We start from the raw sequence: 141,964 nt of genomic DNA on the forward strand, positions 1-141,964 counted from the left end.
GTCCCGGGTCACACAGCAAGCAACTGAGCGTCAGACATGAACCAGACTCCATATCCAGATGTCTTACCCACTAGGCCACACTGCTGTCACGCTTCAAGTCACCTATAAATGGCCAAGCCTTGAGGGGCTGACCTTGTGAACCTCCCCTCTCCAAAAGGGGCCTCAGGGGCTGGGCTCCATCTCATACACTCACAGCTAAAGAGGTGGAGGCCTCGGGCTCAGGAAAGGGCTCATCTTCTTAATGGCAGAACTGTGGTCCGTCCGTGCTTCTGGGTCAGAGCCACACTGGGCCTAGAAACTTCTGCGCTCACCCCAGTCAGGCCAACTCGAAGCCCCCCAAGTCTTCCCATTGCTTGGTGGTCCCCACAGAGAGATCAGAATCCCCTTCAGCAGGGTGATTCTTGTTCCTCCAGGTCACGCTTCCATTTGGCAAGGGGGTGTGCTTTGGGGGAGCCACGTGGCTTTGATTTAAATCTCACCCTGGAAAAACAATGGTTTGGATTAAGGGAAGAAACAGTTGGTGAAAAGTCATGAAAAGAAAGGAGGGCAGAAGCGGGACCTTGTAGCAAAAATGATCCCCAAACTTTTAAACCCTCATTCCAGAGGTTTCTCAAAGCCTGCCATCCAGCCATGACCTCCCACGCCAGCACACTCCTGCCCCTTCAGTAGCTGGGCGGGTGACGCTGTGTGTGGGGTGTCCCCCAGGCCTCTGTCTCTCCTCTTACAGAGGAGTAAACTGAGGCTCGGAGAGGGTGACTATGGATTCTGGTGGCTTCCATGCAGTGAAGAATAAAGGTGGGGGGAACTGGGGGCTCTGGTGCTCCCATTTTGTTGGCAGGGAGCTTGCCCTCTTTAGGCCTTCTTCCCCCCTGAGAAAGGGAAGAAAAGGGGATTACCGTAACTTATCACCACTGGAGCTGAGTAAAGCCCAGGAAGCCCACACAAAGGCAGCCTGTTCAGCTCTGACCTGCTGACCTTTCCACTTGCCAGACTCTGCACCAAAAGCTTCTCATACATCTCCTGCACGAGTCTTCCCAGGACCTCAAAGTCCCCATTTCACAGATGAGCAGACTGAGGCTCTGATAGGCTAGGAAATTGGCTGAGGTTCCCCCCCACCCCGCCCCCCAGCTAGGATGTGGTGATTGTGTCTTGAGGCCAGGTCTTTGCGGCCCTGAGGGCTGTTTCTAGCCACTGGGCTGTGAGACTGAGGCCAGGAAGTTAAGAGTGGAGGGGAGTCAGACTAGGGAAGTGAGAGCTGGGAAAAGTCTGGAAGCAGGCCCACAAGAGCATTTTGTGTCTCCTGAATCACCAACCTTTAGAGCTGAGAAGGCCTCAAAGATTATCTATGCCTCCCTGGGGAATAGTAGGGCAGAGCAGAAATTGAGGCCAAGGAAGGTGGGACACGTCCAGGGTCACACAGGGGTTGGTGCAGGGCCCAGTTACAACCACGTCTCCCGAGGGTCAGCAGTGGCTTTGTGGCATGTATCCAAGCTGTCCTGGAGACGTGTGGATGGCCTTCACTTTTGGGGATGACATCTCTGGCCCAGCAGGCCAGTTTCAGGGATGCAATGGCCTGTGCTCTTCCAGAACTCACATCTATGTCTCTGACATGGCTGCTTGGGGTCAGGATGCTGTGGCTGTGGTTATGGGTCCATCTGAGACCAGAGTCAGAGCATGGTGTGTGGCCGGCCCTGGTGTGTCAGTAATCCGGGCTTGGTCTGTGGCTGGGGTCAAGGCTGAGGAGTCTTAGGCAATGAATACTGGAGTGGGTAGCCGTTCCCTTCTCCAGGGGATCTTCCCAACCCAGGGGTGGAACCCAGGTCTCCCACATTGCAGGTGGATTCTTTACCAGCTAAGCCACCAAGGAAGCCCATGAACTGACTACGGAAGACCAAATGGACTTCAAGCCCTAAAAAACAGGGTTACTAATGGTTCGGTTGCAGGACCTGTGGCGTGCTGAGATAGAGGTAGGAAGCTGGCCTCTGGAGTCTCTGGGGGCAGAGATGGGGGCTCTCCATCCCATGCAGCTCCCCTTCACACCCACTGCTGCCTGGCTCCAGGTGTGTGAAGATGGTGGGAGCACCTGGCAATCCCCCTCCACCCTTTTCCTCTGAGAAGATGCAGCAGTCAGTCAGGCCATTCCCTCTCCTGACTTGCCTCCTCTCGGACCAGAAGAACCACTGCCCCTCAGTTCTGGGGTTCCCTGGGCTCAGAGCCCAATCTTGGCCCCCATGATGGGGACAAGATCCATCTGGGAGAAGGGCGGTTCTGCTGGACTAGGTGTGGGGATGCTGAGAAATGGATAGTCAAGGGCATTGTTCCAGTTCAGGATGCCCCTGAACTATTCCTGTTATTGGGCACTCAAGCCATATGAAAGTGAAGTTGCTCAGTCGTGTCCAACTCGCAGCGACCCCGTGGACTGCAGCCCACCAGGCTCCTCCGTCCATGGGATTTTCCAGGCAAGAGTATGAGTATTTCAAGCCGTATGAGGTTGAGCCAAATACCCCCGTTTTATGGATGGGTAAGTGGAGTGCTCAAGGTCACCAGCTGGCAGGGATGGAGCTGGGTTCATCAGGCCGGCCAGCTCTGAGCCTGGGCCATACCCACTCCACACGTGGCCTCACCAGCTCCTTGGCTCATCCTGGGCTCCAGAGGGCACCCCCAGCTGAACAGGCCAGGATGAGGCATCACCTGACCTGCCTTCTCAAGATCACAGGAGAAATGGTTTTCCCTGGAGGTGGGGAGAAAACCTCGGCTGATACGATCTGCTGATCTATCCCCCTCAGGTTTTGATGTCTGGTGTCCCCCATACCAAGGCAATGATGATAATAATAAATTGGCACTTCTTGAGGACTTCATATATATGGGGCACTATTCAAAGGAATTCCAAGCATTCACTCATTTTATCCTTCCAACAACCCCATGAGGTAAGAACTATTATTAATCCTATTTTTAAAAGTCAGCTTCAGTTTTTAGAACAGTTTCAGATTTACAGAAAAATTGAGAGGCCAGTGCAGAGTTCCCATGTACCCTACACATACGGTCCGTTTCTCTGTTATTAACATCTGACGTTCATCTGGTGCCTTTGTTACAACTAACAAATTGATGTTATTAATTAATGTCCATACTTTATTCCGATTTCCGTCATTTTTGCCTGCTGTCATTTTTCTTTTGCAGGATCCCACCTAGAACACCACATTATATTTAGCTGTAATATTTCCCGAGGCTTCTCTTGGTTCTGACAGATTTTCAGACTTTCCTCTTTTTTTTTTAATGTTCCTGACAGTTTCAAGAAGTTCTGGTCAGGTATTTTGTAGAACGTCCCTCTGTTGGAACTTCTCTAATGTTTTTCTCACGATTAGACTGGCGTTATGGAATCTGGGGATGAAGGCCTTGCAGGTAAAGAGCCATTTTCATCACATCATATAAAAGACACATAGTATCCATATGGCTTACCACTGTTGACGTTGACCTTGACCACTAGCGGAGGTAGAATCTGTCAGGTTTCTCTACTGTAAATTTATTCTCCCCGCTCTTTTAAACCTTTCCCTTTCTGTACTGCTCCCTTTGGAAGGAAGTCATTAACCTATGTTACAGGTGCAAAAAAGCGCCCAGAGAGGGTAAGTGACTTGCCTCACGTCACACAGCAAAGCGCAGAGCCAGGATTTGAACCCTTGTAGTTTGGCTCCTGATCCCAATGCTTCCAATTGTACCGACCAGAGTTCTTGGCCTTCTCTGATCAATAAAAATTGACCAGAGGCCCGACAAGAAATTCAGGCAAGGCTTTATCGGGGCCACTGCCACAGCGGGGGGTCGAGAACAAACCACAAGTTCCCTTGTTTGCTCACTTCCCAAGCTTGTTCCTTATACAGGGTAAGGGTGGAGGTGTGTCCAGGGGTCAAACTGGAGGGGTGGCTTAGGTGGTTTGCCCACCCAGTAGGGGGTATGTGTGCAGGGGGCATGTTTTTTCTCCCAACACCCTGTTTTTGCTCCAGGCTCCTGAAAAAGTGTGGCAGTGGAGTTTTTGGTCTCTTTGTATCGTTTGGATCCGGAATTGGCCCCCACGGTGCATGCTCGCAGTTATTTTTAGTCCCGTGCAGTTTCTTTGTATTTTGTTGCTCCTGGAGAGATGCATCCAGGTGCGGGCATTGCAGGAAAGGGTCCCAGATCCCAGTCTGTCTCACGACCAGTTGCCATAAACTTCCAAGAGTCTAGTGAGTAGCAATCCCATGATTTTAGCAAAGCAGGACAGAGTGGGGCAAAGTGCAGAGACTTGGGGCCACATGGCCTGAGGGTCAGGCTGTATCCTGCCGTTGACTCTGAGCAAGTCACTTCACATCACAGGGGCTGACATGTAGGGTCAGACAACAAACAGGGGCCTTAGAGTCTCAGCACCAGTCTGCAGATCCAAGCGATGGCACACAGCCAGGGCAGGAGAAGCCACCCTGAGCCTCCAAGCGGCGTCCCATGAGAAGGTGCCCCCTCCAGCCTGTCCTGCATGAGGACAGTTGGCAGCGCTGGCCTTGACTTTGCCAAAAGGATGGGAATCAGATCCAGGTGTCAAAGCCCGACCTTTGTCTGCTCATGATGACCACACCCTCTGAAGACAGTGAGAAAACAATCTCCAAGAACTGAGTAGGAACCACCTTCTCCCCATTTTACGGAGCAGAAAATTGAGGCTTCAGGCTAGGAAGGGACTTGGCCAGCGTCATCCAGTGAGGTGCAAGCACATGCCTGTCCTGAGAGGTGCCTCATGATAACAACAGGGGCTACCTCTGCCTGAGCAGAGCCCCCGCCAAGCCTCCGCGTGTCTGGTCTCCTCTATTCTGTCAGGGCCGTCCATCCGACCACCAGCCTCATCTTGTTGGGAATGCCACTAGTGGGGTCAGTTTAAGGTGACACTCACTCTTCCAGCAAATGAAAGACATCGCAGTCCAGGTTCGATGCATGAGACAGGGTGCTCAGGGCCAGGGCCCTGGGATGACCCTGAGGGATGGGATAGGGAGGGAGGTGGGAGGGGGGCTCAGGATGGGGAACACGTGTACACCCATGGCTGATTCATGTCAATGTATGACAAAAACCACTACAATATTGTAAACTAATGAGCCTCCAATTAAGATAAATAAATTAACTTAAAAAAATGAAAGAGGTGAGACTCGAGCCTAGCAGTCAGGCACCAAGCCACGTGTCCCCATGGTGCTGTGTCCCCATGTATTCCCAGCCTCACTCCCAGCGGCCAAGGCCAGGGGACCCCAGGGTGTGGCAGCCTCATGCCCAGCCCCCCTCGTCCCCACATCTTTGCAGAAGTCCGGCCCCTCTTGGTTCCACAAGGAACACTGTTCCTTTTACCCTCCAGCCCGTCTCACGAGAGGTAAGAGGAAGACAAAACCACAGACGCAGGCGAAGTGACCCCACACCTGCCACCATTTCCCCTGGTGGATTTTTCCTCTGCCTCTGAATTCAGAGGAACCAGCCAAACGGGAGAAGAAACTAGGCTGGGGGTAAAGCAGCTGTAGCCAGGGGTGGGTGCGGGAGATGGGGTGGGCAGTACACGACCAACCAATTGCAATTAGTTCATTTAGCATCAGACTTGAACAGTGGGCTTCCCTGGTGGCTCAGTGGTAAAGAATCTGCTTGGCAATGCAAGAGACATGGGTTCAATCCCTAGTCCGGGAAGATCCCACATGCCGTGGAGCAACTAAGCCCAAGCACCACAACTACTGAGACTGTGCTCTACAGTCTGGGAGCCGCAACTACTGAGCCCACGTGCCTAGAACCCATGCTCCTCAACAAGAGAAGCCATAGCAATGAGAAGCCGGCACGCCACAACTAGAGAAGAGCCCCCGCTTGCGGCAGCTAGAGAAAAGCCCATGCAGCAACGAAGACCTGGCACGGCCAAAAATAAGTAGATAAATTAAAAAAAAATAACCTTCAGCAGAGTCAGAATCCTGCTGGGTTGAGGGATGCCAAGACCCAGTTCTGGTGTTACTGCTCTGCTGTGTGACCTCAGACAATTGGCTTGGCTTCTCTGTCTTCATTACCCCACCTCTAAAATGAGAAGCTTGAATTCATCAGTGAGGCTCAACTCTGGCTGCACTCAGGATCCTTTAAAACATACACTTCATTAAGGTTCTGGGGAGGGCACCATTTAAACCCACCCCAGGTGATTCAGCTGGGCTTGCAGAGTTGACGTCCCACCGCCAGCTTGTGTGTGGGGCCCTTGGGCTCTGACATTACCCACACACCACCTCACAACCATCCAAAAAGTAGAACTCCCATGGTCCCCTTTCCACAGAGGAGAAGCTGAGACTCAGAGAGGTGGAGTAGGTTTCCCAAGGTCACAGCTAGGAAGGAGCAGAGTCGTTTCAAGTCCAGACTGCACACGTTAACGGCTGTGCCTGAAGACCTCAGGGTAAGGGACCCGCACAAATTCAAGAGGGCTCAGGATTAAGCACCCGGACTTTCCAGCCTGCCGCCTGGAATCCAACCCTAGCTCTGTCACTTACTGGCTGTGTGACCTAGGGCAACTTACTCACCCTCTCTGTGTGCTTCAGTTTCCCCGTCAATGAAATGGAAATGGAAACCGAACACATGGGGCTTATGGGGGTTGCTGGTGATACTTCGTTTGTACAGCAGCACGGTGCAGAGTCAGCGCCATGTAAGCTGTGATCGTTATGATTATCTTACCTGTGCTGGTGGGACGCACCCAGCTGTGAGCAGTGGTTACTCTGGGAGTGGGCTGGCAGGATTTCCACCTCGTACTCACCACACTTCAGTAGCATTTTGCTTTTTTTTTTTTTTTTCAATGAGCATTTAACCTCTATTGTGATATACACGCTTTTTTAAATAAAGAAAACCTTGGGCAGAGCTGAGGTGTGAGTAGGCGTCAAGAGGTCTCTTGTGGCAAGTTGCTCTCTTTAGAGAAATAGAAGAGGGGAGCATTTGATTGTACTTCATAGAACCTGAGTCATGGCTCGTGGGTGTGCAAGAGGCCAAGGCATTTCCATCAGCTTGAACAAGAATCAGTTTCACCCCCACCGCACACTCGGGGCTGCAGGAGGAACACTGGACGGAGAGCCCCGAGATCTAGGATTAGCCTGACATTCTGCCATCGCTGGTGATGAGGCCTTTATTTCTTTGCTCAGTATATTCTCCCCAGTGCCTCCTCAGTGCCAGGCCCAGGGCCCCTTGAGCTCTGAGGGTCCACTGCTTGCCAGTCCTGGCACGAGTCCTGGGGGACAAAATATAGGACAAGGCAGAGGTTGTCCTCAGACTTCTGTGACCAGCAGTCCCTCAGGGGAGGCCAGCGCTATCAGATCACCCCACCAGCAAATGTTTAGTGGCTATCTAATGTGTGCTGGGGGAGAGGCGGGGGACAGGGGCTCTGAGAGCCTCGATGGGGGCTGGCAATGGTCAAGGTGAGGAGGAGACGAAGGATGCATTGCAGGGAGAGAGGACAGCATAAGCAAAGTCCAGGGGGCGCAAAGGAACATAGTGAGCCTCAGGGAGGGAAAATGTGCCTAGAGCGAACAGGGCAAAGGGGAGCTTGGTATGAGATAAGAGGGAATGGAGGCAGAACCAGGCCGTACAGGAGGTCATGGTGGGAATCTGGCCTTCATCCCCCAAAGCCACAGGCCATGAAAGGAAACCAGGGAAGAGTCAGGAAGGTCTTACCTAGTGAGATTCCCCCAAAGCCTGGGGAGAAGAGATTAGGTAGAGGGTCAGAGTGGACCGCTTCCTCTAGCTGCATAGTCATGAGCACAGAGCAGCATCAGTAAATGGCTCTTCCTCCATAAACTTCATCAACTCATAGAGGCAAAATTTAGACCAGTCTCTTTTTATTTAATAACTTCTTTTCCTGAATACAAAATATGTACTCTATAGTGCAGAACCATGGGGAATGACCAAATATAAAGGGCTGCCATGGGAATTAGGGGCTTAGCTTACTTCCTGGGTTTCTCATCAGATGGAGAATCAGGTGTATAGGATGTAGCTATAAGTGTGTGTGTGCTCAGTCGCTCAGTCGTGTCTGACTCTTTGCAACGCCATGGACCGTAGCCCACCAGGCTCCTCTGTCCATGGAATTTTCCAGGCAAGAATGCTGGAGTGGGTTGTCATTTCCTCCTCCAGGGGATCTTCCCAACCCAGGTATGGAACCTGCATGCCTTGCATCTCCTGTGTTGGATTCTTTACCACTGAGCCACCTAGGAAGGCCATAAGGATAAAGAAGAGTTCCTCAACCTGTTCTAGGGGCTGTTAAGCTGCTAAGATTTCTGGGTTCCTGGATGAGTAGTGAGTTCCTCATTCCTGGTAGTAGGTAAGCTGTCAGAGTATACGTTTTAGAAAAGAAGTATGACTCTTATTCAAATATAGATTGAACATACATCAAAAGTTTGTTTAACTCATGAATGAGAAAACCAGTAAGACAGTCATGCTGCTTCAAGGGAGAACAAGAGGAAGACAATTACAGGCTACTGGAGAAAGAACATTGGAATAAAATAGCTCAGTTAAATACAAAACTGGTTAATGTCCTAAAGGACCAAAAATCTGTAATCTTTGGGTGTTTCCTACTAGAGAGAAATCTATCAGTTAACGTACAACTTCTAAAGTCATGCCTTTTAATAGCATGTGCCAATTGGTCAAAGTTAAATCCTCCAGATAATTAAATACCCTTGGTGGGTCAGTTATATAGTGCTCCAATATGTCTTTGAAAAGACACGTTGCCCTCTATTTGCCTTTTTCCAAGTTTCGATACTTTTTCTTACAAAGCTGTGCAAATGGCTCCAGTGAGAGGCTGCAGGGGGATTCTGGTGGCAGAGGGTTGGTTGGCATATTATTTTTTTGTGATATAAAATATTACCCAAAACTTTGTGGCTTAAAACAATCAACTTTTATTATGTTGCAATTTCTACGGGTCAGGAACGGGAGAGCGGCTCAGCTGGCATTTCTGGTTCAGGGTCTCTCATGAGGTTGCAATCATATGTCGGATTGAGCTGCATTGACCTGAAGGCTTGACTGAGGCTGGAGGATCTCCTCCCAAGATGACTCAATCACATGACTGGCAAATTTGGGCAGGGTTTTGGCAGGGCTTCTCATGTGGATCTCTCCATGGTTGCTTGAGTATTCTCACGATATGGCGGCCAGCTTTGCTCAGTGATCCCAGAGAGTTAAAACAGAAGTTCAGTTCAGTTCAGTTCAGGACTCTTTGCAACCCCATGGATTGCAGCACGTCAGGCCTCCCTGTCCATCACCAACTCCCGGAGTTTACTCAAACTCATGTCCGTCGAGTCAGTGATGCCATCCAACCATCTCATCCTCTGTCGTCTCCTTCTCCTCCTGCCTTCAATCTTTCCCAGTATCAAGGTCTTTTCCAGTGAGTCAGTTCTTCGCATCAGGTGGCCAAAGTATTGGAGTTTCAGCTTCAGCATCAGTCCTTCCAAAGAATATTCAGGACTGATTTCCTTTAGGATGGACTGGTTGGATTTCCTTGCAGTCCAAAGGACTCTCAAGAGTCTTCTCCAACACCACAGTTCAAAAGCATCAGTTCTTTGACAGCAATTTCTTTTATGACCAAGGCTCAGAAGTCATACTCCATCATTTCTCCAATAGGCTATTGGCTACACAAGTCATTCCTGCCCAGTGTGGCTGGGGACTTCACAAGGGGGTGAATATCAGAAAGTGAGGATCACTGGGGCCGTCTTGGAAACTGTATCCACAGCTGGACGCCTTTAGTGTTATTTCAGCTGGAGGCTGAGGTTGGTGCAGGTACCAAGCAGAAGTTACCTTCAGCTGTCCCACTGCCCTTGACACTTCCTATTTGGCTCCTTAAAGCTGCTACCCAGCCAAGGTCATGGGGTAGGTGAGTCTGCACCAAAGTCTGTCGTTGCAGCACCTCATTGCATCTTCAGAACAAAAGCTGCTCTTCCCATCCCAGAATCTCAGCCCAGAACCAAGCCTCACTCTGAAGAGCTAGGCTGATCAATCGGTCACACCTTAGTATGAATTAGTAGAAGTAGAAAAAGAGATTTGGGATGACAGTTGGTGGGAAACAGAGTCAAGGGAAAGTAAGCCAAGCAGGGCACTTGGTGGGATTCCCCAGCAGGGAACAGCCTTTCTGGGGAGGACCAGAAAGGACCATCGTGCGGGGAGCATTAGAAAGGGGACACCTTGGGCAGTGCAAGCGTGGGGCACTTAAGTGGGTCAGTGATTGGGGAACTTGGGATGGGAGCTGGGGCCTACTACTCAGGGTCATCTGGGGTCACTAAGTGCCCAGGTGAGGGCATCAGGAGAGGGCAGGAGGCATGCAGGGGGAAAGGGCACAGCAAAGAGAAACTTCCGACCCTGGTGGGCGGACAATGGCTGGCAATTAGAACGTGGTGGGCTGGCTGCCCACTGATGTGGCTGGTTGAGGGGTGGTCCACAGCCCCCTAGTGACCTGCAGTTGGGCCACTCCAGGCCCCGTGGAAAGCTCCCCTGTGGAAGTGGAGCAGGAAGAAGAATCTGTACTTTGCACAGTGCGCTGGCAGGGACCCAGGGGATGGTGACCAACCAAAAGGCTGTATTCCCAGGAGGCCTCCCAGGCGTCAGGCCCATCAACAGAGGCCCACCCAAAGCTTCCAAGTGAGGGAGCTAGGACGAAGAGCCCCGAGTTCAGGGTCCAGTCTTGGTCCTGTCCTCGGCTGCATCGAGCTGAGACCTCCGGCAGACTCCTTCCCCCCGTCTGGTACCCAGTTCCCTTCTGTGGGAAAGGCTGGGGCACCATGATGGTGGAGCCAGCTCAGGGGGCTACCCCAAGTGTTGGCCTCTTCCCTGGCCAGGGCTGGAGGGCTGCCAGGCCTCCTCCTTCCTCTCTCCCTGGGCCGGTCCTCACTGAAAGAGGAGGTGGGCAAACAGGAAGGAGGACAATGATTCCCAGGGGCCCCATGGCCAGCTGATGCCCAGGATCTGATCGGGGGTGGGCAACTTCTGGGGGAGGTGAGAGGCAAATCCAGCTGGGATTTGAGGTCTGTGAAACTGTCCTAGAGGCGTTTATGCAAGGAAGAAAGGGAGGGAGGCTGCCAGTTTAGGGGGTAATTATTTTGCAAAACTTTACGAAGTTTTGGAAAATCTTGTTTCCCCCTTCATTGAAACCATTGTTTTTCAAGGGAAATTGAATTAGAAGGTGGTGGCTGCTGGAGGGGTCTGGAGAGGGAAGAGTAAGCCACATGTTTTTCTAACTAACTAGGCGTCTGTCCTGTGCCAGCAATTCCAGAAGCTCCTCAAGTCTGTGTCTAGGACCACCAGGACTGCGGCCAGGGCTGGGAGAGAGGTCCCAGCAGCTCTGGGGACAGTGGCAAGGCTGGCAGTGCCCCCAAATCAGTCCCCTTCATCTGGGCTGGGAGGGCAGTGGGCTTGAGCTGAGAACCCGGGTCAAGCCCCTGGTTCTGGGATGGAAGCCTGAGAGAGGCTTTTGCAGAAAGCCAAGTGGCCTTGCACAGGTCTTCTTGTCTCTCCACAACCAGTAATCAGAAGGCAAGATAGGACAAAAACTCTCCAGAAGGTATAAAGTGCGGCTGTCTTCATTGCAATTAGCATCCCCATCATGACTGTGTTGCGAGATGGTTAACCAGCGCCTTCCTTTAGGTCAAGTCCATAGAGACTGGCTGGGGTGATTCGGTGAAAGTGTGTTCAGTGAGAGAGAGTGCAGGGATTGACTGTTGATGCCTGTTATGAATGTGGATGGGGAAGTAATATTACATGTGTTGGGGATTTGCCTTCTCTAATATAACCCAACTCCCTCAATTTTCTGATAAAGAAGCTGAACTCTAAAGAAGCAAAAGGGCGTTTCAAAAGGTGACTATTCTGGCTTCCCAAGCTTATTGCCACGTGGTCACTCAAAAATCTTTGGTGACTCCTGCTGCCTAAAGAATAAAGTGACTCACTCTGAGCTGCTTCCAAGCACACTTTTCAAATGTTATTTCCCTCCCTAGGACTGTGTTCCAGCTGAGCAAGACCCTGTAGGACCCCATCTCACCCACCACCCAGACTTTATCCCTGTGGTCCCTATGCTGGTAACGCCCTTCCCATGTCCCACCTGGTCAGTTTTGTCTCCCACCCCAACCCTCACAGCCCTCCCTCTCTATTTTCCCTCCTGGTCCTGGTCAAACTTTATATTTTACACATATTCCCATACGTTCTCTTCGCTGCTGAGTTGTGAGCTCCTGAACCCGAGCAGGTTGGCTACAATTTTTTCCTCTCCCCTTTCCTCACACAAGGCCAGGCACACAGACCCTCATCAAATACTCAGTGAGTAAATGAAATGAATGGCTAACCTCACTGCAGGAGGCGGTGGCCTCCTTACCCTGGACGCTGAACCCTTGACTCCCGGATCAGAGTTTCTATGGAAATCTGGCTCTCCCATGTCAGCTTTCTCTTGGCTTCCCCAGGCCAGATAAGCCTCTTTTTCCTCCCACCCTTGCTCCCTCCCACTCACCCATCCATCCTCCTTAGAGGTATCAGGAGGACCCCATTCAAGGCTGGCCTGATCTAGACTAATGCCTAGAGGTATGATACTGCCCCTCCCCAACACTGCCAGATGAAGAGAGCCTGGAGACCCAACCTGAAACTCCATCATCTCCCCAGCCCCTGGGCTCAGCCCGTCTCTCTCCTCTGATGACCCTTTATCCCTAAGCGTGAGGAACCCAGTGCAGAGAAAGACACCTGATTGGAGGGGCTGAGTCATATGCTCTGACTGCCTGACCTTGGACAAGTCCCTTCCCCTCCCTGGGCCTCTCCTGCACAGGAAATCAAAGGACCCCTCCAACTCTCCTGTGCTTCCCTGGTGGCTCAGCAGTCAAGAATCTGCCTGCCAGTGCCTGCCACTGCAGGAGACGCGAGTTCGGTCACCGAAGTCGGGAAGATCCCCTGGAGGAGGGCATGGCAACCCCCTGCAGTATTCTTGCCTGGAAAATCCCTGGTGGGCTATCATCCATGGGGTCGCAAAGAGCTGGACACGACTGAGCAGCTAAACAACAACAGAACCAGCTCTAACAGATGAGGCTCATTTGTGCCTCTCAGCAGAGTGGGGGGACTGGGACTATGGGGGTGGAGAAGGGACCCCACTCTGTCTTGTCCTGAGGATCTGGCCTTTTGCCCTGGTGCTTGAGCCCCCTTCTCCAGCACTCTGACTCAGACTGCCAGGTAGGCTGTGGCTCACGAGCCCGACTGTGCCAAAGGCCTTCCTGGGCCAAAGTGATGGTGAGCTGGAAACCTGAAGACAGATCCTCTTTCTCTATACAGTTGGCAAACTGAAATATTTCCTGGAGGTGGGGGTGAGGTGCAGAGGGTAGGGAGGTGTGACTTTGATTAGAGACATTAACCTTAGTTTTGGGTTTTTTTTTTAAGTTTTATATATATAAAACTTTTATAAATTATATATATGTAAGTGTGTGTGTGTGTGTGTGTGTGTATATATATATATACACTAATTTATATAAAAAAATACATTCTGCAAAGAAAGGGAGGCTCCAGGAGAGAGAGAGAGAAAGCGGAGGGAGGGGGAGGGGGAGGGGAGAGGAGAATCAGGCTCTAATGACTGGGGCATCGCCATGCATTTCAGAGCTACCTGCAGACGTCCTGACTAGGTATTCAAGCCCTGCTTCACCTTCCACTCCTCCCCCTCACTTCTCCCCTAGGCTTCAGAAAGCAGACTCCAGCCTTTGACCCTTTACTCCTGTAGTTTCTCCACCTAGCCTGTCCTCCCTACTGGCTCAGCCTTGCTGTTTCTTGGAGATGCAGGACAGGGTGAGAGATTCAGGCTCTGGGCTCCAAAAAGATTAGGTTCCAGCCCTTCCTCTGCCACTTTCCTGCAAGTGGTCTCACCTCTCTGAGCCTAATTCCCTATCTGAAAGAGGAAGTAATAGTAATAGCATCCACCGGGTTTGAGATTTCAACACTCTCAAATACTTAGAAGGGGGTCTGGTATGTGTTAAGTGTTTGAAGTCGTTAGCTATTAAAAAATGATAAGGTCCATAAATGCACTGCTGACAGCCTGCCTTTGCTGACTACTCAGCAGGCAGCAGGTTCTCAGCAAATGTCTATCACTGGTGAGGCTGCACGTGGGGAGGGCAGTGGAAGGGCTGGGCAGCATCTCATCAAAGCCCTAGCCCCTTGGCTGGCCTCATCTACAACTGATCCCAGACAATCTTGTACTGTTTGATTTTGGAACCATGTGAGTGTGTCACTGATTGCCCCAGTTGCTACTGCCGCATAACAAATTACCCTAAAATTCAATGGCTTAAAGCAACGATTTTTTTTTTTTTTTTTTTTTTTTTGCTCATGAGGTTGTGGTCAGGAAGTGCTTGGCTGGGCATCTCTGGCTTGGGGTCTCTGATGCAGCTGCAGTCAGGTGTGGGCTGGGCTGCATTCATCTGAGGGCTTGATGGGGCTGGACATCCAAGCGGGCTCCCTCCCACAGCTGGCTACCCATGCTGGGTCTCGACTTGGGGCTCAGCCATGCTCGCAACTGGAGCACCTCCATGTGGCCTAGCATGGTGACCTCAAGATAGTCAGATGTGTTCCACCGAAGCTGACTTGTTAAGCAGCAGGGTCCCAAGAGAAGCAGGAAGAAACTGCATGGCCTTTTACGACCTAACACTGAAGTCTCATCATGTCACTTTCATCAGATTCTGTCGATGGAAGCAGACACAGGTCCACCTATACTCAAGGGGAGGGGGGCATAAAGCCCACCTCTTGATGATATGAGTGTCAAAGAATGTAGGATACTTTCTAATCTGCCACATTGAATTTTTAAAATTTAATTTAATTGTTAAAAAATTTAGGAAAAACTTATATCCCCACACTAAACAGAAAACCAACATCAAAAATAAATATAAGGAAACTGCAACTGCAAAAGTAATTGCAAACATGAATATAAGGAGAGTAAAAATACTGCATTACTTTCCTATTGCTGTTTAATAAATGTATCAGCTCAACTCAACCAAAATTTATTATCTCACAGTTCCTGCAGGTCACAGCCCAGGCACAGGTTAGCTGGACTCCCCTGCCCAAGGTGTTGGCAGAACCGGGGCCCAGGCTCCTCTTTCAAACACACTGGTGGTGGCAGAATTCGGTTCATCGTAGCTGTGGGGCTGCCTGCTTTCTTGCTAGTGGTCAGCCGGGACGGCCCTCAGTTCCTGGAGGCCGCCCACAGTTCCTTGCCATGTAGCCTCCCATATGCAGCTCACCATTGGCTGTTTGCTATCACCCTGGTCTGCAGAAGTCACTTCTCGGCACTTTATCTTCCTTGAAAGTCTCCTCTGATTAGGCCAGGCTCACCCAAGATAAACTTCCTTTGATGAGCTCACATGCATAGATCCTGCTCACACTCAATGAGACAGGAATACACATGGCGTGGATAGGAATCTTGGGGGCCTCTGAGAAAGCTGTCTACCACAAAGGTTCTGAAACTCCAGCTGGATACTACGGTGTGTGGAAGCCTCTGACTCTAAGACCCTCTGTTTGGATGGGAGATTGGCAAGAACAAGAGTGTTAAAGACCCCCCGCCAGCACCTGACTGATGGGAATCAGAGGCACCAATGAGAATAGAAAAGGGCATTCCTGGCTCACTCTGGAGTCAGAGCCCATCAACAAGCACCAGAAACAACTCAAAGACCAGATAGCACTTAGGCCTTTCCAGTGACTAAATTCTGTGACTTTGGGGCTACCCTGGTGGCTCAGGGGTAAAGAATCTGCCCACAAGTGCAGGAGACTTGAATTTGATCCCTGATCCAGGAGGATCCCCTGTGCTGCAGGGCAACTCAGCCTGTGTGCCACAACTATTGAATCTCTGCTCTAGAGCCTGGGAACCGCAGCCCTTGAGCCCACGAGCCGCAACTACTGAAGCTCCGTGCCCTGGAGCCTGTGCTCTGCAACAAAAGAAGCCACCGCGGTAAGAAACTTGCGCGATGCAATGAAGAGTAGCCCCCGCTCGCTGCAACTAGAGAAAAGCCCACGCAGCAACAAAGACCCAGCGCAGCCAAAAATGAAGTTTAAAAAATGATTAAATAAAAAATTCGGTGACCTTGACCGTCAATCTCCGCTCTGTCCTTTGTGCCTACATGGCCTTGGGCTGCTCACTGTGAGCCTAGGATTTGAGAGCGGACTCTGCAAACTGTCAAGTGCTGGGCTAGTGCCTGGGATTGTTATTCTTCATCCTGCCTCCTGAGCTAAGCCAAGCTGGACTTTGTAACTCCTCTGGGTACCCACACAGGTTGGGCAGACTGGATTCGGGCTCCCAATCCATTATCGTGGCATTAAGTAGCTTTCAGTGTTACTGGTGCTGGGGGTGGCTCAGAAGGGGCCGGGCTGTGCCATCTCAGGGGTCTGACAAGAGAGGTGCTCAGGGGTCTTCCCTCGGGATAATCATACTAATTGCTCTCCAAGGCCTGTGTTATAGAGGTGCACTAATCAGTATTTGCTATTTTCACGGCATTTCATGTATTTTAGGGTGGAAAGTGTAAGTGTTAGTTGCTCAGTCATGTCTGACTCTTTGCAACCCCATGGACTGTAGCCCGCCAGGCTCCTCTGTGCATGGAATTCTCCAGGCCAGAATATTGGAGTGGGTAGCCATTCCCTTCTCCAGGAGATCTTCCCAACCCAGGGATCAAACCTGGGTCTCCTGCATTGCAGGCAAAGTCTCTACTTAATCAAACCTGCGATTCCACAGACAAGATTTCTTAGGATGAGGTTAAATCTATTAAAGTAAAAACAATGAATACATTTTTTAAAACACATGAAGTAAAGAATATTATGTGCAATATGAGTTTAGAATAAGAAACGTCTTGAAGTTGTTACTGGAATGACTGAAATTTGGGAGAAAAAAAAAAAAAGCATGTTTGGGAGGACAGCTCACCACAGAGCGGGGTGTGGCTCTGTTTCTTCCTGAGTCATCAAGCCAAAAGTCAGGGAGTTGAAGTCGGGTCCCTGCCACCAGGCCGAGTTCAGGATGCTCTTCTCTCACAATGGCAGAGAGCATCTCTTTGTAGATCGAGCTGCCTGGCTGGACCTGGCAGGAGGGTAGTTCTGCTATGTCCTGTCAGGCTAACCGGTGTGTAGTCTGCGGCCATCCTAACCCAGACCAAAGGGTGACCTGGGCTGAGGCCGCTGCCCGAGGGTGCCAACTTCCTGCTGAGGAAGAACCCGAGGGCTCCTGAGTCTGATTTCCGGTGGCCAGGGAGGGGACAACGAGGGAGAGCTTGTGGCTGGGGTGGAGGGGGTCCAGGGTGGGGCGGATGGATGACGGGCCGGGCAGGGAAAACCCAGGCAGGAAACACGGTCAACCAGCAGGACTTCACCTTGGGGACAGAGAAACCAGCATCAGCGAGGAGTAAATAAACCCACCCTGTCCTGTCCGAGCCTTTGCGGAGAGGCTAGCCTTGTTTCCGCGTAGGCACGGCAGGCAGTGGCCATCGCCGGGTGCAGGGAGGGAGAACCAGGGCAGATGCTCTGGGATCTTGTGTGGCCTCTTCAAGGGGCTGGAAGACAAGCCCACAGCCCCGTCCTGATCCAGGGACCACAAGGGCTCAGAGCTGGGTCTCTGCTGGGATGTACAGGCCTCTGTCTGTTGTTGGGGAGCGCTTGCACGGAAGGGCAGGATGGAAAAGAAAAGCGGGGGGGAGTTTGCACCCCAAGCACATCCTCAGAGCTGTAATAACAGAGTATGACACCCACTGGGCACTGACTGTACAGACCCTTCACAGCGTTAGCTCATGGGTGCCTCCTGACTCCCCAGGGAGGGAGACACTCTTATACCCACTTTACAGATGTGGAAACTGAGGCCCAGAGAAATGGAAAAACTTGCCCAAGTTTACACCTGGGAAAGCAGGGAAGTGGCCAGGCCCTGCCGATGTCACCCTCAAGAGCCAAAGTGCATTGTTCCATCGAGAAAACACGTCCTTCGTATGAACGTAAGTAACCGAGATGAGCTCACACCCACATAACTGTTCTGCAATCGGCCTTTCCCTCCGTGTGCTGAGAACCTCTTGACGCCTTATGATCTCCGTCCTGACATTTCTCAGGGCTGAGAAAACCTAGGTCTGGACTGGTTGGTCCCAGTCCCGTGCTGGGCATGATGGAGGAAGGGGATGACAGGGAAAGAAGACAAGTCTCCAGGACATGCAGACAGTGGAGCCTGGCACCTGGTAGAAAGTTTCCAGTGAACATTTGTCCCCTTTGTGCCAGGCCCTGAGCTGGACAGTGGGTGCAGAAACACACTCGACGAGGCCCTGAATTTGGGGCGCTCTCTCTGGTCGGGACATGAGCAGGGAATCAGTTAAATCCAGGGTAATGAGTTGAGTTGCCTGCAAAGAAGAGAAACCCGGAGCCCTCAGAGCACCCAACAACTAACCTGAGGGGCAGTGCTCTGCTGTGCGGGCCAGACGATGGGGTGGTGAGCCTGAGGAGGGACAGTTCTCTCGGGAGGGACCCGTCAGAGAGGCTTCATGGGGGAGCGGGACCTGGGCACCTTGGGAGGACGCGCCAGGCGCAGAGCCCAGAAATGAGGGAGCAAAGGCCGCAGAAGGACGGAGCCTGGGAAGCAAACAGACAGTTGGTCACCCTGGAGCAGAGCTACCTGGCGTCAGCACTACCAATCTTTGCGACCAGCTCTTTTTCATTGGGAGGGGCTGTCCTGCACCCTGAGGGATGTTTACAAGCATCCCTGGCTCCTGCTCACTCATTGTGACCCCCTAGCTGTGACAACCGAAAGCGTCTCTAGACATTTTCAAACATTTCCTCCCCCACCCCGAGGAGCAGAGTCCCCAGGGCCTGAGAACCATCACCTTTGAGGAAAAGAGAGGCTGAGAGACGAAGGCACTTCTCCAAGGCCATACAGCAGTAAATAGCAAGTCTAGGGCTGCTTGAATCGCAAACACATGGACTTTCCACGGGGCCGTGTGGCTGCTCCTGGCGTGGGGAATCGGGACATCTGGACGGTGGCCCTCGTTTTGCGTCTCGTGTGCTGTGTGTTTCAGGCAAGGCACTCCCCGACTCTGGGCCCGTTTCCTCGTCTCTCGACCTGACAACCACTGAGGCCCCCAGATGCTCTGATGTTTAGATGCCCTGCCCGCCCAAGGGACCAGGGGAGGGTCAGCTCGGCTGGCCTGAGTGGGAAGTGGAGCGAACGGCCAGAGGCGGAGAAGCAGTTGGGGGGCAGGGTGGTTAGCGGGCGCTGAGCGTCAGGCCCCGCTGTCTGGGTGTCTGGGTTTGGTCACCCTCGTGCGTCTGTCTGCCCACAGGCATATCTCGCTGGGATGTGGGAGGGCTCTGAGCTGCTCACGGTGGGTGTGTTTAAAGGAGAACAGAGGGGACGGAGCAGGGGGAGTGGGAAAACAGGGGTCCGCAGGGTCGCTCAGCCCTTCGGGAAGCCAGTTTGTCTTCATAGCTATCACCAACACTCCTTCCCTTGACTCCTGCCTGCCAGGGCTTTGCACTTAGTGCTCAAGAAATGGTTGTTTTTTTTTTTTTTTTTCCTTTTAAGAATGAATGAACTCCAGCCCAATTCCCACCACAGCTGTGTAGGAACCAGTTCCAGGCACCCTGAGCCCTCCCAGGCCTGTAGTTTAACCACCACCCCTGCCTGGTGAGTTAACTATCATCAACCAAGGCTCCTGCCTCCCTGCGGTCCTTCTTGGTCTCACCCTCCTCTGCCAGGGCCTGGCACACGCTGTGTGCGCCCCATATAGGGACGAGATGCTCCCCGCCATGGGGTCAATCTCCAGCTCCCTGGTAGAGAGCACCTAGCGTGTAAGCTGGGGGACGCCTGGCAAGGAGGGGCTCGGAGCCCCCCTGCTCCCCACCTCTCCTGCCCCCCACGCTGCGGTTTGCTCACAGAGGAAGCAGCAGCTGGGCCTGAACACGAGGCCTAGAGGCGTGCTTGTCGGGGCCGTGTGGAAAGTTACAGCCGCCACCACTGAGGTCTTTGAAGACCAAGCTGTTTGTGCTCCCCACAGCTATTTGTGGCCACGGCGCCCCCCCCACCCACCCCACCCCAGCCGTGCTGGCTCAGAGCTGGAGACTGAGCAGAACTCAGAGCACTGTGGCTAGACCCCAGCCAGCTGGGACCCCAGCCAGACCAGGTCAGCCTACAACCCAGCCCACCTCGCCAGTCTAGCCCAAGCCAGACAAGCCAAGCAACCCAACCTATCTAAGCCAGCCCAGTTCTAGAAACCCAAGTGACCCATCCCATCCCACTAGCTTTACCCAACTAACCTTGCCTGCACCAACCCAAACCAATCACCCAACCGACTAACCCAAGCCAAGTAATGAGTTCAGCCCATGTAACCAAGCCTAATTCTGTCAACCAGACCAACTCAAGTAGCCCTGCCCCACCCACATAATCCAGTTTATTCAATGAGTTATCCCAACTCAACCCACCCATCCCAAGTCAACCAATTCAATTTGTTATGGACTGAATTCATATGTCAATACCTAATCCCCAACATGGTGGTATTTGGAGGTGGGGCCTTTGGAGGTAATAAGGTCATGAATGTGGTGCCCTCATGATGGAGTTAGTGCCCTTATAAAGGGATGAAGAGAGCAGAGCTTTCTCTCTACCTTGTGAGGATATAAAAAGAAAATGTCCAGTTGTAAACTAGGAAGAGGGCCTTTACTAAGAACCTAACCTTGCTGGCACCTTGATCTTAGGCTTCCAGCCTCAGACCTATAAGAAATAAATGTTTGTTGTTTCAACCATCCAGTCTATGGCATTCTGTTTTAGCAACCACAGCTGAGTAAGACTCAACTCAGTAGCCCAATGTAGCTAGCCTAGCTGAATCCAACTAACCAGCCAAATCCATCCAAACCAGCCCAAACCAACCCAACTTACCCAACCCAAATGAACTGACCCAAGTAAAGCCAAGCCAATAGCCCAGCTCAACTAGCTTAAACCAACTCAATTTACCCATGCCAAGCCACCTCAGGTCTCTCAATCCCAAGTAATCCAACACAATTCAACTAAACGGCCATTTCCCCAAACCAGTCCAGTCAATGAAACAAACCAATCCCACTCTATTAACTGGCCCCATCCAATTAACTCAGTTTATTCCAACTTGGCCCAGATAACCCAGCCTCACCCAGCCTGACTAGCACACCTAACTCAACTTATTTCAACTAGTTGAGGATAATTCCTCCCAATCCACCTCATTCCTGTTTAACCAGTCCAGGTCCAAAAAGACTACCCATGCGCTTCCTCCAAAGGGTACCCCAGCCCAGTTCTATCCCACAAGTTGCTATTAAGAAGCTACTCTTCAGGCTTCTCTGGTAGCTCAGTGGTAAATAATCCACCTGCCAATGCAGGAGACATGGGTTCGATCCCTGATCTGGGAGGATCCCACGTGCTGCGGAGCAGCTGAGTCTGTGCACCATAACCATTGAGCCTGTGCTCTAAAGCCCAAAGTCACAACAACTGAGCCTACGTGCTGCAGCTACTGAAGCCCGTGCACCCTAGAGCCCGTGCTCCACAAGTGAAGCCTGCTCGCCACAAGCAGGGAGTAGCCCCACTCACCACGGTTAGAGGAAAGCCTGCATAGCAGTGAAGACCCAGCCAGCCAAAAATACATACATAAAGTTGTGTTTTTGTTTTTTTTTTAAAGAAGAAGCAACTTTTCTTCAGAATTAAACAAGTCCCTGACAACAGGATGAGAAGAGACTAGGTCCTGTCCTCAGGGCCCTCATGGTCTCCCAGAATTTGGGAGACAGCCTCTATAACATGGAGGGATCCCCTGTTGTGAGTTCAGTTCAGTTCAGTTCAGTCGTTCAGTCGTGTCTGACTCTTTGTGACCCCACAGATTGCAGCATGCCAGACTTCCCTGTCCTTCACCAACTCCCAGAGCTTGCTCAAACTCATGTCCATAGCATCGGTGATGCCATCCAACCATCTCATCCTCTGCTGTCCCCTTCTCCTCCTGCCTTCAATCTTTCCCAGCATCGGGGTCTTTTCCAATGAGTCAGTTCTTCGCATCAGATGACCGAAGTATTGGAGCTTCAGCATCAGTCTTTCCAATGAATATTCAGGACTAATTTCCTTTAGGATGGAGTGGTCAGATCTCCTTGCAGTCCAAGGGACTCTCAAGAATCTTCTCCAATACTACAGCTCAAAAGCCCCTGTTGTGAAGGCCACCTCAAATTTGACACAGACCTGCAACATGGGAGAGGCTGTAGCCAGAGCCATGGGGCTTCTGAACACTGGGTACCAGGGCTGACATGACCTATGTACGGGTCCTGAAGAATGGCAGGGTGGACAGAAGGAGAAGGGAGGGAAGGGCAAGAGCAAATGCCCAGAGGTGGGAAAGCCCTACCTGACAAGCAGGATCAGTGTATTATGGCTAGAGAGCTGGGGGCATGGTGGGGAGTGTGTGTCTGGGGGGATGGATGAGAACAGAAGGGAGGGCTGGGAAGACAGCATAGAGCCGCTGAGTGGACTTCTATGTCTTGGGCAATAAGGAGCCAGGGAGAAGGATAGGGTCTGATCAGACCCGTTTTTGAAGATTCACCTTAAAGGACAGAGTGAAACAGGGGGACAGAAGGGCTAGTCTGGGTCAGGAGGCCATGAAGATGCTGCAGGTGGGATGTAGGAGGCGTGGAGCAGCAGCAGGGAAGGGAGAAAGGCGGGAAGGGAGGAGAGTCAAGAAAACGCGGAGAGAACAGAGAAAGCCGCATGTGAGATCAGCCTGGAGGGGCCTCAGCGCTGCCCCCAGCTCAGTGTACCCCTTCTGCAGATGTGGGCACTGCAAGCCAGAAACCAGGGTGTGTCCAGGCTTAGACCCTCAGCCCAGTGTTCCTTGCCCAGCAAATACAGGAGCCCAGCTCTGGAAGCTATCATAAGGACCCTGCCTGCAGGCTCAGCTCCTGAGGTCCCCTTCCTGGAGGTCAGCCCCACCCCCATAGACAAGCAAAGACCGCAGGGGAGGCTACACCTTGGGAGACAGGTACAGGCCCTGGGGATGGGGTGGGGTGGGAGGTGGGGGTAAGTATCACGAGGCCTTTTGTAGGGAACTTGCCAGGAGAAGGTAGGAGTGGGGGAAAGCAAACAGTAGTTGACACTGGGATGGCAGGGGTCAGGCTGTGAAGTGGACCAGATATGCACTAACAAGGACCATGCCCACTCCATGAGCCCCTTCCCTGGCTAGTGCGACGTGCCCAGACACCAGGGAACGTTGTCACCACCATCAGGGAGAACAGAGCTGACCGTCCTTACTGATGATTGATCTGAACTTCTCCTTTGGCCCCTGGGAAACTGAGGCCCAGAGAGGGACAGAAACTTGCCCAAGGCTACACAGTAGGTCAATGTCAGAGCAAGGGCTAGAACCAGATTGATGATCCCAGGCCAGAGCTGTCAAACACACACCACCAGGCTATTTTTCAGGTTCAAAGTCCAGGGCTAGAGCGGAACAGCAATGAGCTGAAGCACCAAAAAAGTATCAAGGTTATCCCTGAACCTGGAAGTTGTCTCCTGGGCTGTCTTTTCCTCCTCACAGGCTGGGGCTTCCCAGCATGCTCTGCAGTCTGGCCACGCCAGCTGACCTCCAAGCAAAGTGTTTCCTAAAGTCAAGGGGAATTATTTCCTGGCTCCAAACCCTCTGCCCTCATCTGCTAGGCTGAGTCCGATCAATTTTAGATTTGGAGAATAACAGCTGTTTTCCTTGTGCTGATAGCACAGATCAGTAGAAATAGCCCTGTCCTTGCCAGGCCAGACAGGTTTGCACGGCGGGTGGGCAGTGGGTCTATATCAACCCAAGACCTTGGAATCCCACCTGCCCCAGCTGTCTGGGGAGAGGCCAGGGATATTAAGGGAGAGAGGCCAGGAAATACACACATACACAACCCACTATTTCTCAGAGTGAGTTCCCAGAGGAGGGAGCAGGGTTTGGGGCAGGAGGCAGAGAGGTGCTAAGAGCCCAGAAGGTGGAAAGCATGTGGAGCAACTTCTTTGAGAATGCATCTCGTTGACAGAGGGAAAGTGAGGCTCAGAGAGGAGCCAAGACCTCAGGGTCACAGGTGAGTGAGGTCAGAGCTGGGATTCCCAGACCTGGGACATGGCCTATTCTGCCTCCTTGAAACCAGAACCAACCAGGAAACTAGAGAGAGGGTCCAAGAGCCATTACCCTTGCTCCACAAAGACAGACAACCTCCCCCAGGCTCAGCACAGGTGCTGCAGTGAGTAGTTTAAGCACGTGGACCATGAATCAGACACCTGAGCTCATATCACAGGTCTCCACAAATTGGCTGTGTGGGCTTTTGGTGACTCAGTTTGCCTACTTGTAAAATGGAAATAATAGCATTTTTCTCAGCTGTGAAGCATTCAGAGCAGCACTGGGAGCATAGCCAGGGCTCAGTAAATGTTAGCAGTTTTATTTCCCAGCACTTGACAATGAATGGTTTAGTAAATAAATGAGGACCTTCTCCAAGATCACAGAGTGAGTCAGCTGCAAAACCAGCACCAGACATCTGTAAATTGAGTAGAAAAATGCTGAGAAGAGGCAAGGAGAGGATGCCCAAACTTGCTTGGGACAGTGCCGGTCACGTGACAAGAGCCATTCCTCAGCTTGAACTCAGGGTTGGGCTCTCATTGGCCCATCTTGGGTCACATGCCCAGCCACAAACCAATCAGAAAATCTCTGGGTGGACAGGTCTGGGTCACGTGTTGGCTCCAGAGATGGGGGCGTGGCTACCAGAACAGCAGAAACTGGACCTCAGGTGGTGAAAGGGCACGGAGAGGTTACCCCCTCACGTCCGGAGCTCCTGGAATCTGAGCAACCAGGAAGAGAAAGAGTAATATCGCCATCATTTCCAAGCACTGCCCACGGGGGTACGCACGTCCAGCCTGTCAGGTGGGGGCTGTCATCACCCCATGTAGCAAGTGAGGACACTGGGGTAGATCTGAGTCATTAAGAGCCTCTGAAGGCGGGTGCCTGGGAGGAAAATGTATGGAGCTCGTCTCTATCAGGGGCCTCCTCAAATTTAACTGAGAAGTGTCACAATGTTCTCCTGTCAAATGGCTGTTAGGAATGTAAAATCAACGGTAATAATAGTTTGCATTAATTAAGCACTTACTATATGCCGGGCACAGCTTTAAACATTTTTCATGTATCAACTCGTTTAACCTATGTAATATTCCTATGCGGTAGGTCCTGTCATTAACTCCACTTTACAGATTAGGAAATTGAGGTGTAAATAGGTTAAGTAACCTGCTTAAGGTCGTACAGCCAATTATTAGGCGTTTCAAGAGAATTTCAATTAACCAGGTTTTGCCATATACAGGGTGGAGATTTCAGTTAGTATCTATAGAGAACACCTCCCTTCCGCTTCCTCCCCATTGGACAAAATAACTGTTACCTCAGCACCACCTACTTGCCAGGCATTTTTCTGGGTATATGACCTCCATTTAGTCTCTCACTGGTAAGAGTCATCCCCATTTTACAGATGAGGACACTGAGGCTTGGAGAGGCAGAGTGTTGTGTGCCTCAGGTCACACCCACACCAGAAAGAGCTGAATAGAGTCTGGACTGGCCGGGGCCCCTTCTTGCTCTGTGGTGAGGACCTGGATAAATGGGGCACAACAGCAGTGTGCAGTGGAATGTTCCCTGCCCGTCCCAGCTCTCTCCCAACACATGTCCCATAAATCTGTCTTCCAAAAGGCTGGGAGTGGCCTGGGTGCCCCATGGGCTGCTCTGTCTGAGACCTGATTCCCGGTGACCTTGGCATCGGCTCCTCCAGGACCACAGCCTGACCCTTGTTTTGCTCAGAAAGCCCACACATCATTTCACACAGGAAATTCAACCTGGCCTTCTCACGTCCTGTTCTCAAGAACAGGGGAAAAAAACCTGTAAAGTGAGTCGCTGTGTTGTTTTTTAAGCCGACTTTGAAAAGTTTCCTGAGAGGGAGGGAGAGTCAAGAGAAGGAGAGAGAGAGAGAGAGAGAGAGAGAGAGAGAGAGAAACCTGCAGGTAGAAATGGGAGGGGAAATGTGTCAGAAGGACCAAGAATCAGAAAGGAAGAGAGATGGAGCAGAGGGGGCTTCTGGGAGGAGCCCACGATGGGAAGGCATCAGATGGCACCAGCAGGTGATGGAGAGAAACAGAGTAGTGAAGGGAGCCAGGGGGGCTGAGAGAAGCACAGGGGTAATCTGAGCCTGGGGAGGAGCCCCACCCCCACCTCCAGGGCCATCCTCACCCGCATCTCAGTTCCACCGGCCTGGGCTCCCACCACCTACTCATTCAGGGCAGTGGAAAGGGGCCTCATTTGGGGGTAAGACAGACCTTCAGAGGTGCGCTTGAGCCAGCTGGTGCTGGTTGCTATGAGCTTGCAGGAGGCAACTGTGAAACCCTTGGGAATTTTGTAGGTCCGTTGTTGGTAACTTGAAATTGACCATGGACCTTGGTGGGAGTAGTTACACCATAGAAGTTGGCCACAAATCAAGGCTTTCTTTTTTTTTTTTTTGAAAGCCAGAACACCACTGCCTGAAGTTCAATTCCATCCATGTCTCTTAACAGCTGTGTGACTGTGGTCTTGTCCCTCTCTAATCCTCTTTCTCTTCCTGTGCAGTTAGAAGACGGATACCCAGCCTCCCAGGGCTGCTGGGAAAATGAAGTAAGAGTCTGTGTGAGGCACCTGCACACAGCAGACACCTAGCATATGCTCCCTTCTTCCCTTGGAGAACTCGGAACCCTGTTTCTCTTCACCCTCTTCACTTCCCCTTTATGTCTGAGGTTCCTCTGCTAGAGGAAGATGGATTTAAGCCTTCTTGTCATTCAGTAGTTAAGTAGTCCTCTTCCGGGTAGGGGAGGACATTGGTATGTTTCTCAGGCCTTTAGTCATTTTAATTCAGTAGATATTAAGCGTGGGAAGGGAACGGGGAGGCTAGAGGAAAAGATGGAGATGAAGATGTATTTCCTAGAATCACAGAAAGGAGAGATGAGGTGGCATATCCCAAAATGACTGATGCTCAGAAATACGTGACATGTGGCTTTGAAACATGGAAATCAAGGGAGGCTCCCGAGGAAGGTCACATTTGAACTGGGCTGTCCTCCCTTCCTCCCTCCGTTCCTCGTTCCCCCTTTCATCATTCGATTATAATTTATTTGTTCATCATTCATTATTCAGCCAGCATTTCCTGCTCACCTGCCCAACTGAGGGGATGAGGACACAGGAGAACATGTTCCCCCCTCCCCCCTGGAGCTTGTGGGCAAGTCAGGGAGACAGGCCCACAAGTGGCCCATTTCAGTGAGTCGTGGTCCCCTTTGCAGGCTGGCTGGATCGCGACACGTGCAGATGGTCAGGCGGTCATTCCAGGAAGAGGAAATGGCATGAGCAAAGGCCCAGAGGCTGGATTGGGTGGAGCATGCTCAGAAGCAGTGAGGAGCCTGAGTGGCTGGAGAAGCGAGACGGGCAGGAGAGCAAGAAAGAGAAGTCAGGCCCTTGAATGCCTGAGACAGGACTTTTTTGCTTCATAGGGTAGGACCATTTCCAAGGACTGACAGCCTAAAGCGAGGAGGAGTGGGGAGGAGGGTCCCCAGAGACCCTGGTCCCTAACACCAGTGCTGCCTTCCAGACAGTCCTGTTCCATGAGCCAGCCTTCCTCTGCAGAGCTAGGCAGCTGCAGTGGACACCGTGTTTGGGGCACCCCCAGCATCTGTCCTGTCTTCCTTTGAAAACGCTATCTGGATTTTCTTGTAAGGAACCACCCATCCTTCCTGCTCCCTCCTCGTGGTTCTGCATCATCTGATTACAAGTGAGATCAGGCCACTCCTCTGCTCAAGATCCTCCGATGGCTCCCACCACCCTGGAAAGACGAGAGAAAATCCTCCTCGTGGGCTTCAGGCCCTACGAGCCTGGCCTGTGTTACTTTCAGACTCCTCCCCTCCCCTCGCTCACCCGCTCGGTTCACATTGGTTCCTTCACTTTTCCTGGGAACATGCCAAGCCTGCTCTCGCCTCAGGACCGTTGCATGTGCTGTTCCTCTGCCTGGAATGTTCTTCCAGGTCACGGTGTGGCTCACCCACTCATTTCATTTAGGCCTGTCCTCAAATGTCCCCTCGTCAGAGAGGCCTTTCCTGACACCCATGTAACTTTCAGTCCTCTTATCTTGCATACTGTTTGCTTCTTAGTGCTCTTTGCCATCTGACATATTCCATCTTTGTTTGTGCTTTGTGGTTTATTATCTCTCTGACTTCTCTGGGCCTGGCCAGTGAGAGCACTGAATCCAAGTGCATTTAGCCCTTGGTTTAAAGGCAAGCACATGATCCAAACCAGGCCAATGAGAACCTGTCCTGGGATTTGCCTAGATCTGTGGAAAGGAGAGCTCTTTTCCTGGGACTGCTCAACTGAAGAAATGTAAAATTTTGGTTACTGAAGGCCACAGAAACTAAGAGGAAACGGGTGCCCAAAAATTAGGCCAAGACTGAAGAGAGCATTATGGGGAGCTGCAGAAGAAGAAGGAGACCTTATCCTGATGATGCTGTTTGAGCTTCTGGATCCAGCCATGCCTGAAGCCATAGCCCCTTGGAATTTTCAGTTATATGAGCCAATCATTAGACCAGTCTGAGAGAAATTTCCATAACATGGAACCATAGAAGTCCTTACCAACTCATCTCAGTCCTGGCCATCCCACTGTGAGAAGCTTTTATCTACTGAACCACAATCAGAAGAAAGCTTCAAGGATAGCAGGGGTTTCTTGAAACCATATCATTTGAGAAACTGTTGAAGGCAGATTAGCCTGGTGGCAAAGAAACCCTGCAGGATTTAGAGTCAGAGCAGGCTTCCTACTCTGTCCTGTATCGGCTGGGTGACCTTAAGAAACCCCTTCACATCTCAAGGCCCACAGTGGGAGTGCCCACTCAGGGACAAGAGCATGAGATAACATGAGTAGCATGCATGGCTCGGCATCTGGAGAACAGCTGATAGGAGAGCTGGCTTAGAGACTGGAGACTGTGGAGTGGGTGAGGGGTTAGCATAGTGCTGGACTGGGCAGAAAGGGACAGGGGGTGGGAGACAGAGTGGGAGAGGGCAGAACTGTGACTACTGAGTGAGCAGACTCCAGCCCAACGTAAAAGGGAAGTTTCACCTAGTCAGAACTAGCCAAAAATGCCATGGGCTGCCTTAGGTAATGAATTCCCTGTCACCAGAGGCATGTAACCATTTGCAAATGGTATAGAACTGGCTCAAGCGTTGGGCAGAGGCAGACACTAAAGTCTCCTGAGTTCCATGGAGAGTAGGGAAGCATCATGAGCCAGTTCCCTGGAGATTTCAGTTTCAGCCAAACTGCTTCCCAAGGGACGATTCAAACCCTGACTCCAACCCCCAAAGCTGTTCAAATGAAACCCTAGGCTTTGTCACATCCGTGTGTTTTTTCTTCAAATCTTCAGTTTCCAGTTCAGAGTGATTCCATCCCCTGGATGTACCTCAAGGCAGGGAACAAACAAACACGTAGGCGTCATCGTCAGACCACAGAAAGGAGGGTTACCTGCTCCCCTGGCCGGAGTCTCAGCAGTTGGCTCAGGACAAGTCACATGACCTAAGCAGGCCAATCAGTGGCAACCCCAGAACTTTTGCTGGAATTATTTGAAAAGCAGCCCTCCCTATCTATGGTTTGCTAAGCTTAGACAATGACTTAGGACATAAGGCAGCTTTCTTTGTGCCTCATGAGGAAAGCCTGCTCAAGAATGAAGTCAACACAGAGGAAAGTAGAACAGCAGAGAGATTCTAAGGAAGAGGTCCACTCTGTTGAGCCTGGAAGGTTCACAGTTTGCAGAGGGAGACCTGTGAGAGAGCTGAAGTGGCAACACCAGTCTGGAGGTCCATCTGCTGACCTCCTTCTCCGGGGAAGTCAGTCTTTTTTTCTCTTAAGGCCATCCACTGATTGGATGTGGCCCACCCACACTAGGGAGGACAATCTGCTTTACTCAAAGATTTAAATGTTAACCTTATCTAAAAATACCTTCCCAGCAACATTTAGAGTGGTGCTTGATCAAGTATCTGGGTACTAGCACCTTGCCAAGTTGGCACACAATATTAACCACACAGTTGGGTTCCTGTCACTTGGAATAGAGCTTCCCTAGTAGCTCAGCTGGTAAGAATCTGTCTGCAAAGCAAGAGACCCTGATTCAATTCCTGGGTCCGGAAGATCCACCAGAGAAGGGATAGGCTACCCACTCCAGTGTTCTTGGGCTTCTCTTGTGGCTCAGTTGGTAAAGAATCTGCCTGCAATGCAGGAGACCTGGCTTTGATCCCTGGGTTAGGAAGATCCCCTGGAGAAGGGAAAGGCTACCCACTCTAGTATTTTGGCCTGGAGAATTCCATGAACTGTATAGTCCATGGGGTCGCAAAGAATCGGACTTGACTGAGCGACTTTCACTTTCAGTTATAATAACCAAGGGAGTTCTGACTAGAAGCAGGGGAATGGACCAGGTGACCTTTCTGTCTTTTTCCACCTGAAACAGAGGTGATAGAGTGTTTTAGAAAGAGCCCTGGATTAAGTGTCAGAGCTGAGCACAAATGTCTCTTGTTGTAAGAAAAGACGTAAGAAAGAAGAAAGAGTAGGTGGAAATGAAAGTCAGTGTGAAAACATCTGATCACTCCTGTCTGCTTCCCCCAAAACTCTATTTGATGGAAGATGTTCCGCTGGAAAGATAAAGCGGGGAGTGGAAACACCCAGACTGTGCACTCAGGAAGGCCAGCTCAGTCTGGACGCTGACTCTTCCTGGCCTGTGACTCTGGGGTGTCCCTCAGCCTCTCTGAACCCCAGTTTCCTAACATGAAATGGTGGCATTAGTACTGGCATCACCACACCATCGTGTAACTTTCAGAGGTTGGTTTTGTGAATTGTACGGCTGCATGTAATAGGTGCCTAATATACGTGAGCAAAACCTGAAAGGGTAGAAAATCCAGCGAATGCCTTCACTGATGCCCATGCTCTGCACCACATGGTGCCAGACTCTTAGGGGGCGCCAGAAGCAGAAGCTAACGTCTTGGCTACAAGAAGCACGGAAGAATGGAAGCTTCCTGGGGGAGGGGCACTAAAGCCGGGTCATGAAGGGTGAGAAGGATTTAGACAGTGGCAGAAGGAAGGGAGGGACTTCCAGGAGGAAAAATCCCTGTGAACAATGATCTGAATTTTTTAGGTGCAAAGCATACCCTATCCTGACTAGTGCAAGATGCATAATTAAAAGCATCAAGAAGGTTACCTGGAAGGCCTCAAACTCCAGGCTGAGGAGTGGGGAGATGTTACGGTGGGCCCTAGGGAGCCATGGGAGATGGTAGAGCAGGAGAGGACCAGGCGTGTTGCCTCCCCTGGGGCTGCAATGGAACTGAAGAATCCATCCCAGCCCGGGCTCCAGGAGTGAGCGGCCTCTGCCCACGCCCTCCCCAGGTTTCCCGGAGGCCCAGCTGAACAGTTCGAACCACCGAGGGAAGCAGACAGCAGCCGGCTCGTCTGACACCTCGACCACATTCAAGACAAGAGGCTTATCTGATGTGCCTTAATGTACAGAGTTGACAGAGCAGGCAAGGGAAGTGTCTTGATTTCTCTCTTGCTTCTGGTTGCTCTGCTTTGGAAATATTACTGTAGGGGCTGGAGTTGGGGATTGGAATGGGGGCGGGTATGAGTCCTGGACTGTCGTCATCGGGCCACCAGGAACAGCAGGGCCCAGAGTGACACCGAGGCCAGGCCCCTGGTGCCACTGTAGTCGCTGGCCCTGTGAGGCTGGGACAAGCTTCCTCTCTCTCTCTCCCCCCTCTCTCTCTGCTGCACCTGAAATCCCACCGTCTGAGCTGCCACCCCGCTGGCCGAAAGCCTGCTCTGCCTACTCACCAGAGCGCAGGGGAGGAAGGTGGCTCTGTGGTCTGGGCCTCAGAGGGAAGGCCTTCGGGTTGTTTTCTGGGAGTGGATTCTGACAGGGGAAGGATGGAAAGCATAGAGATGCTAAAGGTTGGGGGACAGGACGGATCAGGCAGGGGAAGGGACAGATGGGGACCCTGGGACTTCTGAAGCCCATCTCCGCCACCTTTGGTGCAGAGCTCCCATGCGGGTCACTCACGCCCCCTATTCCTCTACATCCTGTCCCCACCACACCAGACCTTGCCACGGAGCCCCCAGGTCCCCCAGGCCATGGTTCATCTTAGGGAGTTTCTTTCCACCTCCCACCTGCTCAGAACTTGACTCTTTCCAGAGTACACCAGCTCTCTGCAGCCCTCCAAGAGAGCCTGCCCCTCCCTCGTTTCCCCACTGTCCAGGCTGCCTCCGGACGCTGCCCCGAAGAGTCCTCGCCTTGCCTCCCATGGAATCTTCTGCTCCTCTGGGCCGCTCACCTCTTCACTTGCACCCTTGCGTGGTCCCCTGGCCACACCCCTCCACCCTTCCAGCCCTAGGCCCCCGAAGGCCATTTTCCTCTTTGCTCCAAGTCTGAAACAATGAACGAGTTGATAAATGGATGAGTGAATCAATGACCTGGCATCTGCTGCCCCCACTGAACCCCTCTCACCTGAATTGCACCCCGTTAATCACCAATGCCGCCATCCTCCTAACCGAATCCACGGTCACGTCTCAGGTTCTCTCTGCCCCATTGCCTCCCATCCATGACACCTTCCTTCCAAACCCTGGCCTGGACCCCCTCTACCTTCCCAGTCACCTTCCTGAGCTCACCTGTCCCCCACCCCCCACATCCCTCCGGCTGGTGCGTCCCAGCTTCCTGCCCTCCATTTGGATCTCTTCATACCCATTCTTCCGTGGCCCTGTGTGGGCAGGTGAGGCCCACATTCCTTTTGGGCTCCAGAGCGATACCTCTACCTGCCTGCTGGACACCTTCTCCAGGAGACCTGCTCAGACATGGCAGGACCAACCTGGACCCCTCGCAACTCAGGACCTCCCAGGTCCCGCCCGTGTTCCACCCTATGCCCTCCCACTAGACAGGCTCCAGCCCAGTGTTCCTCACCACCATCCACCCAGCCTCCAGACTACAATGCCAGAGCCACACGTGGCTCATTCTAACCAGCATCCTAAGTGTCTCTTGAATCCATTTCCCCACTTTCTTGTCACTTCCAGCCACTGTCCTGTTTCAGGCCTTGGCATCACCAAAGCCTGGATACCTCCCTGCCTCCAGGCAGATACCTTAGGTATAGGTAAGGTATCTCCAAACCCCTTTTCCCACCCACATAACTCTTTCCAAATGCAAACCAGCCTCTCTGCTCCCACTCAGTTCCCCGCATGGCTCCCCATGGCCTGCCCAGGACTCAGGGCAAAGGCTGTGGCAAGACGTACCGGCTGTCCGTTTTGAATCTCCTTTGCTGCTTTGAGGCCCACCTGTCCACAGTCCAGACCCAGGTAGGACTGATGATCAAATACAGAGTTTCCAGTTAAATCTGAATTTCAGATAAATTGGAATCATTTTTTAGTGTATCTCAGGCGATTTTTTGCCTCCTGCATTTTTATTTGCCAAGTCTGGCAACCCGAGGTCCAGAGCCACCTCACGCTGTGTCCACTGACCACTGGCCACCAGTGGTCTTGACCACAGACTGGCTCAGTTGACCCTTGGCATGTGGAGCCAACCTTGTGTGGCGGGAAGGTGGGGAGCCAGCTGCCTTCTTACCGTTGCTCTGCACAACTCCGTTTTTGCTGCTGCTGTGGCCTGGAATACACTGTTATTGTTCAGTCACTCAGTCGTGTCCGACTCTTTGAGACCATGGACTATAGCACGCAAGTCTTCCCTGTCCTTCACCATCTCCCAGAGTTTGTTCAAACTCATGTCCATTGAGTCAGTGATGCCGTCCAACCATCTCATCCTCTGGTCCCCACCTTTTCCTCCTGCCCTCAGTCTTTCTTAGCATCAGGGACTTTCCCAATGAATAGGCTTTTCACATCAGGTAGAACACACTTCTCTGGACTAAATGCTCATGACTCATCCCCTTGTTCCCTCGGGGTGGGGGTCATTTGTCACCCGCTGAGAGATCCCCAACGACCTACCTAGACCAGCCCCTCCCTCTCTATTTGTCCCTGTTCCTGCCTCGATTTCGTCATCTCACGGGCTCCACCCAGCACGATTCCCACTTACCTGTTTGTTGTTCTTGACCATTTCTCTCCTCGCCAAGGACCCAGCTTCAGGAGGACAGAGACCTTATTCTGTTCACTGTGAATCTTAGAATTGAGACTCGTGCCTGCACACAGTAGGTGCTAAATGAACACCTGTGAGTGGAACAAAGCAATGCAGCCTCCTGCCATTTCAGCTCTCTGCCCCAAGGAGCCACACACGAGGTGGCTGGACACACTGCCCCGGCTCCCCAAAGTGAAGGAAACCAGAGCTGCTGCTGCTAAGTCACTTCAGTCGTGTCCAACTCTGTACAACCCTATAGACGGCAGCCCACCAGACTCCCCCGTCCCTGGGATTCTCCAGGCAAGAACACTGGAGTGGGTTGCCATGTCCTTCTCCAGTGCATGAAAGTGAAAAATGAAAGGGAAGTCGCTCAGTCGTGCCCGACCCTCAGCGACCCCATGGACTGCAGCCTTCCAGGCTCCTTCATCCATGGGATTTTCCAGGCAAGAGGACTGGAGTGGGGTGCCATTGCCTTCTCCGAGGAAACCAGAGGGGACTCCTCAAACATTGGTGGAGGGCTCTTTGGAGAGCTGTCACATGGGAGTGGGTGGAAGTGGCTGCGGACCTGGGAATCTGTGCTGTGACAACCTCCAGATCCACGTGGGCCACAGACCTTGCCCCGCAAAGACCCACACCATCGAGCTCCTTCCCGCAGGCACCCCTCTGGCACCGCAGAGCCCACCGTGAAGGTGGCCATCCCAGGACACCCAAAGGGCGAGCCTTCCCCAGTCACAGCTCCATCTGTGACCTGGGCCAGCGGGCAGAAGAGGGGGAATCTTAACCTTTATGTGGGCCCTGGGCTCCTTTGGGAATTTTATGAAAACGAGGGACTGGAAACTACATATCTGACATGATTTTGTGTGTGGTTTCGAGGAGTCCCCAGGTCCCCCAAAGCTTGTATACTCAGGGGAAGAATGCCTGCTGTGGAGTCATAAAAATTCAGCTATGGTGATGACATCTGGGGAGAAGAAAGAAAAAAAGGAGAGAGAAATAGACCCTGACTCAAGAGAGAGACACACACCAAAGTATTGACAGTGTCTAATTTTAAGTAAGAGGTGTGGGGTGATTATTACATTTTTTTTTCCTCTTTGGTCTTCCCAAGGGTTCAGCATTGTACATGTGTGGCTTTTGTAATCAGGGAGGGAGATGCTAACTGCAAGGAGAGGAGGAAGGCAGGAGGGGGGTTTGGTCCCAGGGTTGGGGGCAGGGCAGGCAGGCAGGCCTGGAGGGGGGCTCCGGGGCGCAGAGCCCGGCTCCACTCAGGGCTGTGGAGCAGCCCCTCACCTGCAGAGTCAGGAACTTGCCTGGCTTGAGCTTCAGTTTCCCATCCATTAAATGGGGACAAGGGTGACCTTAGCCAGCAGGTGCGGGTGAGGATGGAGCAGTAGGGGCAGGGAACGTGTAAAAGTCCAGCGAACAGAGCTGAACCCCCAGTCAGCTCCCCTCCCGCCCTCCCCCTACCCTGAGGCAGCTTCAGGCCCTTTGATCTATTTCCTCGAAAGAGGGAACTTGAACATCCATGCATGAGGGGCAGGGTGGGTAGGAACTGGGGTTGGGGGTAGGCAACTTCCCCTAAGCCCCTCCAGGTTCCTGGAGGGCCCCTTCCCCCACGCCAGGGACAAGACCATTTTCCAAGGGTCCTTGGTCCTCTGAGGGGCCACAGGCCACGGCAGGGGCCTCCTGGGGTGGGCTGATGGGCAAACCTGAGCCTGTGGGGCTGACCTGTGGGGCCAAGGGGACTTGTTGAAACGACCTGCCAAATCCAGTTCCCCGATGTCCTCCTGACCCTCAGTTGGAGTACAAGTTCAGAGAGGTTGAGGTGTTCGCCCTGGGTGCACAGCAGCAGGTGGCAGAGCTGCAAATTTAACCCAAGTCCTTTCCACCCGCCGCCTTGATGGGTGCTGTGGTCACCCCCATTTATAGACACAAGAGTCATATCTTGTGCTGTGGAGCAAATGGCAGAAGGGGTGTGAACCCACTATGGGTGGCCTGGCTGGCAAGCCCGTGCCTTTCCACGTGCAAAAGTCACTTCAGTTCGGCTGAGAGCCGTGCACTGAGCAACACACGACAGGCAGCAAGCCCCAGGTAGGCATTTTGGAAGCAGGGGCCCATCGTGTTTCACGCACAAGGTCCATGCTGTCGGACCCTGGACAGAGCACCAGCTGCCAGCCCAGGATCCCAGCGAGTAGGGGTCTCAGCTGCACATTCAACTCCTAGGTCTGCCAAAACGAACCCTCACAGACTGGGTGGCTTGAAACAGCAGAAATCTGTTCTTTCACAGTTCTGAGGGCCAGGAGTCCCAAATCGGGGTGTGGGCAGGGCAGTGCTCCCTCCCGAGGCTCTCAAGGACAGTCCCTCTCTGGCCTCCTCCCGCTTCCGGTGGGGCCAGCGTTCCTTGACTTGCGGCCGCATCCCTCCGGTCCCCGCCTCCTCTTTTCCGAGTGGCCTCCCTTTGCCTCAGAGACACGTAAGATGGCACCTAGGGCCCACTGGATAAACCCAAATAACCTCAGCTCAAAATCTGTAATTTAACCACACCTGTTACCATATAAGGGTGGGCTTCCCTGGTAGCTCAGCTGATAAAGAATCCGCCTGCAATGTGGGAGACCTGGGTTCAGTCCTGGGTTGCCATATCGAGTTTCCCAGGTGGATCAGTGATAAAGAATTTTCTTGCCAAAGCAGGAGCTTCAGGAGACGATCCCTGGGTTAGGAAGATCCCCTGGAGTAGGAAATGGCAATCTGCTTCACAATATTCTTGCCTGGAGAATCCCATGGACAGAGGAGCCTGGTGGGCTACAGTCCATGGGTTCACAAAGAGCTGGACGCGACTGAGCACGCATGATTGTTACCATACAAGGCCATGTTCTCTTTTTGCCATATAAAGTAACCTTCACAGTTTCCGGAGACTCTTTCGGGGAGTCACCACTCAACCCATGACAGGCAGGCAGGCCTAGGGTGAGGTGTTGGGACAGGGAGACCCCTCATGGAGGGTATTAGTCGGGGGACAGGTTCAGAGGAGACAGCCTTATCTCAGGGAGGTGGGGACAGGGGCCCCAGGGCTAACCTTAACAGGAAGCCACCACATGGGGTGTGGGGAGGGAGGGTGGTTGAAGGTCACCCCATCCTTCTGTCCTTGGTGACAGGGGTGCAGCCTGCAGCGTGTGTGTATACACAGCTCCAGTCCCCCTTCAACTAATTCTCTAGAGAAAACCTAACGCATGCACATGTGACCGTGTTACACCCCCGCCCCAAGACTTACCAACACTCTCTTCACCTCTGGTTGCCTTGATATCCTTCCAGAGCTGTCCCCGCCTACCTGTTCAGCCTCCCCTCTGCTTGGGCCTACAGCCTTGATCTGCAGCTCCCGGGTCAGGCTGGCTCCTTGCCCTCCTCTGGTCCCCGGCCCATGCTGTGCCCTCTACCTAGCCCGCTCCTCACAGACCTCACCCCTACCCATGGGTCACCACGGCTCCTGACTCTGTAAAATGTCACTTCACCCGTGGCTAAAATGAAGTAATTATTTGTGAAGTTACTTGTCGAATGTCGATTTCCCCCTTCAGCCTCTAAGTCCCATGAGCGGAGAGATCGCACCTGTTGTGTTAACTGCTGGGTACTCAGTACCAAGCACAGAGTGTTACACATGGTAAGCACACAATGCACAACTGTTGAGTAAATGACACACACACCGAGCCCAACGGCTCAAGCCTTCTCGTCTTCAGTGTTTCAGAAAAGGAGGGCCCTTCATTCAATCCCTTGTTTGGTCACGCGATCATGGATTCGTTCGTCAAACATCATGTATGCTTGCTTCGGGGATCTGGAGACACACTTCCTGTTTTTGCAAACTCACAGAGGGTGGAGGGGGCCAGACACAGGAATGACAGCAGCTAGAGATACGGAGCGAGCAAAGAGGTTGGATGACAGAGCAGTTTCGTGCAGGTGTGAGCTTTCTACGGACAAGAAGCAAGGGCTGGGAGCAGGCAGGCCTCTCGAGAGAGATTATAGGACGGGTAGAGTCCTGGAGATGTGAGGACCCCACACCCAGCCTGGAAGGAAGATGGAGGGAAAGAGCAGGGTTTTCCTGCGGAAAATGGGAAGTTGTTGAAAGCATAGGCGGAATACTGGCTGATTCTCCCCCTGCCTGGCTGATAGATGGAGGATGAGCTGCCATCCCAGCAGACAAGAAGAAACACGGGGATTATTTTGAAGGTAAATAGCATATTAAAAAGCAGAGACATTATTTGCCAACAAAGGTCCATCAAGTCAAAGCTATGGTTTTTCCAGTGGTCATGTATGGATGTGAGAGTTGGACTATAAAGAAATCTGAGTGCCAAAGAACTGATGCTCTTGAACTGTGGTATTGGAGAAGACTCTTGAGAGTCCCTTGGACTGCAAGGAGATCCAACCAGTCCATCCTAAAGGAAATCAGTCCTGAATATTCATAGGAAGGACTGATGCTGAAGCTGAAACTCCAATACTTTGGCCACCTGATGTGAAGAGCTGACTCATTGGAAAAGACCCTGATGCTGGGAAAGATTGAGGGCAGGAGGAGAAGGGGACGGCAGAGGGAGGATGAGGTGGTTGGATGGCATCACCCTCTCGATGGACATGAGTTTGAACAAGCTCCAGGAGTTGGTAAGGGACAGGGAGGCCTAGCATGCTGCAGTCCATGGGATTGCAAAGAGTTGGACACAACTGAGTGACTGAACTGAAATTCAACAGTCAGACAGAAGAGTGATCCAGGACCTAGCCTGGGGACAGGGTGGATGACGGTGCCACTCACAGAAGAAGGACAAGTAGGTTCTGAAGAAGTCACTTTGGGAGCTGTGGCATTTGCATCATCTGTGGAAACTTTGAGTGGACTACCGGGGAGATGGTTGGCTAGTTCCACGTGTATTGGTTTTTCTCCATTCCCCCCACTCGGATCTGCTCATTACCTTTCCCTACCCCTGCTCTGTGCACCTGGAGGCGGCCATCTGTGACCTACCTGCTTGGTCTTTGGGCTCCCTGACCCCCCTGCTGGGTTCAGCCAGAGGGAGGCGCTGCTGGAGGGGCTCCTTGCTCACCTGGCCTGCCATGGTTTGGGCAGTGTCTGCATTCCTTCTGTGAGGCACCTCCCTTCCCAGAGCTATTGGCTTCCCGAACCATCTCCACGTCCCGTCCCCTCATCCCAGTGGTTTTCCATTTCGTCCCATTGCTGCTAGAATCTGGAAACATCAGCATACCTTACTGGCTCCCTCATCCTGCCCCAGCTCCACAAAGCTCTGCTCTTTTAAACGCTGCTCAGCCAAGCCTTTGGGGGGTACCACCTGTTTCCTGCAGGATCCTGACTGATGGTCTCTTGCAGGGACATCCATTTCTGGGATCTTCATTCTGTTTCATTGGCCTAATCATCTCGTGCTAGTACCTCTCTGACTTGATGACTTTAACGTGTCCTAGGTCCTGATATCAAGCAGGATGAGTCTTCTTGCTTCCCTCTTACAAAACTGTCTTGTCTTTTCCTGGCCACTTATTCTTCCTCATGAGCTTTAGAAAGAGTTTGTCAAGTTTTATGGAAAAATCCTAGAATTGCTAATATAATTTATAAATGAATTTTGGGAAGAACTCACTGTTATTTTTAAAATTTATTTATTTTTAACTGAAGGACAATTGCTTTACAGAATTTTGTTGTTTTCTGTCAAACTTCAACATGAAGCACTCACGTTTTCTAAAGTTGAGTCCTCCCAAACACAAATAAGATCGATCTGGAATCCTTATTTCCATCAAAATCTTCCCCATGATCTAGAAAACAGAGGAGTGGGTTGAAGGCCTGTGTTCACGTCTACTTCCCAGGTGTGGAGTGCTGTTGTTGGCTAGGTGATTGGTGCTGGTGTGTTTTTTTGGTGTGAGGGGTTATTTTAGGTTATCTGACTACAGGGTCAGAGAGAACAAGAGAAAAGATAATAGCAGTAAAGTGTAGGAACTTAGAAAGCATCTGTGGGGCAAGCCCCTGACTTGGCAGACCTGAGTGGCCTAAATCCCCACAGACATGCTGTGGGAAAGCAGAAAGCAGCTCCATATCTTACACAGCAAAACTGCGAAAGACTCAGGGATTGGGCGCAGGAGAAACATCCAGAAATGGGGTGGGGAAGGCACTGAGAACAGGAAGGATGTTTGAAATGCAGGAAGGCTTCCCCTGCAGTCCAGTGGCTAAGAATCCCCCTCGCAATGCAGAGGACGTGGGTTCAATACCTGGCCACATGGGTTTGATCCCTGGCTGGGAAGCTAAGAGCCCACAGGCCACAGAGCAACTAAGCCCACGTACTGCCAACTATGAAGTCCGAGCACTCTGGGGCCCGTGTGCCACAGCTGAAGTCCGTGCACTACGATGAAGAGCCCGAGTCCTGCAGCTAACACCCGAAGTGGCCAAATAAATAAATAATAGATAGATAGATAAGGAAAATCTATAGGAAGCAGTTAGACCCCCAGATTCTCTCTCCTATCTCAGTAGGATACTTGAGGTTTACTTTTTGGAGAGAAAAAAAGCAGAGGGTCTCTAGACAGGCAGGGACCAACCACATAAAAGGCAGGGGCTATGGCATAAAAAAATGAAGGATCAAGAGAATGTTACATATATGCATTCACAACCCTCTTGCCCCCAAACACTGGCAGTCAGTCCAGTACCTTCTAAGCACGTTAGGAGAGTCTACCCCTAGGAATCCGAGCAGACCAAGGTGAAAGATCTAAAGATACTGGCCAAGAGAATAATCTAGTCTGACCCCTCTATGAAGTCCAGAGTCAGGCTCACACAATTACACAGAGCTTCTTTCATTATAAATAGGGCAGACAGCCAAAGGTCATCAGCCATACGAAGAAAGCCTCTACCAAGAAAGATAAGACAAAATAAAATGGAAAAATAAAGCAACTCAAAAGAAACACACTAGGCAGGGAGATGAAATATGTTTTTAAGTCTATCATTAATATCTTCAGAGGGATAAGAGAAGGTACTGCATCTATGCAATAAGAATAGATAGGAAATGTAATAATTAGAAAATGGAAAAGTACAAATTCAAATTACTGTAACAAAAGTTAGAATAGAGACATGGAAAGAGAAAGATGAAGATATCTCCCCCTGAAAGACTACAAAAACACAAGAAAACAGAAAATAGGAGAGGATAGAATTTTAGAATTTATGAAAATCTTAAATTATTTAGAACTTTGGAAGCCTCAACAGAAAGAGAGAACAGTGAAAAAGAAAAAATTATCAAAGAAATCATTCATGAAAACTGCCCAGGACTGATCACGATAAAAGTCTAAGTCATAGGATCAATGGAATGTCCAGAACAATGAGGGAAAATAGAACCATACAAAGGCATGTAATTGTGGAATCTTGGGACATTTGGGACAAAGACTATCATCAAAACTTTCAGAGAGAAAAAAAAAATAAGCTATTTTCAGAGATTAAGAATCAAAATGTCTTTAGACTCATCAGTAGCAACATAAGAAGCAAAAAGACAATGGAGAGATACCTTTGAAGAGAGAAAATTATTTTAACTATGACTTCTATGCCCAGCCAAACTACCCATGGTGTATGACTAATGACATAATCAAATGCTCATAAATAAATCTACCTCTTATGCACCCTTTCTTAGGAAGCTACTGGTAGATGTGCTCCGTCAAAACAAGGAAGTGAACCAAGAGAAAGCGGGTGGATCCTGAAAACAGAGCCTCCGGCGGAAGAAGGGGCAAAGAGAACTCTAGGAAATCAGTGTAGAAAGCTCTCTGATTGGTAATTGAGCAGCACACCTGGAGAGCAACCAGTCCAGACTAGAGCAGGTTAGGGGATTCCAGAAGAGAGGACTCTGTAAATGAATAGATACTATTGAATTTCATAATAGGAGATGTGGACAATTAGTGGAGAGTTTAGGAATACATTTGTGGTAAGCACACAGAAAATTATGCAAATGAAAAGCTAAACAAATTATAACTCCAGGGAAAACAAAAGGCTATGCAATCAAGGAAATGTGATCAGAGCATATTATATGAGCCAGCTGGGAAAGCATGTGCCCAGCTGAAAAAAGGAAATATTAACAGACAGCTCATCTAACCAAAATAACTACTATCTTAGAAGGATAGAAATGGTGCATGGTAAGAAGTTCAGGTAAAAGGAGATAAATCCTCTTCCACGGGGAAAGTCCATAGGTAACGTCTAAAACGGAAGAATCACAATGAGCTTGGTGAACACGTTATTTAGAGACACAGAAAAAAAGTGAAAGTGTTAGTCACTCAGTCGTGTTGGGTTCCCTGCAACCCCATGGACTGTAGCCCGCCAGCCTCCTCTGTCCATGGAATTCTCCAGGCAACAATACTGGAGTGGGTAGCCATTCCACTCCCCAGGGAATCCCCTAAACCAGGGACTGAACCCAGGTCTCCCACATTGCAGGCAGACTTTTAACTGTTTGAGCCACTAGAGAAGCCCCTTAGAGAAATAGAGTAAGTGCTAAAAGTTGAATGTGTTTTTCTGTGAGGATTGGTGAAGAGTGCCTTATAGAAGTACTTGACTGTTTAAGTAACTTCGAGGGGAAAAAGTTTAGATAAAAATTAATAAACAAAGCGGACTTCTTCAGCCAAAGTGATGGAGAACAGGCTCTCCTTCCATTCAGCCTACTCCCTGGCACCACGCTCCTCAGGGCTTTCAACACTTTTTAAAAATCAGGATCCAAGGGGATTGCTCTGGTGGCCCAGTGGTTAAGACTCCACACTCCCAATGTAGGGCACACAGGTTTGATTCCCTGGTCAGGGAACTAGATCCCACACGCCACAACTAAGACCTGGCACAGCCAAATAAATAACATATTTGTTAAAAATGTCCAAAATGCTGAAGCATGGATAGGGGAAGTTCAAGCTCTGGGATAGGCAGGCAGTGATTTTGTGCCACAGCTACTGTGTCAATTAAATTACGTCTCAATTAAAAGACGCTTGCTCCTTGGAAGAAAAGCTATGACTAACCTAAACAGGGTATTAAAAAGCAGAGACATTACTTTGCCCACAAAGGTCCGTCTAGTCAAAGCTATGGTTTTTCCAATAGTCATGTATGGATGTGAGAGTTGGACCATAAAGAAAGCTGAATGTCAAAGAACTGATGCTTTTGAACTGTGGTGTTGGAGAAGACTCTCGATAGTCCCTTGGACTGCAAGGAGATCAAATCAGTCCATCCTAATGGAAATCAACCTTAAATATTGATTGGAGGGACTGATGAAGAAGCTGAAGCTGCAATACTTTGGCCAAATGGGGTGAAAAGCCGACTCATTGGAAAAGACCCTGATGTTGGGAAAGATTGAAGGCAGGAGGAGATGGAGATGACAAAGGACGAGATGGTTGGATGGCATCACCTACTTCAAAGGACAGGAGTTTGAGCAAACTCCAGAGCTGGTGATGGACAGGGAGACCAGGGGTGCTGCAGTCCACGGGGTTGCAAAGAGTCGGACACGACTGAGCGACTGAACAACAACTACTGTGCCAATACATCACTTCCCTGATGTCATGACAGCTCAGAAGGGTTGAGAAGATACTGAGGAAGATGCCTTGAAATACGAAATCCTTATTTCCCAGAGCCAAGAGATGCCTTAGAAATCACACACCCTCCCCAAAGAGTTCCCCTAAAGCACAGACTGGACATTTTCTGGTCTTGAGTGACTGTTGTCCAGAGGAGTGACAAGAACTGTTGGAGGGTCATTATTCCTAGGATAACCCTCAATGAAGGAGAGACGGGAGTAGGTAGATACATACTCCAGGTCCCTGGCCTCTGGTGAAGCAGTTGTGCGTGGGTTCCAGTCTCTTCCTCGGAGGGTTCCCGGAGGGGAGGATCTCCAGGGATCAGAGCAGCAAACTGCTGCTCCTTCACCCTGTATGGGCTGCCTTCCCTTCCCTGTGCCTCTTCCCCGATCCCTCACTCCTGTTTCCTGGTGCCAGCCCCCAAATAAACTGCTTACACTTATTCCCTAGGTTCAAGGTCTGTCTTTGGAGGAACCCCAAAACTAAGACAGGGCTTCCCAGGCAGCACAAGTGGTGAAGAACCCGCCTGCCAATACAGGAGACACAAGAGACATGGGTTTGATCTCTGGGTCAGGAAGATCCCCTGGAGGAGGAGGGCAGGGCAACCCACTCCAGCATTCTTGCCTGGAGAATCCCATGGACAGAGGAGCCTGGTGGGCTACACAGTCCACAGGGTCGCAAAGAGTCAGACACGACTGAAGTGACTTAGCACACACGCACTCGAACTAAGACAGTGATCTCACTCCTACCTTTTACATACAAGGAAGTATGACCCTGAGAGGGGAAAAGAACTTGTTTGGTTTCACACAGCAAATTGCTTGCAGGACCTCGCATCGTGGAAAGAAAATCTGGCCGCAAGTCAGGCGGTGTCGCTTTTTGGTCTTAGCTGTGTGACCTAGAGGAGAAGGCGATGGCACCCCACTCCAGTACTCTTGCCTGGAAAATCCCATGGACGGAGGAGCCTGGTAGGCTGCAGTCCACGGGGTTGCAAAGAGTCGGACACAACTAAAGCAACTTAGCAGCAGCAGCAGCAGCAGCAGCAGCAGCAGTGTGATCTAGGGCAAGTTCCTGCCCCTCTCTGAGCCTGTAGCCTCACTGGCCAGGACTTTCTCCTTACCCTAGGCAGCGCTTCTTCTTCTTATAATGCTGCCACTACACGCAGATGCTCAGAGCATCCTATTTAAAGTCAGGAAAATGCACGCGCACAGTGAGGAGGAAGCCACAGCCCTGGATGGTAGCTAATTCTTTAATTTCCTTGAGGGCAGCAGAAATTCCTGGGATACTAGATCGGTGGCATATGAAATGCCTCACCATTTCCCAACCGCATAATGACACCCCCCCTTCCTTTTGCCTGGGTCAGCAAATTTGCTGGCCGGCACACCCCTGCAAACGGGGTCATTATGATTGAAGGAGAGAGAGAGAAAGGGAGGGAGATGGGGGGGTCATTAAGACCAAATCATTTTTCAAAAATTGCAGCCCTATCCAGACTCCTCTGGGGGCCCAAACCCCTCAGAGAAAGCAGCAGGGATTTGGGGGGGGGAGTGGTATCTGGATGGGGGGATGGGAAGCTGGCAGCCAAGCTCAGCAAAGCCTTCAGGAATTCCAGCAGATGAGGCTCACCACCACGGCCTAACTCTGCAAACTCCGGTGGGTCCCTTTTCTTGGTGGAGCCTCAGTTTCCTCAGGAAGATGGGAGATTCCAGTACCTCCAGCCCCCACGGCCCCCAGCACACCCAAACACCACCGCTTGTTGGGAGAGTGAACTGAGGCCATAGGAAGCTCAGGGGCTGGGGTGCGGGTCTGAGCCAGAAGCCCTGAGTCGGCCGCCTTGGGTAGATCCTGGCCTCACTGTCCGCTGTCCAGGTGATTCTGAGCGCATTCATTGTTTCCCTGAGCTTCGGTTTCCTCAGCGGTAACATGAGACCCACGGCTGGTAAAACAGACTACCAAATCCCGGCTCCATCGGTCCTGAGTCAAACTTGGGCAAGTTGCTTAAGCTCTCTGAGATTGTCTCCTTGTCCATGAGGATGAGTTCATTTACCTGAGGCTCTTAGGAGAGTGCTTGGCCTGTGGGAAGTGCTAGTTTATGATTACTGTTATTATTATTATTTTCGGGTTTGTGGGGAGAAAGGACTGGGTGTGAGGAGGTGGCCTGGCCCCAAACAAGCCTTCCTTGAACAGGAGAAGAAGGAGCCCTGAGCCAGAGTCTGCAGCGCGTGGCCCTGGGGGTGGGGGTGGGGGCACACCCTTCCTCGCTGCCCTCCTGCCCCACCACCACCCCTCTGAGGGGTGCCCACCTCCGGCAGGGTTTGTGGTCACACGAAGCCAGTCCCTCCGCAGGTCGAAGCCCCTGGCAGAGCTCTTTGATGCTAAAAATAGATTATTCCACTGAAAAAACCCAGAGAAAAAGATCGTTTTATGAGCCAAAAGGGGCCACAGCCTGGGGTTTCCTTGCTTCCTCCGAGGGGCCTGGGACTCCGAGGGAGGAAACGTGTTATGGCAAGGCTTTCCAGCTCTCAAAGGAACACAGCCTGGGGACCTGGGTTCAGGTGGCCGTTGACTGGAGTCGGCCTTCAGAACCCAGGCAGGGCCTTGGTGGGACTGGGCTGGAGGCAGGGGTCTGCCAGGGGGCACCAAGGACCCTGGGGAAGTGGTGAGTCAGCCACACGCCCCCTCCTACGGCCCAGTTCTGCCCTGCCCCCGACCCCACACACAGCAGCCTTAAGCATTGCTACAGAGGCTCGTCTAAGAGCCAGAAAACAGCTTACTCCAGCCAACTGCCTACGTGTATTCCTCCCCGGGGTGGTCCCTCCTCACCTGCCCACCCTGGGAGGAGAGAAAGGCTTTTGATTCTCCCCATCTCGAAGATGAGGGAAAGGAGTGAGACTGGGAAAGGACCAGCCGACACCAGCCTCACACAGTCAGGAAGTGCCAGAGCTGGGACCTGAGCCCAGCTCTCCTGACTCCCAAGACCCCAGCACCTCGGCCTCCCTCGTGGGGCACTTGAGGGAGACAAGGGAAGTCAAGGGGGGCCCTGGGGGTGGCTGGATGTGGCGGCAGCAGACCAGCTGTTGACTCCCTCTTACCACGCCTGAGACTGGTGAGGCCCTTCGCCTCTGCCAGCCTCAGTTTCCCCAGCTGTAAAAGGGAGAGAACCATCTCGGCTGTGTCTGCCCAGGGTGTTCGCGTGCGGGGGCAGTGGAACGGGGGACCCGGGGGTCATGATTTTAAGTAGTGAGGAAACTCGGTCCAGAGAGGGAGGCAGCAAGCCCTTCCAGGGGGCAGTTGATCAGCCCAGCCTGGGCTCTTCCCTCTTCAGGCGGCTCTGTGACTCCTCCACCCACTTCTCTCTGCCTCTTTTGACAGAGAGCTTGTGGCTGAAATATATTCAAGCCCAAACGTGCGCTAGTGGTGGAATTCCAGGCGGAAGGAAAAGCCACTGTGTGGAGCTGTGGAGGTCCCTGGTGAAGCAGATGCTGAGAGTAAAGATGGTTACAGGATAGTCCTCAGTACCCCCAAGCCTCTGGCAGCTCCACGGGATGGCAATGAGGGGTCCAGCAAGGGGAGGCCTGCCTGCAGAAGGGGGCTGAGACCGGAAGGTGGAGGAGAGGGAGGGGGCAGTTCTGAAGGGGGCACCCTGAGCAGTTTTCTGAAACAAACAACAGGAAAGAGAGAAACTGGGGGTGGGGTGGGGAGAAGCCCAGAAAGCGGATGGTGGGCAGGTTGGGTTTGATCCTGCTTCTTCCACCTGCAAACTGGGTGCCCTTGGGCGGGTCTCCTGGCCTCTCTGACTGCTCCCAAGAGATGGCCGGAAGACCACTTTGCATGGGGGCCCGTCCTGAGAGCCCACCACTGGAGATTCTGTGCAGAAGGCTCTCATCATGTGGATCCCACCTGGTAGGTTCTTAGCTAATGATCATTGATCTGGGTATCCTGGCCCCTTGGGTAGGCAGCATGCTTGCAGAACTCATCTGCTACCCTGATCTCATGATAGATCAAGAGGTGGTGACCTGGCTGGTGGGGAGAGGGAAGATGGAGTTGGGGGCGGGGACATCTCATCTGGACGTCTCTGCACTCAGCTCTGAAGGTGGAGCCCCCTGGGCAGCCTGTGTACTTCGTCGCTTCAGTCGTGTCCGACTCTTTGACCCTATAGACTATAGCCTGCCAGTTTCCTCTGTCCGTGGGATTCTCCAGGCAAGAATGTTGGAGAGGGTTGCCATTTCCTTTTCCAGGGGATTTTCCTGACCCGGGGATTAAATGCACTTCTCCTGCATTGCAGGCGGTGTCTTTCCCTGCTGAGCCATTGGGGAAGCCTGCAGTAGATATCAAATATCATTCCAGCACCTTCCTTGGGCCCAGCAATGTGATTGACTGCTGGAAAGCTGGAGTTTGAACTTGAAGACCAGTGCCCACCTCAAATCTGCTCGCTATTCGCTGCAAGCTGGCTCTGCTGACCCCTAGAAACTAAAACGTGGGGTTAATCCCTGGGATTAGTCTTTTCCTCATCAGAAAAGTGAAGAGAGACACACCTATCCCACAGGTGGTTGGGAGGGTCCAGTGGGCTCAGAAATGTGCCATCTTTGTAAAGTTCACAGACAGGCCTAGAAGCCAGTGCTTGTAATTCCTCAGTCACAGTCACCCAAAGCCCTAGTGAAACCATCAGCTCTGCACACAGGTTAAGAAAACGAATTTCGTCACCATTCACAGTAGGTGTTTTCTTAACTGACCCCAGTGTAAATGGTCCATGGAGCTCACGGGTAATTCTGGGGTAATATACCAGTGGATATATGACTGGGTGGCAGGTCCCTCACTGGGACCCACACCTTCTGGCCCCACCAGCCCACTGAGCTGTCAACTTGCCAAACATCTGTTGGCTTTGTTCCCATACCCATTCACCCCCATTGGGTTTCCATGGTTACAGAACTCCAGGGGCTACCATGCCAGTTTGGGGCCACTTTGCCTTCAGATCTATCTACTCCCTCTCCTGTTTGACTCTATAATGCAGAGATCTGATTCCACTGAGTCAGTTTGCTCCAGCTCCTTCAGCCATCGGGAGGCACCGGGAGGAGACGGAAGGATGGGAGGAGGGGAGAAGTTTCTTTACTCTTTGTCTCAGGGGCCTCTCCATGGCGGCTGAGCCTCCTCTGTGGCTCCAGTAAATGCGAGACTGGCCCTCCACGCTCCTGCTTCCGCTGGGGGCACTGGTGACGTCACTCCTCCTTGTGTCCCTCGGGTGGCGGTGGCTTCTTGCTGTTGGGGCTCCTCCCCACCTCTGTTTGTCTTCTCAGCTCTTCTATCACCTGGGTTTCCAATAATCCCTGAACTAAGGTCCTTCCTTCAGTTTCCGTCACTCTAAGTGGCTTCTGTTTTCATCATTGGACCCTCACTAGCGGTGATGTGATGTTATGGGTGGTGTGAGGCAAAGCGGGGGTGTCTGTCTCTATGAACACTTTCCAAGGTTGAGTACCTTGGAAAGATTCATTGAAGGCAAGTTGCTAAAAACTAAGCTGAATTAAGTGTGGGTGAAACATTGTGAAAGATTGGGCAAAAGGCTCAGCACTGCTACGGTGCTAATCGCTTCATAAGCATTTTTACGTCTGTGTTCCACGTTAAAGAGGACAAACCTGGATGTCGCAGGAGACTCCTTCTGGGTTGATTTAAGACAGAAGAACAAGAGGGAGGCCATTTGGTACACATTGATAAACTTAAACATATAAAAAGGAGCGTCATTATTTTTTTTCAGTGATTTCCTTCTTCAACCAAAATTTTAGATTAAATGGTTCAGAGGCGTCTATGGTACCAGATATTTTTTTTCTAGTGGAGAACAAGAGGACACTCGACTGCTCACTACATACCGAGAGGGTGCATGGTCAGAAGTGGCAGCAACGGGAGTCCTGGGAACTGGGCGCCTACTGAGTGCCGGGCATGCTCACAGTATGTTTTTCATTTAATCCTCTTTGCAATTGTAAGTGGGTCCCATCTCACAGGCGAGGAAGCGGGCTCAAAGGAAAAAGCCTTTGCCCATGATCTCACAGCTCATAAGGACCAAAGGCAGGCTTCAGGAAGGTTCTTCCCTGGGCAGCCTTCAGAGGTTCGTGCAAAGACTGGTGCACGCTTTTGAAAGGGCGCGTGGAGATTATAAGCCTCTTGAGGGAGAAACCAAGCTCGTTACCCAGCAGGCCTTTGCTGCATGGTCCCAGGAAGGCAGCAAGCCACCTGCCTCACACATGTACCCCCTTGGGCCCCCTTCCTCCCTGGGTCTGAACTCAGCTTCCCAGGGAGGGGGAGTCCCTCAGAGTGACCAAATTATAGGTGTTATGGGGGAGCCCACTCTTACGTGTGGAAAAAACAGCCAAGTGCGTAGGGTGGTACATTAGAAACTCGAGGCGGCGGCGGCAGAGTGGAAACAGCTCCTGGGCAGGGAAGCAAGGGGCCCGGGTTCCACTGACTCACTGGTGAGTTCAGAGTGCGTCTCTGCCCCTCTGGGGGCCTCAGTTTCCATTCTGTTAAAGGGGGGTCTTTCCAGTTGTTTTCATCTCTGATCAGTTTCACAACATGGCAGACTCCAAAACATTCCAAATTTAGCCAGGAGGCCAAGGCCCCTTGGCCGGCTGTGCCGCTGACCCACCCCGATCCCTACCGCCCAGCCCTGCCCAGGCCAGGCCAGCCAATGAGTTTCCAGCAGGGGCAGTCTATACTCCTGTGTGACCGTGATGGCTCTTTTCCTGCACTTACTCATAACGGAGCCCGAATTACATCACCCAGACTCAGGCAAGGAAGCCAGACTTCACGGCGTCCTCACTTAGCTGTGTGTCCTCCGAGAAATGTGTTATCCCCATTCTACAGGAAAGGAAACTGAGGCCCAGAGGAAGGCAGTGACTTGGCCCCACGGCGTTGCAGCTGGGGTTCAGCAGAGCTGGACTAGAAGTTGAATCTGACCTCAGAGCCCTGCACCTTTCACTTAAACCTGCTTCCTACCTGGAGAAGTTAGAACCCCACCCCCACCCCCAGCAACTTGCCACTAGGGAACAGAAGACTGAGTTTCCAGGAGGACGCAGGTGAGACACAGACAGCGAATTTCCAAGGGCACGCCACTCCCAGGTGACCCAGGGAGGCGGTGAGCAGAAGCAAGTCTCCTTGGGACCTGGGCCAAGCTCCTCTTCCCCCGGATGCCCCTTCTCCGCTGTCTTAGCCTACAGAGATGACAGAGCCTGGGCCCAAGCTTGGGCTCCCTAGGAGAGGCCGGGTGGTGGCGCCCAGGCTGCAGAGGGCTCTTGGGAGCCTCGGGGTTTGGCTTAGAGGACACTGCAGAGCCCTGGGGTGTTGTGGCTGAGGCCCAGCCTGGTGAGCCAGAAGCTGACATTCCAATCCCACTCAGAATACTGTGTGGCCTTGCACGAGCTGACTTCAATGTCTCGGGCCTCAGTGGTCTGGCCCATGAAATGGGAGAGTAGTAGAGCTTTCCAGGGAAATGGTGAAGCTTCCACCCTCCCCCCAAAGCCTGACCTGGCTTCTGGGAAAACACGGAAATGTGGAGTTGAATCATCCTCCATGTCTTTTCTACTTCTGAGTCCCTCTGGGAGTTGAAGGATTCAGGGGGCTGACGAAGGACACTGGGAGCCGGCAGAGGGGGAGTGGGAGGGTTGGAGGCAGTGGGGACCGGAGAGCAAGAGGAAAGGCCTAGAGGCAGGCAAGTCCAGGCACATGAGGCTGGAACAGAGAACCCCATAGAGATGCACAGGTGGGCAAAGTGAGCAAAGGGCCTTGAATGACTGAGTGCGGCCCTCAGACCCCAGGCTCTGCACAAGGCCCCTTGACAAGCCCCTAGGAAGCCCTTTCTGGAGGCCCAAGGGCTCCAGCGTGAGCGCTGGTGACGCCCCTTCATGTATTTCCCCCTTGGTGCCTGATCCCAACTCCCATAAAAGCTCCCCGAAGTGTCACCCAGCCACACGCGTGGACACCTCTCTGGGACTGAATTGGTTGACGATGGCCGGCTGACAGCCACCCACAGCCCAGGGTTGGGGGTGCCTGGAGGGATCCGGGCTCCTGGGGCTCCCTGCTACCTGGGCCCACACTGGCCTTCATTAAAAAGGAGTTTTCCACAGGATCCAAACCACCAGCCAGCCACTCCTGCCCCAGCCGCTTTCAGTTCTGCTTTTGGGCCGCGTGCTGAGGCCAGCCCCACAAATAAAAGCCATCCCTTTTTTCTCTCTCTCTCTCTCTTTTTTTTTTTTCTAAAAAGGGAGTGAGGCAGCCACAAGATCTTCTAAGAGGCTGTGACATCACGGCCCAGGTGACTGCTGCCCAGCCAATGGGCCAAGGCCGCGAGCTGGCTTCTTGCATCCTGTGAGCTGAGGTTGGGTTGACACCGTGAAGGCCTGGTCCCTCAACCACAGAACCACAAGGCCAGGCCCTCGGCCGCCTTCGGGGGGCCCTGCGCCGGAGCTGGTTGGCTCCCGGTCCTCCCACCCCCGGCCGCCCTCGCACCCACTGAGCTGAGCTCTGACGGGGGCGAGCCTCATTCATTCATTCCCGTGGCGCCTGGTGCTGGGCTGCCTCTGCTCTCACCGCCCCGCGACTCCTGCCCTGGCTGCCGAAGGCCCCTTCCCGCCATCTAATGATACACTCTGCATACGCTTCTGTTGAAAATTTGTGGCGAGACATTCCTGTGGGACCGGGAATCCAAATTCTTGGGTACAAACAGAAACTTACTTTCCTTGGGGATTTTTTTCCTCTCTCGCTCACACACACACTCTCGCGTTCTTTCCTTTTTTCTTTTTCATAGCAGTAGGTGGGGGTGGGGGGGGAGCGAAAAGGACGAAACGACAAAAAAAAAAACAAACAAAAGGCAACCCCCCCACTTTATTTTCAAAAGTAGCTAGGAAAAAATAAAACAACAGCCAACCAAGTTATCCCAACCCAACCCTCAGAAGGGCTGAAACCTCGCCTTCCTCAGAGCAGGGCATGGCATCGAACAGCATCTTCGATTCCTTCTCGACCTACTCGCAGACCTTCATCCGCGGTGAGTAATGAGCGCCCTTTTGGGTGGGGAGCTGGGGCCAGGCCCTGGACCACGACCCTCCACCGCCCGCCCTGGCTGCCTTCAAGGGCCCAGGGTTGGTTACCTAAATCCGCTGGCTTCTGAAAGCCGGAGGTGGGAACTGGGCTTGGTGGCCTCCGTGGTCTCCTGGAGTGGGACATCTTTGTGAACTTTTATCCTCAGCTGGTGGGGACCGTTCGTGGTGAGGGTCATGGATACCACGAGACCTCAAGACCTCAAAGACCAGAGCTCCGAGGGTCGTGAGGTGGAGAGGACACGGGGGTGTCCTTGTGACCTCACGAGGCTTCCTGCCTCCCCCGGGGGGCTCTGGGGCCCTGAAACCCTAGCCCCTGGCCCTTCTGGGGTGCTCAGACCCTCTACCTGTGCTCAGGGAGATACTCAGATTCTCCCATCCCCCAGGGGCCCAGCCGGCTTCTGCCCAGAGCCGCGGAGCAGGCAGTGGGCAAGTCTTACATTGGTGGACTCAGAGACCTTCCCAAGGACCTTCCCCTAACTCTGCATTTTCCGAGGAACCCCTGGGACTAGGGAAGCAGAGGGAGAAAGGGGTCCAGGCTTTTGTTGGAATGCATGCAGCTCTGGGTGGCCCTGAGCCTGGATCAGAGTGCGGGGAGCAGGCCTCAGGAAGGTCTGTGGATTTGGTCATGGGGAGAAATCAGTTGTTTCTATATATGGCCTGGAGGGACCCAGAGGTCTAAGTCATGTCCCTCAAAAAGGATTTAGTTCCCAGATGCCCCACTGGGAACCTCTGATTGAGGCTAGAACTCAGGGGGAGACTGTTCCTGCCTCTGTCTGGACCTTCGAGGTGACGTGCCCGGGCCTCAGACAACACCCTGTTGCCTTCCCCCTCACTAGTGGGAGCCCAGATGGGGCTGTGGCACCTGGGATCAGGGGTCAAGAGACCCTGAGGCCAAGATCAGTGGCTACCCTGCTGGGCAGCCTTAGACAAGTTACTTAACGTCTCTGTGCCTCAAATGAAGTCCCCTCTGGCTGTGACATTCTGATTGCCTGAGGCTGGGAATGGCCTGTGTGTGAGGGCAGGGCCTCGGGGTTGTACACTGGGATGACTTCTCCTCCGGAATAGAGGGATGGAGTGGAAGCCAGAACTCCAGGGTTTGGGGTCCAGGCCTTGCCTTTGCTCTGCTGAGGTGGTCAGCTGAGATGCAGTAGCCGGTCTGACTGTCCATCTGCCCATCTGCCTGTCCCGCTGTGCACTGACTCCAAGCCAGTCCTTGGGCAGCCAGCTCTGTGCAGGGACCGAGGCACATTTGAGTGCTTATTGTTCAAAGGCTTCTGCACGGGCTTGTCTGAGGGCTGGACGTGCTCCCTCCTGCCTGGAGAGGGGCTGAAGCAGGCTGTGCGGCTGCAGTCGGGGGGCTGAGTTGGGGAGAGGCGGTTTGTGGGGGCTGCTGTCCCTGTGGTGGGGGCACTCCTGTCAAACCTGCTTGTGGCCGGTGACCAGCAACAGCCCTGGGTCTGGGAGCCGAGCGCCGTGGGCTCCTTCCTTCCAGCGGCTCCTATTATAACGCTGCTCCCTTTGTAGTCCTGCGAGCTAATTAAAGGCAGTGCTGTGGCAAGAAAATAGGAGTTTATAAAAACCATTTGCTGGGTCTTTGTAATCTGTACTTCTCTCTCCGTGAGCAAGATGGAGAAATGTTGAGCTCAAAACAAAGGAAATTTAGGAGCCGGGACTAAAGGGCCACCCACCTAGGGTGGGCTCCTGAGAGATGGTAGAGGTGACCTGGAGGGAGAGGGAGGGGACAGCTGGTGGCTTTGGGCTGGCTGTGTGCACAGAGCTGGGAGCCTGCCCGGTAGAGCGTGCTGATCCCTGGAGGGTGATCTGGTAAGCTAGGGTGGGGGTGGGGTGGGGTTGGGTGCTCTGTCTGCCGTCTGAAGCTTTCCCTGAAGTTCCATGTCCTGTCCACACCATCTGGCCCCCTGTCTTGCCCAGTTCTATCCCCCCAAACAGTTCCCACTCACTTAGATGGATCTGCCTCCCAAATTTTGTCTCCAGAGGTTTCCCAATTCTGTCCCCAGAGAGATCCAACCCTGGGGTCCTGCAGCGCTCGTTCCATGCTAATCCACGCTTAACCTGCCGGAAGCCGGGGACCTTTGCGGACTCTCAGGAAGCCTATGGACGCCTCAGAATCGTATTTTTAAATGCATAAAACAAAATACAAAGAACTATGAAAAAAAAAAAAACCCTCAGATCTATAGAAACGCTGTCTTCAAACTATAAAAAAAGCCAGTGTGTGACACCGTGACCACGGGCCTCTCAGTGGCGACAGTAAGGGCCGTGATGCGACAGGGAAGGGCATACACAGTATCTCAGGAGAATCGTGACAGCCCTAAGGAGACTGAAGGATGTCTGCGATTTCCACGGGCGACAAAGTCACTGTGGAAAAAAGATGCTAAACTTTAGCTAGAGGTCAGTGAAAGGAAAGACGTCATGTGTTTCCTGCCGAGTCCATGGAGGCCCTGAATTCAGGCCTACGGGCCTAGTTCCTTAGCTGGAAGTGGTAGAGCAAGCGGGTCTCAGGACATCACCACCTCCTGAGAGGTTTTTCGACTTGGGTTCTGGATTCCAGAACTCCTCTCAGTTCTCTGTGATGACGAGGTCTGGGGAGAGCCTGGCGTGCGTGCACATGTGCCGGCCAGGCTCCTCTGCCCATGGGATCCTCCAGGCAGGAATACTGGCGTGGGTTGCCATTTCCTCCTCCAGGACATCTTCCCGACCCAGGGATCGAACCTGGGTGTTCTGTGTCCCCTGCAGCAGCAGGCAGATTCTTTACCACTGAGCCACCTGGGAGGATGGGGAGAGCGTGGAGAGGCGTTTGATCCCCACCTGAGTTAGAGGGTGAGGAGGGGACGAGAAGAGGGCGATGCTTACCCCACAGAGCTGGCAGACTGATGGCAGAATCCCAGGCACTGAGGGGGCGAAGGGGGCTCCTGGGGTGCATTTCTCCGCCTTCTCCCATCTCTTCTCCTGAGGATTCTCCCAGGGAGGAGAAGGGGTATGAATCCTCTCTTTGACAAATGGGGAAGCTGAGGCCTAAGAACACACTGCATGACTATGGACAAGTCCTGCCCGGTCTCTGGGCCTTGGGGTCCCCACTGGACAAACGGGGCTATGGCTTGGGAATGCCCAGGGGCCTGTCCACAGCCCTTGGAGGGCCAGCACCTTCATTCTGGATCTTCCCCCGAGGCCTATCTCTGCACCCGCTGGGGTGTCCTCTTGCAGCAGGCCCCCCTCATAGCACCCCCAAAATGCACCCTCCCCAGGACACTCAGGGAGGGCGCCCCTCCAGGGAGGGAACTGGAGGAAATGGGTCTAAACTGCCACATGCAGGAATCGCAGGGAGGTAGAGGTTTTCCCCGACTCAGTAATTCCACATACGCTCATCAAGGAGGAGATAATGAGATTCAGGCTGGGTTCTGGAATCAGACACTCCAGGCTCAAGTCCTGCCTCCGCCCTTCAGAGCATCATAGCCCGAGGCAAGTTGCTTCACCTCTCCGTACCTGTTTCCCCATCTGTAAAATGGGAGCGATGATTACACCAACCTCATGGGCTCTGGAGAGAATTAAACAAGCAGGGTACCTGGCACAGAGTAAGCGCTTGCTAAACGTTTTCATTTTTCAAATTATCCTGAGCTTGGCCTTGTGCCGGGAGCTCAGCTGCAAGGGTGACTAGGTCAGGCTCTCCACCCTTGAAGAAGTCACGGTCTGGTGTAGAAAGAGATGGTGAACTGAAAATTGCACCGGGATGGGATAAATGTTATAAGGAACTAAGAACAAGAGGGCTGGGGGATCAGAGAGGGCGACTGGCCAGACAGTTCTGCTGGAGCTTGGCCTTGCAGGCTGAGGAGGTGACCAACGGGGAAAGGATGTCCCAGGCAAGGGGCAAGGTGGGGAAGCAGCAAAGGATGTGTTGATGCCGGGCGCTTCCTGGGATGGCTGGGGGGCGCCATGAGGGATGAGCTGCTGGAAGGGGACTAGGATGGGCCTGTCTGGCTGGGGTTCTCCGAACAGCGGTGGGCAGCTGACCGGCAGCTCTGCGCCTGAAGACACCTGGAAGGAATGGGAAATGGCCTGTGCAGAGGCAGGGGGTGAACAGAATGGCCCTGGGCAGAGTCTGACTCAGAGGTCACCAGCCAGTGGGGCAGCTGCTCAGACCAGAGAGGTCACTCACTGCGTCCTTTGCTCAGCTCTAGGCAGTGGGCAAACAACAGGAGACTCTCCCGAGTCCCGGGCACCCCACGATGGTTGGTCACCCCGAGCAGCGTGCCCTTGGCGGCTTCCCCTCCCCCACAGCCCCGGGAGATGAAGGGACTGACCGCCAGCCACCCACACCCACTCCGGCGCTTGCCTGGCGCCACCTCTGCGGAGCCCCTTTGACGGCGGCTCCTGAGGCCGCCCTGCACACGCCCGTCTCCCCAGACCACCCTGCCTGTCCAAAGTACCCCCCAGGCAGGAAGGGCATTCCTGGGAGTCCCCCCACTGGCCACAGGGTCTGGGCGGGCATGAGGCGGCCCCACACAGTGGGACTGTGTGTCCAGGCCTCACCCGTGCCCACGACGGCGGCCGGCGGCCCCCAGCAGCCCCACTGGTCACATAGAGAGCCCATTGACACCCTGGCCTGGAGGTGGCCGCATCAAAGCTGAGGCCTCCTCGGCTACCCGGGGGGCGGGGGGGGGGCCTCTCGGGGGAGATGGGGGCCAGGAGTCGGATGCCCCCAAGCAACAGGGCCTGACCTTCCAGAAGGCTCTGAGAGCAGGAAGGCAGTGGCACCCCCCCACTCACCCCGCCCCATCCTCACCTGGGAGCCAGTCCGGATGCCTTCATCGACAGGGACACTGGAGTCCGGGCTCAGAGTTCAGTGGGGCAGAAGGATGCTGGTCCTCCAGCCATCTCCTGGGGATACCTGGTCTACAGACCCTTCCTCAAACCCACCAAGCAGGGGGGTGCCCCACTGGCAGCTAAGGAACCTCACCCAGTCTTCAAGACTGAGCTCACCCATCCCCTCTTGCCAGCAGTATTCCTCAGGACCCTGCGGCCCTCAGGGTTCCCTGGCCTCCTGGGTGCTTCAGACCCAGGCTGGCCTGGGCCTCAGTCAGTCACTTGCGCCTTGGTGCCCAGTAGCCTGCCTTACCTGCTGGAAGTTAGGGGGGCAGAGGGAGGTGGGAAGGAAGGGTTTGACCCCCTCAGTGGATTTGGAGCCCGAGTCTTCCATCCCACCCTCCTTGAAACGGCACCTCCTGGAGGAACACAGCCAGTTTGGGAGCGAGACTGTCCTACCTGGAGACATGGCGAGAAGCAAGAACAGTGAGTGAATTCAGGAGAAACGTTGGAGCTGGCAGGCAGAGCACCTCCGCCTTGGTTTATAGATGGGGAAACTGAGGTCCTGAGAGGTGTGTGGTCTTGTGTGAGGCCCGGACACAGCAGGAACACCGACTTTCCCCAGCCACTTGGGGACCAACCTCACACGTAGCTCAGGAGTCAGGCCAGGTTGAAGCTGTTAGGTTAGCTGCGTGACCCAACACGTGACTTCATTTCTTTGAGTTGGTTTCCTCCTCCGTAAGATGGGGCTAGAGTGGTTGCAAGAGAGGAGGCAACCCTGCCCTGAAGGCCTGCATGGCACTTGGTCTATAGTGAGTGCTCGCTCGGCATGGCCACCTCCTCGAAACTCTCGGCCCTGTGCGCCGACCCGTTCGCTAACTTGCCACTTGCTGACATTCCCATGTCTCAACCCCCAGCTCTGTCTCTAACACTGACCCCTGGTGTTAATGCTGGAGAGGAAAGTGCAGGGAGCCTGTAAGAAGGACCGTCAGGCCCCTTGTCAATGGCTCCAAGAGACGGGAATGGAGAAGAGCCAATATGAAACGCAGTTAGTCACAAGCCCAGGCGGCAGCCAGGTCCCGCCACTTCCTTGCTATGTGGCCACGGGTAAAGTGTGGCCTCTCTGAACTCAGTTTTCTCATCTGTACAATGGGAAGAACAAACGGTAGCCACTTTAAGGCATGCTGGGTGGGTTAATGAGCTCATGTATATTGCATGCTTAATACAGGGCTTGGCGCAGAGGCAAGATCTCCCCAATTATGGAAATTATGACTATTTAGTGTTCCTGTTCATCCTGGGCAAGAGTCTGACTCTGAACTGGATGGGGAAGGTGAGAAACCCACCTTTCTCTTCTCAAGGCCCAGTCTAAAGACCTCCCCTTCTGGGGAGCCTTCCTGGGTTCCCCCCCTTCTCCTCTCCAGGCCTCAGGAGTGCCCTACCCTCCTCCTGGCAAGGGGAGTGCTCCTGGGAGCAGGTTGGGCTTAGAGGAGGGAGTGGTGGGGGCTGAAAGGACCAGTGAATGGATGGACCAACACAGACTCTCAGGAGGGTTCCAGCTTCTCCCCTTACTTCCTCTTCACCGTCTGGCTCGTTCTTTGAAACAACGCTTGCTGGTGGGAGTCTGAGCTCTCATGTCCAATCGGCACAGCCGTGTGAAGGTTTAGGTTCCTCTTTGGGGTTTTCATTTGCGTCTGGGAAAAGTGTTTTTGGCAAAAGGTTCAGACTTACGTGTGGGCGGATGCCCATAACTTATGATTTGCTGAGGTGACCGAAGTTAGCCCCCTCTAGAACATCTGACTGAAATTCCTCCATGGCGTTTGGCCCCTCTGGGGTGAAGGGCTGCCCACTGGGCTTTTTTAGAATGCAGGGTAATTTCAGGGATCTGCTCACCTTTGTAAAGAGGAGAACAATGGCTGGGTGTAGAGGAAGCAGAAGACATAAGGGAAGGAAAACTTGGGGAGCGCAAATGAAAGGGGTGAAAGGAAAGGGGATGGGGAGAAGGAAGGTCCATTTTGGTCATGCCCCTGCCTCAGACTCAACTCGCCCAGGTGCCCTGTGGCTAAAGACAAACACGCCACTATGGCCCTGAGAAGTGCCCCCCCTGAGGACTTTCCTTCCATCCTCCTTGCCCCCCATGGAGGGAGCCCCCCACCCACAGCTCTGGCCAGCAAGATGCAACAGGGACAAGATGGTTGGAGCAAGGAGCCCCATGTCCTAGGTAGCGAGGGTTCATGGCACTGAGCCTGGTTCTCCCCTATAGAGCAGCCATGTCCCCTCCCAGAGGGCGGAGGACACCACCTGTGGGAACAAGTCCGCCTTAGAAAAAAGACTGGAAGGAAAACACAAAAATGCTGTAGTTTGTGCTACGTGATGCAATGATAGTGAGGAGCATTTATTTCTAATTCTTTTGATGGTTGTAGGTTTTCCAAAATGTTTAAAATTTTTATTTATCTATTTTTGGCCATGCTGGATCTTCGTTGCTGTGAGTAGGCTTTCTCTAGTTGAGGCAAGCAGGAGCTATTCTCTAGTTGTGGTGTGCAGGCTTCTCATTGGGGTGGCTTCTCTCGTTGCAGAGCAAGGGTTCTAGGGCGAGTGGGCTCCAGTAGCTGCAGCAGGGGGGCTCAGTAGTTGTGGTTCCCGGGCTCTAGGACACAGGATCAATGGTCGTGGCGTACGGGCTTGGTTGCTCTGGGACATGTGAGATCTTCCTGGATCAGGGATCGAACCCAGGTCTCCTGCATTGGCAGGAGGATTCATTACCACTGAGCCACCAGGGACGCCTGGTTTTCCAAAGTTTTAAACACTGAACACGTATTGCTTATAAATTTAGTGGGGGGGAGCTTTAGTTTTTCAAAACGAAGAAGAGGAAGGGGCAGCCCCACCCTGTTAGGAGCAGGTGAACTGGGTCCCCTGTCAGTCGGGGTTGCAGCCTGGGGTTAGTCTGCTCCCGTCCAGCCAAGACCCCGCCGGCCGGCCCTGGTCTCTGTTCCTCTCCCCACACCCCTTGCCCGTCGCCTTCCTCCGGGGCTCTCTCCCACCTGGCAGTGGAGCGAGGGTCTGCCCTGGGCCAGGCGGAGCCGTACACATAACAGGTGCTCAGGAAATGCTAGTGGCCTGTACCGTGGTCCCAGTCTGAAAACAGGTTCCCTGGGAAGGGCTGGTTTCCCTGGATTCTCCCATGCCCAGTGCCCAGTACCTGGGTGCGATGTGGGCCAGCTGGTGCTGTTCAGTGGACATTTGCTGAGTACCATCTGCACGCCAAACACTGTGCTGGGCACTGAGGATTCAAGAGCGGACCAAACAGACAACACTGCCTGCCCTCCTGGAGCCCGTGATGTATGGAAAGAGTTTTTCTCAGGAAAATGCCCCAGTGAGAAAGGCCAGCACCTCTTTGGCTGATGCCCTTCCTATCGATATAGAATCTCAGCCTCCTGGGATCTCTGTAAATGTTCCCATTACCCCGCTGAATCCTCATCACAGCTCCGTGTGCCGGGCACCACTACCTTCATTGCAGAGATGAACAAACAGAGGCAGACCGACAGGTGATGGGCTGAAACTAACATTTCAATAGAAGAAAGACCCTAAGGAAGGGAGATGGGAACCATGTTTGTTAATGACTTGCTGTGTGCCAGGCACTGTGGGAGCTCCCATTTTAATCAGTTAATCTCTAATCCATGTAGTAGGTGCGATCGATGTCACCCCCATTTTACAGATGAAGAAACTGAGGCCCAGCAAAGGGACGTAACTAACCCAACTAGTTACGCAGCTAGTAACCACCAAAGCCCAAATTCACATCAGAATCTGTCTGATATCAAAGCCAACCCAACAAAAGTCTCCTTTCTACCTGGCAGACATCTCTTCTTTAAGGTCTCAGCTTGCCACCTCCATGGAGGTCTCCCTGATTCCTCCAGGCAAGGTGATCCATATTCTCTTCTGTGCTACTAGAGTATCTTCAGGCCCTTCTTACTTACTTCCAGGCTTCCCAGAAAGGATAGGATCTGGGATAGACAGATCTTGGAAGGGAGGATCGTTGGTGTTCCAGGGAGAATAAATGGCATCAGCAAAGATATGGCAGAAGGACCTTGTAGAGACGCTTGCTTAGAGATGAGAGGGCCTGGGGGGTCCTGCAGCGATGTGGAGGGAGAAGACGCTAGAAGGAAGGTAAGCCAAGCCTAGAGGCTGGGCATGGCCTTCAAGGCAGTGGGGTCCAGGCAGGATCCGAGCAAAGCGGTGATGTGGGGCACAGCATCCCGTGATGCACCGGGCTGCTGTCTCTGAAATAGGCCAGTGTAGACGTGCGCCTTGAGCTCCTGTGTGTGAGTAGAGACCACAGGGGCCCTCCTGCACCCGGTTGCAAGTCCTATTTTTATCACTCTCTAGACACACATCTTAGTAACTAAAGCAAACTTGTTCTCAGGCACGTAGAGTGCGCCATGGATGGGCTCGTCTGTGGTCTGACGAGGACAAGTCGACGGTTTAGAGCAGCCAAAACGAGACCCATTCCGGGGAGAATCCCGGGACCGGTGCCCATGGAACAACTTTGCAGGACATGGTGCAAAAGGAGAATGCAGGGCCCCTTGTTTGAAAACCATTAAGAATGTACGGATGGCAAAATACCGAGAATGAAACCAAGAGTGGGGCTCTGCTGCTTCTTTTTAAAAAATATTTATTTATTTATTTTTGGCTGCATTGGGTCTCAGATGTGGTGTGCAGGCTCAGAGGTTGCGGCCATAACTAGCTTAGTTGCCCCGAGGCATGTGGGGTCTTAGTTCCCTGACCAGGGATCGAACCCGAGTCCCCTGCACTGGAAGGCAAATTCTTAACCACTGGACCACCCAGTGGGAAGTCCCAGTGGGGGCTCTTCTAAACAAGGGACCCTTTGTGACTGCTTGGCTTGCATTTCTGTGAAGCGACCAGCCTAGAACAGCCCTGAGCAGGAGGGACCCTGGGCTGAAAATGAACCTCTGTCTGCTTTTCCTCCTTGTGCTTCATACCTTTGACTTGTGCAGGCTTCCATTCTTCATGTGTCCACAATTTAAAAAATAATAATAAATGAAGTCTTATGTAAGCACATCCCTTGAAGCTTTTAGAACCAGCAAGAACTTTAGGGAAAATATGAATTCACCAAATGCCCACCCTTCCTGCATTTTAGGTTGTTGATCACCTGAAGGACCTAGGAAATGTGAAAATAAATTCTGTAATCTCAACACTCAGAGAAAACCGCTATCATTCAGTGTATTTCAGTCTAGACTCTCTTCCCTTGTGTCTGTTTTTTTTTGCCTCTAGAGGGTTGTTCCCTTTACAGGTGAGGCCATACAGAGACTTATGATATATTCTGGAACTTCACCAAATATATTGATAATCAATATGATATATGTTGGGATATGTCTTGCAAGAGTCTAGAGCGATGCTATTCAATAGAACTTTCTGCAAAGATGAAAACATTCTGTCTCTACTGCCTGATGCTGTAGCCACTCACTGCGTGTGAATACTGAATGCTTGAAATGGGCTGGCCCAGGTCCACAATGAGTCTGAATAAAGGACTGAATTTTTAATATTATTTTACCTTAACTATTTTTATTTAAATAGCACATGTTGGACCATCTAGACCTAGAACCTATGTGCCCAACTGTCAACCCACATTATCTCTTGAGGTGAGGTTATGAAGTTTTTCATTTTCCAACTCAGAATGTTTGATAAGTCTTATACCCAACCATCATGAACTGCTTTTTGTAAGCAGAATAAAGCTGCTGAAGATTTAAGTTTGTAATGTATTCAGTGCTATGGCAAGGAGGCTTTAGATTTTTAAAAGCATATCACCAGGGAAGATCGATCCTGAAAGAGTGAGATCTATTTTTATTTCTCCTATCAATGTGCACGAGAAAGAATGTGGGGTTTAGAATCAGAAGCTGTGGGTTTGCCTCCTGTATCTGCCACTTGCTGGTTGTGTGGCCATTTAACCTCCGTGAACCTCAATTTCCTCATCTGTAAGATGGGGATAGTGATGCTACTGACCTTGCCAGGATGCTGTGGGGACTGAATCAGACAGTGATGATGAGAATGCAGGGGACCAGCTGAGCAGTAGAAGCAAGTTACTGGACATGATTTCCGTAGAGGTGGAACCACTCACTCATCTCTGTGGGGGGCACTGCTCACATCTCTGCCATTTCCTAGAAACCAGGAAATGAGGGGGACATCTCTCGACGTGTGTTCGGCAGATGTCATCGGGTGCCGAGCAGAAATGAAGGGGGCTCATAAAAAGGAACAAAATAATGCCACTTGCAGCAACATGAATGGGCACAGAGATTGTCAGACAGAGTAGAGTAAGTCAGACAGAGTAGAGTAAGTCAGACAGAGAAAGATAAATATCGTATCATACGTGGAATCTAGAAAAATGGTACAGTAAGTTATTTGCAAAGCAGAAATAAAGTCACAGATGTAGAAAACAAACTTAAGGTTACCAAGGAGGGGCAGGGGGGTGAATTGGAAGATTAAGTTTGGCATGTATACACTGCTGCCACTGCTGCTGCTGCTAAGTCACTTCAGTCGTGTCCAACTCTGTGCAACCCCATAGATGGCAGCCCACCAGGCTCCCCCGTCCCTGGGATTCTCCAGGCAAGAACACTGGAGTGGGTTGCCATTGTCTTCTCCAATGCATGAAAGTGAAAAGTGAAAGTGCAAGCCTAGCCAGTCAGAATCGGCTCTGCTGCTTTCTTGCTGGTGAGCCATTACCCTCACTGGGTTGCAGTTTCCTCATCTGAGAAATGGGCCAGCAGTCATTTGAGAACCCAGATGGGGAGGTTTGTAAAACACAGCGCGTGGTCTACGGAGAAGGCACTTGATGGATGGCGGTCGTCTCCTTCATCAGTGCATAGTTGGGGAAACTGAGAGATGGAGCCGTGGGAGCCCGGAGGTGGGGAAAGCTGAGCCAAAGCTGAGCTCAGAGAGCACTCCAAGAGCCAAGCCAAAGTCCGATGGCTGACCCAGGTCCACACACTGTGCGAGCAAAGGGCTCCTTTCCCATTTGGCAGGGAGTGACCCTGCTGCCCCTCTCCTAAGAGCACTCTGAGCCTCTCCCCCGGGGCTCCTCTCCCTGGAGTCCCTCCCACCTGTGCAGGTTCTGTGTGATCCAGCACTGTGCCCCAAGCCTCCTGCCTAGGCATCTTGCAGCAGTCCTCTGGAATTTTCTATCTGGGTCCCCCACATGAGGTGAGCAGCACACACAGACATGCTTCTACCCCAGTTCATGGACCCCCTTGCTTGTCCAGGGGAACATTCCTTTGCCTCAAGTCACCTCTGAAATTGTGGGCTCAGCACTTGATGTCACTGCTAACTCTGAAACCCCAAGCTGTTGGTATTTTTGTCCCCATTTTGCAGAGGAGGAAAGTAAGGCCCAGAGAAGTGAAGTCACTTGCCTAAGTTCACATCGTGTGTAGGGGGTGGAGCTGGGGTTGGATGCCAGGCTCTGCTCCCCACTGCCACAGGGTCCCCCACGGGCACAGCACAGGACACAAAAGGCAGCTCCTGAGTGCACATGCTGGATACACACCACACACGCCCCCCGGCACCCCTGCATGTCAGGGGCTTTGTTGCTGGGGTAGAAGCTGAATGACTGAGCGGGGCCCTCCCTCAGGCAGGGCCAGCTTCATGGGCTGCCACCCATGGATGGCACAGTGCTCCAAGTTCAGAAGGTCCCCACACTTGTGTTTCATACTCTACAGTTGCCTCCTGACATTCCTAATAACTTTATCCTTGGCTAAAAGGGGCTGCTGGGGGTACACGCCAGCTCAGACTCCAGGGTGGCCCCATGCTCTGAGTGGAGGCTTGCCATTCAGCCGAGGCAGGATGGAAGCTGGGTTTCTCTCCCCCCTGCCCCAGGTTGGGGGGGCTTGGCCCAGAGTAGTGGGCCTGGGGCGTTGGGTGGGCTCCTGAGGCTCTCCCTGCCTGAGCAGACAATGGGACGAGTGAGGCAGGCACCTGGCCTCGCCTTTGGACACACTGTGGCCCTCCTCGATAAGCTCACAAGGCCCCAGCTGATGAGGCGAGGAGGGACTACAGCTCAGTCAGGGATGGGGCTCAGTCTGTGACCATGTGGGGCTCCGATTAGGGCCTGTCTTGTTCACAGCCAGGTTCCCAGTGGTAAGCTAGGTTGGATTCCTAGGAGGGCTCAGTAAATACCTCTGGAGGAATGAATAAGGGAACACAGTTTTCCCAGAGGAGCCAAGCCCTGGATCCCAACCCTGGGATGATCTGCACTTTCAAATTAGCCAGCCCTGGGTCTGAATCTTAGCTCTGCTACTTACTCCCCATGGGATATATTTAACCACCCTTTCACACATTTTCCTCATCTGGACAAGAGGGAAAATAACAGTTCAGAGAATTAACCAAGATAATATTTCAAGTGCTTAGCTCTGCCCGTAGCCCCAGTGAAATGCTCAGGGTGTGAGAACTAAGGTGATATCAAAAAGCTCTGCCAACTCCTTCCTCCTCAAAGATGCATGGTATTTACTTTGATGCTAAGATTTCCAGCTTTAACATTTTTTAGGTGGTTTTTCTGTATTTCTCCAAGGTTTTCATTGCACTCATATTACTTGTATCACAGGGACAGGGGTGTGTTATATAAGACACTCAATTAATATTGTTCAGACAGTAAAGAATCTGCCTGCAATGCAGAAGACTTGGGTTCAATCCCTGGGTCTGGAAGATCCTCTGGAGAAGGAAATGGCAACCCACTCCAGCATTCTTGCCTAGAGAATTCCATGGACAGAGGAGCCTGGTGGGCTACACAGTCCATGGGGTTGCAAAGAGTTGGACATGACTGAGTGACTTCCCCAGTTGCTCAGTGGGAAAGACTCTGCCTGCCAATGCAGGAGGCACATGTTCGATCCCTGAGTCAGGAAGATCCCCCAGAGGAGGGCCTGGCAACCCACTCCAGTATTCTTACCTGGAGAATCCCATGGACAGAGGAGCCTGGTGGACTACAGTCCACGGGGTCGAAAAGAGTTGGACACGACTGAGCGATTGAGCACGAGCGACTAACACAGTTAACGTTATTTATTAACGGTATTGTTTGAAATAGACAATAAGAAGGAGGTAAGTCAGAGTCAGCTGCCTGCAAGCATTCACTGGGGTCCCAGCTCCTTGGGGCCCTGATGGCATTTGGGGGCTGTGCTTTCACCCACATGCACCCCTCCCCCACAAGTAACCTCACCCACAGATGCCACTGCCTCCCGTGATCCATCCCCCACGGGCACGCCTTCCCCACATGTACCCCCTCCACTTGTGCCCCTCCTCACCTGTACTCCTGCCCTTCAGGCGCCCCCCTCACCCACAAGCCTCCCACCTTCAGGTTAGCCCAGTCCCAGCCCAGGGCTCTGGGTAGGAGCTGAAGGTGTGGTCAGGCCACCGTCACAAGCTGCCCCAGTTCAGCAGCCAAAGTCTGGCACCCTCTCTCTACGTTAGGCCCCCAGGCTGTGTGCCCACCACCCCCCATGCTCCCCACACCCCCACTCACAGAGGCAAACACACATCAGAGGCTGCACCCACTGTGACAGACACCCGACTTTTCAGGAACCCCTGACTGCGGGGACCCGGGGACATCTGGTGGTGTGGTCTGAGGGAGACCGCAGGGGAAGCAGCTTTGCCCTACCCAGGCTGGTCCCCGCTTCTTGGGCCAGGAAGTTCATCCTCTTCCTGGGCAGGGGGGAGAGTCCCCAGACACCTGCCACTGGGCCGTGTCCATGTGGCTGATGCTTTGAGAGAGATGAGGCCTTAGGGAAACCCAGGACAGATGGGACAGAGTGGCGGCCCCAGCTCAGAAGGAGGTTCTCCAGCTGGGAGATGCTTCAGAGGTGCCCGGAGGGGACCTTACAAGTGGGGAAACTGAGGCCATGCAGGAAGGTCCCGCCCTGGGTCACCCCAGAAAGGCAGAGGCAGAGGAGGTGGGAGCACATGGCAGAGAGGCAGTGAGGAAGGCAGGCCCGGCCCAACCCCTCTGGGCTTCGGTTTCCCTCCCATCACATGGGGACCACGCGGGCACCTTCCAGATCCAGCAGCCTGATCTGCTGGGAGCTCTGGAAGGCTTCAGGGAGCTTCAGGTGAAGTCCACTTAGCTCCCTGGCTGCTGCGGGAGAAGAGGATGCAAATAGGAGGGGTCCCCAGGGACCTGGGTTAACCCCCCCCCGCCACCCCCCAAGCTCATTTCTGGCCTCTTCTTCCTGTGGGGTTGGTTAAAAAATAGCCTCCCATCTGCCGGGGCTGGAGGGGGGAGGTTCCATCTGGGGCTGTTAGGTACCCCCAGCCTGGCCTAGGACAGAGACTTGCCTACTCCAACCCCCCGAGGACCAGGCTTGGTGGCCTATGATGACGTGGCCTGTCTGACAAAGTTCTGTCTCCCTTTGACTCAGCACTGAGGTATCACCACTGCTGGGCTCAGAGAAGCCACACGCCCAGGAGGCTGTCCTCCGAGTCCCTGCTCTCCCATTTCACAGATGGAGAGGGTGAGGGTTCACGCATGTACCGGGACAGAGGACAGGACCTGGCCCACCCAGCTTGCAGACCAAAGCTCCCTCCTGGCTTCCATCAGACAGTAGCTAGAAGGGGCAGCCCCAGATTACAAGGCTCACAGCTCTCTAGGGCAGAACCAGTGGCCTACAGGGGTGCAGCCTCTGGGGGGCGGGGCAGAAGAGTCAGCTTTATACCGAGTCAGGCCAACCAGAGCTGAACCCCAGATGCCCTGTTTCCTTGCTCTGTTACTTCTACAAACCACTTAGTTCTAGGCTTTCAGGGATCTCATCTGTAAGATGGGAGACAGTCATCCCAACCGCTAAGGAGAGTTGTAGGGGTGCACGGAAATGCATAGGGCCTGCTACGTGGTAAATTCAGTCACTGAATTATTAACACGTGTGATGTATATGCAGGCCTGGGGCCGTGAGCACCCTCAGAGATGTCTCAGGCTGCTGCATTTGGAACCCAGTGTCTGAGATGGAAGACACGAGCCTTAGACCATGACATGGACAAGTGGCTGAGTACATGAGTATCTTCAGCCTGGATGGAACCAGAGAGGCCTTGGATGTAGATGGGGCCATTCTTCTGAGGAGGTCAAATGATCCCCAGGGTTTCCTCCCAAGGCCAGTGGTAGGAGTGGGTCTGGGGAGCAGCGGGCAGGTGGTGTTGGGGGCACAACAGTGTCCACGTGAGCCTCCCAGTCCTGGAACGTTCCCCAAGGGAGGACCCAGGAATGCCCCCAAGGCGTCCACACCGGGGTATTCCAGGCAGTGTCTTCACAACTGAAATCTGGAAACACCCCAAAGGGCAGACCACAAGGGAGCACCCTGGTGGTCCAGCCAGAGGTGGGAGTCTGTCCATACTTAATCCCCACCACTGCCACTCAGCACAGTCACATCCCCCGCAGGTGAGGAGAGGATTAATAACATGGGGAAATGCACACTGTAGGTTGGTGAGTTTCAAAACCAGGTTCAAAACACGGAGTATAGGTTCCCACCGTTAGAAAAGAAAAGAAAGAGGGAGGGAGAGAAGAAATTAAATCTATACATACAGTGAGAATACCAGAAGGCTGAAAACCAAAATATTAACAATTGTTCTGGGTGGCAGGATTATGGATGGTTTTAATTTTCTTGTACATAATTTCATTATTTTCCAATGTTTCTTTAATGAGTGTGTATTATCCTTCTAATTAGAAAAAAATGTGTTTTGCTTCCAGAGATGGGGGTGTACAGGTTAGAGACTGTTCTTCCCTTTTCATAGACTCTAAAACTGAGGCCCAGAGTGAGATGTTCACTCATTGCCTTGTTCATTCATTCAGTCATCCACTGGTCCTTACATCCTTCTGGAAAGCCCACTAGAGGAATGCTCAGTTCTAAGTTCCTGGGCCAAAGAGCTGAAAGTACTCAGTTCTGTCCTCAGGGTGGCCACAGTCTGGGAGAGTAAAGGACACAAAAGCAAGTCCTTATAATTCACTCAGAGGAGGGGACAAGTCCTCCTGAGAGCATCAGAGACAGTCTCACAATGAAGGGGAATTAGGACCAGGCTTTGATGTATCAGCAAGGGTTCTGCAGTCAGAGAAAAGCGGGAAGCCACCCCTCACAAAGCACCATGGACTATTAGAGAGAAAGAATCTGCTGTCTGTGGGAAAGTGTATCAGGAGATAAAGCTAGAATGTTCTGTGAGGGAATTCAAGGGCCCTGAATTGCTTGGCTCTGCAGGCTGTGTGACTGAGAAAGTCACTGAACCTCTGGGGCCTCAGTTTCCTCATCTGTAAAATGGGCTAATGACCTCATTGGGTTACTGCAAGAACTAAGTTAGCAATCGTAATGCACTCTGAATGGTATTTGGTATACAGGAATGGTCATGAAACTGTTTGCTTTCATGATTGGTTGTTATATACCCTGCATGCACTCTGGGAGCCAAAAGGATTTTTAAGCTAAAATTTAATGTTCATTTATTTATTTATTTATTTCAGTCATTCAACAGATACTTATTGAGATCCTAGTATGACCCTAAGCCTTTTTTTAATCACTGGCAATAGAGTTATCAGACAAAATACAGGATACCCAAGTCAGTTGAATTTCAGATAAACACTGAATGATTGCACTTGCTGGGACAAGTTTATACTGAAAAAGTGTTTCTTGTTTGTCTGAAATTCAATTTAACTGAGTATTCTGTATTTTTATTTGCTAAATCTGGCAAGTCTAACTGGGGATGTGAAACCAAATGGAAAAAGATTTGCTGTAACAAATCACCGCCAATGCAATAGTTTAAAGCAACAGACATTTATTATCATACAAATCTGGGGGGTCAGAAAGCCTGCATGGGTTTCACTAAGAGTAAGGTGTTGGCAGGGTTGTGCCTCTTTCTGGGGCTGCAGGAGAATCCACTTCCTCATCTTGCCCAGCTTCTAAAAGCCATCTGCTTTCCTTGACTACTGGCCCTTTCCTCCCTTCACGGCCAGCAATGCTGGGCCAAGTCTTTCTCATGCCACCATCTCTCTGGTTCCGCAGCTTTCCAGATCACATCTCCCGCTGACTGCCCTCTTCTGCCTCCCTCTTCCACTTGTAGGGACTGTTGTGCTGTATTGGGCCCATCAGATAATCCAGAATAATCTTAATGTCAAAGTCCTAAACCTTCACCATGTCTACAAAGTTCCTTTTGCCACATGAAGTAATGTATTCAGTTTCAGGGGCTGGCATAAGGGCATCTTTGGGGGCCATTAATCTACCTGCTGCTGGGGCTCCATGAAGGCCTTTCACTGGGGTGTCAGGGACCTGACTGAGGTGGGGAGTTGAGCCACGTGGACTGAATGTAAAGCCTTTCCAGGCAGAGGGAACAGCATGCGCAAGGGCACTGTGGTGGGGATATAACTGTGTGTTTGAGGACCAGCAAAAAGGCCAGTATGGCTGGAGCGGGATGAGGGAAGGCGAGAGTGGAAGCAGACGAGGACAGGCAGATGGAAGGTGGGTGTGGTCATGAAGAACCCCACAGGGCTCACTGGAAGGGCAGAATCAGTGATGCCCCTCTCCACTCCCCACCCTCATCTGCCTTCAACCCCTGCCCCCAAGACCATCCTGTTCTGCTAATACCCACTCATATCAAAGGCCAAAGTGCCCTCCGAGGTACTGCAAGCTGAGAAGGAAAAAGGGTTCCAATGAATTAGACTTAAGGATCTTCAAGGTCTTCCCAACACTAGGCATGCCTCAGTCGCATCTGACTCTCCGCTACCCCATCAACGGTACCCCACCAGGCTCCTCTGCCCATGGGATTTCCCAGGCAACTGGAATGGGTTGCTGTTTGCTCCTGCAGGGGATCTTCTCAACCCAGGGATCAAACCCTCATCTCCTGTGTCTCCTGCATTGGAGGGCAGATTCTTGACCACTTGCGCCACCTGGGATTCCTTCCTGTGTTGACCCGCTGTGATTCCCAGACTCTTAAGACCCTCTGATTTTAAGGATCTTATATTCCAGGACAAAAGCCTCATAACAGTGTGACCTTAGGCAGGTTATTGAACCCTGCTGAACCTCAGTGTGCCTGCCTGAAAGTGGGGTGACCATAGAACCCAGCCTCCTGGGCAGAGGGATGATGCCAGGAGTTAAACTGTACCACGTGCTCAGCACCATGCCTGGCACACAGTGAACACTCAAAAGCTGTGCATCCTGATGACAAAGATTCTGACGTTCTTGGAGTCTCGGAGCCCGGAGTCCGAGACCCTGCCTCCAGGAGCCTGACACTGGCCAGCTGTGGAATTCCAAGTCTCCGGCCCACCCCCCTACACACACACTGCCAGCGTGCCCCTAACGCCCTGGCCTCCTCCACGTGCTGGGTGGCAGGCCTACCCCACAACCACATGAGAGACCATTCCCCCAGGGTGTCCCCACACCTGGGAAAACCGGCAGCCTGCCCGGCGCTGGCCCCGCCCAGTGGCTGGAACACCGGGCAAGATCAATGGAGCCCGACTGGGCTCCCAGGCCCGGCACCTTGTTCCAATCAGGGCTGGGCGCCTTCCGCTCGGGACCCCCGCCCGGGGTTGGGGGGCCCAGCACCACCCCTCCTGGGCCCTGCCCAGCGGCCCACGTTTCCAGCCCCGTGACCCCTGAGGAGCTGTGCCCAGGGCCGGACTCCACTCTGGCTACTGCCTGCCTGGACTTGGAGGTTTTAGAACATGCTGGATGGTGGGGGCTGGCCCGAGGAGCACCAGGCTGGGGATGGGCTTGAAGGAGTCCTATACGAGCCCCTCCAGCTCCAGCTCAGTTTCTTCAGCGGCAGGTTGGGCTACTTAGATTCACCCCGCACGTGCTTCTCAGGGCTACTGTGGGAGAAGCAAGAAGGGAGACGCAAGATTCAGAGTCACGGACACTCCCGGTGCAGAAAAGGCAGGAGAAGGCAGATGGGAGCAGCGGGTCCTGCCGAGCCGTGGGCCCTCACGTATGTTCCCCGCTCCCTTCCTCCATCCTGAGTCCTTCAACCTCAGGTCTTGGCTCAAATGTCACCTCTTCCAAGAGACTTTCACTGACAGCCACCCCATCCCGTCTAGGGAATTAGGGACTCACCCACTAGGCTTCTCAGGTGGCGCTGGTGGTAAAGAATCCACCTGCCAAAGCAGGAGACATAAGAGACGTGGGCTCAATCCCTGGGTAGGGAAGACCCTGGAGGAGAGCATGGCAACCCACTCCAGTATTCTTGCCTGGAGAAATCCCATAGACAGAAGAGCCCGGCGGGCTACAGTCCATAAGGTCACACAGAGGCGGACAAGACTGAATCGACTTAGCACGTACATACTAATTTTGCTGGCGTGTGTATGTATTCACTCCTTGTTATCTCCCGTCTCCCCTGCTGGAATCAAAGCCATCGTGTCCATTGCTGGATCCTCAGCACCTAAAATAACTCCTGGCACATAGTAGGTGCTCAAAAAATGTTTGTTGACTGAGTGAACCTAGCACCTCCTCCATCCATTTGCTTATTTCTCCTTTTCCTTTCCCACTCTTTCCCTCATCAAATGCAGTGCTCCCCTGTATGACTAGGAACATTCTCCCCTGTGCTCCTGGGATGGGGGAGCCTGGTGGGCTGCCATCTATGGGGTCGCACAGAGTCGGACATGACCGAAGCGACTTAGCAGCAGCAGCAGCAGCATGCTCCTGGGATGGGACCAGGTTCTGTGAGCTAAGGACTCTCAGACCATCAAGCCCCCCTGCCCACTTGGTTTGTCTGAAGTTTGGAGATGGAGCAGGAGGAGGACCCAGCCTCACCCAGGTTCTGAGCACATTCTAGGATCCCCTTTCAGAAGCTCACTCAGGGGCACCCCAAAAGTCACAAGTGATGAACATCATCTTCTTGCCAGTGACAAATTCACGCCAACAGCAAATGACAAAGAGTGCCCAGTGTCTGAGCCTGTGGCCAGACATGCCAGGTGGGAATCCATGAGCTTGCTCTAGTCTCTGTTCGGCGCTGCCCTTATCCTCAGCCCTGCCCCAAGGGCCAGAGGCCTGCTAGGCGAGGAGGGGCAGAACACTGCTCGCTACACGTTACTGGCGTCACTCTGGGCTTCCCAGGTGGCTTGGCGGTAAACAACCTGCCCGCAGTTCTGGAGACGCAGGAGACACGGGTTCGATCCCTGGGTCAGGAAGATCCCCTGGAGGGGGGAATGGCTACCCATTCCAGTATTCTTGCCTGGAGAATCCCATGGACAGAGGAGCCCGGCGGGCTATAGTCCACGGGGTTGCAAAGAGCCAGACACGACTGAGTGACTGAGCAGGCACACACAGCATCACTCTGGCATCACCCCGTTCATCTACCCCTGCTGGCCTTTGGTTCCTGGGCGTCATCTGTGGACTCTGGGCCACAGCTCTGTCTTGCATCCATGGTGTCTGTGCTCTCTGTAGGCCAGGCAGGGCAGCTCAGGTTGCCAAGGTTCAAAAGCTCAGCTCTGACCTTCACCCAGGGTGTGAACTGGAGCCAGTTATTAACCTCTCTGTGCCTCAGTTTTCCTAGTGGTATAATGGAAGTAATAATAAGGTCACCTAACACACAAGGTGGGCTTCCTAGGTGGCGCTAGTGGTAAAGAATCTGCCTGCCAATGCAGAAGACGTAGAGGCCCAGGTTCAATCCCTGGGTCGGGAAGATCCCCTGGAGGAGAGCACAGCAACCCACTCCAGTGTTCTTGCCTGGAGAATCCCGTGGACAGAGGAGCCAAGTGGGCTACAGTCCATGGGGTCGCAGACTCTGACACAACTGAAGCAACTTAGCCCTCGTGCATGCAACACATAAGGTGGCTGTGAGGATAAATGATATGATATATGTCAAGTGTGAATAGCATTAGTTATTGTAAAAGAGGGGCCTGGCCCCTGGGATTAGGCTGCTGCATACAGCAATGCACAATTTCAGCATCAATAGACCTAAGGCAATGGCACCCCACTCCAGTACTTTTGCCTGGAAAATCCATGGACGGAGGAGCCTGGTAGGCTGCAGTCCATGGGGTCGCTAGAGTCGGACACGACTGAGCAACTTCACTTTCACTCTTCACTTTCATGCATTGGAGACGGAAATGGCAACCCACTCCAGTGTTCTTGCCTGGAGAATCCCAGGGATGGGGAGCCTTGGTGGGCTGCCATCTGTGGAGTCGCACAGAGTCGGACACGACTGAAGCAGCTTAGCAGCAGCAGCAGACCTTGGTTCAAATCCCAGCTCCACCCCTTCCTAACTGGCTCCAGGAGACTTATTCAACGCACTTCAGTCCCTCACCTGTAAAGAATGCCCAGTGACAGATACCTGGAGGGCTACTCATAAGGTCTAATGAGCTCGGTAGGGACCCTGCTTAGCAGAGGCTAGATACACTGAAATTCTCAGCATGGTGGGGTTGTCATGATGAGGGTGGCTTCGAGTCCACCAGACGATTCAGCTGAGTGAGCTGGTGGACAGGACAATCTGGTTGAAACAGCGATCTCGCCAAGAGTAAACAAGTCCCAATTTTGATGCACCACGGGCAATTCTGCAACTCTATGCAAATTTAAGCATTTTTGTCTATTCTTTTTTCAGAAGTTTCAGGGAGGACGAGCTTTTCAAATATTTTTTATCTTTTGCTTTCCTTTACTGCATAATATAGTAACAGGGGGTATATAAAAATATTATTTAAGTTATAATAATAAGATAGAGACCCATAAACCTACCACCCATCTTTTTAAAAACCCCACTAAGTGGACCTTAGGGCTCCCACCAACACCCCCTCCCCAATCACATCCCTCTTTCTCCTTCCCTGCTGCCATGGTCACCCACTCCCCTGGTCTTTGTGTTAACCATCATCTTGTTCATATGCTTTTTGCTTTCAACGTCATTTTCCATTTATGAGTAGATACTTTGGAATAAACTGAAAGGCAGAAATAAAGGATGTGAGCCATTGAACTACTAAAGTTTACTTGTGGGGAAACCATGGAAGATGGTCATGTGTGTGTGTTCAGTCATGTCTGACTCTTTGCAACCCCCATTGGACTGTAGCCAGCCAGGCTCATCTGTCCATGGAATTTTTCAGGCAATAATACTGGAGCAGGTTGCCATTTCCTCCTCTAGGGATCTTCCCAACCCAGGGATCAAGCCTGTATCTCTTGCATCTCCTGCAGTGGCAGGCGATTTCTTTACCACTGTGCCACCTAAGAAGATGATCAATTCTCCCCATTTTACAGATGAGGAGACTGAGGCTTGAGAAGGCCCAAAGTCACACATTAGCAGGTAAAAATGCCAGGGCAAGAACTCAGAGTTGGTAGGCACTGTGTCACTAACTGTCAGGTCACAAATGAAACTTTGGTTTCATTCTCTCATTTGTTCAATAAGTGCTTACTATGAGCCAATCTAGGCTGGATACTGGCACCTGGTCCAGCTTCCAGTTCCATCCAACACTTGTATTCCCACTACAGTATCCTGACCTCAACTTGAATACCTCCCACAATGGGGAACTCTCTACCTCCCGAGGAAAATCTCGTTCTGGGAAGGAGGTTAGCAGATACTGGGGATGTGTCTGAAAGCTTTGGGCTCACAAACCACCTAGAGAGTCAATGCCCCTCGACTAAGAACAAATAGAAACTTCCATAGCCAGGCCTCAACTCCTCCCAGTGCCTCAGAGTTGGGTCCAGCTGCCTGTGTAACCTTGAACGAGTCCCTGATCTTGCCTGGACTTCAGTGCCCCCAGTTGCAGATTAACATGGAATTCTAGAACATTGAAGATGGACAGTCCTCCTGGGGATCAAGTGTGTGCCAATGCATTTGTCTCTCTGATGGGGTTTGTTGGAGGCCCAGAGAGGAAAGGAACTTGCCTGGAGATATCAGCAAGGAATAAGGGGCTAGAGCCAGGTCATAAGTCACGACCACAGTCAGGCTCCATTCAGCGCCAACTTTCTGATTCATGGGGGACTGGTTTGAGTTTATCAAGGTGCAAGGCACAACTGCTTCCCCAATCGATGAGGGCAGCAGAGGAAAACTGGAGCATGAAAGAGTGGAGGAGGTCAGTCACGAAGGACTTCCAGATGTTTAGAACAGAGAGCTGGGGCCAGGACTCCCACTACGTCCCAGGCCAGACTTAAGGCAATGACCCACCTAGAAGACCTAATAAATTTAAAAGTGGAACAAACAGCTATAAAACTGGGACTCCCGCCCCCACCAAGTCCTATGGGTCTAGGCGCAGGTGCACTGCTACCCAGCCTGGCAGAGAGTGCCCCACTCCCCACTGACTGGGTATGACCATGAGTCCCTTCACTGGTCTGGCCTAAGTTATCCCTTCGGTTTTGGGAGAATAAAAAACCCTGCCCATGTAAAAGACTGCAGAACAGGGAGCGGTTCAGACACTGGCTTTGGCTTCAGAGGGACCTGATTCCCAGTCTAGGCTTCCTGGCTGCATGGAAACCTCTCTGAGCCTCAGTTTTCCACATGTGCCGAATTCAGAAAGTTGTTCTGAAGTTCATCTCAGCCAATGTAGGTGGCTCAGAAAACACTCTCCCTAGGCCTGGATCCATGCAAGGGGCCGGGGGACCTGTGGCAATTGGCTGATGGGAGGACCTGTTGTGCAGGACCGGTCATATCATTGCAAAATGAAAATACAGGCCCCTTATTCAAAAAGTAGTGAAGAAATGTCAAGACAGCGATAGCAGGGCAGGAAGCCAAGGGCAAGGTCTGGGCGACTACACGGCTCATGGGCCCAGGAAGCTGGCCCCGTATGTGGGGACATCTGGCATGGCTCAGACTCGGTTCAGGTTGAGGGGCTGAGGCCCTGACACCCTGGCTTCCACTAGCAAGTGGAGGGCCACCCGTTCTCCCCGGGGCTGCAGCTGGGATCACAACCACTGGGCCCGGCCACGCTCGGTGGCCGTCGGAGGCTGCATGAAAGACCAACTGTTCTCCACCTCGTCCTACCCCGTTTTTATCTCATGCCATGCACACAGCACATAGTTGATTTCTTTCCGCAAAGAGCTGCGCTTTTTTTTTTTTTTTTCTTTTCCAAGGGCAACGCTGGAAAGCCATGTGGCTTTTATTGCTGGCAGGAATGTCTGAGGCGTTCCTCCACCACCACATGAAATGGAGCCGTAATCTTCATCTGCGTAAGGCCAAAGCCCCCGGTCTCCTCAGAGCCATCGGCCTCTGAGATTAATTAAGGCTTCACAAGGACTGACAGTCATTAGAACCTTTTTGGGGAGGTGGAAAATCCCTAATGGGACTGGCTGGGCCCGGGAGCCACTGGGTGGGCGGGGGGGTGGGGGGCGGGAGGAGGGCCTGCAGTGGAGAGGAAACTACCCTGGACCGGAGTCAGTGGGCGGCGGTGAGAGGGGGTCCAAGGCTCTGCCCCTGGCCTAGGCTGTGACCTTGAGCAAGACCCTTCCCCTCCCCAGGCCTTGGTTCCGCCCCTTGATAAACGGGAGATTTGGATATGCTATCTCAGAACCCTGTGGAGACTGACATTATAAAATCCTGAATCCTGCCCACAATTCTCATGCCAGGATTCTAATTCTATTCCATGACTGTAACTTCAAGCATCTGATTCTGGTCCATGAGAACAGAGTGTGGTAGTCAGGAACGTGGGCTCTGCAGCCAGTCTGCCTGGTTGGAATCTGAGCGCCACAGTTTCCCAGCTGTGTGTCCTTGGGCAACTTACCTAGCCTCTCTGTCTTTGGTTTTCTCACCTGTAAAAGGGGGTGATAACTGTACCTCTCCCATAAAAGTACTGGGAGGCATGGATGAACTTAACTGCCATCAGTAATGATGAACAATGCTCAGAAATGTAATCGTGTGGTTGCAATCCTATCCCACAAATTGGTTTGGCATACCGATTTCTTGGAATCCCATTCTTGCCACCTGCTTAAGGTTTGGAGACATGTTGAACCTGGAAACTCTCCTATCTTTCTTCTACTCTGCAAGAGGAAACAGCCACTCAGAGAGCCCTTTCCCTCCATGACTGCCAGAGCTGAAGCCCTATGGTGGGACTAGGGGAGGGCCATGCTCTTCCCGGAAGCCATCTTGGGCTGCAAGACACTGGGCTCTCCTCTGCCCCCAACAGAAGAGTCCTCTGATTTGATGGGTCCAAAAGCGGGTCATTTGGCACCCACCCATTGCCGTGGATGGAGGAAGGCCCTGTGACCAGCCAGCAGCGGGGAGACAGAGCCCAACTCTGCACCAAGAAGTCATGTTAGAAGGGTCTTTGAAGGACTTCCCTGGCAGTCTAGTGGTTAGGACTTGGCAGTGGCCTCGGGTTCAATCCCTGGTCAGGGAACTAAGATCTCACAAAAACAACAACAAAGAAGGGCCCTCAAGACCTTCTTGTTTGAACCTCTCAGGTTCTGAGACCCAGAGGAAATTAGTTATTTACTGTCTGAACCTCAACTTCCCCATCTGTAAAATGGAGAAGACAAAATCTCAACCCTGCAGAAGCATTGTGAGGGTTAGTGATAACTGAGGTAGCACCCCCAGCACACGGCAGGAGTCTAATCAATTAGGGTAACTATTCATCATAGACCGAAGAGCTCTGCCAGAATTATTTCTGCTTTATAGATGACCATGGGCTTCCCTGGTGGGAAGCTCAGCACTAAAGAATCTGCCTGCCAATGCAAGAAACAGGGGTTTGATCCCCAGGTCGGGAAGATCCCCTGGAGGAGGGCATGGCAACCCACTCCAGTGTTCTTGCCTGGAAAATCCCATGGACAGAGGAGCCTGGCGGGCTACAGTCCATGGGGGTTGCAAAAGTTGGACACGACTGAGAGACTAAACAACAACAACAGATGACCAAAGAGAGGAAAAAGAGGGCGGTAGGAAGACCAGATCCGGGGGTGGGAGCCGAAGCCAGAATCCACTTCCCCGGCCACTGATGGGGCCACCTCCTCTCCTCTGGCCAGGCTTGTGCTAAGACCAGCGCCCTGCCCTCCTTCCACCCTCTCCCTTTTGGAATCTGGGCATCCAGATGCCATGGGCATCCTTGCAGGGAAGCATGTCATTTCTCCTGGGGCAAGGGGTGGCAAGCAGCCGGGGGGTGGGGGGTGGGGTGGGGTGCAGTGTGGTTCTGGCCCAGGGTTCCACCTGCGGGGTTCCAGCAGGGTGGGCGGAAGTCAGGCCACCCCACTTTGGGGGCCACGCCGTGCTGCCCCCAGCCTTGCCAAGTCCTCTTCTTCTTCGGTGACACGGCTTAAGTCTCTCCCCATTCTGGACCTCAGTTGTTCCTATCTGTAAATTGGGGACTACAGCTGAGTCAGCCTCCTCTCAGGTGGGTTAGTTCCGAGGTGAAAGGAGAGCGGGCAGTGGGTGGGCCTCAGTGGACAACTCCTGGAGCCCCTTCCCTGAGTCCGAAGGGTCTGCTCATTTCCCAGTCCACAGCTATTTAACAGATGTCATTGCCTCTAGCCCCCCCCACCCTTTTGCAGTGAACCGTCTTTCAGTATCCATCCATATGCCGGGCTCTTCCCATTTCTTCATTTAACCAGTGCAAGGTCGGAGGGGGTAGGCAAGGAATGTACACAACCATTTGGGTTGCCTCCTGTCCAAATTTTGAGTCAAACTGAGCTTTTAATCTGGTTCTGGTCCTCTTTAGCCCAGAAAACCTTGGGCAATGTTCCTTTTCATTTAAACTGGCGTTAACACCTACCACAGACAATTGAGGGTTGAAAGACCACTTCAAACCCAAACACAGTGCTGGTACATGGGAACGTCTCTGCTGACGTGGCTGTTACTGCTTTTCCACTTTACCATCCAGGGGACCAAGGTTCAGAGAGATGCAGGCCCTGGGCAAAAGTCCAACCAGCCAACGGCAGAGCCTGTAGCTGTGTCCTACCCACCGTCTTCTCCCCAGCTCCTCTCAGAATCTGGCCCTTTCCAAAAGAAAAAAAAATCTACAATTTGAGAGGACACCTGTCTTCCTGCTCCAGTCCTCTCAGCAGAAGCCTTCCTGAAAGGCTGCCCAGGGCGGGTGGCCTCAGAGCTGGATTCTCTAGGGTGAAGGCTCCCTGCCCTGAAGGTGACAACCCTTCAGCCACATTATTGTCTTTCATGACCCTTTCTCACTAATTATATATGTATATTTTATTATATAAATATTAATATTCCCTGGTGGCTCAGACAGTAAAGAATCCACCTGCGATGCAGACCTGGGTTCGGTCCCTAGGTTGGGAAGATCCCCTGGAGGAGGGCATGGCAACCCACTCCAGTATTCTCGCCGGGGGAATCCCCATGGACACAGGAGCCTGGCGGCTACAGTCCATGGGGTCGCCAAGAGTTGGACACGGCTGAGCTACCCCCACTACCGGATAGCATATATATTAATATTAAAACTTACATATGTGTAAATGCATATATCTGAAATAAGGATGCAGACAAGCCCTAGTTTAATTAGCACAGTTGCTTTCTTATTCTTGCACATAGAACAACTGATGGTATATCTGATTTGGTGAAGCACAATACCCGTCCCCTTCAGGTTGTAAAATGGAACCATCAGAACAACCTCCGTTCACAGTAGAGGAGACTGAGGCAAAGCGAGGGACAGGAATGTTCCTCCTGGAGTTCCAGGGCACAAGGCATGAAACAGGTTTCCCTATGGTTCCCTCTGGAGTGGGGGTGTGGAAGCCAGGTTGGGAGACGTCATTAGCTTCTAGCTGACAGTCCTCTGTGTTATTCACTGGACTAGGGCTCCTGGGAGTGACTCCAGGGAATAAAGGGAACAACCACCTCCCGGGGAGGGAGAGGGGGCTAAGGCAAGTTTCAAGTTAGGAAAGTGTTTGCCTGTGGGGAGGTAGGGGGCGGGACCAATGGGTTTCCGGAAGGAGGGTCTGAGAGCCCAGGGGAAGGTGAGTCCTCAAGATCAAGACACGGGTAGTCCTATGGTGGTGGCTGAAAACCCTCCTGCAAGCTGCCTCTGCCTGGAGGCAGTCCTTAGTTCCCCTGGGGACCCCACCACCACCTCCAGGAGAACCATCCGGGACAGGACCACCATGGACCAGGCTCTGACTCGGCAAGCTTTAAATGTGAGGACTGGATATTTCACAAACAGAAAATGTAAGGCCCAGAGAGGGGAAGGGACTTGCCAAAGGCCGTGTACAAGGGGTGATTAGGACTTATTTTTGAGCATAACAGTACCAGCTTGCATGGATGGAGCACCACCTATGTGCCAGGCGTGTGCCAAGCACTTTACGCATGATTCTAAGAGACCACTGTTATTACTCCCACTTCACAGAAGAAACAGATGAGGCTTGGACAGTTTTAAGCAATTTACCCCAGATCACGGTAGGTGGTGGAAGAATTCAGGCAGGGGAACCGCAGACCCAAGCTCCTTCCACAGCCAGTGAACCTCTTAGAAGGTTTTCCAGAGCATCTGCATCCACTACCTGCCACAGACGGGGGATCCTCACCCCTCCCCAGGCACTGGGACTCCCTGGGAATCAGACTCACTCTCAGAAGCTCTCTGGTGGGAGGGGAGACACGTGCAGGCACCTCACTGCCAGGAACGCAGCTGAAGCCCCTCCTAAACACCCTCCAGCAGCAGGAACAGGGCACCCAACACGGGATCATTCTGACTCCCTCCCCCTGGGGAAGGAGTGTCTCCCAGAACCCGAACTCTGCAAGGCCCCAGGTTATGTTTCTATTTACCTAGCTCTGGGCCAAGGTAGGTCCGGACGTCCTGGCTTCCTCTCCCTGTTGCAGACAACCTGGCACGCCCTTAGATGGGGGCTATTCGACAGTGTCTGTCGATGGGTCCCAGAGAAGAAGAAGGGATCCCTGTCCACACAAGATGGTGAAGGGAGAGATATCTGTGGGCCCCAGGGCGGGAAGTAGATTTCCAATTGAAACTGTCTTTTGAAAATGGGGAGAGACAGGGTGGGGAGAGGAGAGAGAGGTGTGATGCTAGGTCTGTCAGTCTAGGGTGGGGACAAAAATGGGTTGGTCTTAGGTTGAAATTGGGACCGAGTTGGTCTGTTCTTGTGTGTGCTCCTCCCCCCTGGATTCCCCCGAGAACAGGACAAGACTGCGCACGTCTACCAGAGAGAACGTTCTGCAGGGGGTCAGAGGGTGCCGGAATGCTCCGAGGTCTGAGATAAGGCACATGCGTCCACGTCCATGGGGGGCGGGGAGGGCAGCCTTCGATCTACCACAAAGCCACTGGTTTGTCCGATATGTGGCCGCACAGACGGTGAGGAATCGGGTGGGAGGGCGGCTTGTAGGAGCCGGCCGGTGGCGCCTGGTGCACATCTGTGCCCAGAACCTCCGCGGCTGGCAGAGTGCAGGCGTCAACTAGCGGTGGGTCCCGGGACTGCTCCTTGCCCCGCGGCCCCGGCGATCTCCGGCTGGGGACCCAAGTGTCTACAAACCCAGGTTTCCTGGTTCAGGCGCCCACCGGCAGCGAGCGCCTTTCTCTTGGGCTGGAGCCGTGCGGGCACTTGTGGCCAGGTGCTAGGACCCACAGGAGTCCTATCCTCAGGAAACCCATTTGTAAACCGGCCGTAGGACGAGAGGGAGAAATCAGGCGGAGAGACCAGGAAGGGAACGGCTGCAAACCAAAACCACTCAACAAATCGAATTTACAAACCCCAGATGCAGCGGGTCCTGACCTCCAAAGCCGCTCCGGGGCAGCACAGAGTCACCCGCCCTTCCTGGCCCCGGGCCCTACCTGGACAAGACAAGGTGGGCCTTTGCAGAGGGAAGCTCCCAGAGGTCGGACGCCCCAAGGCCCCTGTTCCTCACTTTCCTCCAGTTCTGCAGCCAGTGCCAGCGCTCCAGAGAGTGTGCAGGCCCCTCCTGGCGATCTGCAACTGCTAAGTACAGGCTCTATAAAAAGGTCCAGCGAGGGACCTTCGTTGTCCCCGCTCTCTAAATGGTCTGAGGGGGACTGGTGTGAGGCTCTGACAGGGCTGAGGACCAGCTCTCCAGGTGGTCGAGGTTGGGTCAGGTTGGGTCGGTCTATCCTAGACCCGATACAGGGCTTGATTTCGTTTGGCAAAGACTAAGTGGCCCTCGATGGGTCAGATCCAGGGCGAGATCTTGCTGACGCCATCGGATCCTATGTTTCTCCGCTCGCTCCCGAGGCTTGGAATCCGTCGTTTTGCACCTGTCCAGGGCCGGAAACAACGAATATCCAACCCGATCTCCAAAACGGCGGGCAGACTCTGAACGCGTTCGTTTCCCAGACTCCAGGGGGTCCATCTGGGGCGATAATCCAGAGCGAATGGGGGCTTGATCTTTCCAGTCCTCCTTCTCTGTGTAGCCAGTCCCTAGGCCCGCTATCCCGGCGTAAGAGGCTGGAGAGGGGATCGTTTGCCTGTTTTGACTCCGGGAGCGGTTGGGCCACGCGGTCGGGAAAGGGGAGAAGGGGAGAAGGAGCGAGGACCCCGGGCCGGCGAGCAGAAGGTGCCTCGGCAGAGCTGTCTGCGTTCTTGCCGCAGGGCCAGAGCGCACTGCCCGGGAAGACGTGGGCGTGGACCCGCGTGGGCCAGTTTGCATACACCGGGTGGATGAAAATTCCCTGCTTTGGAAGCCGGGGCCCTTATCCTTTGCAGCCTTTCCCGCGCGTTCTCTGCACGGTTTCCTTCTCATCACGAATTCTGGTCCTCTCCTACGAAGCAGGACGGCGTTTACATGCCCGCGGGGGGTTGGGGCTTGGGGGTTGGGGGAGCGATGGGGGAGTGGAAACGCTCGCGTTTTTCAGGCACCGTCGTGTTTTTCAAAGAGCCATAGGCCGACGACGCAGCGAGGCCTGCGCGATCCTGAAAGTCATTTTTGGAGGGGAGAGCGGAGAGGAATGGTGTTACTCGCCCCCACGCCGATGCGGGCACGGAGGGGACACTCTTCTCCCTGGCCCCGGGCCGCGAGGAAAGTTGCGCACGGCTCAGTGCTGCAGAGGCCTCTGGCTGGTGAGCGTCATCTCGTGTGCGGTGGAGTTTCTGGGGTCAAAATAATTTGCGGGACAGGTAGGGGCAGGGAAAAGGCACTCTGGGGCCGCTACCCGCTTGGTGTTACCGGACTTGAGGTCCGCCCCCCCCTTCCCCGCGCAGTCCCCATCTTGGGGGTGGGGGGTGCAAGCTTCACAGGCCGAAAGCAGCTGGAGCTGGGGAGGCCTGGCTGCCGGCGGCCGGGAAGGGCACCCGAAGAAGCTGGGGGTGGGGGGCGGGTGGCGGCAGGAAGGACTAGACGTTTTAAACAAATTCTCAGCCTCGGCTCCAGCTCCCAGAACTCTGCAGGAGCCCAGGGCTGTCGCGCAGGGAGTCGGGGGGCCCAGACCGGACCCCGGGCGCCCTCCCCGGGCGGAGCCTTCCGCCCCTCCCCGTTGGGCGGCCTTCGGCGGCCCCCGTTCCTCCCCGGCAAGCGCAGCCGAGGTGCCCGCGATGGGGGCTCCCATTGGCTGCGCTACGCGTCGCTCGGGCCGGCCCCGCCCTCGCGGGCCCCCGGGGGTACTAACCCCGCGCGGGCGGCGGCGGCGGCGCGGCCACTCGGTTCTCGAGGATTTTGTTCTGGGGCTGCGGCCGCCCAGTCGGTGGGGCGGCCGCGAGCGGGCTGCGGACGGCGGGCGGGCGGGCGGCGGGCCCCGCCGCAGCCTGAGCGAGGCCGCCGGGACCGCCGCGAAGAGCGGCCGCACGCGGGCCGCGCTACACCCCCAAGATGCGGGACTAGCGGGCCGGGCCAGAGGCGCGGCCGTCGGGGGGGCGGTGAGGCCTCGCGGCGGGCGTCCCCGGGCGCCGCCCCCCGCCACCCCACCCCATCCCACCCCACGCCCCGGCGCCCTGAGGCCCCAGCCCGGCCGCTTCTGCTTTCCCGCTTCTCGCAGCGGCAGCAGCAGCAGCGGCCGCGGAGGAGAGGCGCCCGCGCCGGCCGCCCCCGGGGGAGCCGAGCCGCCGCCGCCGCCCGCCCGGCGCCCTGACGGCCGCTGTTATGCGTATTCCTGTAGACCCGAGCACCAGCCGCCGCTTCACACCTCCCTCCACGGCCTTCCCCTGCGGCGGCGGCGGCGGCGGCGGCGGCGGCAAGATGGGCGAGAACAGCGGCGCGCTGACCGCGCAGGCGGCCGTGGGCCCCGGCGGGCGCGCCCGACCCGAGGTGCGCTCGATGGTGGATGTGCTGGCGGACCACGCGGGCGAGCTCGTGCGCACAGACAGCCCCAACTTCCTCTGCTCCGTACTGCCCTCGCACTGGCGTTGCAACAAGACGCTGCCCGTCGCCTTCAAGGTGAGTGCGGGGGAGGCCCTTCACCCCCGGGCGGGAGGACACCGGCCAGGCAGCTCCGGGCGTCTCCGCTGCAGGAGTCAAAGCCCCGGAAAAGGGAGGGGAAGGGAGGCGCCCGAGAGACCCCAGGGGTGAGAGCCCGGCCGCCGGGCCCCCCGGAGCTTTTGCGCGCTCCACCCGGGGACTTGGGCATACACTCTAGAATGCACCCGGCACGGATGACTTTTTAAGGGCTTTGCCTTCTTCGGTCTTGGGGTGGTGGAGAAGAGGGGCCCTGCGGAGAGACCGTTGATGCGGAAACGGGCGGATGGGGTTTCGCTCTTCCCCAACCGGATCTCTCGGATACAGCCCTGCGGGCAGCGAGCAGGGCAGAGAGGAGCCCTGGGACCCGGGCGAGGACCCCGGAGGCGGGGTGCGGAGGGTGGGAGAGGGCCTACCCTCCCCTGCCCGCACCCCTCCTCCTGCACGGCTCTCAGAAAACACTTCCTGCTCACACCGTCAACTCCTGGCTTCTGAAATTTTACACCGGGAGGCTCCAGGCCGTGATGGGGGGCCCTGAACCCTAAACGATTGCTGGCCGGGAACCCGAATGTCAGACCGAGATTGGGGGAGGGGGGCGGTGCGCTCCCACCCCTGGCAGCCCCTAGTAGCCATCCCGAGGAGCTTTTTTCTCTTTGCTGGGGAGTAGGCGACTGTTTCATTTTCATTTTTTTTTAAGGGGGCAGCGAGATGAAACGAAAACGCCTTGGTTTTCCCCTAAACCTCTCACAGCTGCCGTGAGAAAGGGCAACGCAGGAAGGGCCAGCGGCTGGGGGTGGCGGGTGCCCGAGGTGGCTGGAAACAGCGGCTCCTGGCAGCCGAGGCCGTCTTCGGTCCCATTAAGACGACTCCAAATTGGAAAAAGGGATGAGTGGCTCTTTGAGGTCTCCCGGGTGACATCTTAAAATACCACTGGGGAAAATCTCCCGGGGAGGAGGGGGAGGGGGAGGCCCGTGTGACTTTAATCCTCAGATCGGAGGTTTTACTGTCACTTGGAGCTTAAAAGGAATCTTTGAAATTAAAAGAAGACAGGATGTTGACAGGAAATCTGGCCTTTTTAATCAGACCCCAAACATTTTCTCCTTGAAATTTTTACCATCTGGATCCCTAGTCCCTGCACGCGGTGGCCACGTTTAAATGGCTGTGACTGCCTTTGCAGTCTGATTTCCTTTGCAAAAGGCATCTGCCTCTCCACGCTCCTTGGGGCCTGGGGTGGGGAAGACTGTATTAGAGGGGCATCTCCACCTTCATTTTGCAATTCCCCAGCAGGTGCATCCTCCTGCTATCAGAAGCCCCTCTCTCACTTTAAAGGGGATTTCTGGGCAGCCCCTCTCAAAACAGCAGTTTGTTTTGCGTTTTGCATTTTCCCTGCATAACGAATTCAGGCTCTGCAGAGGCAGATAAACTGGGCCTGGGCCGCATTTCGGGGCCCCATTTCATACCCCAAAGGGCTCTTGCATTAATTGAATGTGGGGGAGCAGTCCCGTTATTGTTGTTGTTGATATTATTTTCACTCAGAGTCTCGGTTGCTAGGAGCATGTTGATTCCTCTTTTGCTCAAGCTGAAGGGAAGAGAGGAACTGCACCCCAGGACATAGCGGCTGTGCTCATTCCTCGCTTTCACTTAGGTTTCATTGCATTGAAAGGATCAGTTCTTCGGGACGTGACTTAACCAGTTGATGTAGGATTTGGGTGTGGAAAGTAGAGATTTTTGCCTTCTGATTTTTGTGGTATTGGGGGTGGGGGCGCAAGTGTCTATCGTTTTTAAGCCTCTTCTCCACCCCCGCATTTGAAAAATCCGCACTGCGCCTGGGCCGTGTAGGGGAGCTGCTGACCCTGCCCCTCCCCTTCTTTCGCTGGCCTCTCCTACCTGCCTAAGCTGTCCCCCTGCCCCCGTGCCCTCAGGTGGTGGCGCTGGGGGATGTGCCGGATGGAACGGTGGTGACAGTGATGGCGGGCAACGACGAGAACTACTCCGCTGAGCTGCGCAACGCCTCGGCCGTCATGAAGAACCAGGTGGCCAGGTTCAATGACCTCCGCTTCGTGGGCCGCAGTGGGCGAGGTGAGCGGAAGGACGACTTTGGCGATGGCAGAGGCGCAGGGAAGTAAGCTGAGAACGAGGTTTTGGGGTCCTTGCAGAAGCCCTCGAAGCAGGTCTCCAGGCCCAGCTCTGTCCAAAACATTAGTTTGGAACTCCTTAAGGTGTTTCAGACCCTTTTGAAGACGTGGAGAAAGTTAGGGTCCTTGGCCAGAAAAGACACAGTTTTCTTCCCGTTTCTGGGGTTTACTAACTTGTGAAGCCTTCTGCGTCTCCCCTCTTTCCCAATTAAGCACCTCAGCCTCACAAAAGATGCTGGGAGATCGTGGACCAACAAGCTCAAAATGGGGCCTCGTGGGTCTTTATGGCGCGGCACTTTACTTAGAAGCTGGTTTAGACAAATCCTTGGTCTTTGGGGCCCCGAACACCCCAACCACTCTCTCCACTGGGGTGGAGTCTCCCCGACACTTTGAGGCTGCCTCTCCCCAGCTGTGGTCTCCCGAAGCCACAGTTTCGCCAGCCCCTTTGAACCTTAAGGTGGTTTAGAAAAGAAAAAAAAAAAAAAAAAAACGAATGCAGTGCAGGATGCTGGGTGCTGGAAAGCAGAGCTTGAAGGCTGCCATCTCCCACTCTAGAAACAAGGCTGGTGTGCCACCCTGCCTATCTGATCTTCCTGGGGCATTATGAGGGAAGGCAGGACCAGACGCCACTGTGGCTGCCGCCAGGGGCTATTGAGTGGGAGGCGGCTGGGACCTGAAACCCCATCATCACTTCTGGATTAAGAAATCCTAGAACCCCGGCCGGGGCGAAATGGAGACTTAAGGGCTTGCTGGCCCTTTAAGACCAGGCTGCCGAAAAGCTAAAAGCGGGGAGTGTCCTTTCCAGGCAACCAGCCGACCCCTCCAGCTTGTTAAGAAAGCTAGCTAGGTTCCCTCTGCTTCCAGTCTCCACAGAGGCTGAGGCAGAATTGTACTTTTCATCACCAATAAACAAGACCTTCTTAAGGTTTTAGTTCCCTCTGAGCCGCCAGCCCAGCTCGGAAACGGGCATCTGGGCACCATTTTTTCCTCTCCAGCCGTTCAATGTATACATACAAATGTCAAACATATTTTGACTTTTCAGCATTAATTAAAACCAGGGCATTATTTGCATGTAATAACTGTTTACTTGTTACTTTTTTATGAAACTGAAATAGTTTACATTCTTTCAAACATTTCCTGTTCCTGTTGGCTCCCTTCCCCACGCACAGATTTCTTTCAAACGTTGCCCTTAACTGGTTGCAGGTTGATGGATGGAAAATGTTTGCTTTTATGAATTAAGCTTTCATTGCTGCTCCTAATTAGTCTCCAAGCCCCCTTTGTCATTCCCAATCTCTCAAGCCTTTTGCAACTTAATCCCAGCCCCAGCCCCAAGTGGAGAGTCGGGCCACTGGTCGGCGGGGGCTCGTTCGGGTGCGGTTGGGTGCGGTTGGGTCTCGGGCGGTGGCCGGGTCCAGCAGTGGCTGTGGAGGCCCCCTAGAGCTGCAGCAGAAGGGGCAGTCAGTGCTGGGAGCCCAGCGAAGCGTCAGGAGTGTCCCCCACTCCCTCTCCTGGAAAGTGACAAATTGGTTATTCTGTGTGTTCCTGAGACCTCACCTGGCCATCCCCTCCAGTGAAAATTATTTCTTGGTAGTATTTATACCCACAGACCTGCACCCACCCCGCAAGGCCCACAGAGAGGGAGCTAGGTTTCCAAAGCATCATTCAGCCGCGGGCTCTTGGAGGAGGCACTGTGGAGGGAGGCTGGGATCCTGACTCTGGGAGGTGCAGGAGGTGGAGTTTACAAACTCCATTCTCTCTCCAATCTCAGTGGTCCTAGGAGGCAGAAGAGGCCTGAGTGGGAGTTCCGATGCCCATGGAACTCGATGAGCCTTGCAGACCTCGGAGGCTCATCAGTCAGCCTGGGCTTTGCGACCAACCAACCCGGTTCCAGTCCCAGCTCTGCTGGTGACTGGCTGGATAACACTGAGCAAATGGCTTACTAACCTCTGTGTGTCTCGGTTGTTGCCTCATCTGTAAAATGGGGCAATACTCGTACCTCCCTTGTGGGATTTCTTAGAGCATTAAGGAAACTGGTACTAGTGTATCGGTTGGCACCTGATGAGAACGGGATACAGGTTAGAGACTGTGTTACTTCAGGTGCCTGGGACTGGAGGAGACCTTTGAAGTCTCTTTGAGTGGTGACAGTCACTGATTCTCTGATTATGGTGTGGTTTGGGCGGGGGTGGGGGAAAACCAGAAGATGTGAATTGTTGAGTGGGAGAAGTGGAGGCGGCTGGCAGTGAGGAAGGAGGACACAGGGGTCCTGTGGCATGCAGCCACACCTCTGCTGCGCCCAGCCTGCCCATTGGGAAATTCCCTCCCACGAACGCATCGGTCGTTGACACAGACAGTTTGGGCCACGTTAGGAATCAGGACAGCCTGGGGTTTGGGACTCCAAGCCTTTCCCTGGCTCTCTGACTTCTGCCAGAACTTAAGAAGCCGGATGGAAACTTCTGTTCATCTCCTTGCTTTTTATCCCTTGATCCTGCCTTAATTCTAAGAAAGAGATTTCCTTGCAAGACATATACACAGAACTACCACAGAGCTCTCATGATAAGCCTGAAAGTGTAAACCAAGAGAAGAAAGGGAAGGAAACCAAGTCATTCTCCTGCAGTGATTAGGGCTGATGTCCCCGCCCTGCCAGACGCAGCACCCCTTCTCACAGAAAATTTTTGCAACATGCCCTCTACCATCCTACGGTTGAAATGTGCATGATATCGTCGTAATCTATCCACCTACATGCATTCTCAAAATTGATATAATTCCATAACTCTAATGGAGAGAAAGGAAAAGTAACTTATCACAATGTATCTATTTGAATATGTAAATGTTGGAGCAGACAGACACTGTGGGGTGGATGGATGTTTGCACCTCTAGCGGAAGCCCTGTGACCTCCAACCCTACAGGCCAGGTGTACGTGACTCAAAGTCTGAATGTGGCACCGTCGCCAGGGTCACAATTTGCTGAAGCTGTGAGAAATTTTTGGCAAAACTCTGAGCAAAAATTTTTTGAAACAATTAAGGAACTATCTTCTTGCCTGGAAAATTCAATAGATGTTAAAAGAGTGCAAAAACTTCTGTTTTATGTAAAACTGAGTTAGGCTCATGGCTCAGAGACTGTCTGTAAGCTGCTTTTCACACAGAAGGAGTGAATAATCCATTGCCTTGTGCAGTGCTTGATATTTGTATCTCCCCACCCACCACATCCCACCCCTTGAGGACCACGCACCATAAACTCCCAAAATGGCCCCTAGTCAAAGCTGTGGTTTTTAGCTGAGCACCAAAGAACTGATGCTTTTGAACTGTGGTGTTGGAGAAGACTCTTGAGAGTCCCTTGGACTGCAAGGAGATCCAACCAGTCCATCCTAAAGGAAATCAGTAAATATTCATTGGAAGGACTGATGCTGAAGCTGAAACTCCCAATACTTTGGCCACCTGAGGGAAAGAACTGACTCACTGGAAAAGACCCTGATGCTAGAAAAAATTGAAGGTAGAAGGAGAAGGGGACAACAGAAGATGAGGTGGTTGGGTGGCATCACTGACTCAATGGACCTGAGTTTGAGTCAACTTCGGGAGTTGGTGATGGACAGGGAGGCCTGGCTTGCTATAGTCCCTGGGGTCGCAAAGAGTCAGACACGACTGACTGGCTGAACTGAACTGAACTGAACTGAGGAGGGGGCTACTGGCCTAGGTGAAGATGAAAAGAACTGAACTGTCATGAACTGGTTAAAAAGAAACCTCAGTGTGTGGCAAGAAATTTGGAATGCGATTGTGGACACAGGCTTAGGGGGACCGCTGGTGGGAGAGGAGTAGATGGCTTCTTGGTCGACCCTGAACAAATCCAGAGGCCCCCAGAGATGCGTCCTCCCCCTGTCCATGAAGCCCCAGGGGCGGGGACTCGTTCCACAGGAACCCAGGCCTAGAGGGACAGAGACTTGCCCAGCACCACACTGCCAGACCTCACCACGTTCTGCTGCATTCAGCAACCGAAACCCGGGTCCTCTGGTGAAGTCTGGACGCCGTTCTCAGCCCCACAGAGCAGCAATCTCCAGACTAGGACTCCGGCCCCCACTTGCAGGGCCACCTGCCCACAGTCCAGGAGTTGCACCTTGATGTGCAAGTGAGCCTGGGATTCCTGCACAAAGTCCTCTCGGCTTCCTGCCCTTAAGAGACGGCTGGATGGATTTGCTGCCAGGCACAGAGAGAGGCGAGGGGTGCTCTGGGAGATGGCTTCCCCCACCTCTGGTTCGCGGAGGTGGGGGGCGCAGCCTCCTGTGGCACCTGACACCTGACCCCTCCCACTCCTGCTCCCAGGTCCCAGCTCCTCCCTCCCTCCTCTCTGTGGGTACCTGGGAAGGGTGGTGTCAGGCCTAGAAACTGGGAGGAAGCTGTTGAGGTGGGCTGGTGATGTCAGGGCTGGCCTGTGGCTTGCTGCCTAGTGGGGTGGAGTTTTTCACACCGAAGGAGTAGATGCTTAGGGTCATTGTGGCGGGTTAGGCTCCAGTAAGTGCTAACCTTTCCGGGTTCTGCTTGGTTATCGTGTGACCTGGCCAACTCATTGCCCTGCTGTGAGCCTCAGTTTTCTCATCTGTAAAATGGGAGCAGTAACCTCTGCCCTTAATTCATTTCACAAACATTCTTTGGGCACATGCTGTGTGCCAGATGCTGTCCTAGGGGCTGGGGACAGAGCAATGAAGACAAATATTCTGGCCCCCACTGAGCGTATCATCTACTTGTTCAGTTGCTCAGTCGTGTCTGGCTCTTTGCGACCCCATGGACTGCAGCACACCAGGCTTCCCTGTCCTTCACTACCTCCCAGAGTTTGCTCAGACTCCTGTCCATTGAGTTGATGATGCCTTTCGACCATTTCATCTAGTGGAGGGAGACAAGATAAACAAGTAGATGGCTTATTAGCAGTAATAAACCTTAGGAGGAAATTCAAGCCTAGCAAGTGGAAGTGGGAAGGTCTGTGATGCTTCAGAGTGAGCTTCTTAACCTTTGATCGCTCCAGGAACCCCTTTAACAGTCTCAGAATAGTGTTTTTCAACCTAGAGGGGTGGGATGGATCGGGAGGTGGGAGGGAAGTTCAAGAGGGAGGGGACATATGTATACCTACGGCTGATTCATGTTGATGTGTGGCAGACATTTATACAATATTGCAAAGCAATTATCCTCTAATTAAAAATAATTTTTTTAGAAAGTGGACCATGAAAAAAAAAAGAATGAGATAAAATGCAAAGGATGGTGATGAAAGCCAATTAGATTAAAACACAGTTAGCAAAACATTTTTTTTTATGTGATAAATATGCTGTCTTGTTAGCCTGTTAAATAGCAAGATCTAGCAACGGGTTTGATGATGACTATGACTTTGAAGTTGTGACGTGCACAAAAGATATTTAAAGAAATCTGCACCGTCTGTAACGTGATATGTTAGTATCTGTGACGTCTGTTGGCGACAAGGTCACGGAGACTGCTGTCATGCCTCTGTGGTTTGTTGCCTACGTTCATCCTTCAGAGAGATGCTACATTCCAGGTGGAGGCTAGGGAAGACACAGTTGCTGTCCTTTTCTTTTTTTCCTATCGCACTTCTCAAGCCCGCTCAATTCTAAGAGGCGTGCCAGGATAAAAATGCCTCCTTTAGATGAAGTGACCCGGGAGGGCCTCCCTGGGAAGGTGACTTTTCAGTGACGACCTGAAGCAAGTGAGGTTAAACGTAGAGGGCTTCAGTGATCTGGCAAGTGCAGGGACCCCGCAGCCCATTGGCTCTGGGCTGGCCACCTAAACCACCCTGGTACCAGGGAGGCAATGGGAAGGGTCAGAAGCCCAGTGACCTCTGGACAGTTCCTGACTGGTTAGGGAGAGGGTCCAGCAGGGAACGGACCTCAGAATGAGAGGAAGCAGTAATGGGGCAGAAGGGTCCCTGGGAGGGGGTGGGCGGAGAGCCTGAGGCCAAGAGACTTTCTGCACGCCCTGTTTCCAGAAGCCATGGAAGTGCCCCTGTGGTCTGAGAGTGAGTGGCCAGGCTAGTTTCTCTGACCCAGACGCCAGGTCAGACGCAGGTGCATTTCCATCCCTGCCTCCAGCCGCCAGTTCTGGAAAGTTCCTCCAGAGAGGCCCCTCTCTGCCCCAGTTCGAGTCACACCTCAATTTAAACGGCTACCCTTACCCTGCTCCTTCCCACACACACACACTCTCCCAGGCTCAGAAGCCCCCGTTGGTGTGGCCCCAGCAGCCTGACTGGTTTTCTTTTTTCTTTTTTTTTTTTTTTATCCAAGTATCTTTGCTTTTAGGGGCTTCCCTGGTTGTGACTCGTGGAGTCGCAGAGTCGGACAGGACTGAGCGACTGAACTGAACTGGTGACTCAGACAGTAAATAACCTGCCTGCAATGCAGGACACCCGGGTTCGATCCCTGGGTGGGGGAGATCCCCTGCAGAAGAGAATGGCCACCCACTCCAGTATTCTTGCCTGAAAGATCCCGTGGACGGGGAGCCTGGGGGGCTACAGTCCATGGTGTCACAAAGAGTCAGACATGATCGAGCGACTGACACACACATCCTTGCTTCACAGTGCTGTTAGTTTCTGCTGTAAAGCAAAGTGAATCAGCTATATGTGTACATATATCCCCTCTTTTTTTTTTTTTCCGGATTTCCTTTCCATTTAGGTCACTGCAGAGCATTGAGTAGAGTTCCCTGTCTATACAGTAGGTTCTCATTATCCTACTGCTGCTGCTGCTAAGTCGCTTCAGTCGTGGCCGACTCTGTGCGACCCCATGGACGGCAGCCCACACGGCTCCCCCGTCCCTGGGATTCTCCAGGCAAGAACACTGGAGTGGGTTGCCATTTTCTTCTCCAATGCATGAAAGTGAAAAGTGAAAGTGAAGTCGCTCAGTTGTGTCCGACTCCCAGCGACCCCATGGACTGCAGCCCACCAGGCTCCTCCATCCATGGGATTTTCCAGGCAAGAGTACTGGAGTGGGGTGCCATCGCCTTCTCCTCTCATTATCCTAGTCTCTATTTTATACATAGTAGTGTGTATATGCCAGTCGTAATCTCCCAGTTCATCCCACCCACTCTTGCCCTGTGGGGTCCATACATTTGTTCTCTTTGTCTGTATCTCTGTGTCTGCTTTGCAAATAGGTTCACCTGTATCATTTCTCTAGAATTCACATATATGTGCTAATATACGCTATTTGTTTTTCTCTTTCTGACTTCCTTCGGTCCGTGTGACAGTCTCATCCATGTCTCTGCAAATGGCAGTTTTGTTCCTTTTTATGGCTGTTTTCTTTTGCGCTGGGTTGTCCTGTTTCTGGGGCTGGAATTTTCACTCCCATCACTGGATCATCAAGTACCAGCCATGCTAAGCTGGCTATTGGTCCCTCCCACCGACACACACTCCTCAAACTTTTGTCTCCCACCTGTGAAGTGGGAATGTGGAATTGGGTCTGCCTGTCCTGGATGGGTGTTGAGAAAATGAGGACAGCCCTGGGGGACGCAGGTGCACAGAGCCATTGGCCCCTGCCCTCGGGGGTCCCCAGGCACGTAACTGCGGACCAGAAGTAGGGGTGCTCAGAGGCAGAGCAGAAGGAGGCCAGTGTGACTTGGGGTTCAGTGATCCTCGCGCACCCCCACCCCCAACCTCATATATCGTGGAGACTTTGATGAAATGGAGAACAGGGCAGGAAAGGAGACTCCAACTTCAGAAAAGGTGCTGGGAAAATTAGGTTGCCCTTTGAGGAAAAACCTTTACCTTCTACCAGGCCAACCGGTAAATCCCTAGAAGAATCAAAGAGCGATGTAAGAGTTCGAGAGGATGATATTGATCGAAGGTACCCTTTATCTGCTTGTTCCACGGGGAAACCTCCCCAAACATGAAAAGACAGGAGCAGTCACCAATCAAGAGGCAGAACTGAAAATGCAAATCAGCTCGGAGTCAGAAAGCGAAATCTAAGGGCCAGTGAAGTGGGAGACCGATTGCCACAAACAGGACAAGGAGAGTGTTAAGAAGCTTGCTGGAGAGCGGGGTGTGTGTGTGTGTGTGTTTAAGGCGTTAAAACCTTACAACTCTGGAAGACCGTGAAGCACTCATTTGTGTTGGATGAGAACAGATGATAAACACATGAAACGTTTCAGTCTCACTGATAATAGAACAAAGGTGTTGAAGTTAAGAGCATTTCAGAGATCTTCCGCCTTGATAGACTTGGTCCTGAAGATGCTGAGCACATCACAGTAGACTCGGCCCCATTCCGATCACCATGCTTCTCTCTGGAGAGTCATCTCACTGGGGAGATCAGGGCCCCTGAATCCATCTCAGCCCTCTGATGCGATGAAATCACTCACCGCTGCCTGGAGTCTAATCTAAGGAAATAAGCAGAGGTGTAGACAAAGATTTTTATAAACAGAAGGTCACTTTCCTTTTATTTTAAACGGTAACACAAAAATCATGATTTTTAAAGTTTTTTTTTCCCCTCAGGAATTTTGAATGGAGACTTTTGGGGCCAAATGTCTATCTAAAAATAGAACAGAGTTCTGGAAATAACAGTTGTGTCTACAAATGAAATGTCTGTAGCTCCCAAATCAGTCCTTTTTCAAGCCCCAGTTGCACACGCCAATAAGAAATGAGCAGCAGCATAAATACCCAAGATAAGGAGACGGATAAATAAAAGATGAGACTTCCATGAGTGGAAATATTTTGCAGCCATTAAAAATGAAGTTTATGAAGAATTTTTAATGACATAAGTGCTTATGATGTGATGTTAAGTGAACAGAAAAAAAAAAAGAGGGTACGGAAATATTTACTTTAGTGTCATTTTTACAACTGTGTAAAAACACACACTCGCCCGAAAAGGGTTGCAGGAGAGAACAGTCAAATGTTAATAGTGTTTCTCTCTAGTTAGTGGAACTGTGGGTGGTTTCTTCTTTTTTTTGTATTTTCTGTATTCTCAAATTTTTCTCTAAAGGTTATGAATTATTTTCAGGAAAAAACATGTACCTATCCTGGCTCCCCTCCCCCAAATCCTGAGAGTCTCTGAGGAATAGCACAAAGGCCAAAAAACAGGGAAGAAATAAGCCAGGGAGGCCAGAACGCAGGGCAGGGGGAATGTGATCAAATGGGTGCCAGGCCTCCAGGGGGCCTTGAATGCCAAGCCCAGCAGCTTGATGTTCACTCAGAGCCCTCTCTTTACCTCGGGGTCACAGGAGAGAGACCCGGCCCTTCTGGAAGATGAGGGCTTCAGGCTGTTGTGAATAGCTTCCTGGTGCCAACCTCCTGCCTTTATTTCCGCCCCAGGTAAGAGTTTCACGCTGACCATCACCGTGTTCACCAACCCCACGCAAGTGGCCACCTACCATCGCGCCATCAAAGTGACCGTGGATGGACCCCGGGAGCCTAGACGTAAGTGCCAAAGCCATTGAGCCAACTGGGTTGGGGAGGAGGGCCCAGTGGGGTCACCAGAGTCAGGCAGATGGCACTGGATCCCTGGAGCCGTGGGGGACTGCAGTCCTGCCGCTCAACTCTGCACCCCGGCTTCCCTGCAGTACGTGCTGATGCTAAGCCTGGGGCTGTAGGAAGCCAGGCTGCAAAGGGGAGGTGATGGAATCAGCTTGACCTCCACCCTGCCACCCCGAGGGTTGACTGCCCATTGGGGGGAATATGGAAAGGAAAGAATGGAAAAGACTGCAGAGAGGGCATTGTGTGTTTGGGGTGGAGATGGGGCCAGGTTGGCTTGACTCCACCCCAGCTTCCTCTGCCAGCATGGGAGGGAGGGAGCACGCGAAGCAGGTGCTGCTTGGGGTGCGAGGCCATATCCCCTTCTTGGAAACCCTTCCTTTGAATCTCAGGGTGTGACTTAAGTCTCATAGAGCCCAGACACTCTGACCCCAGGACCCACCTCTTGAGATAGGAATGCAGATCTGATTCCGCAAATGTTTATTGAGCACGTATTCTCTGCAGGGAGCAGGGCATCTGTGCATTTTAGCATCAAAGAAGGTTTCTGTTTCGTTGCTTCTGCCTGCTGGATGACCCAGAGTTTCAGATTCAGATTAGGGAAACCGGAGGAGCAGCTGCCACTGTGGGCCAGAGACCAGTGTTTCCTGAATGAATGAGGGAATGAATGAATGAAACAAAGAAGCAGCCAGTCATCTCTGGACTGGTTGCTTCCTGACCTCAGAGCAGAGCTCTTATGTGGACTGGCCCCGACTTGTGGCATGATCGATGTATTGAGGCCCTTTACAGTTTAGAAAACCCTCTCACATTTCTTGTCTCATGGGATTCTGAACCAGAGGGTCACTGGGTTCCCAGAAGGAGGAATCCAGCCCTGGGGATGTTGGGAACCTGGCCAGGGCCTCACACTGTCTTAGGTGTAGGGAGGTGCCCTGTCTTCCCACAAATAGCTTTCAGTTCCAATTCCAGGCCTAAGTGGGCCTGAGGAAGGAGGCTGGGAAGGCGCTGTGGCTGTGCAAGGGCAGCCTCAGTGAGGACCAGCCAGGCCTGGCCCTGGGCCACTCTCCCCTTGGGGAATCAGGCCTGGCCCCCTGATCTGTCCAGCCCACGCCAGCACCTGGCCACCGGGAAAGGGCTCAGAGCTGGGTCTTACAGCCCTGGAAGTGTTTCCCTGCAGGCTTGTCAAGGCCACCTCCTCTAACCCCCTCCACCCAGGCTCCTGATCACAGTCATCAGGCCCAAGTGATTCACCTCCCAGCTGGCACCTGCCCTGGCCAAATTCCTGCTGGTTCCTTCCCGCAGGGATTAGATGTGGATGGGCCCATGACTATGACCTTGGGCTTTGTGACTCAAGAGAAGTCTTGTCTCCTTTTTGGTCTTGGTTTTGTCATCTGTGAACGAGGTCAGTGACCCCAAGAGTCTCAAGGCGGTGATGTCTGGGAAGCCCTTGTGAGCCACAGGTGCCTGGTACAGAGAGCAGATTCTGACCCGGCTTGCCTGGCCGGGGGACCTTGGGGCAGTCCTTGACCTCTCTGCACCTCGGCTGCCTCCTCCAGGGAGTGGGATGATACCTCCCAGCCTGCTGGCCAGTGATGGCATGTGGATAGTATCTGGCTGTAGCAGTGGGAGGGTCCTTGTGAGTCTCTGGATCCCCGGTGTTCTGTTAATCCTTGTTGTCTGGCTTCCCCCATACTCCCACCACCACCACCACCACCATTGGTCAATGGTTGAACCTTTCTTGGTCAGCAGCAGGGTGGCTGCTGAGAAACCCAGGTCATAGTAATAGAGGTATTGAGTCTCTGATGAAGGAGGTGCTGTTTTACTGTAAGTCTCCAGGGGCTGAATCAGGATGAATGGGAGCCACAGTTGGGCTCAGCATGATGCTGAGCACTGAGGAGCCACTCCATAAAGCGGCGAGCTTCCGTGCATAGAGGCTGGTGGGCAGGGGACTTGGAGCTTGATGGGAAGGGTCCCAGGGTCCCAGGACCCAGCCAATGCCTGGATCCCTCAGATTCCAGAAGGGTCCAATGCCTGGACCCGCTGTGTTCAGCCCTGCCCGGCCCAGAGCTGCCCACCCTCCCCAACTAAGGCCGCTGGATGAGGAAGGAGGCTCAGCTCTCTGCCCTTGAGAGCCCCCCAGTCGAGTCCTTGTCTGCTCGTCTCTCCCTAGGTCTCCCACACCTGAGACAGCCCCTTCCTGGGGTGAGCTGGTTGGGGCAGGGATGGCATAGTTGGAGGCAGCAAGAGGAAAGGAACGAAGCTGGGCTCTGAAAGACCCTGGAGTCAGAAGCAAGTCAGTGTGGGCCAGATCAGTGGTTTTAAAGCAGTTTCTTGAAACAAAATCTTGGTTGTTGTTCAGACACTAAGTCATATCCGACTTTGCAACCCCATGGACTGCAGCACTCGCCAGGCTTCCCTGTCCTTCACTGTCTCCAGGAGCTTGCTCAGATTCATGTCCATTGAGTTGGTGATGCCATCCATCCATCTTATCCTTTGCCGCCCTCTGATCTTAGCAGAAGCTCATTTATAGAAAAGGGCGAATGTGGGAGGTGGCCCTCCTGGTCTCCTCCCCTCCGCCCGGCCCTCAGGGCGGGTCTCCCCAGCACCCCTGGTTCCAGCTCCAACCTGGCCTGCACTCGGCCACCTTTGGACACCGCCGCCTCCTTTCTCAGCTTCCATTTCCCCACCTGTAAGTAGTCAGAGGCCGGCTCAGCTGCGTTTGGTCAGCGAGCGTTCCCGGGATGCTGGGCCCTTTGCAGAGTCTCTTTTGGGGAGGGCTGCGCTGTGCGCCACGTAGGATCTCAGTTCCCAGACCAGGGGTCAAGCCTGCGCCCCTGCAGTGCAAGTGTCTTAACCACTGGACTGCCAGAGAAGTCCCCCAGAGTCTCTCACCTGATCCTCAACTACCCCAGGAGGAGACATGCCGGCAGACAAAGCCGCTTGCCCCAGGGTGAGCTTCGGTACACCCTTGGGGCTCCACCCCGGGGCTCAGGGAAGCCAGGGCTGCATGGAAGGGGCTTCCAAGCCCAGTGTGCTCATCTGTAAGGCAGGGATGGCGTTAGCTTGTGCTGTGGGGAGCTGTGAGCGTTGCATGAGTCTGTCGCTGACTGGCTCTCAAGACTCTCCTGATGGATGTTCGCCGGGTTTTCCTTCTGGGCTTTTCTCCTGCTTTGGGACCGCACCCCCACCCCAACCCCATGTGAGGGCTGAGCCTTCTGTGGGGAGGAATGGGAGTCGAGGCTGGTCCTGGGAGCCAGGGAGCGGGCGCCTTGCAGCTCCCCGAGGCCTGGCTGTGGGTTCTGTGGCTGGGTCGTTCCCCTCCGCTGCCCTGCAGAGCGTGCCCAGTCTGCAGCCAGGTGGCCAGCTGGGTTTGAAGGCTGGCTTGGTGGCTTCCTGCCTGTGTGGCCTTGGTTTCCGAGGTTCTCAGGGCTGGTGTCCCTCAGAGTCACCAGGGGCTGGTTACGAAGCAGGTGGAGCAGGATCCTGAAACATGGTGGCAGGCGGGGTCGTGCTCGAGCGGGCCTGGGCTGGACCACAGTTCGGGAACTACTCACCCCATCTCCCAGGCTCACGGGTGTTGTACTTGAGAGGGCTTCCTTGGTGGTTCAGGCCATAAAGAATCTGCCTGCAATGCAGGAGACCCAGGTTCGATCCCTGGATCAGGAAGATCACTGGAGAAGGAAACAGCTACCCACTCCAGTAATCTTGCCTGGGAAATCCCAAGGACAGAGGAGCCTGGCGGGCTACAGTTGCAAACTCAGTTGCAAACACTGAGGTTGCAAAGTGTTGGACACGACTGAGCAACTAACACACACTTGGAAGGGTGGGGCACAGGTTCCTCACTGAGGCACCGGCCCATCTTGCCTGGGGCGGGAGTGGGGGTCGGGTCTTTTCTTCCCCAAAATATACATGGGATGATTTCAACAAATACTACTTTCCTGGGGCCCGACCCTGTATCAGGCATTGTTCTAGAAACTGAGGAGGCTGCATTGAACCCAACAGACCAGGTTCTGGCCCTCCCAGGTCTCACACACTTGGGGTGGGGAGAGATGGTAAGTCATGCTGCTATCACCACGGCCGTGAAGCCCAGATCTGACGTGTGACTGGGCCCCCTCCACCCTCCTCTCCTCCGCCTTCCTCTTTGCTTACCCTACTCTGGCCGCGCTGGCCTCTTGGCCTTTGCCCTGCTGTTCCCTCTACCTGGACATGCCTCTCCTGACAGCCCTGGACACACAGACATCCCCGTTCCCCTAAACTTCCTGTCTTTCGTTTTATTGTCACCTTCTAAGATGCTATATAGCTCACGCATTTATTTCACCTATTTTTCATCTTCCCTGATTACTGTTTGTGCCCCACCCCCACCCCAGGGGGGTGGGTGGTCCTTTGCTTTGCCAGACATTGCTGTAGACCCTGGAACACAGACGTGAGCACGTCGTCGGTGTTCAGTAGGTAGTTGTTGAATGGATAAACGAGGTAAAACAAATGATTTAGCTAGATTTCTGGTAGTGAGAAGTCCTGCAGAGACAACCGAAGCTGGGGGAGGGGTGGAGCGAGCAGGGCTGGGACCCACAGGGAAGTGTCACCTCCTGAAGAGGTGATGTTGGAGCAGAGGCCTGAAGGAGGTGAGCACACAGCCACGGGGGCGGCTGGGAGCTAGAGACAGCATGGGCAGGCCAAGTGACCCTGAGCCGGCCACCAACCTCAGGTCGCCACAGTTCCATCCTCCATTCCAGGTGTGGGCACTGGAGGGGTGCCCAGGATGCCCACCCCCAGGGAGTGCACCCAACAGGCAGGAAAGGGTTAACCTCAGACCTCCTGTGCTCCCCAGATGAGGGTCCTGGCTCCCCGTTCCCACCCACCCACCCACCCCCAGGGAGTGCATCCAGCAGGAGGGAAGGGGTTAACCTCAGACCTCCGGGGCTGCCCCCTAATTAGGCCCAGGCCGCTGGAAGCCCCAGTTGTGGCCCCAGGAGGGACCCGCTGGCCCCTTGCCTGCCCGCCCGCTTCTCTGCCCAGCCGCCGACCGGCTTTCATCTGCTCACAGGGGGCCGATTCACAGCGGACCACCCCGGGCCCAGCACCCGCCTGCGATGCCGCGCGGCTGTTAAGAGCTGGGTGTAAATCTCCTGACAGGCCACAGAGCGGGCCTCGGGCCCGGGTGCCCCACCCGTGCGGCCAGGCGGACAGTGGCCGCTGTGTCTGAGCTGTGGCTGCACCAGGCCTGGGCCGGGTAGCCAAGGAGGTGGCCGAGAGGCTTCAGATGGCAGAAGGGCCCCGTGGCTGGGGCCCACATTGTCGCCCGCAGACCGCGCCTCTCCCGCGGCCCCAGCCAGCGCTGCTGCTCCTGGCTCCTGGCTCCGGTTGGCCTGCTGCCCTTCTCGCCCCTTCCACGGCAGGACACGGACCTGGCCTCCTGCCAGTCCGGCCTCGCTGCCAAGGAGCCCAGCTGTCCTCTCTCTCGGAGGTCTTGGGAAGCCAAGACCTTAGCAGCTGAGCTCCATGCACCCTGCTCACCCTTCCAGGTTTGCCCTTCGCCACGTGCCTCCACTTTCCCATGTGGAAAACGGGTGTGATGGTAGCAGCCTCCCAGAGGATCATCATGGCCCTTGGAGATGACATGTGTGGCCTGCCTAGCACAGTGCGTGGCCCATCGAAAACGTCTGCTCACGTGGTTGCCATGCTCGTCTCGAGGGGCTTGTGTTAGGCCAGGGTGAAGGCAGGGTGATGGCCCTGATGGCCCCCAGGTTTCCCCCCGGGAGCACTAGGTCCCTGGCAGTCCCTGAGGACCCAGTGCTGGCCCAGGGACGAGCGATGCCTGGGAGTAGAGAGAAGGGAGGCCCCTCCACCTCCGCTGGAACCCAGCCCTGGTCCTTAGGCTTCTGCCGCTGTGACCCCCGGGTGAGTCACCCATCTGGCCCGGATCCAGTGTTCGTCCCCCAACTCTGATCCTTCTTGCACACCTATGAGGCCACATGTACACACCTCCCCCCAACACTTCCCCCCACCACTGACTAGATCAGTGAAGAGGAGCTGTGAATCTTGAGGGCCAAGGCCAGGCCGGGTGTTTCATTCTCCTCAGCCTGTCTGCACCCTCAGGAGTTAAGAGTGTGAGCTCCGCTTCACAGATGACGCACCGGAGGCCCAGGAGAGAGAGTGGCCTGCCCTAGTCACCAGTGGGTAAGAGCTGCCCGGGACAGGCCCCGGGTCGCTGGGCCCTGGAGGCTCACACACGAGGTCAGAGCCCGGATCGAGGTGACATCAGAGGGGTCCTCAGTGAGTTAAGCCCAGCTGCTTGCAGGGGGTCAGGCTGCCAGGCCCAGATGGCAAGGGGGGCGTGCTCCCCCAGCGTCCCATCCTCCATCTGTTCGGAAACACTTGGGGGCCCATTCTCTGGCTCAGCCTCAGCCCAGGGCTTAGACAGTATGATAACCACTCGACAGGACTGGAAACCGAGGCCCAGAGGGAGGAGAGGGACTTGGGGGGTTAGAGCAGGATGTGAGTTTAGAAGGTTGGACTGGGCTTCAGAGCAGGGCGGGGCTCCTGCTGGGGTCCACTGAGACCCTCTCATCTGCCTTTCTCCGGGCCCGTCGCGGCACTGGGCCCTGGGCCTAGGCTGGGCCCTAACAGCCAACCGTTTGGATCCCCCCTGACTTTGCAAAGCCAGGCTCGTTCCCTGTAGGGTGGGCTCCAGGAAGGCAAGGTGGCCAGGTGCTTCCGTGTGACCTCGAGCATGTCACTGGCCTTCACCGAGCCTCAGTTTCTTCACCTGTGTACTAGGGACAGTGGTGGGACACCTCCCCACCTACCTGCACCCCCCCCGCTGCCCCCCACCCCCCGCCCTGCGCCATGGGGATGACGCAGGTGAAACAAGGCAGAGTGTGGCAGCTGCTGAGACCCTGCAGTGGAGAAAGCGCTCAGTAAGTGTCAGCCACCGTTTTTCTTTCCATCCCTGCTAGCTACTGCTCTTAGCCTTGCAGAGGAGCTGTGGGGCTCCGTGCTGGGAGAAGGTGGCTTCCTAGATGGGGTGGGGGGCTCTTGGACTGAGCCCCAAAGGATAGGAAGACTCCTGACAGAGGCTGTACCTGAGCCGCTGCCCTGAAGTGTGCGAGGCAGAGAATACTAGAGAAACCCTGCGAACAGAAGGAGCAGACGGAGGGGCCCCGAGCCAGCGACCCCCGCTTCCTCGCCAGTGGCTAGTTCTTGGAGTCTAAAGTCAGGGACTTTCGAAGCTGGAGGGGCCTCAGGGAGCAGTATGTACAGAGGGGAAACTGAGTCCCGGCGTGAAAGGGCTGGGCCCCTGGTGACCCGGTGAACTGGGCCAGAGCTCCCCGCCCCCAGCTCTCACTGTGGGTGGCGGAATGAAAGAGGTCTATTCTGAAGGCCCATCTTCTTTCCTCGGGCACAGGGAGTTCTGTTCTCCCAGTGTGAAGGCCGGGGCCCTGTGGCTCTGAGACTCTCTGGCACCCTGGCCCCATGGAGCCGCCTGGGCTCCCCTTCGCCCCTCCCAGGCCTTGACTCGGGGGTTCCACAGCAACATGGAAGCGGTTCCCCGACGTGCCGTGAAAACTCCCCTCCAGGAATTCTGCCCTTTGCGAAAGTAGGGTAGCATGTGGTTGGAACATGTGCTCCGGGACCACATTACCTGCTTTATATCCCAGACCAGTCACTTAGCGTAGGGTTCATCTTGAAGCCTCAGTGGCCCCATCTGTACAATGGGGATGAAAGGGGGGTGTTCAGAGAAGGAGCACTGGACTTGGGGTCAGGGGTCTGGGTGCTGACACCGACTCTGGGTGCTGGCCTGGCTTTGTGTCCCAGACAGGACTCACCGACCTGGCCTCAGTGTCCCGGTCTCCACGTGGAGACGATAATCCTGCCACCCTCGGTGTGAGCTGGGGTAGAAGTGACCACACAGGGGACAGTGACCTGGGAGGGTGGAGAGCATCCAGAGACCTTGTTTGGTCGGAACCACGACCCGCAAGGGCACCGTGTGGCCCTCCCACTGTGGCTTGGGGTGGGGGAAAGGGGTGTGACTCAAGCTCGGCTACCGGCTACCAGGCTGCGGGCGGTCCTTGAACCCAGGCGGGCTGTGAACCCCGCCCTCCTTCCGTCGGCCCGCAGGCGTCTCTGTAAACACTCTGTGCTCAGTGTGACTCAGAAACGGGACTCTATCCGCCAGTGACAGTAACAGCAAGGCCTGAGGCTTTGCAGCAGCTTTCGTGTAGCCCCATTGGCTCACTTCAAGCTTGTGGTTGACTAAGACACCCGGATCCTTTGCACCCGAGCTGCTGTCAGGTCAGTCTGCGGTCTCCACATCTATCCAGCCGGCTTCCTCCCTGTTGAGATTGTTCTCAGTGCATCCATGATCCAGCTCATCCACGTCACCCTGCCGTCCCCAGTGGCCGCAGCAGCCAGGGCGAGAGCACGCCCTCCAAGGCCTGCCAGGACCGAGGTTGAGCCCCGTGGCACTCCCCTGGAGACCCTTTCCCCAGGGCTATCCATTAGTCAGCCCTAGACGGCTCACGTTAGACAGCCAACCAGAAAATGAAACCTCAAACTTGGAGGCTACAAACTGGCAACCCCTGAGCAGGACATATTGTGCCAAGTGGGTTATTGTGTTGTTGCTGTTGGTTTCAGTATACCAGGCTTCCCTGGTGGCTCAGCTGGTAAAGGATCTACCTGCAATGCAGGAGACCCGGGTTTGATTCCTGGGGCGGTAAGATTTCCTAGAGAAGGGAACAGCTACCCACTCCAGTATTCTGGCCTGGAGAATTCCATGGACTGTATATAGTCCATGGGGTCACAAAGAGTCGGACATGACGGAGTGACTTTCACCTTTCAGTATTTGGGTTAATCGCTGACATATATAATACGGGAGATTTCACAGAAAAGCAGGTTTATGGCTTCTGGTAAATTGGAAACTGGCAACACTGGGCCCACCTCCATCGGGGCACCAGTCAGCTGGGCTGGATGGCAACTGCCCCTTCTACAAGGCCCACCCTCTCCAGTCTGTCCCAGTCTCCACCCATCCCATCTGCCTCATTTATGAAACTTGCCTGGTCCCCTTAGGCATCTGAGTTTGCAGCCTCAGCTCCAGCCACATTTACCCCAGCCCACGTTTGTCCTGTTTCCAGGGGTCCTGGGAGGCAGTAGTGGGGCCTGGCTGGTGTCAAGTGGGCCCATTTTGGCTGCCACGTGTCCCATGGGCCTGGGCCTGGGCCCTCCTTGGAGGAGAAATTGGGTTCCTTGGTTCTTGGTGGCTTGCTGAGCCCACTGTGGCCCCCAGGACAACCGGTTCCATTCCTCAGGGCTCTCAGATGCCTATGTGAGCTGGTGGCAGGGGTGTGGAGCCAGCCTGGGGGCCTGTGGGTACCAAAATCCATTGCATCCTCATTTGAAAATCAGGAATCAGGCCCATTCTGCAGCCTCCAGCTCTGTCCCCTCGTTCCCAACAGCAGTGAAGAGTCCCATCACACTTACCCAGGCCCCCCGGGGGGGCCATATTCTGAGACTGTCGTCTTCTTTCTCTGTCAAGCTAGAAAATTCCTCATGTCACGGCAGACCCCAGGACTCAGGCAAGCCTTCTCCTCTCCCCGAGCCCATTCCCCACTCTTCTTTTCCAAGAATCCCAGGTCTAGAAAATCCTCCCCACTTCCTCGCTGTGTGACCTCAGGCAAGCTTCTTTACCTCTCTGAGCCGCAGCTCTGTTGTCTTACAGAAAGAGGACCAGGCCAGCCTGCCTGCCTCAGCAGGAACTTGGGACACACACGGGCTCAGCAAGGCCACTCTGCCCCCACTCATGGCTCCTCACCACGCCCCAGGGTGGGTTCCCAAGGTTTTGCGGAAACTCTGTGGTTTCTCTGAGGCGGGGGTACTCTCTGCATTTATCAGATAACGAAATTGAGGGGCCCCCACCCAGGTGGGCTGTGGAAGAGCAAGTTACAGAATGATACAACCAGGCTGAGACCATTCAAGAAAGTTCCATGAAAAACTTGCTCTGTGTTTTCCATGCACATGCAACCCTAAAAAAGGCCTGGAAAGAAAGACCTCCAAATTGATCACTTGGGGATTTCTGGGTAGGATTTAGGGTGGGTCCGAGGAGTCATTAGCCTTACCTGTAATGCTTTTCTTTTTGGAGGTATTCACGTGTTGCTTGTGAAATGTAAAATGAGTAACTGAAAAAGTTGTGCGTGTGTGTATGGGTGTGTGTAAGGGGGTGATCCCTGTAAGCCTGATGTCATTCAAGAAGGGTTGAGGGTGGCCTTGACTGGCTGCTTAAAGGCCAGGGCATGGCCATCTTGACCCGGCTAGCTCCTCCAGGGTCTTGGAGACGAGGCTGGGGTCCTTCTTGTATGGTAATGGCAGAAGAATCCTGGAAAACGCTGGTAGTTTGTCCAAGCTCAGTGCCCCAAGTAGGTGCACTGATCCCCCTGTCCCCAGCTTCTGGACAAAGATGGGAGTCCGGCCCCTCACACAGTGCCCCGCAGCACTTGCTGGCATCCTGGTCAATTTCCCCTCCTGTCTGAGGCCCAGAGGGGAGAAGGCATGTGCTGGGGGTTCCCAGGTAGCTCTGGACTGGAGGAGCCGGCATTCCCATTCTGGGCCTTGTCTCATTCCTCTTGCAGATGGAAATGCTGGGGGCGGGGGCAGGGAATGCTGGGGGCAGAGAGTGGTACCATCCCTGGGTTCTCTCCCTGCCTTCCACAGAGCCTGCCTGAGCCCCTATGCATGCCTGTTGCCTCAGATTTCTCTTCTGCCAAAAAGTGTAACATAGGGACTTCCCTGGTGGTCCAGTGGCTAAGACTGCCCACTGGCAATGCAGGGGCCAGAGTTCGATCCCTAGTCAGGGAGCTAGGTTCCGCATGCCCCAGCTAAGATCTGACACAGCCAAATAAGTGAAAGTAAATATTTTTTAAAAAGTTTAACATAGAGGTGTAGATCTCGGGCTTTGAGTTGAACTCCCAAGTTCAGATCTTGACTCCACAACTTACTGGCTCTGTGGCCTGGAAGCTCTCTTGAGTCTCACCTGTGGCGTCGGAAGGTCAGGGTAAAATCATGGCAGCCGCAGGGCGGCCCGTACTGACTGTTCTCTGTTCAGAAAAGAGGCTGGTAACGGCCAATGGGATCTCCCTTGCAGAGGCCTAAGGTTAGACCGCAGGGAGAACTTCCCAACGGAGCAAGGTGTTTCTGCCCACCCCACCCTCCACCCCGGGATGAGCTGCTCATGGGCTCCATGCTCTGCAGGGCATCGGCAGAAGCTGGAGGACCAGACCAAGGGATTCCCCGACCGCTTCGGGGACCTGGAGCGTCTGCGCATGCGGGTGACACCCAGCACGCCCAGCCCCCGGAGCTCGCTCAGCACCACCAGCCACTTCGGCAGCCAGGCCCAGACCCCCATCCAAGGTACGTCACCCAGGGACGGCGGGGGAGCGGGGGGCGGGCGGCGGCCTGGGCGTGGTCCCCGGGCCTCAGACCGGAAGCTCATCAGAAGGTCCTTGACTGTACCGCCCTGGTCTTAACGACTGAGTGCGGGTGCCCACTTGCTCTGACACTCGGCCCACTCTGAGGGCCTGCTTGGCCCGGTCCTGGGCTCAGCCCTTCCTTCACTCAGCAAATAGATACTGCCACCTTCCCTGTGCCATCACAGTGCCTGGCCTCAAGGATCAATGTGAATAGGCAGACAGAGTCCCTTCCCTGCCCCACCAGGAGCTCCCTGTCCCCTGCGGGAAATAGCCATTGGTTCCCCAGCGTGCCTGTTGGAGTTGGACAGGACCTGCCCCAAGAGCCTGAGGCAGACACCTGTCTCCCGAGGACATGGTGGGCCCCCAAACCTCGCCTTTCTCATCTGAAAGCCAGGTGGTTGGTGGATGCCTCTGCCTGGGCCTGGGTGATGTTCAGATGATCTCACTGCACTCAGAAAAACTTCGTGAAGTCAGGTTGTAGCCCTGGAGGGACACAGAACTTTGACCTAAGAAAGGTCCCCGGTGACCCAGAGACTTCCCAGACAGGGGGGAGGAGGAGGGCAGCCTCTGGGCGGAGGTGGGGGATGGAGTCTCTCCCCCGTGGCCGGATGGACGCGGCAGGCCATGGGAGCCCCGGCCTCAGGCGGACTGTCCAGGTGCACGGGGCCTGGTGCGCAGCTCTCCGGGTTCTCTTGGTCAGTAGGATGGGTGCTGGGGGCTGAGTGCACAGCTGACCCTCAAGCTAGGCGGGGACTGAGCGCATCCATCCCCAGCACTGGCCGAGGACGGGAGGGCCGGCTGCCATCAGGCGCCGCGGGTTTGTGTCCTTTCTCGGCCCTCCGGGCCCTGGTTAGATTCCATTTGGCAGATGCGTGAACTGAGGCTTCAGAGGTTGAAGGGCCACCCTTGGGTCACACAGACCATCACTGGCCAGATTCAAAACGTCCACAGCACCTGCCTTTGGGCACCTCCTGTACTTCTGAGGGCCTAGGGGGTCCCTACTGGGTCTCTCTGTTAAGGGAGGCCCTGCCCTCAGCCCTGGCCATGTGGCCAGGCATGATGCCACACTGAAGCACTTGATGAAGCCCCCTGGCATGAAGAGAAATTTCCTCCCTTCTGGCCTGGGGAGCTGGGCCTTGGCCCTACTGAGCCCTGAAGGTGGGGAGAGGCGCCCCCCGCTCCCCGGCCCATCCTGCAGCTCTGGGCCAGGGGCTGTCCACTTTTGAGACACTCAGCAACTCTTGAGCCCAGGGGATTGCAGGGTGGAGGGGTCTGAGCTCAGGTGGCAGGGAGAGGTCTTCTGGGCTCGTGCCCAGCCCTACCCAGAAGCTGTCCGTGTTTCCGTCGCCCATCGGCCGGCCTTTGTGCAGGTGAAGTGGTCTAAGATGCCAGGCCTTCTGCCATGGGCAGGGCTGGCGCCCAGCCAGGAGCTCCTGGACCCCAGCAGGTGGGCACAGAGTGGTGTCCCGGCCAGCAGCTCCCATGGAAGGGTAGCCCCCCTCCCCTTTCCAGCTGTGTGGACAAGGTTTGGGAAGCAGCACCTGACGGAGTCTGAGACAGATCTTCTCACCCCTGTCTAGCCCCAGAGGGCCATGCCTGGCCCAGCAACAGCCAGAGGCCCTACCTCCCCGGGGCCTGGGAGGAGAGGAGGTCAGGCCTGTGTGGGACACCAGCTGACCCCACCCTACCCCTTTGGAGTGAGAGGAAGGGCTTCTGACATCCAAGACCAGGGAAGGAGCCTGACCTTTGCAGTCGGGTAGGCTCTAACAGGCACTGGCTGTGTGATCTCAGGCAAGTCGTTTCCCCTCTCTGAGCCTCAGTTTTCTCATCTCTAAAGTGGGAAGAAGGAGGTATCTGTCACAGAGGGGCTGTTGGCAGAGCCAGGCCTGGGGAGTCCCTCTTTCTGACCCTCCCCTCCTGGTGGGACAGATCTCTGCCTTCAGACTCCATCCTGGGGGTCCTCTTCAGGGCACCCGCCCCCCACCACTCCTCTTGGTTGCTGTTAACAGCTTTGACCCCCCAGCTTTGGTCACTGGCAAGCAGCGCTGAGGCCCCAACCCTCCCATACCCCAGCCCCCAGCCCCCTGGCTGCGGCCGCCCACAATGGGGGCTTCTCACAGCTCAAAGGCCTCATTCAGCCACCATGCAGCAGCTGGGGCAATTTGGAGAAGAAAATAAACATTTCCTTCCAGTGTTGGGATTGGCTGCTCGACAGCGGCCTGGCCAGCTCGGGTTTCCTGGGGCTACTGGGCTGGAGGGGGTGAGGGTGGTGGGGGGGCAGGAGCTGAAGGGTGCTGAGGGCAGATGCTCTCCCCGCCACCCTGCCCTGGGAGGGAGACAGAAGGGGATGGTGGCAGATCCAGGCAGGCCTGCCTGCAGCCCACGGGACCCTCCGAGTGCCACATACACCCAGGCCCACCCGGCACAGCCCCTGTGTTTCCCAGACTGCAGTCCTGTCTTCGCATCCTGGGGTCCCTGTTTGGCCTCCCTTTGTTTTGAAAAAAGGCTTCCCTGTCATAGGGGCAGCGCTCACTTCCCTGAGCTCAGAGCAAGGTGTTAGTCTCATGCTTGGCTCTTCCGAGGGGTGCCAGGCGATGCCCGCAAGGCTTCTCCCCCGGGGTTGGGAGGTGAGGACAGGAGCCAGGCTCCCCTGACCCCCTAGGCTTCGGGGCAGCACTGACCAGTCAAGAGATCTGTTAGGGAGGGTACCAGGTGTGCCAGAAGACCCCAGTCTCCCGGACCTTCGCCCCCCACATCTTCCCAACCTGGAGCCTGGGTGCAACGTCACATTCTGGTCCATGTCCAGGACCAGAGCCTGCTGCTGAGGAAGCAACCCCCAGCTGAGCCGGGAAGACCCCAAAGCCCAGAGAGGTTGCAGGTGTCATCTGAGGCCACACAGCGCCTCAGGCAGATCTGGGAAAGCAAAGCCTGAGAGCACCTGCAGCTCTTATCCCAGCCGTGCCTCAGGCCCTGCAAGAAGTGCCTGCCTGGAGCTGGCCAGGGGAAGGGCTGGGCACCTCCCGAGTCCTCTCTGGCCCCTAGTTTTTGGTGGACAAAGGGCTTGGGGACTGACTGACTTCCCAGTGGAACTGCTGCTGGGAGCTCACCTGCCCGCCCCCAACTGCTGCCCAGAGTCACCCCTGTGGCCAGGGTACAAGGAAGGACCAGGGTCAGGGGCTCATCTTTGCTGGGCCCCAAATGGGCCGGTTTTCCTGGGTGCCAAGAACAGGAGGTGTCACAGCCACAGCGGCAGCACAGGTCCTCATCAGGCCCCTGCTCTGGGCTCAGTGTCAGCACTTTGCATGCATTAAATCCCTAGGGCCTATTATCGTCTCCATTTTTCATGTGGGACAGCCCGATGCACAGAGAGGTTAAGTGACTTGCCCAGGAACACACAGCTAGTCAGTGTCAGAACTAAGATCTGTATCTAAGCTTGGAGACGATACAGTTAACTTCCAATGTGCTGCCTCAGAGATGGGACAGCTCCCCCTCAGGCACGTGTTGAGTGCTCAGGACCAAGAACCCCGGGTTCCCTGCCAGGTCCTGCTGTGTGACCCTCCGGCGAGTGCCTCACCCTCTCTGAGTCTCAGGTTTTCCTACTAAGGGATTTGGACTCATTCCTGAAGCCTCTTGGGAAGTTGAGGGTTTGGGAGTCTGTGATTACAAAAGGCAAGGCAGAGGTGAGGATACCCTCGTCTTGGAGCCAAACCCCCGGGAAGAGTCAGGGCAGGGCCTGGGCTGGACCCTGGGTCTCTCTGCGATGAGGGCAGAGTCCAGGCCACCAGACCCCTCTATGTGCATCTCACTTTGTTGTGGAGGCAGGTGAGGGTGGCATCTGACCCTCGTCTGGCCACCAGGCAGCTCCAGCCTGCGGGCAGCCGTGGAGATGACAGGCCCAGGGAGAGGCCAGGTGGCAGGAAAGGACAGAGCCGCTGTGGACGCAGCCCCCTCAAATGTAGGCCAGACGGCTCCCGTAGCCTCGCTGAGCCCCGCTGGGCAGAGAGGTGAGGCGGGCGCACGCACACGGGTACATCCCAGCAGGAGCAGAAAGCAGAGAGTCCCTGACAAGTTCCAGTCCCTTCCGTGCAACATGGGAGAAGCCATCTTTCTCTCTCCGCCTGTTTCCTTTATCTGCAAAAAGCAGGGCTAACTCCTTATCTTGCAGAACCACCAGAGCCCCTCTTCGCACCCATGGTCTTCCCAGCTCTTACTTAACCCAGAGGGAGAGAGGGAGGCAGGAGCTGTTGGGCCAGGCTGCTGGGTGGCCAGTGCTGGCCCTGTCCTCAGTGTCCCTGACACCAGCAGCCCAGCTGGGAGCCCAGCTTCACTCCCTCAACGGGCCTCTGCCCGGCCAGGCTGTGACAAGGACTCCGGGAGGAGAGAGACAAGCCCTCCCCCTCCTCTCCCTGTCCCGGCAGGCGACCCCGGCCACCCACAGCCCAGACACCTGCTCTCACCTGTCCGCAGGTGGGGGCCAGATTTGGAGTCCACAGGCTCCAGCCCCCGAGCAGCCCAGAAGGGTCAGAGCAGAGCCAGATCTAGAACCAGGGGGTCCCCCACACGGGCCTACGAACCAGAGCCTGAGGTCCTTTTTTTTTTCTTTCTTTAAAAATTAATTTATTTTTTAATTTTTGGCTGCACTGGGTCTTCGTTGCTGCCTGTGGGATTTCTCCAGTTGTGGCGAGTGAGGGCCGTTCTTGTGGGTCACAGGCTTCTTACGGCGGTGGCTTCCCTTGTTGGCAGAGCAGAGGCTCGGTAGCCTGGCCAGACGGCTCAGTTGCCTTGCTCATGCGAGATCTTCCCAGACCAGGGATCGAACCCGCGTCCCCTGCCCTGGCAGGCAGATTCTTAACCCCTGGACCAACCAGGGCCGTCGCCCGAGGTCATCCTTGAAGAAGGGCCCCCGGGCGGGAGGAGGGCGGTGGGCGTCCGGCTGCGAATGACCGGTCCTCCTTGCTGTCCCCCCCGCTTCCACCAGGCACCTCGGAACTGAACCCCTTCTCCGACCCCCGCCAGTTCGACCGCTCCTTCCTGCCACCCCTCACGGAGAGCCGCTTTTCCGACCCCCGAATGCATTACCCGGGGGCCATGTCAGCCGCCTTCCCGTACAGCGCCACGCCCTCGGGCACCAGCATCAGCAGCCTCAGCGTGGCCAGCATGCCGGCCGGCGGCCGCTTCCACCACACCTACCTGCCGCCGCCCTACCCCGGGGCCCCGCAGAACCAGAGCGGGCCCTTCCCGGCCAGCCCGTCCCCCTATCACCTCTATTACGGCGCGTCCTCGGGCTCCTACCAGTTCTCCATGACGGCCGGCGGCGGAGGCGGCGGCAGCGGGGGCGACCGCTCCCCGACCCGCATGCTGGCCTCCTGCACCAGCAGCGCCGCCGCGGTCGCCACCGGCAGCCTCATGAACCCCAGCCTGGGCGGCCAGAGCGACGGCGTGGAGGCCGACGGCAGCCACAGCAACTCGCCCACCGCGCTGAGCACGCCCGGCCGCATGGACGAGGCCGTGTGGCGGCCCTACTGACCGCCTGCGGCGGAGTGGACGGCTCTCGCCGGCGGCGCGCGGCGGGGGGATACCCCCGAGACCCTTCCAGACAAGTGCGGCTGGCCCAGCTCCAAGGCTCAGGGCGCCAACTGGACTTAACGCTCCAGGGCAGTCGTGGGCCCCAGACGGGTCCACTGTCCTGAGAGGCGGCCCCGGAGCTGGTGGCCGGCTCTAAGAGCGTCTCGTCCAAGAGCCACGATTTTGTACAGAGGGGTGGGGACCTCCTCCAGGACCCCGCCCCCAGCCCAGATCCTGTTCATCTCATCCCATGTCCCTGTGGGAGAAGCCCCCTCCTGCCACCCACCCCCTGCCCCCCCAGTCATGCCCACTGCTGTCAGGGGCCCAGGCCCCTGGACAGAGGCCATCTCTTTCCCAAAGAGAGGTGGTATTGGCCCATATGGTTTGCCCTCTTATCCACCGAGCCCTACAAAGACCTCCCGTTGCAGTTTTCCTCAGAGACCCCTCACCCCGTGGGCCCAGCCCTTCCCTCCACACTTACACAAGTCGCAACTGGAAGTTTCCCGCAGCCCTGAAAGGGGGGCTTCCTCATGGTATGGAAGAGGAAGGAACCCCTCCAGAGGCCCCAGGGGGTCACTAGCAGAGATGGAAGAGAACACCCCAGGCCCGCCCCACCCCTCCCCGAGCTCTGCTCCCTGACAACTCTAAGAGGCCCCGACCTGGTCCCAGGGCCCCAGAGCAGACTGGCCTGTGACAGCAGGTCCCTGAAACCAGGGCAGGCACCTGCAGACGGGTCCTCCGTGCACTTTACCAATCCAAGCCATGTGCCCTCTCTCCTCTCGGTGGACTGGGAAGGGTCCCCTTTCCCCTAGGCTGGTCTCCACGTTGCCATTTTTGGAGAGAGCACCAGAACTGGACAGGTCCCAGCAGAAAGCCTTGGGGTGAGGGGTCATCATGGGGTCAGATGTCAGCCTCCCTGTCCTACCTAGGTCCAGCCAAGCTGCACACACCCCTGACCCCCAGCCTCCTGAGAAGGCCCAGCCAAACCTCCCAACCTCTGACATACAACCCTCCATCTTTAACCAGTCTGCTCCCAAAGCAGTTTTGAACAACAGCAAAATAAAAAACCAGTTGTCAAAGCTGATTTTAGAAAAAGAAGTTTCTCAAACATTTTCAGACACCCAGTCCCTTACAGGAAAAGGCCCCGTGATAGTGAATGATACTCCCCCCACCCCCTCAAGGGTGTGGAATTGTTAGCCGCCCCCCCTAAAACCTCCTCAAGATGTCACATTCCTTCAGCAGCATCCCACCAGCTGCCACCAAAGGGTAACCCTGCTGCGGAACAAAGGAGGCGCTGGTGAAAGGCTGGAATCTCAACGTCTGTGGCGCTCAGGCGTTTGTTCTAGAGGGTGTGAGCTGGGGCGCAGTGGCTGAGTGACGGCAGATCACAAGAGCTGTGAAGGGCTTGGCAGCCTCAGCCCCAGCTCTGTTCACGGGAAGTGCTACAGTTTGCAGATGGGAAGACAGTCCTGGCCCCCGGGTTTAGGCACATCTGAGTGCTCTGGTTCTAGAAAGGCATAAGAAACCCACTCCTGAGGTTTTTTTTTTTTTTTTTTAATTCTAGAAAGGCAGAAGTGGAAAAGGACAAGAAAACTCTTAGAAGCGTTGGGCAGCATGTGGATTTAGTCACTGTTTTCGGCCCCATCTTCTGTGCAGGTGGGAATCTCCTCCACACAGCGCCCCTTGGCGGTTGTCTCTGTAACAGCCCTTGGCTGGCCCGTCACCCCAGCCTGCAGCAACCGCCAGAGAAGCACACGGGATACACACTCAGGCAGGTTAGGAAGTCCTTCTGGTGGTCTTACTCAACCCCCCTCTTGCTGCAGTTTGTCTTCTGGAAGAAAAGCACGTCTCCTCCCTTCAAAACAGCTGCTGGGGGATTCCACTGACTCTCAGGCGGGGCGCAGGTTCTGAGGGTGGCGAGCTCCCCACTCCTCCTCAGGAAGCAGCTACAAATTCACTGCCCTGGTGTCTTCTCTCCTGTTCCCTGTGGTTGTAGACGGGCCCCAGGCCCCAGGGGGAGGCACCCTTGGGTCCCCAGGGCCCAGCACTTTGTAGCCCCCCGCAACAGATGACTACCCGCTTCCTGATATCCAAGCCCTGGCTGGGGCAGGGACCGGAAAATAAATTGACCCCCTCGCCCCCTGCCCAGTCCCCGATTAAAAGTGATAGTAGCAGTGCTGAGTCTTGTTTTTTAATGCCCATGGTGGGTGCAGACAGCTTGGGGTGGTACAAGGCTGCTTTAAAGTCATACGAGGCAAACACTGACTCAGAGAGCACAAGGAATCAAGGGGTTTGGGTACCATATTACTGTAAGCCTATTGGTGATGGGTACAGATTGGTTGTGACATATTGTCATGCTGAGGTGTTCATACCTGCTATACGCATACCTTCCGTAAAACCGTCCCAGGGCCGGGAAGAGGGTGGGGGAGGGATGGAAACTTGCTTTGCACTATAATTTGCTTGGTGTGTTTGTTTTTAATGCACAACTTGCTTGTACAGTAAACCGTCTTCTATACTATTTAACTGTAACATGGAATTTTGGCTGATTTGTTACAATAATAGGACTCTGAGAGGTGTCAAAGGAGCCTAGTGCCAGACCTCCAGGGCTGTGTGTATTGGCTTGGGGGTGGGGGTGGGGGGCAGTGGGAGAGGATGGACCCCTCCCACCATGACCAAGGAGGAAGAGGGCAGAGCCAGGGGGCAAGACCAGGACTTACCTCGCTGTCTTGGAGACCCACCCGCCTACAGCACCCTGGCCTCCCTGCACCCAGCTCCACCAGGAATGGCCACCCTTGGCAAGGGCAGCTCGCGAGCCTCTTCCTGGTGTGGCTGGAACACCAGGGAAACTGACGTCTGCAGGTGCCAACATCCCTCCTCCCGTCACAGGCGACCCATGACTTCTCACGAGTCCACAGGACAAACAGAGCCCCTCCTCCAGCTCGTCCCCCAGGCCCTGAGTTAGGGAGGGGCCAAGGCGGGTCTGTGAAGTGGCCTCGGTGAGGGCCCCTCAATGGGAACTGTTTGCTGCAACACTTGACAACCTGGCAGCAGTCAGAAGTACAAAGCAAGGGGCGCCAGCAGCTCCTCCAGCATGCGGATGAGGGGACTGAGGTGCAAAGAGGGGGTGTCATCTGGCTCCGCCTCTCCGCAGAGTTGTTTGTGGTCTATGGCGGGGCCCGTGGGTGTGATGGTGTGGGGACCCGGCTGGGCTGCCTCCCTCCCCATCCCACCAGCGAGGAGGTCTGGCCCGCCGTGCCTGTCCAGCTGGGGCTTGTGGAGGGGAAATTTCATAAAACAGACCTTATTTTTGAGCAAAAAGACTTCAAAAGCTAATCCCAAGACTTTGCCTTGTTCAGTTAGATTGGTCTGCCCGAAACCCAACACCCAGCAGGAAGTTCCCCTTTCCCCAGCCAAACCCTGATCCCCGCCCCTCTGCCCTGCAGCACCCCTTCTGCCCCAGGGCCAGCGGAGTCTTCTCTGAGCAGGAGTCCAGCCAGAGTGGCAGGCTGGGTCTGTGGGTGTGCTCTGAGTGCCCTCTGCCCGGATGAGCAGGACTGGTCCCGAAGCAGCATCTGTAATAAGCCAACACTCTGCTTCCGTGTATGTGTTTATGTGGGGGCACTTTGGAGGGCTTCCCAGGTGGCGCTAGTGGTAAAGCACCCTGCCTGCCAAGGCAGAAGATGTAAGAGACGTGGGTTCCATCCCTGGGTTGGGAAGATGCCCTGGAGAAGGAAATGGCAACCCACTCCAGTACTCTTGCCTAGAGAATCCCCATGGACAGAGGAGCCCGGCCGGGCTACAGGGTCACAAAGAGCTGGATGCAACTCGGAAGTGACTTAGCAGGCTTGGAGGGGATGTGGGAGGTTCTGAGTGAGCCCCAGTTCAAGCTCCTTCCCGCCAGCCACATGTGGGTGCCGCAGCTGAGAGAAAAGGAGGTGTGGCCTCCACAGCCCCTGACTCAGAGCTCCAGCGCCTTCACCCCAGAAGGCACAGACCAGTACACTCAGCTTCCCAGAAGGAAACGGGAGGTCCAGAGAAGTCGAGGACTTGCCTGAGGTCACACAATTCTGGGGCTGTTGAGGCAAGCGCTGCAGTGACTACATCAGCCTGCAGGTGGCAGCAGACAGCATGGACCTTCCCCTTCAGAGAAGGAAGAAAAGGGACGTGGCCTCACTTACGGTCAGAATTCAGGTTAGGTATTAAGAAGAACTTCCTAACCTCAGGAGGGTCATCCCAGAAGGGCCTGGGAAATGTCTCTATATGGAAAAAGGGTTTTCTTTCCTTCTTGAGCTCTGTGGCCGTGGGAGGTCCCTGTCCCTCTCTGAGCCTCCCTTTTCACTCAGACATTACATACGCACCTACTATGCGCCAGGTGTGTAGCAGAACCCAGGTCCCATGACCCCTGGAGGCCCCGCTTTGGGACAGCGGTTTACTTGGCTTGAAGGGAAGGTTGATGTCCCTGGCCCGGCAGTTGCAGCCCACTACTGGAGCCCTAGCCCAGGCCCAGGCCCCCCACCTCCTGCACCTCCCAGCCAGGGTAAGGCCTTTCTGTTCCAGAGTCTGTGAGCCCCGGAACCCTAGAATTCCATTTTGAGACTCGAGGACTTGGACCAGTTTGGAAAGCGCCTACAGGCTCATCGGCCCCTGCCCAGCCCCACAGGCCTGTATCCGGCCTGGCCAGAGACTGAGAGAGGTGGTCCAGGCCTTGGGACGCCCAGGGGTGGCCTGCTGGGCACCGGGCTGTGCTTGACACCCCCTGTTGAGGGATGGAGTGGCCCCAGATATACTCCTAGCCTTCTGGGCTTCTGGCCTTGGAGAAGACTTGGACTTTCATTGTGAGAGATGAACGCCTTGGCAGGGGTCTCCAGGCCCAGGGTCAGGGGGCAGCTGTGAGGGTCAGAGGAGACTTGCAGTGAGGGGCGGCCTGGTGTGGGGCCAGCCCCAGTGTTATGGGGAAGGGCCTCAGACCTGCCTCTCTCCCCCGCTGCCCCAGACTGCACCCCATAAACACAGCCAGCCAGCCCCCGCCCCCGTGGCGTGGCCCAGGGGGCAGTGCTGAGCTGCCCCAGACACCCAGATTGGCCATGTGAACCGGGAAAGCACCTCAGTGGGTCGGTTCATTTTGGAGTCGTAAATGAAATGAGCTGTCAAACGGACGGGTTGGGGGTGGGGGTGGGGCGCCAGAGTGAAAGAATGAACTGTTCCTTGCGGAAACTCAGGGTGCCCCCATTCTTCCCCATGAGGGCCAGGGGAGCCGGGGTGAGGGGCCGTGTCCTCCAGCATCTGCATCCATACCTGTGTGGCCCAACAGCTAGAGGAGCCGGGGAGCCGGATTCCAGGCTTCCTATTTTTAGTTTTGCAGCTCAAGGCCTGCTGTTTGTTTTATATATTCGCCCGCAGAGGGAGCCGGCCCTGAGCCCGGCCCGGAGGCAGCCCTTGAGTGGAGGGGAGGGGAGCAAGCCCTAGAGCCCGCTTTCTGGAGCCATCCTCCCTTGGTGCCCAGGCCAGCTGCTGAAACCGGGGTGGCCTCATGGGTGTCCTAACGGGTGGCACCCATTTGGGCCACACACCCCACTCTGCTCTTCTGAGCTGGTATCTTCGAGGCCTTGGCCAGAGTTCATTCACTCATTCACCAGAGACGCAAGCCCCATGCCACCCCCACGGGCTGGACCGTCAAGGAAAAAAGGCCCATGGATGTGCCCCAGGGGAGTTCATGGGGCAGGAAGACAGGAGGGCTCAGCCAGGGGATACAGGGTGTGAGTGAGACAGGATGGGAAGATGAACAGAAGTTCTCTAAGCAGTAGGAGAGCCTCTGGGTGGAGGGAACCACACGTGCAGCACCTGGAGGACAGAGGTGCGTCTAAGCTGGAGTGGACGGTGGGGAGCACGGAGGAATGGTGAGGGGACCATATGGGAGGCGAGCAGCCCAGGAGCTCGCAGGGGCTGAAGGTCGAGCTGAGGGGCCTGGATTTTGGTTCTGCAGGCACTGGGGAGTGGGGGCATGTTCAGATGGGTGTGTGTTGGGGGGGTCACCACGGCAGCCGGGACTGTGGACTGCACGAGGGTGCAGAGACTGGCTCACAGGCTACTGCAATAGTCCAGACAAAGAAGGGTGATGCCTGTGCGAAATGGCTGGAGGAGGAGGCATCTTCAGCACAAAAGTCACAGGAAGGATTGCAGTTGTTGTTCAGTCACTAAGTCATGTCCGATCGACACTTTGCTACCCCACTGATTGCAGCATGCAGGCCTCTGTCCTCCACTATCTCAAAGCTTGCTCAGATTCATGTCCATTGAGTCGGTGATACTATTTAACCATCTCATCCTCTGCTGCCCCCTTCTCCCTTTGCCTTCTGTCTTTCCCAGCATCAGGGTTTTTTCCAGTGAATCAGCTTTTCCCATCAGGTGGCCAAAGTATTAGAGCTTCAGCTTCAGTATCAGTCCTTCCAGTGAATATTCAGGGTTTATTCAGGAAGAATCCAGTGCCCCAAACCTCAGACTCAAGTGTCTCTTGGTTTCCTGGGTTCATGGGATTTGATGGAGCCACTGGGGACAGAGGTTTGATAATAGTTTTTGTTGTTGCCACGTGTGTAATAACAGCAGCCCTGCCCTCTCCGTGATCCTTGGGCTCCTACCCTGAACAGGTCTTAGTGAAGCCTTCTGTCCTGACTCACGACAACCCCTCACCATCCCTGAGGTCACATACAGCCTCTCAGACTTAAGAGTCCAGGGCTCAAAATCTGGTCCTGGCACCTCAAAAATGTAATGATTGTAAGATCTAATGTCTGAGGTTCCCAGATTCTGTGTATTGAATTTTAAAATCAAAATTTTAAAATTGAAGTATAGTTGATTTAGAATATTATGTTTGTTTCAGGTATGTAGCCTGGTGTACTCTATTTTGCAGTATTTTTGCAGATGATACTCCATTAAAAGTTATTACAAGATAATAGCTGTAATGGAAGGACTGATGCTGAAGCTGAAACTCCAATACTTTGGCCACCTGATGCGAAGAACTGACTCACTTGAAAAGACCCTGATGCTGGAAAAGGCTGAAGGTGGGAGGAGAAGGGGACGAGAGAGGATGAGATGGTTGGATGGCATCACTGACATGAGTTTGAATAAACTCCGGGAGTTGGTGATGGACAGGGAGGCCTGGTGTGCTGCAGTCCCTGGGACTGCAAAGAGTTGGACACGACCGAGCGCCTGAACTGAACTGGACTGAGCTGGATAGCTGTGATTTCCTGTGCTATATAGTATATCCTTGCTGCTTGCCTATTTTCTACATAGTAATTTATATCTGTCAATTCCATACCCCTAGCTTGTCCCTCCCCTTGCCCTCTCCCCTTTGCTAACCTCTAGTTTGTTAGAGAATATTGTGCCTGTGCGTGTTTAGTCATGTCCGACTCTTGGCAGCCTCATGGACTTTAGCCCACCAGACTCCTCTGTCCCTGGGATTTCCCAGGCAAGGATACTGGAGTGGGTTGCCATTTCCTTCTCCAGGGGATCTTCCTGATCCAGGAATCGAACCTGCGTCTCTTGCATCCTGCATTGGCAGATGGATTCTTTACCACTGCACCACCTGGAAAACCCTTTTAGTGAAACAAGTCAGACAGAGAAAGACAAATACATTATGATATCACTTATACGTGGAATCTTAAAAAAGAATACAAATGAATGTGTATACAAAGCAGACTCACAGATATAAGATCACATTTTAAAATTACACCAAATAATACATAGTCATGGGAGAAAACGTAGATTATACAGGTTATCAAAAAGAGCACAAGAAAAAAAAAAAAAAAGCACAAGAAAGGTTACTTATAATCCCACCTCTCCAAAGATAACCATTGTTCATATTTTCAGGAATTTTTCCTCCGTGCAGATCTTTATTTTCTATAAATATATAAATATTTTTCCAGGAATAAAGTTTTTTCTAGCCAAGTACACAGTGTATATACAGAATATCAGTTAATATTATTAAAAAACAAGTGAATCTAGAGTGAAATCACTGGAAGATTGTGGTTATAGCTGTTTCCTGTTTTCTTCTTTATATTTTTCAGTGTTTTTTCAAGTTTTCTAAAGTGAGCACATTTGTTAGGGGCATAGTGTATTAAACTTTTAGACCTTGATAAATATCCAAGCAGAGGACTTCAAAATCATGCTTGGACCAACTCTTTTGACATTAGTTAAGGTGTCACCTCTTCTACATAGCCTTCCTTGGTAACCTCATGCTGAATTTGGGGCCTTCTCTGCATTTATCTTGGAAATAATAATCAGTATCAGTTCAGTCGCTCAGTCATGTCCAACTCTTTGTGACCCCGTGGACTGCAGCATGCCAGGCCTCCCTGTCCATCACCAACTCCTGGAGCTTACTCAAACTCATGTCCATCAATTTGGTGATGCCATCCAACCATCTCATCCTCTCTTGTCCCCTTCTCCTCCCGCCTTCAATCTTTCCCAGCATCGGGGTCTTTTCAAATGAGTCAGTTCTTCGCATCAGGTGGCCAAAGTATTGGAGTTTCAGCTTTAGCATCATTCCTTCCAAAGAAATCCCAGGACTGATCTCCTTCAGAATGGACTGGTTGGATCTCCTTGCAGTCCAAGGGACTCTCAAGAGTCTTCTCCAACACCACAGTTCAAAAGCATCAATTCTTTAGCGCTCAGCTTTCTTTTTAGTCCAACTCTCACATCCATACATGACTACTGGAAAAACGATAACTTTGATAGCTAACATTGCATGTCAGGCGCTATTATAAATATTTTGCCATGTTAACTCAGCTTCTTAAGGTCTATACTATCAATATCCTCATTTTAAAGCTGAAAAAACTGAGAAACAAGAAAGGAATCCCCTCCTATTTCTAATAAGGGTAGAAAATACCTAATAAGCGCTTCCCTGGTGATTCAGATGGTAAAGCATCTGCCCGCAATGTGGGAGACCTGGGTTCGATCCCTGGGTTGGGAAGATCCCCTGGAGAAGGAAATGGCAACCCACTCCAGTACTCTTGCCTGGAAAACCCCATGGACGGAGAAGACTGGTAGGTTACAGTCCATGGGGTTGCAAAGAGTCGGACACAACTGAGCGACTTTTTCTTTCTTTCTTTCTTCTTTCGATACCTGATAAAGTTGGGCTTAAATGTCCCATCAACTAAAGGTATAGGTGGCTCAAAGTAAGAGTTGACTTTAGGAAAAAGTTGTTATTTCTTGCACACCTGAGTTTGTGCCCCATGAATCATCTTTGACATAAAGGCTGCCCATTAAAGGGGGAAAGAAAGGAAAAAGTTATGAGAATATGCCTTTTAAAAAAAAAGGAAAGCAGAAACGGAAAGCACACAGACTTACAGCCCTTTCTCCGCATCTGAGAATAATGCATCTGTCTTTCTGAATTGTGAACCTGAAATTTGACAGAGGCATGAAATCAAGACAGAAATGACATCTCCAGACCCTCCGGTGACCCCACCGCCCATCCTGCACCCTCAAGGGTGAGGGTGCCCTGTGAATGAGGCCTCCCTGGGGGGCTGGAGCCCCTGGCGGCAAGCTCCCTCACTCTGCAGGGGGACACACAGTGGGACGACCAGCTGAGGGGGCGGTCTTCCCCTCCTCAAACAAGTGCTATTTCTCTTTCCATGAAAACAACTCAGTTCTAAATCACCGACGCCTGAAGCTAGAAAAATACGCGGCCCATATTATCATAAAACTATTTTAACATGGCGGGGCCCTCTGGGCGGCAGGAGGGGTGGCCGGGAGCCCACAGCAGCCCCTTCCAGTTGCAGCCCCTGGAAACGCTCAGGGGGACGAGAAATTTGGTTTTCATTAGCGGCGAATGTGAGTGGTTCTATCGCTCTGAATGGACCTTTGATTCTGGCTGGCGATGGAATCGTTCCAGGACCAGTGAGATTTGTTTTGTTTTGTGTGTGCGTGTGTGTTTTTTTTCATAGAAAATGGGCCAGGCCCTTCTAGCTTACGTCTTCCCGAACTACGCGGGAATTAGGCGACTCCCCAACCTCTTGACTTCTAAGATCAACAGCTAGGGCCGGCAGGAGGGGCACCCGGGACCATTTGGCTTTATTGACTCTGAGGTTTTATTAAAAATGTTATGTTTCCTTGAGGTCTGCGCCAGACCCAACAAGAAGCCCGGGCCAGGGAGGGGCTCGCCGGGCCAAGGGGATTTTCACCACCTGGAAGACAGCCCACCTTGACCTCCCTTCTCTCACCCCAGTGACCCCCAGAAGTGGCCTCTACTTTAAAATCTCCGCAGAAAACCCTCTGGCTTGCCTCCTATTGATTTCAAGTGAAGGAACACAGGCCACTCTTTGATTCATTTGACACATATTGGTTCACCACCTACTACCAGGATGGGGGCTTGGGATGCAGCTGTGAATAAGCCAGAATCCTCAGCCCCTTGGAGCTTAGGCCCTAGTAGGAGAGAAAGACCATAATCAAGCAGATAAACATGTGCCATGATTTCAGAAAGGAATAAAGGCTACAAAGAATAAGATGGGAGAATATGATGGCAGGAGACGCAGTGCTGCAGGAGGACATTTGAAAAGGTGGTCAGCAAAGGGCCTTCTGAGGAGGGGATTCAGGCTGCCAGGAGCTTCAGCCAGGTGCAGCCGAATCTCTGTGCCAGGTGGCATCTTCCCTGAAAGACGTCTGGAAGGTGTCCAGCATGTCTGGAATCTGGCAGACAGCCATTGATATGGCCGACTCTGTTCACGAGGTCCCACAGCAGAGAGGGGGCAAAGCAGTTTGCCTATACCCGACAGGGGCCACAGAACCCTCTTCCCGGCCCCGTCTGATCATCAGAACAACGCTCCTCTGCGCTATCTTTTTTTTCTCCCTTTCCTTTAATTAATTAATTAATTTCTGGCTGGGCTGGGTCTTCGTTGCTGCGTACGGGCTCTCTCTGGTTGCCGTGAGCAGGGGTTGCTCTTCGCTGCGGCGTGCTGGCTTGTCATCGTGGTGGCGTTTCTTGTGGGTCACAGCCTCTCGGGACACGGCCTTCAGTAGTGGTGGTGCCCGGGTGCACTTGCTCCATGGCAGGTGGGATCTTTCCAGACCATGGATCGAAATCCGTGTCCCCGGCCCTGGCAGGTGGATTCCTATCCACTGTGCCACCAGGGAAATCCCAGGGCTGTCTTTACTCAGGCACCCTAGACACAGATCCAGAGGCAGGGATTTTTGTGGGGGGAGGGGGTTTCAGAAGCGGAATGACAAATAGGACAGAGCACGAGAAGAAAGTTAATTACCGTGACGCATTTGGGCTGGAGATTTTCCTCCTTCTGGTCTCGCGGGGGACTCTGGAGGGTGCATTGCACCACTGACTTGCCCCCCGGGCCGCCAGTGTGACTGACCGGCCCCTCACAGGGGAGTGACCTCCCTGGTAGGCTCCCTGCGATGAGACAGAGTGCAGTGCTCCAAAGGAGGGGGAAGATACGAGCTGCTAGAGCCGACCTGGCGGGCCAGAGTAGCGTCAGGAACATCAAGAGGATCAAGAACGCTGGCATGAATGCTATCTGAGCATAACCCACCCCTCCTCCCCGGGCCCGCACCCCATGCGCCTGCTGCTGGGGAAGCAGGAAGTGGCAAGAACATGGCCAGAGGGTGGGAGATAAACCTCCGTGAAGATTCAGGGGTCCAAAATGCTGCTGTAGAGAGGAACATGGAGCTGAGGCAGGTCACACCCTCACCTCTAAGAGAAGTTGCTACATTTTTGCACCTTTAACCACATAGTAGGCAAAAAGTTCCCCACCAGGGACTTCCCTGGTGGTCTAGTGGTTAAGATTCACCTTCCAATGCAGGGGTTGCAGGAACTAAGATCCCACATGCCTCTCAGCCAAAAAACCAGAACATAGAACACAAGCAATATTGTAACAAATTCAATAAAGATTAAAAATGGTCCTCATAAAAAAAATCTTTAAAAAAAAAGTCCTCCCACCAAAAGATACATCCATATCCTTATCCCTGAAAACTGTGAATAGTTTATTTGGAAAATGGGTCATTACAGATGTAATTAAGGATCTCAAGATGAGAGTATAATCTTGGGGTATCCGAGCAGGTCCTAAATCCAATGACAAACATCCTTATAAGTGATGCACAAAGGAGGAAGCAGCGTGATGACAGAGGAAGAGATTGGAGTAAAGAAGTCACAGGCCAAGGAGTGTCTGGAGCTCCCAGAGGCCAGAGGAAGCAAAGAAAGGATGGTTCCTGGAGACTTTAGAGACAGCACAACCCTGCCAGCACCTTGATTTCAGGCTTCTGACCCGCAGAACTTTGAGAGAGTAAACTCTTACTGTTTTAAGCCACCTTCTTTGGCCTCTTTGAATTTCGAAACAGTGTATTCCACACTTGGGAGTATTACTCCGATCTGTTTATTAGGTGATGAGGAAGTTATCAACTTTGTGTGTGTGTGTTAAAATACATATAACAAAAGTTTACTATCTTTACTATTTTAAGTATGTGGTTCCGTGGTATTAAATGCATTCACATTATCCTATAACCATCACCACCATCCATCCCCATAACTCTTTTCATCTTGCAAATGGAAAACTCTGTATCTGTTAAATGATAACCCCCAAGACCCTGGCAACTATCACTCTACTTTCTGTCCCTATGGTTTTGACTACTCTAAGTATCTCATATACATGGAATCATACTGTATTTGACTTTTTGTGACGGCTGATTTCACTTAGCGTTAACATCCTCAAGGTTCATGCATGTTGCAGTATATGACAGGATTTCCTTCGTTTTTAGGTTGACTACTGTACCACTGTACGGATACACTACATTTTGCCCATCCATCCATCCATTGATGCATACTAAGACTGCTTCCATGTTTTAACTATTTGTGAATAATACTGAGTGTAGAATATATCTTCAAAACCTCTCTTTTTATTCATTTGAGTATATACCCAGAAATGGAATTTCTGGCTCATACAGTAAATCTATTTTTAATTATTTGAGAAGCCACCATACTTAGGGGAGGGAGATATTTTTTAAGTTGATTTACAATATTATATAGTTTTAGGTGTACAAAATAGTGTTTCAAAAATGTTATAGATTATACTTCATTTCAAGTTATAAAAATATTGGCTATATTCCCTATGTTGTATAATATATCCTTGAGCTAATTTATTTCACTAAACATAATACCTTCAAAGTCCATCCATTTGGTTGCAAATGGCAAACTTTCATTCTTTTTTCTGCCTGAGTAATATTCCATTGTATATATACACCACGACTTCTTTATCCATTTATCTGTTGAAGGACACTTGGGTTGCTACCGTATCTTGGATATTGTTAATAATGCTGCTATGAACAGTGACATTAGTGGTACAGAAACCGCCTGCCAGCAGAGGAGACATAAGAGACAGGGGTTTGATCCTGTGTCGGGAAGATCCCCTGAAGGAGAGCACTGCAGCCTACTCCAGGATTCTTGCCTGGAGAATCCCATGGACGGAGTAGCCTGGCGGGCTACAGTCCGTAGGGTAGCAGAGTCAGACTCGGCTGAAGTGACTTAGCACATGTGAACATTGGGATAGATCTTTTGAAATCAGTGCTTTCATTTTCTGCAGAAATATATCCAGGAGTGATTGCTGGATCATATGGAAGTTCTGTTTTCAGTCTTTTGAGAACCACCATAGTTTCCCATAGCAGCCACACCTGTTTACATTCCCACCAGCAATAACCAGATGGTCCCTTTTCTCCACATCCTGGCCAATATTTGTCATTTCTGGTCCTTTTTACTGTAGACATTCTGACAGTTGTGATTTTTCAAGGTAGTTTTGATTTGCATTTCCCTGATGATTAGATATAGAACATTTTTCATGCTCTTCTTGGCCATCTGTGTGTCTTCCTTGGAAAAATGTCTGCCCATTTTTCAATTGAGTTGTTTGGATTTTTTCTGTTGAGTTGTACGAGCTGTTTATATATTTTAGGTATTAACCCTTTATCAGTCTATCATTTGCAAATATCTTCTTCCATTCTATAGGTTGTCTTTTTGTTTTGTTGACAGTTGTCTTTGCTGTGCAAAAGCTTTTATGTTTAATTAGCCCCAAGTGTGACGGCTTCCCTGGTGGCTCAGACGGTAAAGCGTCTGCCTGCAATGTGGGAGACCCGGGTTCAATTCCTGGGTCGGGAAGATCCCCTGGAGAAGGAAATGGCAATCCACTCCAGCACTCTTGCCTGGAAAATCCCATGGACGGAGGAGCCTGATAGGCTACAGTCCATGGAGTCGCAAAGAGTCAGACACGACTGAGCGACTTCACTTTCACTTAGGCCCCATTTATTTATTTTTTGCTTTTGTTTCTTTGCCTTAGGAGACAGATCCCAAAAAAATTGCTGCAATTTATGTTGAAGAGTGTTATGTCTATGTTTTCTTCCAGGAGTTTTATGGTTTCCAGTCTTACATTTAGGCCTTTAATCCATTTTTAGTTTATTTTTGTATATGATGTGAGAAAATGTTCTACGTTCATTCTTTTACATGTAGCCACCCAGTTTTTCCAGCACCATTTATTGGAGAGACTGTCTTTTCTCCACTGTATATTCTTGTCTCCTTTGTCATAGATTAGTTGACCATAACTGTATTGGTTTAATTTGGGGCTGTCTAGTCTGTTTAGTACCATCTTGTTTTGATTATTGTCACTTTGTAGTATAGTCTGAAATCAGAGCCTGTGATGCCTCTAACTCTGTTCTCCTTTCTCAAGATGATCTGGACACACGACACTGTTGTCCACAGTGGCTGTACCACTTTACATGCCCACAAACAGTGCACAAGGGTTCCAGTGTCTTCACATCCTCACTAACATTTGTTATTTTTTTTTTTTTAAATTGTCATTTCTGAGACAAAGAAAGAGATAACTCTGTAGAGGCTGAGGCTGCAATGCAAGCTGCCTTGTTATTTAAGCCATGTGACCAAGAAGATTCCACAGTGCTAGATAGGGATATTGGACAGAGTCTTTGGCAAACCCTAGTGAACTGAAGTGACTTAGCAGCAGCAGCAGCAGTGAAAGAGTGCTAGGGCACACTCCTCAGGTTTCCTGCAGCAGAGAACTACTCTTAAAAAAAAAATAGTTTCTGACATTCTCCTGATTCCTAATTGGGACTGCATGCCTGACCATGAGACACTCAGCAGCTATAGGGTAGCTCTCTCCAGAGTGACCCTTGTGAGATGGGTATTATCAAATCCATCAGGTCATAATATTAGGGAGGCACAGCAGCGATCCATTACAGAATTAAAATTATATATTTGGAATGGGGACTGAGTGGTCCAGAGCATCCAGGCAAGCTCTGTGAAGAGGTGCGCCAGGCCCCAGGTCACCCACTTGTGCCTCGTCTATACCTGTCCCTCCACACTCTCCTGTGTCCTCTACAGTCGACTGTCAGAGAAGTCAAGGAGTCAGGGCCAAGTTGTGTGTTGGTGCACAGTGATGAGCTATCCACGTGGTCTTCCCTTCACGTGGAGGAAGAAGGACCACCTATAGGCACTAACTGGATGGCCAGAAGCCTGAAAGGACAAGATTAGATCTCAGATGGCGTGGCTGGGAAGACCAGTCTCAGCAGGATGTGTGGGAGATGCCTCAGTGCCCCCAAAGGTCAAATCCATTTTCAAAGCACCACCAGTCACAAGTCACTGAGTCTCAGGACCTGTGAGATGGGTCCCTCTGTGGCTCCTCTGGGCTAGGTTCCTACATCAGTCCTGGCCATAGCAGGCTCCAAGTATGTGTATCCGTCTCAGATTGGGATGCCCAGAACAGACTTTGAGAAGAGGACCCTTATGAAAGCCAATTTCTTAAGACAAGTCACAAACAGATTTGGGGGAACTGGACATGGAGAGTGAATTAGTCAGCTCTACCCTGACCTGTGGGGGAGCTCTGGAGTGTCAGCTCCACCTCAGAGTTTGTCCCCAGCTGAAGGCAAATGAGCTGGGCTTTCAAACTCCTGCATGAGGACCAGTCAGTCATTATCATCCTAAGGCGGCCCAGAGGACATAAATGCCCAGGCACTTCTGGATCTGTGTGTGTGTGTGTATGTGTGAACAAAACAGCTCTAGTAGCTCAAGGGGATGCTGAGAGAGCTGCAGTTGCAGGCTGTTAGAAGCAAAGGCAGCCAGGAGGGGCTCACAGACACAGAATGTCAGCTCCAGTGAGTTTCCCAGGAGCCACAGCTCCTCGCCTCGGGCATGGGGTTTCATAGCGTCCCTTCCAAAATCATGTTCTTCCTGGAACCTCAGAATGTGACTTAATTCGGAAATAGGATCACAGCAGATGTAATTAGTTAAGATGAGGTCAAAAGATTAGCATTAGATGAATAGAGTGGGCTTTTTTTTTTTTTTTTTTTAAAGATGCAATGTCCTCTTTTTTAAAATATTTGTTTCTTTGGCTGTACCAGGTCTTAGTTGTAGCACACAGGATCTTTGATCTTCATTGCTGCATGCCGGATCTTTAGTTGCAGCATGTGGGATCTAGTTCCCTGACCAGGGATCAAACCCAGGGCCCCTGCATTGGGAGCATGGGGTCTTAGCCAGTGGACCACCAGGGAAGTCCCCTGAGTAGGATGGGCTTTGCATCTACTATGATTGATGTCCTTAAAAGAGGAGAAAAGACACAGAGACAGAGACACAGGGAGAAGGTCAGGTGAAGAAGGCGGAAACAAGGGACGCGAGGGACACCAAGCCTTGCCAACAGCCCCCAGCAGCTCGAGGAGAAGATGGAACAGACTTCCCCCCTCAGAGCCCCCAGAAGCAATCAACTCTGCCAGCATCTTGATTCTGAATTTCTAGCTTTCAGACCTGAGGGAAAGTACATTCCTGCTGTTATAAGTTACCCAGTTCATGGTCCTTTGTTATGGCGGCCCTAGGACATGAGCACACCTGGAAGGGCCTGGGTGATGGGCAGGAGACGCAGCTCACAGAGGCACTTGGCTTTGACAAAGAAGCCAACTGACCCACACTGTCCCCATCTGGCCAGAGAGCCTTGGAAAGATATTTATGTTCCAAAAACAAATGAGAAAAAGCAAAACCACATGCTTCCATCGCCTTCCAGGAGATGAGGAGCTGCTGCCCCACCCAACAGAGACCTGGATCTGGGCCATGGATGGAAGCACCATTAGTCTGGGCTGGAAACACATTCAGGTGCTCCAGAGGTTGTTTTTGGAACTGCACTTGGCCAGATGGGAGAGGCGCTGGGCCTGGCAGTGGGACCACAGCCCAATTAGGGGAAGAGGAAGGAGCAGACGGGTACCAGGTGAGCAAGGGACGGGGGGTCATTCTTCTTTGCTCCTGGAGACCCTAGTGATGAGTTTTGGCCTAAGAAGAGTAGCAGAAAAGAAGCTTGGCTGGGATCTTGCCAAGTTGTCCCTCTGGGTGGGAGGCAGCAGCCATGTCACCTCAATCCTGGCATCTATTACTAAACAGAGCATCCCCCTGGGCCAGAAGAAATCTTCAAAGAGCAAAAAATCCACTAGTAAGAGCTTCACCCAAACTTCACTTACTCAAGTACCACATCCCCACTTTTTGCATATCTGGCACATATCAGCTTCATAAGTATTTTACTTCACATTTATCTTTAAATTATTGCCTCTTTTTCATCTCTTCAACAAGTGGTGATGGGATAATTGGCTACCCATATGCATAAGAATGAAGTTGGACCCCTACCTCACATCGTATACAAAAACCAACTCAAAATGGGCCAAAGAGCTAAATGTGAGCACTTAAATCTTCATGACTTTGAAATTAGCAATGGCTTCTCAGATATATGACCCCAAAGCACAGCAACAAAAGGAAAAAAGCAGATAAATTTGACTTCATCAAAATGAAAAAATGTTGTGCATCAAAAGACACTACCAACAGAGTAAAAAGGCAAACCGCAGATTGAGAGAAAATATTTGCAAGTCACATATCTAATAAAGGATTAGTATTGAGAATATATAGAGAACTCCTCAAACTCAACAATGAAAAGACAAACCAATTCAAAAATGGACAAAGGACTTAAAAGACAATCTGGAAAGAAGATATTCAGGTGGCCAAGCAGCACATGAAAAGTTGTTTACTATCACTAATCATTCAGTTCAGTTCAGTTCAGTTCAGTCGCTCAGTCGTGTCCAACTCTTTGTGATCCTATGAATTGCAGCACGGCAGGCCTCCCTGTCCATCACCAACTCCCGGAGTTCACCCAAACTCATGTCCATCAAGTCGGTGATGCCATCCAACCATCTCATCCTCTGACATCCCCTTCTCTTCCTGCCTCCAATCCTTCCCAGCATCAGGCTTTTCCAATGAGTCAACTCTTCGCATGAGGTGGCCAAAGTACTGGAGTTTCAGCTTTAGCATCATTCCTTCCTAAGAACACCCAGGACTGATCTCCTTTAGAATGGACTGGTTGGATCTCCTTGCAGTCCAAGGGACTCTCAAGAGTCTTCTCCAACACCACAGTTCAAAAGCATCAATTCTTCAGCGCTCAGCTTTCTTCACAGTCCAACTCTCACATCCATACATGACCACTGGAAAAACCATAGCCTTGACTAGACGGACCTTTGTTGGCAAAGTAATGTCTCTGCTTTTCAATATGCTATCTAGGTTGGTCATAACTTTCCTTCCAAGGAGTAAGCGTCTTTTAATTGCATGGGTGCAATCATTAGGGAAATGCAAATCGAAACCATGATGAGATACCACTTCACATCCACTAGAATGGATATAATGTTTAAAACAGAGAGAAAACGGAAAGTGTTGACAAGAATGTGTAGAAATTGGAACCCTCATACATTGTTGGTGAGAATGTAAAATGGTGCAGCTACTTTGAAAACACAGATTGGCATTTCTTCAAAAAGTTGTACACAAGGTTACCATATGACCCATATAGATATATACTCCAAAGAACTGAAAATAAGTAGTCAAACCAGTGCTTGCACATGAATGTTTGTGGAAGCACTATCCACCTTGGCTAAAACTGGAAACAACGGAAATATCAGTGGGTGAATGGGTAAACAAAATGGGTCTATCTGTACAATAAACTATTATTCTGCCATTAAAAAAACTGAAGGACTGAGGCATGCTAGCTACATAGACGAACTTTGAAAACATTGTGCTCAATCAAGTAGGTCAGACACAGAAGATCTCATATTGAATAATTCCTTGTATATGAAATATCCAGAATAGTTAAACCCATGGAGACAGAAAGCAGATGAGTGGTTGCCAGAGCTTAGGGGAAGGAGGAATGAGAAGTAGATGCAAGGGTCTCTTTTAGGGGTGATGAAATGTTTGCAACTAGGTAGAGGTGATGGTTGTGTAATATTGTACATTCAGTGCACAATGAGATTAACAAAAAATGGAAAAAAATCCAACCACCCATCAGTAGTAGAAAGTATAAACAAAATGTAGTATATCCATACAATGGAGTATTATTCTGCCGTAAAAAGAAATCCAGTACAACGTGGAAGAAGCTCGAAACCATTATGCTAAGTGAAACAAAAGAGCAGTATTACTATGATCCCATTTGGAAATATCCAGAAGAGACATTGACATTAACACTATTGTCCATAATGTCCAGAAATGTCTATCCTTAAAACAGCATAGATTAATGGTTCCTAAGGCCTAAGAGGAAAGAGGAATGGAGTGTGACTGCTAAATGGTACACCATTTCTTTGGGGGTCAGTGGAAATAGTCTGAAATTAGTGGTAATGGCTATATGATGATGTGAATACACTAAAAATCACTGAATTGCACACTCTGTGAAAGGTTTAACTCTACAATATATGAATCATATCGTTTGTCAAAGAATTGATTTTGAGTCTGGAAAAATTGGGCACCATCCAGCAGGACTGAGGCTTTTACTCTTCACAATACCAACACTCACCTCACAGCAGAATGAGCAGACCAAGAAGCTAACGCCACGGTTCTCAAATTTTAGGTTTCGGCAGAATCTCCGAGAGGGTTTGTTCAAATACAAACTGCTGGCCGTGTTCCCAGGGCTTCAGATTCAGCAGGAGCCCAAGAATGTGCATTTCTAACAAATTCCCAAGTGATGCTGATAATGCTGCTGGTCTGGGGACCACACTTTGAGAAGCAATGAATTAATTCATGAAAAGTGCTGTGGGTCTGGCCCCTGAACAAGGACTCACTATCACATAAACACATTTTAATTCTTCCCCACAACCACAACTGGGAGGTTTGCAGAACCAGGGTTATTATCTGAGTGGTGAAACTGAGGTCTAGAAAAGGCAGTAGCCACCTGGAGGCATGAGGATGGGAGGGAGCCAGGCTGGGACTTGAGCCTGGACATTCTGGTCTATGCACTTCCCTCTGATTCCCACCCCCGCCCCCCCAGCTCCTGAAGAACATGCTAGGTCCTTTCCAAACTCCCAGTGCTCCAACCCACTCAGTCCATCTCCAGCAACCTCCTTGCTCTTCTGCAGTTTGATCTAAACCCACTGCTCTGGATCGGCTTCACTCTGGATGCTGCGTCCTACCACACCCTCCCCCAGCTCCAGAGCAGGTCTCAGCCTGATCCTCCCTGTCACTCTCAGCCCCATCTGCCAGAGACCCAGGACTTGGCCCTGGCAGGCATGGTTGGGGTAGGCCAGCCTGAGCCAAGACACAGAAGGAAGGAGTGGTCCTGAGGTCTCCAAAGGGGTCACACGATGCTTTCAATGAACCCCTCCGAGCTCGGGTGAAGCCAGGATGCACACCATCCTAGTTGTTCCTGCTAGTTTCAGAGAAGTGGTTTTTCTCCAGGGCAAGGAATCAGACAGGCTGCAGAATGACATCTCTCCACCCAGGTCTGTCATGGGCTCCTTCGTTTAAATATTTCCTGGCACTTGCTCCACGTCAATGGCATGCTGGACTTTGAAGGAACATAATATATGGGGCTTCCCCGGTGGCTCTAGTGGTAAAGAAGACAATGCAGGAGAAATAAGAGATGCAGGTTCTATTGCTAGGTCAGGAAGATCCCCTGGAGCAAGGCATGGCAACCCACTCCAGTATTCTGGCCTGGAGAATCCCATGGACAGAGGAGCCTGGTGGGCTACAGTCTATAGGGTCACAAAGAGTCAGACACGACTGAAGCAACTTGGCACGCACACACGCAAATTTGCAGAAGGTCACTGCTAGGCTGGGAAGAGGACGCTGACCCTTTGAAATAGTCATCACAGGGGTGTGTCTGTGGTGGAAGCCCACAAGAACACCTTGAACCATTCCCAGAGGGCACAAGCCCTACCTTCGTCTGTACCCAGAAAAGATGATCCAGAAGCAGTCTGGTGTCAGAGCCGTGGTTTCCCTGTCTTTCCAGGTCAGAGCCAGAGGTAGTAACACCCAGCTGACCCTGAAGAAATGGGCAGATGCCAGCAGCTTAGGCACTGCACCACCACTGAGACTGCTGGCCACGAGGAAATCGAGATGCTTCCGCTCCACGGGGCTTAACCATCAAGACAAGCGACTTCTCAAAGGAAACTGCTTCCGCAAAGGGAGATGTTCAAAACAGTAATAATATCCTGTATCTCAGCCATCCTAAGAGGCATGGCCTTCACATTTTAATAGCTCTGAAATCATGGTGCGTCTCCCAGTCTCTGCTGGCCAGGAGCCCTCTGGATGGAGTCACCATCGCCTGCCCAGCACTCTGGGATGGGTTTCTGTGGCTTGGAAGAAAACCCTGGAGACAATAGAGAAGCATTCTTTTAACCTTTAGGAAACAACCCCATCGTGGGTAAAGCAGACAGACGTGTTCAGCCGCATTCCTCACTGGGAATCAAATGTGGGAAGAGCCGCAAAAGGCAGGGCCAGTGTAAGGACACTCACCTCTCAGTCTATCTGTGGAATTCTTGTAAAAAAAAAATGCTGCTTCAGAGATTCCTTGGGGGAGATGGGTTAGGAGAGCACAGAGGGGCCTTCTAGGCAGCTGGAAAACTCGCTCCTGACCCTGATGGTTCAGTTCGGTTCAGTTCAGTTCAGTCGCTCAGTCGTGTCCGACTCTTTGCGGCCCCATGGACTGCAGCACGCCAGGCCTCCCCGTCCATCACCAACTCCTGGAGGCTACCCAAACTCATGTCCATCGATTTGGTGATGCCATCCTACCATCTCATCCTCTGCCCCCACCTCCTGATGGTGGTTACAGTCAATGAGGGGGTGCTGGTATACCAACCTCTGAGGGTGGTGGGGAGGGGGAGCCCTGAACTATAGCACTTGCCAGTTTCCATGGTGTAAATATTCCCACCATGGCGACTAAGAGTTTAATTTAAAAACTGGTTTGCAAAAGTCCTAGCTATTAATACTTAACAATCAGCCCATCACTGATCATACATGTACACATACATGGGTAAAAGCCCATCAGAAATACTTAGGATTTGTGCATATTATTATATGAGAACTTTGGTTCCATAAAATGTTTCTAAAAAACAGAAAGGGAGAGTGAGGTCTGTATCACCAGTGCTGGCCGGCTCAGCGGATGATGTTGTGTGAAAAAGCATGAGCCTTGGCTGCTCCCTGAGTCGGAGTCAGATTTTGTATGTGAAGAAGTTTATTTTTATATAAATTTAGTTTCATTTCACATAAATTTGTTTTCATACAAATTTCCTCTTATGTATATACAAGACTGTTGTATATAAATATACATATATACGATATGCATCTAAGTCTAAAAGGGTTCTTTCACTAAATAGGAAACAAACTCTAAGTGATAAAGTACCGTGTCTTAGTGTAACTGACAGCATTCCTATTTCCTAAGATATATAAAATACTAGTATGCCTATGTTCAATCATGTGGATTTATTGAAATATACTAATGTGCTTTTTTCCAGTTTTACGGCTGTTCTCAAGAGCTGGTTAGAACTCTGGGCCAGCAATCACAAGATGGGTTCTAGGTCTAGATTTGCTGCTGTGTGACCTTGAGCAAGTCAGTTATCCTCTCTGACCTTCAGTTTTCCTACCTCTGAAATAAGGAGGAGGACTTCCCTGGTAGTCCCGTGGTTAAGACTCCAAGCTTCCACTGCAGGAGGGCACGGGTTCGATTCCTGGTTGGGAAAGTTCCACATGCCTCCCCAAGGGGATGGCCAAAATAAAATAAAATAGGGATGATAATATCCTTTGGGGACTTCCCTGGTGGCTCAGTCAGTAAAGAATCCAACTGCAATGCAGGTGACCCAGGTTTGATACCTGGGCCAGAAAGATCCCCTGGAGGAGGAAATGGCAACCCACCGCAATATCCTTGCCTGGAAAATCCTATGAACAGAGGAGCCTGGTGGGCTACAGTCAATGGGGTCGCAAATATCATTTACCTTATATAGCTGCTGGGAAGATTAAAGGAGAACTGTTTGCAGCGTGATTGAGAGTCTTAATTTTAGAAAGGCATAAAAAAGCTCAACAAAGGGCAACAAATTGTTGTCACTGTCGTTTCTTAGTCTCTCTGAGCCTCCATCTATCAAACAGACACAGGTCCCAGGTTTGCCAGGAAGATCCACTGAGCTGTTGCGTATAAAAGTGCTATGCAAACTAGAAAGTGCTCTGCTAACGAGAAAAAGTGGTAAGAACAGTCTAAGGAGTGTGTGCAATAGACATGAAACACCTCAGAGCATCAAGACCACGACTAGACACATTACCCAAGGGAGAGAGTGAAAAGGGAACCGTGAAAACACACGTCAAGGCTCAAACTCCACTTCCACACGTGGAAACATCTGCCAATCTGTGGTTAGACCTGCCGCCCAAGCCCCAGCCTCTTGGTCATTTCAGAATGGAGAAGTGGCCATGGGAACGGCCTCCTCATCTGCAGGGGACTGACGTAGGGGCTTGGATGGAGGGTGAGGGATGAGGCACCAGAGCTGAACTGAAAACGTCCCCAGGGAGGTATCCTGTGCATTTCCACCCCACTGCCCAGCCGTACCGGGGCAAGACCATGTGGGCTGGCCTGGCATTTACGGAACCAGGCCTTCACAGATGAGAAGTGGGTTCAGATCCCAGCTCTGTTTCCCAGAGCCAAGTGGGCGTGGACGCTCTCCTCTCTGAACCTCAGATTCCCCAGCTGAGAAATGAGGATAATAGTAGCTAATTTCATGTAGTTGGGAGAATTAAATAATATATGCAAAGTAGCACTGGGGAGGCAAAGTCAAGTCTGTCAAGTTCTATTCCCTGATGAATCAGACAGACCAACAGGGAGATTCGAGCCTGACGTCATGTACTTAGTGCTAAATAGGAAAGGAAGCATGAGGTGCTTTGAATGGGCAACAGGGTGCCATCACCCAGTATGGGGTGCTGGGAGGTTTTCTGGAGGAGCCAAATCTCATCAGATGGGTGAGAGTCAACTGGGTGGAAGGGGCATTCCTGGCAGTTATGGCGGCACTAGCGAAGCTGGGAAGCATGAGGCAACTGTCTTACACAAAGGGTTCCTGCTACAAAGACAAACCCTCATCTTCAGGAGGGGAGTCACAGACACTTCTCCTGTATCCCGAGCCAGTGTTCGTACTCGGCAGGCAGCGAAACGGACTACTGCTGCTGCCCCTAAGGTTAGAGAGTGAGCTCCCTGGCACCTGGAGCATTTAAGCACAAATAGTCATAGGCCAGGTGTGGGCTTCCAGCCTCAAACACTTTCCTGTCTATGTTGCAGAGCGGGTTGATGCCTGTGGGCTCTGTTGCCCAGGCTCCCTTGCCAGCCAGTTTTCAGTTACGTTCTGCCCCATCGAGGCAGATGGAGGAGGGGGGCATGAAGGGAGAAGATGGACTATTCCTCCCACATTCGAGTCTGCCCCGGGGCGGGGGGGAGGGGCGGGTCACTGGAGGCTGGTGTGTTTCCTCTGCGCTCCACCCAGCCAGGTTCCAGCTGGCACCAAGCAGCCCGGGATTCTGGGCCCTGCACACCCCAGCGCCTCCCCTGGTCCCTCCACCCATGGGTGGTGGCAGTTTCCCACGATGGCTGATCTCTGGGTTGACTCATCATTCCCCACTTTGGCTTCTTAGCTCCCCTATAAACAACCTAGGGAACCAGCACCCTGTTTTAAGTACATCTATCTGAAATACCCTTGGACTGCAAGGAGATCAAACCAGTCAATCAACCCTGAATATTCATTGGAAGGACAGATACTGAAGCTGAAGCTCCAATACTTTGGCCACCTGATGCGAAAAGACTCGTTGGAAAAGACCCTGATGCTGGGAAAGTTTGAGGGCAAGAGGAAAAGGGAGTGGCAGAGGATGAGACGGTCAGATAGCATCACCGACTCAATGGACATGAATTTGAGAAAACTCCAGGAGACAGTGGAGGACAGAGGAGCCTAGTGTGCCGCCGTCCATGGGGTTGCAAAGAGTCGGACAAGATTTAGTGACTGAACGACAACAATCTGAAATATCTAGAGTGTGTCTGTTACTTAACTAAACCTGAAATGACACAACTCCTTACTGAAAGTGTGAAGTGAAGTCGCTCAGTTGTGTCTGACTCTTTTCGACCCCATGAACTGTAGCCCACGAGGCTCCTCCACCCATGGGATTTTCCAGGCAAGCGTACTGGAGTGGGGTGCCATTGCCTTCTCCAGGGGATCTTCCTGACCCAGGGATTGAACCCAGGTCTCCCGCATTGCAGGCAGACGCTTTACAGTCTGAGCCACCAGGGAAGTCCTTACTGAAGCCACATGAAAAGCCTTGTCCTGAGAAATCAGGGATAGAGGTTGATCCAGAAGGTCCTTCGTAAGCCTTTGACTCTCACCCGGGTCCTCCCCTCCCATCCCAGTGCCATCTTCCCTCTGATGTGGCACCGGACCGGCTGCCTCCACCCTGACAGGCAGGTCCCAGAGCAGAGACTGAGCCTCCTCCAAACCACCAGACAAGCCCAGTAGCCTTTCGCAGCCACCAGAGCACAGAGTCCTTCTGAATGCCTGGGAATAACTGCAGGGCACTGGAGGGGACCGCGCTGTTTTACACACTGGTGTCTGATGCAAGCCCGGAAAATCCACCAGTGCCCTCTGGGCCAGCATCCGCATTCGAGGAGGAAGAACGAGGTCAGAATGGGGAAGTGGCGCCCTCCAAACCCAGGCCTGGTGCCCTTTCTCCTCCTGTGTTGTCCTATGCCCGGGCACCTCCCAGGGGTCTTCAGGGCTGCTGGCACCCTGGCAGGGACTGCTGCTGCAGTGGCCTGGCCAGCCCCCCCTTGAGAAGGTGTTCTACACAGCCCTAAGTTTTTAAAAGTGACAAGCTAGGGATTTCCCTGCTGGTCCAGCAGTTAAGACTATCGCTTACAATGCAGGGGGCATGGGTTTAATCCCCGGTCAAGGAAGTAAGATCCCACATGCCACGGAGCAGCCCCAAAAATACAAGAACAGAAGTGAAAAGCTAGAGATAACTTAAGTGACATCAGCAGGAGTTCAGTCACAAAGCACAGTCGGCCCACCCCTAGGCAGCTGTTTGACCAAACTCAATGTGCCCTGTGTGTTTGGGGTGCAGAGACCTCAGAGCAAAGGTCAGTGGCGGGGGCGGGGGTAAGGGATGAGATGGAAGGATAACTCGTTTTTCACAATAAATCCTTTATGCTATTTACATGGCCGAAATGGGCACAGCATTATTCTAAGAACAGTAAAGTTGTTTTTCATATTTGATTTTTTTAATAAAAAGAATGAGGTTGTGCTCAAGGTGCTGACGCGAAAACCTCTTCCTAATGAATGAACGATCACTGTGGGTAGTGCTCCCTTTGGGAGCAAAAGAGATTTACTTCCATGAGGAAAGAAAAATGTTTGAAGGCGCCCCACCAATCTGTCGACAGAGGTTAAGATTTGGGGAGAGAGAGCTATGAAAGGGGGCCTTTGCTTTGTACTCTATACACTTCGGAATTGCTTCATAGTTTTACAGCGAGCTTGTTTTATTTTTGTCACTTAAAGACGAGAGGAAGAAAACACGTTTTCAGTTTAAAATGCCCACGGTTGGCCGGAGTCTCCTCTGGTCTCCGGGCACGTGGCTGGCTCAGCCTGACCCTCCTCTGGCTAAGGACGGGGGCAGTCTAGGAGCCCGCTCCATGCCCCAGACAGCTGTGTCTGTGCTTTTAGGACAACAGAGAAAGGAATGGATGGGAGAGGGCTGGCAAAGGCCCCGATGTCACATAAGCCTACCTCGTACATGGAGGAGGTCAGAGGCTCCTGTGTCTTCTCTGCGTTCTGCACCTAGTCTCATGCTTAGCCCTGCATGGAAAAGGAATCCAGGCAAATGAAGGGGTGGGAGGTGGGGAATCAGAGCTAGAGCATCCTGATGGAGGGTGGCTGGGGGGACCAGAGAACAGACCCAGGTAACCGTAATCTGTGTGTGGATTAGACACATGATGTGCTCTATGTGGGGACTTCCCAGGCGGCTCAGTGGTCAAAAAAGTCCTCCTGCCAATGCAGGAGACACAGGAGATGAGGGTTAGATCCCCAGGTCAGGAAGATCCCCTGGAGGAGGACATGGCAACACACTCCAGTATTCCTGCCTGGAGAATCCCAAGGACAGAGGAGCCTGGCGGGCTCAGTCCACGGGGTCACAGAGTCAGACACGACTGAGCAACTAAGCACGAGGCCCCACGTGCTCTGTGCAGTCCCAAGAGGAAAGACTGGAGCCCCTGGGAGGAGATAAAGGATATAAAGCTGGGCTCTGCAAAAGGGAGAACTGCCAACAGACCTGCCTAAGACTGGACTGAGCTGTCT

The 141,964-nt window shown here is 53.0% G+C and overlaps 1 protein-coding gene across 1 annotated transcript; it reads left to right on the top strand.

The window, feature by feature from the left end:
- The first annotated feature begins 52,130 nt into the window (after positions 1–52,130).
- RUNX3 (RUNX family transcription factor 3) lies at positions 52,131–116,866 on the top strand. The gene is made up of 7 exons (XM_019981146.2): positions 52,131–52,342; positions 52,605–52,670; positions 85,445–85,722; positions 87,663–87,819; positions 97,161–97,265; positions 108,555–108,713; positions 113,751–116,866. Exons 2-7 carry the CDS (start codon positions 52,613–52,615, stop codon positions 114,296–114,298), a joined length of 1,305 nt encoding a protein of 434 aa, XP_019836705.2. The 5' UTR covers positions 52,131–52,342; positions 52,605–52,612; the 3' UTR covers positions 114,299–116,866.
- The last annotated feature ends 25,098 nt before the right edge of the window (positions 116,867–141,964 follow it).

This window comes from Bos indicus, chromosome 2 (assembly GCF_029378745.1).
Source record: "Bos indicus isolate NIAB-ARS_2022 breed Sahiwal x Tharparkar chromosome 2, NIAB-ARS_B.indTharparkar_mat_pri_1.0, whole genome shotgun sequence".
In the NCBI taxonomy this organism is placed as follows: Eukaryota; Metazoa; Chordata; class Mammalia; order Artiodactyla; family Bovidae; genus Bos; species Bos indicus.

Coding starts and splice junctions, on each gene's coding strand:
- RUNX3 (XM_019981146.2), top strand. CDS start 52,613: ATGGCATCGAACAGCATCTTCGATTCCTTCTCGACCTACTCGCAGACC. Junction 85,723..87,662: donor CGCTGCCCGTCGCCTTCAAG/GTGAGTGCGGGG, acceptor CCGTGCCCTCAG/GTGGTGGCGCTGGGGGATGT. Junction 87,820..97,160: donor CGTGGGCCGCAGTGGGCGAG/GTGAGCGGAAGG, acceptor TTTCCGCCCCAG/GTAAGAGTTTCACGCTGACC.